This window comes from Typopeltis vanoorti, chromosome 5, assembly GCF_054136105.1.
Source record: "Typopeltis vanoorti isolate ZY-2024b chromosome 5, IOZ_Tvanoo_1.0, whole genome shotgun sequence".
Classification (NCBI taxonomy): Eukaryota; Metazoa; Arthropoda; class Arachnida; order Uropygi; family Thelyphonidae; genus Typopeltis; species Typopeltis vanoorti.
This window is the reverse complement of record NC_143553.1, coordinates 87012899-87157077: the sequence shown is the minus strand read 5'-3', so window position 1 is coordinate 87157077 and position 144179 is coordinate 87012899. Positions and strand designations below refer to the sequence as shown.

General features: G+C 34.5%; 4 protein-coding genes across 6 annotated transcripts in view; 3 read left to right on the top strand and 1 right to left on the bottom strand.

Annotated features, from left to right (window-relative positions):
• Positions 1–5674, top strand: part of LOC150106621 (uncharacterized) — a 10718-nt gene extending 5044 nt beyond the window's left edge. The window contains exons 2-6 of one of the 2 annotated variants that reach the window (XM_090392583.1): positions 1088–1149; positions 2975–3073; positions 3816–3851; positions 4170–4211; positions 5462–5674. In XM_090392583.1, the coding sequence (XP_090248709.1) occupies positions 1088–1149; positions 2975–3073; positions 3816–3851; positions 4170–4211; positions 5462–5503 (281 nt within the window). In that variant the 3' untranslated portion in view covers positions 5504–5674. The remainder of the gene's footprint in view (positions 1–1087; positions 1150–2974; positions 3074–3815; positions 3852–4169; positions 4212–5461) is intronic. The other variant, XM_090392585.1, reaches the window with a different exon arrangement.
• Positions 5675–12680: 7006 nt separating this feature from the next.
• On the top strand, positions 12681–19071 carry LOC150106620 (uncharacterized). The gene is made up of 6 exons (XM_090392582.1): positions 12681–12809; positions 15762–15823; positions 17885–17983; positions 18294–18329; positions 18831–18872; positions 18962–19071. The coding sequence occupies exons 1-6, from the start codon at positions 12707–12709 to the stop codon at positions 19001–19003; spliced, it is 384 nt and encodes a 127-aa protein (XP_090248708.1). The 5' UTR covers positions 12681–12706; the 3' UTR covers positions 19004–19071.
• Positions 19072–43372: 24301 nt separating this feature from the next.
• LOC150106619 (uncharacterized) lies at positions 43373–56563 on the top strand. The gene is made up of 6 exons (XM_090392581.1): positions 43373–43505; positions 50707–50768; positions 50873–50983; positions 51279–51314; positions 54268–54309; positions 56268–56563. The coding sequence occupies exons 1-6, from the start codon at positions 43400–43402 to the stop codon at positions 56304–56306; spliced, it is 396 nt and encodes a 131-aa protein (XP_090248707.1). The 5' UTR covers positions 43373–43399; the 3' UTR covers positions 56307–56563.
• Positions 56564–56866: 303 nt separating this feature from the next.
• Positions 56867–108544, bottom strand: LOC150106618 (uncharacterized). Of its 2 annotated transcripts, none has more exons than XM_090393229.1 (6): positions 108365–108544; positions 69895–69944; positions 62414–62518; positions 59344–59382; positions 58826–58873; positions 56867–58147 (listed from the first exon to the last, which is right to left on the bottom strand). In XM_090393229.1, the coding sequence occupies exons 1-6, from the start codon at positions 108498–108500 to the stop codon at positions 57629–57631; spliced, it is 897 nt and encodes a 298-aa protein (XP_090249355.1). In that variant the 5' UTR covers positions 108501–108544; the 3' UTR covers positions 56867–57628. The 2 variants fall into 2 exon arrangements, with proteins under 2 accessions (XP_090249355.1, XP_090249356.1); XM_090393230.1 differs by lacking the exon at positions 108365–108544 and adding an exon at positions 87584–87788.
• Between the last annotated feature and the right edge of the window lie 35635 nt (positions 108545–144179).

The following is a 144179-nucleotide window of genomic DNA, read 5'->3' as shown; positions in this document are numbered from 1 at the left end:
CAAGGCCTTGTAAAGAGGCAAAATGACATCCTTATCTTTACATGTGAACGTTCGTTTCAACATTGCAATTATCTTTTGAGTTGTATTTGCAATCTTTGCTACATGGCCCCTGAACTTCAACTTTCTATCTACTAACACACCAGACCCCAGCCTCACCAGTTTCTTCAAGCATAATCCCACCAATATGATACGACATTGGAAGACTATAATTTCGGTCCAGTTGGGATAGCGATTAACTTGACTATCAACACATTTTACTCCATTTCTGAACAGATAAGTAATACTTGGAATATAGTTTATTTAAAATCCATTAAATTTTTGTTAATATATAATAAATATACGTATATTATGAAATACATTATTAGGTGAACCTTATGAAAAAAAAAACGTTAATGCAAAAAATAAAGAAAATTTATTAAATTATTTATATATATAATTGTATTTTTGAGACAAAATAAACATAAGTTGATTCAAATCTTCAGAAGAGCTACATTACCAACTTATAAACAGATCGTTTGGCTCAGCTTATAATATCGAAGTGCGAAAGTAACACCATTCTGAATAACTTCTGTCACTTCTGATAAAAGCACACTTAATTGCCTATTTTTTTTACAAATTTTAATAACAGCATTTAGATGAAATATGCCAGTCTCTTACGCAACACATAAGGTATTGAAACATGCAAGTCTGCTGACCAAAATTTCTCATTTAGTTTCATCAGTCATCAAATAAAAATTTGCCGGTAGGTGGGCAGTCAGCGGCGATTCTTTCCTTAGATGAAAAGACATCTAATCCTGTCGAGTGATAGATGAAATTGTATAAGAGTTTTTCAGTTGCAGATGCGTAAACAGCATCAGAAACCACAAAAAACAGCGTTGAGCATTGATATCTTTTATTATCTTTTGCTCTAATAAAGGTGTTATATAACTTCTACAGTTCATTTTTATCAGTTTATTTGATACATTCAAATTCATATTTCATGCATGCAAAATTAAATAACAATATCTTTGAAATTCGCTAATTTTAGAGCGTTTTTTCGATGTTTTTATTCTTATTGTGATATAATTTTAATTGTATTCTTTTACAGTTAGCGATGCAGACAGAGTCCAAAGATACAAAAACTGCACCACAACTGATTGGACAATGGAGGTGTGTATTAAAAAAAAAGTGAACAGGATTTTTTGAGTTAATGATTTAAAATATATGCATCAAAATTTTAAATATAAAAAAATAAACGCTGAGTTTAAATTTAAAATTTTAAATAACTTTAATTAGAAATATTAAAACTAAAATATTGATTGTAATATTTCATTAATAATAAAATATTTCTAAAATTTTAGGGCAATAAACCACTTAGCTCTAATGCAATAAAATGTATATTTTTATTTGTTAAGGCTATTTTACTTTACTTTTCTTGCATGTAATCCCGCATAGTGCATGTTTTCAGTCTTTGAACTTTGGTTGAATTTGCACGCAGATTCATTTTTCTGAACATATCTAAATTTAACTTTTACTTTATTAAAAGATTGAGTTTTAATCTACATATGCGTAGATTATGGTTAGTACAGAATCAAGACTTCATGCTTAACAGTAACATAAAGCAGTTAAATTCTTCCAGCATCCTAAATCATAATAAACACAGTCCATCTGGTCTTCAATCAAAAACACTTCAATAACTTAATTCACTTTGTACATGAAATTCACAGCAAGCTTCATTGAATAAATTACTAAAACCATATCAATTATTTCTATATGAAAGTCTCAGCATTGTTCGTTGAAGAAATAACTAAAACCCTATTAACAATTTCAAATCATACTTCATACTGAAAATCCTAAATAAAACAACTTATGACTCAACTTATTAAAAAATAAATTTTATCGGGTCCATTTCTATACGAACAGGGAAGCAATAAAAATTTCTTCAGTTTTACTTGAATAAATCAATAACTATAATAAACCTTCACACATCTGTTTTTTAAAAAGTTTTCTAACTTTTTCTTTTAATTTCTGTTCATTCTTTATACAGGGGGTTTCAACGAGAATGTCCTGATTTGAAAATTGTATATCTCTGTAACCACGAACCACAAATGAATGCGACTTGCACCATATGAACGGCCTTGACCTAGAGTTTTTTTTTTTTTTTGAACAGAGTTTTGTGCTAATCTGTTAGAGGACATGGAGGACGACACTTTCCAACAAAAGTTGATTTTTAGTGATGAAGCAAACTTTCATCTAAGCGGTAAAGTTTCGCGCCACAATGTTCGTATATGGGGACTTGAGAATCCACATGAAATTGTACCACATGAACGTGATTCACCAAAACTTAATGTTTTTTGATCGGTTTCTGTTAGAAAGGTTTATGTCCCTTTCTTTTTTGAGAAAAACACTGTTACGGGAAACTCCTATCTTGAAATGCTGCAGGAGTGGCTACTTCCACAGCTGAATGAAGAATTTGAAGATTACATTTTTCAGCAAGACGGAGCACCGCCACATTGGAACCTCCAAGTTCGTCGGTTTCTAAACGAAACATTGCCTCAGCGTTGGATTGGACGCACGGGACCCCACGACTTGGCACTACACTCTTGACCTCCAAGATCTCCAGTTATGACACCTTGTGACTTCTTTTTATGGGGATATGTAAAAGACTGTGCTTATGTTCCTGCATTACCAGCTGACTTGGATGAACTCGAAACCAGAATCCCGGCTGCAGTAAATTCTGTGACAGAAGACACTCTTCAACTTCTTCAACCAGCTGATCCTTAACGATGTCCGTTAACATTCTCTTCGCTTCTGCGCATGCTAAGAAATTCAGCACAGTAACTTCCGCTTCACTTCACTTTACCATTACTACCTCCATTACTTGTTTCAGTGTTTTGCTTGAAAAGCTGTATTTAAATATAAAATATATAAATAATATAAAATTATAAAATATAAAATAATGTATATATATATATATATACTTACTTTCTTTCAGTATTTTATAAATTGCTCAGTGAAGTTTATGCCAGAAGCTGGAAGTGATATCGATAGTATATGTACAGAAATCTGCAAGCAGTGTGATACCAGAGAAAAGGTAATAAGGCAGTATATTCCCCTCATGAGCCGAAACATTATGACGTCCTATCTAGGAGCGTTGGGACTCCTTTGTGTCAAAATAACCTTTTGCATCCGTCTTCGCATTGAGTACAGTAGACTATGGAAAGTACTCTGAGGTATTCTGGGACAACCAAATGGAATAATTTTCCAGAGGGCTGCGATCGAGAAGACATCGTGATCGGGGATGCGTTACCCATGAGCCTACAAATGTTCGGCATAGCAACACCACATGTTCCTTGTAACATGTGGCATTGTTATGCCGAAGGATTCCAGATCCGTTGGACCACATTATCTCTATGTAAGGCAATCGATGTCTGATCCGAAACAGTGTTCGAATTAAAATTAGTGTTCGAAGTGGGCGTGTGGGTTCAATGGAGATGAGAGGACTTGGTGATGTCCATGAGAATAATTCCCATACTAGGGTCACCAGTATATTTCCCGCCAATCGTGCAATCTGATTGGATGAAAACAGGCTGCGTAATCATAATGTTTTAGTTCATGAGTAATTGGGTGTCTTTTTTAAAAAAATATTTTTTTGATCAGTCTTTGCTCAGGAGGACAAGAGTGAAGCAATACATTTGCTCATACTTGTGCTGATCCTTACTATATGAACTACTATGCTTTTAACTTTTTTATACTTGCTTTTGAATGTTACCTCCAAATAGCATTTTTCCACGTTTCCTAAGTTCTAAATGACCACTGTGTGTTTCTAATTTCAGATATATATGTGCATGTTTTACGCAGTTGGCAATTTGGTAAGTAATTCTCTTAAGTAAATTATTCTTTGTCTACGATAGATTTTCATTACACACACACACACACACACACACACACACACACACACACACACACACACACACACACACACACACACACACACACACACACAGCAATATGCAATACGTAGTTTAAATAGGCTAAACATGTGAGTTTTTTTAACAGGATAATGAAAATAATTGTTATAATTATTTTGTACTTTAGTGTAAGTTGGAATAATTACTAATTGTTTGAATGTATAATTTCTGATAAATGAAAATTAAGTTAGCTTCATCAATTTCTTGTGTTCTTTATAGAACATTACAGACGAAATGACAAGGCAATGGGAAGAAACACAGGTATGTAACAATTATGTGAACACATTTAAAAAAAATAGCTACAGTCAGTTATTATTGAAATACCTATAGGCGAGGTATTAAAAAAGCTGCTTGTATTTTTAAGCAATATGAAGTAATTAAAATTCACCAGAGTAGAAAAACTTTTTAAAAAATCGTATCCTATTTGTCCTTAATAGAATCTTCGATGATACTGAGCCTACAGACATTCCATACTTTCTCTTTATTGGGTTTTCATCACGTTAACTCACCAACGCCTGTGTGAGCTAACCCGGTCACACCCAGGAAGGGAAAAGCTTTTATTAGATCATATTAGAAGAAGGAATCGAGGAAGGTTTATTTCTCCTCCATATAAGACCGACTAACTCAAAAAAAGGTGAATTAGCTGATCTCACATGGAGAGGTGGTAAAGATATCCTTCTGGAAATCCTAGTTTTGCATTCCCTAAAACAACGACACCACTCGAGGAACACATGCAGTAATATACAGAGTATACGGACATCAAAGCATTAGGATATCTTCATCCATAATTCCAATTAAATCACGTCCCAGACCTACAACCTGGAAATATTTCGATTACACCTCATATGAGCATCATTTTATCAGAATATAAGGACATGAGGTGCCCCCTCCCACGCCATGCCTTACAGCGAGAGTTGTGGAATTCATAATTCATAATGGGATATTGATTATCTGTTAGATATTCTGATAGTGAAAAAAAACTCCTAATAGCATTTTTTTTTTCATTTTTGAGAGGATCCAGACGAAAGTAATAGCTCGACTATGAAATCTCCCGTCTTAGGAAAAAGCTGTAATAAACATATTACAGTCCTATCTCAGATTCGCTTGTAGTCCAGTAATTTACATTTAAAAATCATTGTATATAGTTATTATATTAAATACCTTTGAAACTGATTTTCTCTTTTTTTATTACTATCCATGAACTGTTATTACTTATACATCATCTTGAAAACCCTTATTGATGTCATTCATATTCAGTCTCTTGAACCCAGGTTTTACCTCTTAAGGGGCATTGTCACTATTGATTAAGGTGAAAAGGCTGTGAGAAACAAGTCTATAACTTCAAAATACATTAATTTCATAAACGTGGAAGACGATATCTGCATTTTTAACTCAACATATGATTTTATATAGTATAGTATGCAATAGTGTGTGTGTAGAGCTTTACTGTTCATACTTGGAAGATTTCTTACCTGTATATTCATGTATTTTCTTCCCTTTTTGCGATTTAGAAATGCTACAGTATGGCGTTATGGGACAGACCTGAATATTAAAGAAAGTCGAAAAGAACACTTGGAAGTCATTAATAAATACAGAACAAGTGCAAATTATGTTCATAATTGATATACTGCCTAAACAGAAAGTTCCAATTGCTGTAATAAATTTTGTTGATTTATTAAAATTTTGTGTTTTTGATATTTTCATTAAAATATTTAAAAATTCAATTTTTGCCCAAATTATTTCCCATCCAGTTGCTAATAAAGCTACAAAATCGCATTTAAATTTGAAATTAAAATTCATAAAAAGTATATGGTTTTATTAACACGCATTGTGAATATAGAACACCGAGAAACTAAAACAAAATAATATATTGATATAATAAATTTAATTTAATCCTTTATCCAAGTGTAAGCAAACAAAGTTTGCGCCTGAAAATATCTTCAGGACTGACGTAAGGTGGTGCAACACCAGGCAACTCCGAGCAAAGGTGGACCAAGCTCTCATCACTCTTACTGATAATATATGGATGTTATAAACTTAATAAAACTTGGAGTTAAATTAGTCATAATTCTCAGAAGGATTCACCATCTTATAGATGATAGTCTTTTATTATTTTAATCAAAAAACTAGGGGACCTTAAATTCGCTGAACAAATTAATTAAGTGCCTCGATAAACTACAACTTAGCAAAGAAATATTTTGATAAAATCAAAAATAATACCAGATTTCTGAAAATATGCTCAGTCTAGTGACAACTATAGTATTTTTTTTTTAATTTTAAAAAAGGAAATAAAATGTTTAAGCATTTTAAAATAATTCTTGTATAACAGAACATTTCGCCCATGTTTCAGTCTGGCTTTTATAATTTTCGCATTTTGATAATTGTGAATTATTTTGTTCCTATTTGCTACATATTTGAGAAATATGATCATTCTGCAAAGTTTAAGTTAATTTTCTTCCCTTTTTAGTGCATTTACCTATAAAATAAATCAGATAATCTGTGAACAATTAATTTAAATGTGTTAAGGAAATTACCAAGTAGAGAAACATAAAGTCAAAATAAATCTAAAACAGTAAACAATTTCCAAGTCTTTCCAAGTCTAATAATGCCAATGAAATACAACAGGACTTAATAAATTAATGTCTCTGAATTGAAAAACACAATTCAGAGACATCTGCGAATTGTGTTTTTCTATGGTATTCTATGGTATTAAATATAAGATAATGTTAACCATTACTGTATTGAAGTATCATTATTTTCTTTTAGCAAAAAATGTATTTTAAATAAATATGAAATACCTTTTAAAACAATAAAATTGATATTTTGAAACATATTATACAAAATGAAGATTCAGTTACCAAGCAAGTTTATTTTTCATGTAAACAACCATCACTTTCGGTTATACTATAGTAGAATTGTTAGTGTTTTGAAGATCTATTCTTCAAAACACTCTTAGTGTTTTGAAGAATAGATCTTCAAAACACTAAGAGTCCAACCTCCAAAAAAAAGCGAGTAACGCTAGGTATAAACTAATAATTTTTTTTGGTCAACTCAGAAATTAAAAAGGAGCCAATTTACACGAATAAATAATAATATAAATGACTGTGATTTAAAAAAAAAATTTTTTTAAAGACAAATTTGCAAATCATCGTTGAAAGCGACTTTTTTTTTAAATATATCAGAATTATAATTAATAATACTTTTTTTACCACAAATACCAACCAAAAGCTAATCGTCGTCTATCTTCCGATATTCTAGATGCAGCAGTTATAAATATTGAATAAATTATTACCTTATTTATGACAATTTAGTTAGTCAGATAACGATGCAAGGACTTTGCATGGTTAGTTATACGCTTTCTATAAGGATAAGAGAAGATTTTATCATGATAAACTGGAGTATTTTTATGTTGCTCTCACCCACAAAAAGGTTATTTGCAAGCCTATAGTACATTTTGTACAGTGAGTGAGGGATAAGGATTTTTCCCCTATTTTTTTTATCAATTTTATATTTTTTATGTGGTTTTTAATTTTTTTTATTTTCATCCGTAAACCCACTTCAGGCCTCCAATAAGCTGGAGTTGTGGTCTCACACTAGGCGATGATATCCATCTCCCACCTAGAAACAATCAGAAACATCGACGTCCACGCGGAATTCGAACTCGCAGACGGGTTGGTTGGAGATCGGGTACGCTAACCACTCGGCCAACCAGATCAGGATTTATTTTTCCGATTTGTTTTAAGATTTTATAGGACCAAATGATTTATGTATAATGTTTGTATTTAAACAAAAAGAATTAAGAAAATCATTAATTACCACTAAATATTTTACGATGTTTGTGCTAATTTTTTATACTTTTCCAAATATATCTGATAAATTTGGAAATATACCAAATACATTTTATATAAACAATAATAGCTTTAATCATTATATTCACAAATTCCTGAATATGTATAGGAAAACCTCGCTTAACGCGAATTCGATAGGCGCGATAATCACTTAGCGCGATTGAGTGAAATGATACTATTTCCAGCTTTAAGTGAGTGATTAATCAGTTAACGCGATTTTTTAGATTATGCGAAATTTTTTGTCGCCAATTTGCAGCAAGCGGCGGCACTTGTAGCAGCCAGTGTGCAGTAGAAGTGGTGCGGGCGGTGGCCGAACGACACTCGGCGGTTGACTGAAAGCTATCATCGCAAGCGCACGTGCAAACTCTGTTCTCTTGCTCAATCACTTTTCCTTCATGTTGCTTTAATTTTGATACCTATAAGGATTTATTATATGCAACGCCTAATATGGAAAAGAGAAAGATTGATAAAGAAAGCGGCAGTAATAAAAAGAGAAGAAAAGTAATTACGTTATAGGAAAACCTGAAAGTCATTAAGAGACATGAAAGTGGCGTAGTAATACAATGATTGTGCGACAACTGGGATACAGCAAGTATCCCAGGTTCTACAGTTCATGAACAACATGTCTCTTTAACAGTTCTAGAAATGGTCAGGCATAAGGCAATTAAAATGTTTTGTTTCTTGTTGAAATATCTTCCACATTTTTTCCAATGTTCACAGTTTGCAACTTGATTAGAATCAATTTTTTTTCTAATATCCCCATGAAAAACCTTGAAGGATATTCAAAAGCACCCAAATCTAAGACTTGCGTATCCTTACTCAGGATGGTAAACACTTTTATATTCTACTGGTATCTAAAAATTAGTTTAATGTAAAGAATTACTTTACTTTTAATATTTAAAAAAAATTAAATTCATAATGTTCATAAAATAGAAATTTTAATGTGTGTGTGTGTGTGTGTGTGTGTGTGTGTGTGTGTGTGTGTGTGTGTGTGTGTGTGTGTGTGTGTGTGTGTGTGTGTGTGTGTGTGTGTACTTTTGAAACACGCTACATTTCACAACAATGCTGGTCGATGAAGCATCTTCTGTTTCTGGATATGTACTGTCAAAGAATGTACATGATTCGCTACTGCTTCTTTAAGCATGCAGATCACCAGAAATAGAAGCCATTTAATGATCGATATAGAACCTCTTCTATCACTCTGAATTGAGGATTGTAACCAAAAAAGAATATCTCTTAGTACAGGGAATATGCAGGCAAAAGCTCTCAATATTTTAACTCATTGAAAGAGACCAAATTTCAAGAGGAATGTGAAAGCTTTACCTCCGAGTTTAGGATGGCGTGACCGTTTTAAAAATCGAACTGGACTGCACAACTTAAGCATAAGTGGGGATTCTGCTCGTGCTGATAAAGATTCTGCGGTCAAGTTTTCTGAAAAATTGCAAAGGATAATTCAGGAGGCTGATTATGACGATCGGCAAATATTCATCGTCGACGAAACTGGTCTCTTTTGGAAAAGCATGCCAACAAAATCTTTCCTAGCTAAAACTAAAGCATCTCAACCAGGATACAAAGTGTCTAAAGATCGTCTTACGCTTTTATTAGGAGGCAATGCAGAAGGTGACTTTAAACGCAAGCCTATTTTAGTTTATTGTGCACAAAATCTAATATCTAAAATTACTGAAGAAATTCACAATAGGAAAAAAATCTTGGATTTAATGAACTGGATAATGAAGATGTGAGAAACTTGCTCGATTCCCATTCAGAACAGTTAAGCGAGTTACAGAATGATCTCCTTCAACTAGAAGAATAGTATGCATATGAAGAAGAAGAAGAAGATAAGGAGCGCGAACAAGAAGAAGATAAGGAGCGCGAACAAGAAGAGAATGTTACGACAAAGAAGCTAACTGCAAAAGAACTTGAGCTAGTTTTCAATCACATTGAGCATGCTAAGGAAATTTTGTTTGATGCTGATCCTGATAGGGAACGAAGCTTGGAAGTCCGCCGAAATCTTGATAAAGCGATCACCAGCTATTGCAAATTGCAGAACAAGATGAAAAAGTCGAGCATGATTTAAACATCGTCTTAATTTTTTTGTTAAAAAAAGTAGCTCAATCAAATGTTTAGACATTAAAAAAATTTAAGCAACTGATTTTTATTACTTTTGATGGTTTTATCTTCTTAAATTAAGCGGATAAAAATCCCATATTATTTTACAGCCAGTATACGAAAATCTGAGATCGAAAACTACGATCTAAGAGTTTCATGCCGAAGATCTATCGGCGAATCCAAGCGTAAGTGAACACCTGGTCGTGTTCACTTACGTGTTCACTAAGATAAAAAGCCAAATAGCTATTTTTTCTGCCGAAGTCAAACGACCAGGTGTTCACTTACGCTTGGATTCGCCGATAGTTCTTCGGCATGAAACTCTTAGATCGTAGTTTTCGATCTCAGAGTTTCGCATACTGGCTATAAAATAATAAGGGATTTTTATCCCCTTAATTTAATTAACTTCGCCAGAAAAAATAGCCATTTGGCTTTTTATCTTGGTTTTTTCTTCTAATATAGCTTATACTGTAATTTTTTTTTCAAATTTACACCAACTGATGGACAAATTATAGTTATTCCTATTGTTTATTGTATTCGCTTAACGCGCATTAATCGATGGATTACTTAATCGCGTTAAGCGAGGTTTTCCTTTATTTATATTTTGATAATAAAGAAATATTCTGAGAAATTTCCTAACACGTTTTTGAAACATTAAAGGATTAATCTTATCTCATCTGCCTCAATGTGTGGGTTGAATATTTCCTCACGGTCAAGTGACTCGCATTGAATCCTGATGAATACTATGTTAGGGTCTTTAAACCTATCGGCAAAGTTTGTATGGCTGTTAATTGCGTGGGTTCTTCATATAGGTTCGTCTGTCTTGTGGAATGAAAAACACGAATTTCAGAAATAAAAAAAATCCCACCACCTCTATATAAGACAGGTTAACTTATTTCCTGTTGAAAAGCTCATATAAAGTTCTTTACATCCGATGCGGAATTCGAACCCACATCTTTCCAACCAAAGTGCATTGTCATTATGAGAGAGAGAGAGAGAGAGAGAGAGAGAGAGAGAGAGAGAGGTCACATATTAAGAGGGCTATCTTCTTCTTTCTGGAGAGCAACAAGCAATTTTAGGAAGATTTCGATGAACTACTCCAGGCGTGAATACTAAGTTATTCTAAGGAAAAACGATTTTGATATTTAAGTGATAGCAGTTGAATAGGTGAGAAGGTCTTGATGATGATGTGTTTGCGATGATGTGTTTGCGCTACAAAAGACTGTAAGTGCATTCGTCTGCCATAGAATATGAATTTGATCTTCACTGCAGATCTCAGTGCAAACATATGGAAAAGTAACGTGAGATCTTGGTTATGAGAAACATGCCAGGATATTATCATTGAAATTCACTAAATTGTCCTCATTCTCAAAGCATAATGATGATAGGATAGTATTCAACATATTTGTTATGGAAATTATTGAACTTTGGATCATTTGAACATTACAAGATTGAATAAATGAACAATTGTCCTCAGCAAAACTATGGATACGATGGGAAGTTAGTGAGAGAAGGTCAATAATCTTGCTGGAGGGAAATCTTAATGAAGGAAATTATCTACCATTACACGTAGTGAATGACCAGAGAGGAAACTGACGAACGCAACTAAATAGTCTAAAGTATAGCAGCTTAGGGAGTTGACCTCTACGTAAAGCCCAATTAAATGTCCTGTAAAAGGCAAGAGTTAACAACATTGTTTCTCCAAATTTCTCATGACTTGTGTCCGAAGGTGAGTAAGGTTGGCGAGCAATCTGCTTTGGCGACAGAGTGGAAATATCCATATTGGTGATCATTAATTAACTAATAGACTTCCAGGTAGTAATGAAGTTGCTGTCGATGATCTTTTCCTTTATTATTATAATAAAATTAAGGTTGGACATGGGACAGTAGTTTGATACCTAAATTTTATCTTTGTGGTGTATAGTCTTGCTAGGTAGCTACTAATCGAGTACGATAGATCGTACAAGACAATACAACATGGCTGTTAATTAATGAGCACAGATTTTAATCTCATTGAGTGAATACCATCTGGAGTAGGAAACTTGTTGATATTCAAGTTATTAAAGATTTTTCTGATGTCTTTTTGGTGAAAGGTAGCAAAGCAAGAGACGCAGGAGTTGTTCTTGGTATAATAGGAAGTGATTTTCTTTGGTAATCTATACAAGAATTGGAAGATGTTTGTATTTAAGTGTATGAATATTGAATATTTAAGTCTATGAAACGGCGCATCCCCCCTTCGTAGAGGCGCCTGCATGCTCTGAATGCCCGCTTCTGCCGCCCTGTTTATACGTGTTTATTTATGTAGTATATGGGTATTGGGTAGCTGCTTGTCTTTATTTATATACGTATCCAATATCGAAATCTTACAATGTAAGATTTCGATATTTGGCAGTAAACGGAATCAAATTTTTATATCCTGACAGTTAATCATGTTTAATTCTATGGCAAAAAGAGAAATGGCAATTTTAAGATAATTCTTTAATTTTGTGTATTTGTACTTAGAAACAAAGAGTACAATGAGAACGAATGGCTGATTATTTACAACGCAGAACACAAAACTGCAGTTATATAAAACACCGTACTGATTAAAAAAAAAAAAAGTGATGTGTCATTGTTTAGTAGAGAAGCTAAGAGACCCCACCCAACTTAACAGACCTTTTGAGGACAAATAAAACTGAACATCAGTTGACGTCAAGACATCTGAGCACCCATTTCTAAAATGCCACGCAATACCTCATTCTTATTCTAACGTGAACAAACACACTTCTAACTGACATTAGCTCGTCTGCTAAATCATTCGCAATGATCTCGTATTTTCTGTTGCTTGCCATCTGCTTAGGATTTGTCGTGGTTCAAGATGTGGAAGAAAGAGAAGATTATTTGAATGTATTTCAGGCATGGTGCAGTAAGTATGCTATTCATTCATCTATGAGAAACAAATGGAAATTATATTCATGATAATTTTAGAAGCAAATAGCTTGATTCATTTCTTAATTCTATAGAGAAGCGCCTCTGCAGTGCTCAGTAATTCAACGCTTAGAGTGCATACCAAACGTGCCATTAACTGTCCTATATTCTAAGGTTTCATATATATTTTCTCATCTGGATCGTTCTCTTAAGCTGTTGTTCCATCAATTGATTATTTTTGCTACATAATAATTCTCATTGGATTTAAAACATCATTAATTGATATGATTTTCAATAACTATATTGGGCTTTTGATATATCGGAAACTTTTCGATTTTATTAAGCCTTTATAATTATATCACAATAGAGATTTCAACCACTTCCATATGGATGTAGTTGGACTATTTTGATGATGTTATTTTTTGAAATATATATTTAAAATATAAAATAATGAAAAGTATAAAATACACAAAATGTTCAAGGAATTTCGTTTCTTTTTACTAGTATATTTATTCATAGCTAGATTGTATTATTGTATCATTTTCTGTTATTCATAGGGTTGCATTAAGTTTTTTTTATTATTCAATTTTTGAATAATAAGTTATTACTTATCTATTATTATTTAGGATTTATCATTGTTATTAATTTGAATAAAATTAAATATTTTTAAAATTGATCACAAAACGTTTTGAGAAAACTTCAAACACTTTTTTAATTAATCTACAGTATATTAAACTTATATATAATTAAGTTAGGGGGATCTTTTCCCTAATAATATCAATAGCTATAGTATATGGTATTTTAACTTTACATTCTTGTACGCATTTTATTGCTGCTTGTCTTTTATATAGGCCTTCAAATGTGCAGTTGTAATTTTTATATCTTAACAGTTAATGATGTTAAATTCTTTGGAAAAAAAGAGAAAGAGAAACTTTAAGTCAAACTTTACCCATTCCATTTAATTAAATGGTTTGCTTGAGTCAGCACTAATGACTTTGAAATGAACCGTATCTGTTTGCGGTCATACTACAAACAGATAATGTTCATTTTCTGTTCTTTAAAGGGCGAAAAATTATTTACGAAACACTTTATATCAGGATAAGATGTGAAATTTATCACTATTATTTATTGAAAATGATGTTGTGAATAATTTGAATTATGATGATATTTTTGATATATTTGCGAAAGAGAAGTCTGGGAAAAAACATTTGCAGTGTCTTTGTTTAGCGGTAGTGTAGCATTTGTGTTTGATATGTAAGCTCTTTACTTTGCATAAGTTTTTTAATAAATGTAATAAAAGTTTTTTGTATATATTTATTGTTTTTGTCTTTACTCATTTTGTAAGGGGGGGGGGGACTCTAGCGCTTGCCCCTCCTCCGGAAAAGTGTAAGTATGGCTTTGCTTAGTGAGCTAACTTCGTGTTCTCCTTTTTTGTTCCTTCCACTTCTGTTCTTTTGGACAATTCTCCTAGTAAAGGTTCCTTGTGTCTCCTCAGCCACTTTTACCCACAATGCGCTGTCGATTTTGTAACGTACTTTATATGGGATGAGATAGAAAAAATTTCAACCATTTTTCTAAAAGGTTAGATCATAAACTTGCAATTCTTTAAATATATCTAATTTTGTGTCACAATTTGTGATACGTTGGAATATTATCTGAGATATAAAATATTTAGCAACTCTACAAGTACATAATTTTAACAAGTGCAGAGCTTTTGTCAAAATTAGAAACTAGCACTGAACGCAGTCGGTAGTAAAAGTGACGTTGCGTTTTAATAAACATATGGAATATATTGAGTAATTTCGGTGGAATAGAGATAATTATATATTGATAACCAGCAAGTGAATTAAGCTCTGTTTAGAGTTTACAACAAGGAGACAACTAAGGCCATGTGAAGAGGTTATTCTTTATCATTTATTTGCTTTATATTTATAAAAATATTCTAGATACCGCCACTGTTATCGGAAACTAAGGAACTCGACTTCGGTTCAAGTGGCCTTATGTTTCTCAACTTCATAAGTCCAGGGTTTTGCAAAGAAAGAACTATATCATCAAAATGTTCGAATCATGAAAATTTACTTAGCGCATAAGTCCAACAAACTAAAATCCATAGATTGTGATTAAAATCGTTTAAAAGGAATGCACTCATGAAATGGATCATTATGGTTTGTAGAAAAGGGCTTAAAGACGTATCGATCCAAGAAATAAGTGTTATTGCTCAGATAATGTCGGAAGTAGATTCTCGTTTCGGGTGCTATGAGAAATGTGAAGTATGTTTTGATACCTGATGCCGCTCATAAATACGGTAACTCATCAAGCATTGTTTCTTGGAAAGCGGCTCGAAGATAACGCCATCAATTTAGGACCATTAATGGGCTAGTAAAGAGCAATATCCCAGCCAAGTCAACCTCGCCTTTCTGTGATATGACCAATTTCTGCAAAACGAAGCTCTGGCGAAGAGATTGTTGTCCCCTTGAAAGCATGCCTTCCGTGGTCGGATGAAATGGCAATTAGATCTTTAGGTGTAGATGGCGTTAATGACTAGGTGAAGCACCACCGCTGTTCTTACTGTAGGCGTGAAGTGGCTATTGTCATATTTCGTCTCAAGAGTTGAGGGGAATGCTTTGTGTCCCCTTCTTCTTACCCAGCAAGGTAACCTGTGGTTACCTTGCTGGGCATTCTCTTCACACAGTAATTATTAAATTACGGAGCCAATACTTCCTCCATTGTAAGGTACATCAGTAAAGCCGTTTTTTAACTAAATAAATAATAAACACTATCAAGCTAGGTAGGTATTTCTGCTATTGTTACAAACACTTATAATAGTTGTGTTTGAGTGACTTTTCTTAAGTGAAGTATTTTTTATTGTTTCTTTAAAATAAATTTAATCATGAATTATTCTGGATGTTTATCATGTCACTAAATTGACTGCTCTTACATTTCGTTCTAGTTAATGACACTGAAAGAGTTCAGAAAGCCAAAAATTGCTCTACTAATGACTGGAGAATAGAGGTGAGTTAACGATCTAAGCAGGAATGGTTTTCTGTTTGTTTTGTTGATAATGATGCTTTAATGTCATGTGCGGATGACCGTAAGAGAAAATGATACCGTTGGTAGTGGTCTCTGGATGATTCCTTAGAGTGTTTCATTGGCAAATCGGAAAATAATGAAAAGAATGAAAAGACTGCAACCGATTGATTATTCAAGAAGATGCTGCTCTTACATTTCGTTCTAGTTAATGACACTGAAAGGGTTCAGAAAGCCAAAAATTGCTCTACTAATGACTGGAGAATAGAGGTGAGTTAACGATCTAAGCAGGAATGGTTTTCTGTTTTGTTGATAATGATGCTTTAATGTCATGTGCGGATGACCGTAAGAGAAAATGATACCGTTGGTAGTGGTCTCTGGATGATTCCTTAGAGTGTTTCATTGGCAAATCGGAAAATAATGAAAAGAATGAAAAGACTGCAACCGATTGATTATTCAAGAAGATGCTGCTAAATTATAATGGAATCTAAAACGGTGACAGTTGATAGAAATTCAATTTAAAGAAACCAAATTATATTTTTACAAGCGCTAGAAAGCACTGCTGTTCGTGTGTTTATGTGCGCGCGCGCACGCACACCCACACCCACACCCACACCCACCCACCCACCAACCCCCACACACGCACACAGTGTTAAAGTTTATCACAAAACGCAATGTTTGTGTATTTTGTATTTAATTATTGAAAAAGCTGCGTGTGACTAAAAGGAATCCATTAAATGCATTTGAAAGAAGTCATGAAGAGATCTGTCCTATTGTTTTCTTCAATTATTTGCTGCTCTTCGTATATACATTATTGACGCAACAGATGAGACTGAGAAATTAATAGGTTTCCATCAAATCTATCCATAAAATATCCCTATTATTCTAAAAAAGTATTAAGAACAGTGTGATTAGAACCAGAAGACGCAATGATTAACTTCTGAAACTGAATTACGAATATATATGGGGAAAAAAACGAACAGCCCATATTTCTACTTACTGCAGGAGGGCCTCTCCCATTGCGGGAGGTTGGGGGCCTACCTCTCACATGGTGACCCAGTTCATATTGGGAGAATGTCATAGACATCCATGCCTAAGTGGATACGCTAACCCAGTGATGGCGAACCAATGACACGCGTGTCAGCACTGACACACTTGAGGTTTTCAGGTGACGCACCTTGGAGGTTGAAAAATATTGGCATTCTGATGAAAAAACTGCGATAAATCGTGTAAGATCGCTCTCAGTTAAGGCGAAGGTAGGTTTCGGTTCATTGAAGAAATTATACTTTATAGTTAGCCTATTTCTATTTCTATTTTGTTTTGTAGTTAGAGCTAAAGCTCTTCTAATAATTTTCTCTTCTACATACTTTTGTGAAACTCTATTTTCTGTCTTAAATAATATCAAATCGAAAGGGAGAAATAGATTGAGCAATGATATGAGCGCTGCCTGTGCAGCATTAAAATGTACACACTATAGCCCTTCTATAAAGCAACTTTCTTCCAGTACTCAGCAGCAGAAAAGTCATTAAATGTAATGTAAGTTTATAATTTCACTTTATTAAATTAATTGTATAATATGAATTCATAGATTTTATATCAATGTCCTATTAAATAAATAGCCTAATATGATATGTATAAGTCACCATCTATGATTACGTAGTTCGATTTATAATGCATGTATGCAAGTGGCACATCAACAACGTCAATATTTAAAAAAAAAAAAGATGTTTGACACACCTGGGTAAAAAGGTTCGCCATCACTGCGTTAACCACTCGGACAACCAGGCCGGCTCTTAGAAAAAAAAATTAAGAAATTATAATATTCGTACACAAACAAAAACTGAATTTTCATCATAAAAACAAAAATTGAATTCCTTATATTTTTATTTTTGATTAAAAAAAATAATGTGTAGGAATTTTAAAGTATTTTAGTGTAAAAACTTTCATGGTTTTTAAAATTTCATTTTTTTTTTCTATAGAAATAAATAACTTTTTTAATCTAATTATATATGTATGCATTTTTTTGCATTTATTTATTCACTACAGTATTTAGTTGAGTGCTCCAAGACACATATGCCAGAATCTGGGGATGTAGCAGATACGATTATGACAGATATATGCAATGATTGTGAAAAAAGGGAAAAGGTAAATCTTTAAAATTACTTATTTTTAATATTTTAAATGAATGAATTTACAGAAACTTATATTGGTTGTTAGTGGAAATCTCACTATTTAAAACAATATTTTATTATGAATTTATTAGCAATGTATGGCAGCTTTCAGCGTACACACACACACACACACACACACACACGTACGCACCATAAATAATACTGGTTCAAACATTTTAAAAGTGTAACGAAAATAAGCAATAAAATTAGAACTCTATAATGTCAGTTAAATATAGTTAATATAAAAGAATTTTATATTTAATTATTTCTTATTTTAATTTCAGATATTCATGTGCTACACATACAAATTAATGAAAGCGGTATGTATTGCTTTTAGCTTTTTGAATAACTGCTTCTATTGAAATCATGTGTACTATAGAAATACATGCTTATTTTATTTATGGAAACTATATTACGGATCAGATATTTAAGGATAACTTTTATTTGGCCATTTCATTCTGTAAAGGTAATATATTCGAATTCGGCATTGACATAAAATTTCAGAACAAGAGATTTAAGTCAAAACTTTAATCAATGTTTTCCTCCTAAGCAATGGCAATGCTGTAGCCAATGAAGTTTTAACTGAGGCTCGTCTATTGCCGTTACCCCGCCATGACCAGAGCTTATAGCTCAATAACACCCTATCCATATATTTTCTTCTGATAACCGGGAATATGAAAAGTATTCTTGCTTCAACCATCTAGCCAAAAAAAAAAAAAAAGATGATATATTTTAATTGAGTGATTTTAATTATTTGAGTGTATTTACAAAGAGTATTAACTGTCTTGCTTTTAATTAAAAAAATATATAATTTGTTTTAGAATGTAACCGATGAAATGAGAAAACAATATGTAGAAGTTTCGGTAAGTCAAATTTTGTGATTTATCTTCTTTAACGCTTAAAAAATTTCTTAAAACATCTTTTAATATTTCTTTCTTTCTCTTTTTTGCAGAAATGTTACAACAATGCATTATGGGACAGAGAGTCGTATTAGAATACATTCGAATGCAAGAAAGTTACGATCAGCTAATATATTAATCAGAAGTTTATGCTGTTACCCAAACCTATTACAATTTGGATTCATTTAATACAAATGTAATAAAATTTCAGAATATTAAATTTTGAAAGCTTAATGAAACTTGTAGAATTTTCTTCAGAAGTTTGAGTAGATTTATTATAAAACAACCATCCCGTGTAATCTGATTTATTTTTGCTAAAGAATATTTGGAAGTTTAGATATCATTAGAACTAAGCTTTTTAATACAATACAGTAGTTTCATTTGTATACCATCAAGAATGAAATATACGTGATTTCTGTAACTCAGTGTTAAAAGGTAAAATGGTTTCCATTTTTCATTAATTTTTAATCTTTGAGGGCCAAATCAAATCGAACTTATGTTATGAATATTTTTCCGTTGAACTGGGAACATGTCACTGCAATGAGTTGAATAGCAGAATTGTACGAACTTTCTTTTTTTATCTCTCTTTTTTTTATTCATAGTCTTCTTTTCAAACCAGATTTTGAAAGTATATATTCACAATTAGTATATCTTACCTAGAGTATCAGTATAAATATAAATATATATTCACAATTGGTATCTCTTACGTAGAGTATCAATATAAATATAAATATATATTCAAAACTGATATCTCTTACGTAGAGTATCAGTGAATATCTTTTTCATATTATATATATAAATATAGCTAGCTAATTGCTAATATTATTTTTAGCTATGATAGTTGAAAAATTTCAGTGAGAGACTTCACATCATCGCCTGTTTTCTTATCCTTACAAGGATAAGGACTGGCTTAAACGGGCGAAGCAAGAATTCTTTTCATCTTCCCCGTTATCTGTGGAGGACAGTGTAGGGATAGGTGTTATTGAGTTATTAAAGCTGTAATCATGGCAGGAGGGGTAACAGCAATAGCCGAGCCTCAATTAGAACTTCATTGGCTACAACATTACCCTCCAAGGGTATTAATCACCGCATCTCACGGTCGATTCCAGTTCTCGCCTGTTTTCCTTATAGTCCTTATAATAAGGACTGGCTTAAAGGGACGAAGCAAGAATGCTTTTCATCTTCCCTTATCTGTAGAGGACAGTGTAGGGATAAAGTGTTATTGAGCTATTAAAGCTCTGATGATGGCAGGAGGGTAACAGCAATAGCCGAGCTTCAGTTAGAACTTCATTGGCTACAGCATTGCCATCCATTACCCTCCAAGGATATTAATCACCGACTGTTTAAGTAAAGGTGAACTCAAAAAAATTCGGACGATCTCTAGGCCACTCCATAGTGGGCGAAAGACCGTCCATATCTCATCTCAGCGTTGGTTCCACTCAGTGACGGTCTCCCCCACCACAGAGCAGAACCTCTCAAATTCCGAAGAAAATCATTCACCGACAAAGCCCCTCAGCGGGCCGTGCCGGAGAACACTTTCCCTGGAGACTCAGATTGCTCCCTTAAGGCAAAAACCTTAAGAGAGCGAACTCAAAACTCTCGAATCTCAGCGCCCAAGGGGGTAACAGCAACAGCCGAACCTCAGTTTAACTTCATTGGTACAGCATTGCCATCCATTACCCTCCAAGGGTATTGGATTGAATGAAACAATCACCGCATCTCACGGTCGATTTCCTTATTCACACACCGCGCTTGTTTTCATCCTTATATGTCCTTATAAGGACTGGCTTAAAGGGGCGAAGCAAGAATGCTTTTCATCTTCCCCGTTATCTGTAGAGGACAGTGTAGGGATAAGGTGTTATTGAGCTATTAAATTAAAGCACTGATCACGGCAGGAGGGTAGCAGCAATTGCCGAGCCTCAGTTAGAACTTCATTAGCTACACCATTGCCATCCATTACCCTCCAAGGGTCAAGATGGCAAAACCCTGCGCCTGTTTTTAGAAATAATATTTCTCTTTTATAATAGAATTATTTAATAATTTTATGGTGTATCTACGTTATACTTGGTATGTCTTAAAATCCATAATATATTTTGATTATTTTATTTTACAATGTGTGTTTTTATATTTAAATTCATTTCATTTATTAATTTATATGATTATTTGATCACAGTTCTATGAAAACTAAAATAGTCTTCCCCGTGCATTCTGTAAAGGATAAGCACTGCTGCTATAGATCGTAAGAAAGAGTGCTGAGCAGTTTACGATCTGCTCGATTTAGTTTCTGTTCTCATAGCGAAAGACGGAAGAAAATTTGTTATGCCACTGTATCTCATATAAAGACAAAATCTTCTGAACTACTTATTTAAAAGTTTTTGTAATGAAACACAATTTTTGATCCAAACGGTTTTCAGAATTTGTCTTTAAATTGTATGTTTTCGTTATATGTCATAAAAAGATCATTCTATTTACAAGCCAAATTAAATAGCTTTTTTCATATTAGCAAAGTGATATATATTAGCCACTTATGTTATAATAAGCTTAAAGTGACTTTTTTATTACTGTGTGCCCAAAGTCGTCTAAAGTAGAAGCAAATGGCGCTGCTTCAATTGTTGGAGAAGCAAATGAATGGTGTTACTCCAATTGTCTTATCCCACATCAGACTGCTTCCAGCAGTTTGATGTGAGGTCACATTGTTGGAAAAGAGACGGATCAAGACCATAAAACGTACTGTCTGATATTTTACTAAATGACGTGTTTTTAATTAATTCCGTGAAGTATTCAAATATGAAAAATATCAAAATTTTTTAAGCTTTTGGTCCTCCTCATCCTTGTGCAATTACCAGTGTCTCTTCTGATTTATGATAAGCAAAACTTCGACGACATTTAGAAAAAACCCATAAATTTTGAGTGTTCACCAACGCCACAAAGAAATGAATGCTTTTATATTTACTTGTATCTTCATTACTGAATAATAAAATACATAAGGGTCAAGGTTTATTTTCGTGCATGCTTCACTGCATGTCGTAATTATTCCGGAATTCTAAGCAGTTTCCTTGAATTTCATTTTAGACATTAAAATTTTTCTCACTTTCCATTATGCTTTGTCACTTAACTCATTTTCACAAAGCAATATCCGGGATGATTTTTATCTTTCTCCTAGTAATGGAGCAAGAGACAAAATAGTCTCAGATGAGTCCTTGAATGATATGTTGGCCTTTGTTATAGTGCTGATTCATAAAGGATTTGGTACAGCACGTGTTTAATAATAGTCTATGTAATAACCTTCGCCCACATATTTCACATGAAATTGACTCCCGATATTTTCGAAACACAACTCGTATGTATGCTGTTCTAAATACGTCAATAGTTATCTTTTTCGTAATTTTATCCTCTCGAAATTATATTTATACTTTGTTACCTTCAAGAATTGAAAACTCAAACGTCTCCGTCAAAACATTCATTTCATATAAACCTCAATAATGTTATAAAAGGGAGTTTAGTCGTATCTGTATAGCTTGCTATGTCTGTCAAAACGCGTGTTCTCTGTCTGGTTTGTCTATCTTGCCTTGGGGAAAAAAAAAAAAAAATATATATATATATACACACACACACACGCAGCTTGGAAAGAAGTCAACGGACAACCCCCATAGGAAAGGTGCATCGTTCCATCTAAAGAGTCACGTGTTTTGTAGCCGGTATAAATTGGAGGAATATAATGTTCCCAAATCAGTGCAACTGTGTTTCGGGTGAAATGGCTTTCCGGAAGTTTGAAAGAGGCATTGTGATAGGATCTCACGTTACAGGCTTACCAGTTCGACAAATTGTTGCAATTCGGGCCATCCCAGGTTAACAATCAGTGATACCATATGCGATAGAAGCGCATGGAGTCAACTGCAACTGATATCCGCAGTGGACGATTCACCACACTCACTGAACGTGACCGCGGGGTGCTACGAAGGATAATACGTAAAAACTGCCATTCGTCTGCGGACAAGTTGAATTTGGGGTTGATGGTCGGAGTTTCTCAATATGGTGTCTTCCTTTTTCCTTCCTAGTAGTGTATAAATATATATATATATATATATATATATATATATATATATATATATATATATATATATATATATATATATATATATATATATATATATATATATATATATATATATATATATATATATATACAGTATATAAAGAAAATCAACTGCCGAACTCACACAGTCCAATATTAACTATTACATATTATCCAAATATGAGAAATTAACATGTGGTCATCCAACTTCAACTTATAATGCTATGGAAAGGTCTCAAGTTTTTTTTTAAATAATTACTCTTCAGATTTGAAGGAACTATAATGAAGAAAGTGTCCTTTCCTGCTATTTAATACAGAGATAGTGCAATGATTATTTACTTCCGACATTCGAATTTCTTGAAAAAAACAAAACAGATGTAATCCTATTTTATTCTTGTGTCACGCGTGTGTGTGTGTGTGTGTGAGAGAGAGAGAGAGAGAGAGAGAGAGAGAGAGAGAAAGTATAATTTACAATTTCTAGCAAACCTCTTCTAGTATACTTGAATGATTGTTCCATAGGTCAATAATTTCAAAACGTCAATATTTTAGCTCAGAAGATGTTAGTGAGCCGTCCTGGATCTCCGCGTGGTTAGTGCCACTCGGTCATCAGTGGTATCCTAGTCAAGAGACTGCGGGTTCGAATCCCGCCATGAGAATGGCTGCTTGTGATTGTCTTACTAACTGTGTGTTAAAAATCTGCGGCTCTTCTAGCAAAAGGCATCGCTCTCCAAAACTTACTAGGTACGAGTGTGGCAATATGGCTTCCAGTGACGTCAAATAGAGAAATATTAGCTTTAATAAATTATATGTTAAGAACCTCTGTTGCTCAGTCGGTTTCGACACATCCTTTGCTTAAAAAGTGCTAAGTTTGCGTCTCATTTAGGAAGTAGAAGAACTCAGTTAGAGCGTTTTCAACAGAAGGCGAGCTAGCCTCCTCATAAGGGGATGGTAGACGTTTTTTTCTCAAAGAAACTCGAATTTTTCATTCCACTACTAGGCAAACCGTCGAGCAAAACACTCTCAATTTATATATAAAATATACATATGTTTAACCACCTTATCCGAAAAATTGTAGTTACTATAACTGGTCTTTGCAGGTCGTGAACCGTAAAGGCCTATAAGTGCCGATGTTTAAAATTCAAGTTATATTTTACCGAGTTCGTGTTTCAGTTCTCGAAACGTAGTATGCATTATCTGTTTCAAACATGTTTTAATGAATTCATGTTTAAATATCTAAAACTTAATAAAACAATGTTGCACACATAAGCCTGAAATATAAATGAGCGTTTATTTATATACTGCTTGACAAATTTCGTGTGATATGAAATTCTTTTTCCGGCAACCAGTGGACATTTCCATAACGTGCCTTTTCTGGACCGGTCGTCTGGTCATTTAGAGGGAGTTCTCCACAGGTAATAATTCCATCATTATTCATCATTCTTTATTATTACTTCAACTGCAGCATTCCCTACAAGGAAATCCGCCTTCTTAAAGAAACGTTCCGCTTGTGTTTCAGAAATAAGTATAAGTTACTGAGGCGTTTTTGATGACTTAGAATGACGCAGTTGAAATGCAAATGACAAAACATATAGTTTTTTTTTTGGTTTGCCGAGTCCTTTTAGATGGAAGAAGAATCATATCTCATATTTTTATTAACATGCCAGACTCAATATTACTTGGTTGCGTGAAAACATAATCAGCCCTATGATTGGCTATTAGGTTACGAAACCAAACCTTCTGTAATACAGAGATAGAGTACACAGAAGATTATACTGTATCTCCCAGTCTACGAGCAATTGTCTGCAACGAAAAATCCTGTCAGCGCTGTGTGAGACTATCTAATTTTCCTTAATATGAAAAGTTATTGTAAAGATTTTCTCTTCCGAGACCGTATTGAAATTCTACTAATTTGAACCATTGATCTAATCATTTAGTACCTTTTATTACTATTACTATAATGTATTAAGATATACAGAGAAGATTAATGCCTCAAATTTAACATTGTATTTCCAATAACAATTGCTCAACACATATGAATCCAATCTCTCTCACCTCTCCGTGTCCTTATCTTATACTTTTGTGGTTATTTACCCATAACCAGAAGAGTAATTGTTGGTTATATTACTTTTAAAATAGCAAAACAACATTTTTATTTTATAAGTGGTAAAATTGATTTGATTTTAATTGCAAATATTAATCATGTTGGTTAAAATTTATGGGAGAAATGTTTACAGATTTTGTTGTATAAAACAATATTCAAAGCAACACTGATTACAAACTGAAATTCATTGCTATTATTTATACAGACGTAGTTTAGGAAATAAGATTTCGAATTCCTCCTGTATACACAATGGAAATTTAAACTTAAAGCATCTGTTTAATTTAAATAGCGTTCACAAATAAAAACTAACCATGACGCTTCGATTATTGTACATTTTACTCTATAAATTATATCATTACGTTGTTATTTGGAGATTATAATAGCGCCCTCTTTACACAGATTTCGTTCTCCTAGGAGACGCTTTCCACAAGTTGAAACAATATACTATGATGAATACTGAAAAGCAGTAAATAAATAATAGATCGGTATGACTACACTTGATATTTGAGTTACATAGAAGGAAGTCTTTTGATTCACGATTCAATTCGCTTGAAAAGGAAATGGCTATTCTTCATCTTTTAGAATCGTGTGCCGTGATCACGATATTTGAATTGAGAGATTTTTATGCAACATTTTAGAAGTGCATAGTACAACCATCATTCCCTTTAATCTCCATGTTATTTATTATTTCATATTTCATGTGTTTCAGTAACTACACAACCGGGGAATAGCTCCGCTCATACATTCCCGAGTGCTAATAATGTCAACTTTCTTCCTAATATCTTCATTTTTAATATGATTCTGCCTCTCATTCAGCACTCTCATATATGTGGCGGTCAGTCATTAATTAACTGTTTTATTTCTAATCCAATCCTCAGATCCTTAAGCTAAATTGGTTTGAACACTATTTTGTATACAGCTACTTTGTTTTGAAAAATTTCTCTCGTATGTCATGCAGATTTATTCAATTGATTCCATTACCATACCAACTTTGCTAATTCTGTACTCTACTCTTTTTCCATATTACTTTGCCATCTTCACTAAAATTGAGCCTAACTATATAGGTACAATTTTTATTTTTAGTACTTACCTGATTCTATAGGTTCTAATATTTACTTGTCCTATAGGTTTCTCCAAGGAAATACATAAATATACTTGGTCAGCCAAAAGATACAAATCAGTAATTGACTACGTTATCGCAAATTTTTAAATTAGAGGAGTTAATTTTAGACGTAAGAGCATATCGAGGCTTTGAATTAAACTCTGATCATTATATAATATCAGCAAAAACTCGATTTAAACCAAAGTGGCTAAAAACACATAAAATTGAATTCTTGCCAACCAAGCTACAAAGTTAAAAACAGAAACCACACATGAATCAAGTGACATAGAAGATGAATGGGAAAATATGAAACAAATTCTCACAAAAGCAGCAACAAAAACCTTAGGAATAAAGCGCAAATGGATTAGAAAAATTCCAACACAATAGAAGCAGAAATATAAATATAAAAGAAACAGTGCAATTGCAAAATAAGAAGTAAGGCAAAAACATAGAGAGAGAGATGGAACAATTTCGTAACAGAACTAGAAAAGGATTTATTTAAGCCACAACCCAAAACCTATAAAGTAATAAAATACATGAATAAAGAAATAAAAGAAAAGATGAAAATACAAACAATAGATTTAGAAAATGGGCGACCTATTTCAAAATCTCTGGACAGATGAGAAAAATGAAATAAAATTTTATAAAACAAAGAATGACCTAATAGAAAATATCACAATGTTAGAACTGAAAAATGCAATAAAGAATATGAAAAATAGGAAAAAACCAGGAGAAGACAATATAAATATAGAACTATGCAAAAATGCAGGTGAAAATTTTAATGAAAGACTTCTGAAAAATTTTATGGTTTGGATGTCTGGAAAAACACTCCTAGCACTTGGAAAAAAGCACTGGTTATCCCAATCTATAAAAAAGGAAATGAAGAAGATTGCAATAACTATAGGGGAATTAGTCTGCTGAATACAGGATATAAAATATATTCAGGAATATTAAAAGAGAAGCTAAGCAGTATTGTAGAGGACAAACTACTAGAAAAACAAAATGGTTTCCGAAAAGGCCGATCCTGCAGATTCAATTTTTACTCTAAAATTATTAATAGAAAAAGAGAAGAGAATTTCAAAAAGAAACACACGTGGCCTTTATTGATTATGAAAAAGCCTTTGACAAAATTAGTAGACAAAAATTGTTTAAAATATTAACTGATTTAAACATACCAAACCAACTTTTACAATTCATTCAAGAAATATATATGCAGGAAATAAAATAGCACTTAAATTAGAAGACATATCAGAATGGAAAGATGTATTAAGAAGAGTACACAAGGATGTACCCTCTCACCTCTGCTTTTCAATATACTATATATATAAATAAAATTATAACAATCTGGAAACAGTATAACCCATTTGGTATACAAATAATCCCACAAATGAAGATGGATACACTACTATTTGCAGATGATCAAATAATATTAGCTACATCAGAAGATGATTTACAAAGATCATTAAAATCATTAAATGATATCTCAAAACAATATAATATGACAATATCTAAAGAAAAAACAAAAATAATGGCATTCAAAGGAGGAAACCCAATAAGAAGTAAAATAGTGAAAAATAATAAAATATTAGAACAAGTAAATACTTTCAGATACTTGGAATGTGATTTATCATACGAAGAAGAAAAAGACATAGACACCAAAATATCAAACTTTGTCAAAGTAGATGGCATAATAAATAATATATTTGAGCCATCCATAGTACAAAAACACACTAGAATCAGACTATATAATGTCTTGTCAAAACCAACTCTACTATATGGAAGCGAAGCATGGACCTAAAAAGGAAAGATGAAATATGAATTCAAATAGCAGAAATGAAGTTTCTCAGAAAAACAGCTGGATATACTCATATGTTTTATGGGACCATAAAACAAATGAGGAAATTTTACAATTCCTGAAAATAAAACCAGTTAATTAATATATAAGACAGTATAAACAAAAATGGCTAGAACATTTAAATCGAATGGACAACAGCAGACTATCAAAAATATTATACAAATACAAAATATATGGAAAAAGAAGAAGAATCGGAAGACCAAGAAAGAGATAGCATGAGACCGGAACAGGTCACTTGTCCTAAAATCCATGCTAGGAAGAAGAAGAAAAAGATAGGTTTCTCATTCAGGATGCAGCTGATGTTTTCTATTTTCATAGTTTTCTTTTTTTTTAGTGCTGATTTTCAAGCCAAATTTGTTACAGCAGTCACAATTAAAGAATTCTAGAGACTTATACAGGATTTAATTAAGGGTATAACGTCATCTGCATAGCGTAAAAAGCTAAGCTGAATATATGCAATGTTGATATCAGGTGTAATGCCACATTTCTACACAATATGATCCAAATAAATTATGAATAACAGTGGAAATCGAGTACATACTCCCTTGTCTCAACCTGAGTTTACATGAACCCATTTTCCTGTACCATTTTCAGTTCTAACTGCCATCCATCTTAAAATTCCGACATAGACTAAGCATTGCTAAGTACTTTTATACAGTTTTTAAAGTTAAGAAAATGAACCTGACACCTCTATTTGTCCTGAATTCAGTTTGTTCTTCTCCAAAGTTGCCCCTCCACAATAGGGAATTTTACTGCGGTTTCACATTCAGCTTTATTCCCTTTTCATAGAGTGGTACTATAAGATCTCTATCTCAATCATCCGGTGTTCAACCTTCTGAACAGACTACTTAATTTATGAAGTGAAGCCACTGAGGGCTTTGGTACCTACTACAGCCGCATTTTCACATTTCATGATTTGTTTTTTAAAATGGATTCTTTTGAATATTTTCTATTAATCTTCTGTCATTTCTTGTGTAATTTTATAGTCTTTCAAAGTAATTATTTCAGACAAATAGGATATCTTTATTTTCAGTTTCATGGTACATTAATATTCTCGTACATTAATAAGATTTCATGGTACATTAATAAGATTTCTTTTTAGTGTTTTTATTTTCATTTCTTAGCTTGTTCAATAACTTCTAGAACATTTTGTCACTTTTCTAATATTTAAACTATATATTCTTACCAAAGTCTTCCCATGACTTTCGTTTGCCTACTTTTACGTACTGTTTGCTTTCTTACAGTTTTCTCTGTCCCTCAGAGGGCATGCTGATTTAATTGCAAGTAGTTTTCTTTACTCCTTCTTCGTTTCTGAGACTGGCTCTTTGACTTCGTCAGTGCAAAACGGAATTCTGATTTTTCTATCTTTTCAGAGATTTTTTCACGTGCTTCTCTGGATGAATCAATCAGTGTTTGCTTCATAGTCTGCCATTTAGATTCCAAAGTTTGGTTCATGTTTTGGAACTGTTTTTTTTTTTTGAATAATGTTTGTATAGTTGAGTCTACTGTTCACTTCTGAAAGTACCTCGACTTTACTCTTTTTAACACTTTCTTCACACTTGTCTTTTCAATATGGCATTAAGTTTTGTCCTTTTCAAAACTAAATGATGATTATCTCCTATTCAAATTCTCTACACACTCTTCATGAAGATATCACTATGACCGATAAATAGTGAATTAGACTCTTCTTATTTCGTGGATCTTCCCTATCTCTCTCTCTCCCTCTCTCTCTGTGTGTGTGTGTGTGTGTGTGTGTGTGTGTGTGTGTGTGTGTGTGTGTGTGTGTGTGTGTGTGTGTGTGTGTGTGTGTGTGTGTGTGTGTGTGTGTGTGTGTGTGTGTGTGTGTGTGTGTGTGTGTGTGTGTGTGTGTGTGTGTGTGTGTGTGTGTGTGTGTGTGTGTGTGAATTATTTTTGCAGCATCTCTATGTTAGAATGGTATTAGTAATGATCATTATTCTGTTGTCTATTTCCAGATTTAAGTTGCCATCTTCACTAAAAACTGTGCCTAAATAGCGGAAATATTTTACTTGTTCTGTAGGATCTCCATTCAGAATGTAGCTGAGGTTTTCTACGTTCCTGCCTATTTTTATAATTTTGGTCTTCTTATTGCTGAGTTTTGTGCAAAATTTGTTACAACTTAATCAATTTATTATTATTATTATTATTATTATTATTATTATTATTATTACGAGAGGCCTCCAGGGAGTCAGAAACTCATCGAGGGATGCCACATACTACACTCACCAGCTATCATACTTATTCTTGAATTCATTCACACTGCTTGCACTCACAAGATCCAATGGCAATCCATTCCAATCACGCACCACCCTCTGAGAGAAAAATCTGGCCCTTACACCCTTCTTGGCAGCCTTGATTCTTAGCTTCCAAGGATGCCCTCTCGTCCTTTCCCCACCCTCCATAAATTGAAAAATTCCATCAATTGAAATCCTGTATGACCCTTTCAGCAGTTTGTAAGTCTCAATCACATCACCCTTCTTTCTCCTAATTGCTAGTGTCTGCAATCTACAAATTCTCAACCTGTCTTCATAATCAGTATTCCACAATCCTGATATTATTTTTAACACTTTCCTTTGCACACACACTCTCTCTCTCTCCAATATATCAGAATCAATCGGAAACCAGGAGACCAGACTAGACCTGTGCATAATAGTCCAAGTGAGGTCTTATCAAGGCCTTGTAAAGAGGCAAAATAATATCCTTATCTTTACACGAGAACGTTCGTTTGAGCATTGCAATTATCTTTTGAGTTGTATTTGAAATCTTTGCCATATGGCCCCCTGAACTTCAACTTCCTATCTATTAACACTCCACGATCCCTAGCCTCAACAGTTTCTTCTAGCCTAATCCCACTAATATAATACGACACTGGATAGGTAATCATGCCGAAGTGAATGACTTTACATTTACTGACATTGAACTGATACCCATTTTCCCATGCCCACAATTCCAGCTTATTCAAATCATTCTGCAAGGACTGCATATCTGTAGCATTCATAATGGCCCTGCCTATCTTGGCATCATCAGCAAATAACTGTATGTCGCTTGTCAAATCCTTCCCAATATCATTAATGTACAGATTGAATAACAGTGGACCAAGCACTGATCTTTTTGGAACATCACTTGTTACCTTAAATCTTGCAGACCCGTATACCACTTTTTGATATATCAGTCAGCCATCCTCTTATCCACGTTAATATTCTATAATCCAAACCCATATTCTCCAATTTATACAGCAGTCTGTCATGCTGTATTCTGTCAAATGCCTTAGCAAAATCCAAAAGTATCATGGTGTATCCATTCCCCTTGTCTAGTTCAATGGTAACATTGTCATAGAATGTGAGCAAGTTGCTAAAACATGACCTTCCCTTAGTAAACCCATGTTGTTCATTGCAAAGTAGAGATTCACTGTCAACCCATTTCTGAATGCGGACCCTAACTAATTTTTTCTAAAATCTTCACAACCACTCCTGAGATACTAATTGGTCGATAGTTTGATACATCGGTCTTTGCACCACCCTTATGCAATGGAATTACCATACATTCCTTCCATTCCTGCGGAATCTTCCCTGTTCTGAGACTCATATTAAACATCCTGGCCAAAGGAATGATCAATTCAGCAGAACTCTTTTTAGCACGCATGCTGATATTCCATCAGTCCCTATTGCTGAATTCTTATTCAGTTTGTGCAACAGCTCTAATACTTCGGCCTCACACACCTGCGTTTCTTCATCTAGTGAAGAGGTAACAGTGAACTGAATGTTGCGTTCACCATGTTGATAGCTTTTAACGAAATGGGCACTCATTAACTTAACAACCTCTTCTGCATCAGTAACCCTCACTCCATCTGGATTTAGAAGAGTTATTCTTTCATATTCATTCTTTCTTTTGCTTGCAGCATATTGATAGAATTCTTGTGGGTTGTCTTTCGCACGCAGAGCCAGTTTCTTTTCATAATCAGACTTTGCTTTCCGTACAACAGTTGTGACTATTCTAGCCTGCTGCTTATAACGGACGTCATCCTTATGCAAACGGTATTCCTTCCACATCGTCCTTTTCTTACGAATCTCTTGCTTAATAAGATTACACACCCATTTGACTCCTACTCTATTTATTCTTCGAACTCTCGGGACACATTCTGATATCGCATCATTTAAATATTGTTTAAATGCTTCCCATACACTGTTGATATCCTTTCCATCCATCAATCGATCCCATTCCACTGAACTCCGTATACTCCTCAGTTGGTCATAATTTCCTGCTTTGTAGTTCAACATGAAACCTTTTCTGAATGGAACATTCATAAACTTAATCACTTCCCAAGTGAGTACCGCATGATCACTGTCACCAACTGGAGGCAGAATAGTTACGTCTTTAACTGAAATGCCCTCTGACACTATAATCAAATCTAGCACTCGTTTGATCTCGAGTTCCTTCTGTCACATGCTGCGTGAGGAAGTTGTCCCGCAACAGCTCAATAAATGCATTTTCATTCTTCTCATGAGATTCTACTGCTACCCAATCAATATTTGTATAATTAAAGTCTCCCATTATGATTACTCTTTTCGCGCTCACCTTTTCTATTTGGTGATGCATTTCTTCATCACCAGCAATCGATCCACCAGGTCTGTAACAACACCCCCTCCCACTGTGTAATTTGTCTTATTAGATTCCACCTCACACCAGATGGCTTCAAACTCACTGTCACATGAAATATCGTTAGTATTATTACTACATTCATAGGTTTCAACTCTAACTGGATTTAAGCCATCCAGTATCATTAGCTGCATGCCCCCTCCTCTCCTATCCACTATATCCTTCCTAAAAATACTGTACCCATGACACTCGATACCAGTTAATAGGTCTGATTCTTATAGCCAGGTCTCAATAATTCCTACAATCTGAGGTCGCAACATATTGACTAAGGCAACAAACTCTACTTCTTTATTTCTGATACTCCTAGCATTCGTGTACAGACATAATAATCTACCTTTATGTTCTTTAGTATACCCTTGTTTGCAGTCTGCCTGACCAAATTGGACAACTTGCAGATCTCTATTCTTCTCTAATGCTTTACACATGTAGACATCTTTGCACAACACATATGATTGGTCCGAACCGGACGAACACAAACCCGAAATCGTTCTCACCTCGTCAACATTCCTATGACAAATCCCATTCCCATAATTAACACAGTTATATACCATTTTCGCTCTTACACTCATATTCACATCATTCCTCCCTTTATAATTTAGTTTCACTGACTCTCTGTGTTAGGTCTCATACCAGTTAATAGTCTTTCCAGGCTTCTGATACCAAACGAATTCAGGTGTAGGCCATCCGTCTTATACAAATCCAATCTTCCCTCAAACTCGCTCCACACGTCCAAAAACTTTAGTTAGAGCATCCTGGAGACTTGCACTATATGTGTTTAGATGTACAACATCATCTGCATAAAGCAAAGAACTAAGTTTGACATGTCCAATTCTAATATCAGGCCTAATGTCACTTTGTTTCATAATATGATCCACATAGATGATCAATAAGAGTGGAGCTAATGTGCACCCTTGTTTTATACCTGATTTTACATCAAACCATCTTCCTGTATTTCCTTCAATTCTAATTGCTGACTGACAATTTAAATATAGACTATGGATTGCGCTGTATAATTTCCATTCACCCCATACAATTCAAGTGTTTTGAAAAACTTTTCTATGGGCACCTTGTCATATGCCTCTTCCAGATCTACAGAACTTAAGTACATATCCTTGTCATATTTCCACGATTTATCAAACTATCTGTCTTCGATAGACGGCAACCTCTTTTTTGCCTGAATTCAGCTTGCTCTTCTCCAAGTTTTCTCTTCTCCACAATCTTTCTCAACCTCTTTTCATATATGCCTGCATAAATCTTAAATGGAACACTTAGTAGAGAAATTCCTCTGTAATTCTCACATTCGGCTTTATTTCCTTTTTTTTACAGATGGATACTACGAGAGCTCTACTCCAATCATCGACCTTCTGACCATGCTCTCTGAATTATGCAATGTAGCCACTGCAAAATTTATCCATATTTAAGCATTTCTCTGGTGGAATATAATCTACTCCAGCTGCCTTTCCACATTTCAAATTTTGACGACTTTTTCTACCTCAGGTATTGACGTATACAAGTATACACTACTAACCAATCATTGTCTGGACACCCCTGTTATTTGAAATTATAAAACATTCCAGGTTTGTTAATAACAGAAGAACTGTTGTACATATAGTAGGAAGAAATATTTCATCGTAGCAGTTGAATATAGGTGGTATGGCGACATGACATGAACTCAATGGCTTCTAGAGAGGTGCCATGGTGGGCTGTGTCCATACGTGCCATATTTCCGTTCAATTGGAGCATCCGAAATCAACAGTTAGCGAAGTGATCAACAAGTGGAAACATTCTGGCATTACTAGTGCTGGAAAACACCCAGGGCGGCTGCGGAATATGAGTGACAGAGACAGGAGGGTATTGAAACGGGTGACACGCAAAAATCGGCTACAATCGGCGTACAGACTATCCATGATGAGTTCGAGGGTGCCAGTAACACCATGGTGAGCACTAATACTGTACAAAAAGAACTACATTTGCTGGATTTCCATGGAAGACCAGTAGCACACAAGCCAAACATTACAACAACGAACAAGGTGACTCGTCTGGTCTGGTGCAAAGAGCGTGTGAACTGGACAATTGACCAGTAGAAAACAGTACTCCGGAGCAATGAATCAAGGTTCACCCGTTTCCAGTGTGATGACAGGTTGTAGGTGTGGAGGAAGACTGGTGAATACTTGCTTGTTACCACAGTGTGTGTGTGTGTGTGTGTGTGTGTGTGTGTGTGTGTGTGTGTGTGTGTGTGTGTGTGTGTGTGTGTGTGTGTGTGTGTGTGTGTGTGTGTGTGTGTGTGTGTGTGTGTGTGTGTTGCACCCACAGTAAAGTCTGGTGGTGGTGAAGTAATGGTGTAGTAGGGGTGCATCCAGCTGGTTTGGAGTGGGAACACTGGTCGCTGTCAGTGGTTTTATGAAATCAGCTCAGTGCCTTTGATAGTCTGGATAATCAGGTGCTGCTTACACTGTGGAGGTTTATGGAATGGACCAGTTACTATCAAGACAACAGTTCCCCATGCCACAAAGCGGCAGCTATTATGGAATGGTACGAAGAGATGGGGTTAAACGACTCGATCTGTTGCTTTGATGGAGGAATGGAGATAAATTCCACCCCGATATCTGCCACACATTGGTGGAAAGGTAATCACCTCCCTCAAAGGGTGCAGGAGGTGATCAAAGCCAAAGGCGGAACACACCCGATATTAAGGTTCGCCTGCTGGTATCAATTGTAAATTGCTAAAGTGTCCGGACTATTATGAGTGGATAGTGCATGTATGCCTCTTGAAAATGCTAAATAATAATATTTTAAAAAATTATAATCACTCTTCATAGTAATATACAAAATTATCTCTAAAAAGATTATGAAGATGGTTTGCAAAAGAATTATTGTTCATATCTACTTATAGCTACAATTTGTTACTTAAGCGTATATATCGATTACGTCATGCATGACATAATTTATGAAAGTTAATATTAATGTTGTCGTGATTCTAAATGGTATCTTCAAAGCTATTTGGGTAGCTTTTTTGTGAAGTTACTCTGGTAATGACTTTATAATTTATCATCCCTTATACAGTAGTATGGTGTAATGTCTAGGATATCTCATCTAGTTATAATTTCTGAATGAATCTAGGTTATTATAGCTCTCTGATTGACTGAACGCGCGTTTAACCTAGGTATGATAATAACTGATAATACTAGGTAGGATAATAAGTAAAGATATTTATTCTTATACGATATAGAAAATGTTTCGTAAAGCTGGTGTCATTCATGCAAGTGTCACTTGCATGAATGACACCAGCTTGTAAGTGGGTATACCTAACCGTCGTAATTATGTTGTCTGCAGATTGTTCTGTTAAGGTTTCTGTCTAGTTTCAAAAATAACGATAAGCCCGTATAATCTAGCGGTTTGTTTATTGATACTACATTGATATTATTTAAATATCAATGTATTATTTAAATTGATATTATTTAAATATCAATGTAGAACAGAAGAGATTACGAAAGAAAAAAATATAACTCTTTCTATATCAATGGAAATTCCTCTTTTTAGCCACATCAGAAACGCTGACGCAATCTTTACGTTGTTCGTAAACAAGGGAATATTTCATAGTTACAACAAAGGAAGTAAATAGGATGTTATTGCCATCTCAAAGAAGTACCAATGCATGACATTGATAATAAAGAAATGTACATTCTCCACCCATATTTACTACTACTAGTTGAAGGGTTTCCTGTCTTTGAAAATTTGTTATTACAACAAGAAAGCTGGTAGTTAGCTAATGGAACATGAGTCATCACTTCTGAAGGAGTACAGAAAGATGTCAAAGAATATTTCTTTCACGTAGATTAAAACGCAAATCTGTAACAGTGCAGTGAAGCTCTGTAAACTCCTCATTATACTGAGAATCTTAATTCCTTCAATAAGATTTTATATATGGTTGTAAGAAAATCCCAATAAAAAACCTCTATTGAGGGATTCATCACGTCATTTTTCTGGCTATAAGAAGTAATTAATTAAATATTCGTAAATATATAATTTTTGTGCCATGGCTAAGGAGAACCCATTCCTATAACCCACTCCACAAGTTATTTTTACTGCAAATCTGATATGCAATGTACAAAGTTCCCTGTATTACCAAAAAGAACTTCAACTGAAGTCTCAAAACAGAACCAGGCATCCCGTATTGTATTATGTTCCACGCAATATGCAAAGGAAGCAAACAACATTTTTGAAAAGTATACATAAGATAGTCACATGCAGTTAGAGTTAACAGATAGACGGAATGCAGATTTACAGCACGAAATTTAAACTGGTGTGTATACGAAATAAGAATATCCATATGATTTGTGGATGGGTTGGCGTACAAACTGTACTGTCATAATAAAAAGCTTCGCTGACAACCTTTAAAAACACAGATTGGTACAGAAGATTTGAAATAAATGATTGAATAATTTATACGACAAACTCCAGTTGCTGTTTACACGTAAATATACAAAAAAAATAATAATAAATAAATAAATAAACAGGAAGCAATCAAATTTTAATCCATTGATAAGCGAGAATACTCAACAATACTGCACTGAAAGTCAATCTACAGATATGAAAAAATTCCCCAAGAACTGACTCACAAACATTATATAGAAAACATAAGGAACTAACTAATAATAAAAATTAGCCACTACAAAAAAAAAAAAAAAAAAAAAAAACTACCACTTTCAGAAATTCGCAGAATGCAGTGAAAAAAAAAGCAAGATCAGGATCATTCAGCTAACAATATCCCACAACACTCGAAAAAGATAATTTTCTAACGATGCACAACTAAAAATTATTGTCCACGCGGTTAACCGAATGGCTATGCTCTTCGCAACCATATGCCTGGGAAAGGAGTGTCCTGGGTTCGATTCCCGTCCCTGACGTGAGGAGTGTAGAATCTTTCTCAGACATAGCCAAGTTAGCCGGTCTTGGGCGTGGACAGCAGGGTTTTTCTTCCTAGTTTAGCTGGGATTTTTCATACCGCAAACCGGCCCCGTGAACACACACGTATGCAGTCAGGAATACCTAAGACAATATATATACGACCACATCTGGACCTGTTCACGGATCTTGTCTGCTGGTTTCCAAAGTGATGCCCATACAGTGGAAAAAAACTATATTTTCTCAAAGGAGAGTATTGAAGATAATATCAGGACTATAAAACGTAGATTATGAGGACATTTTGAGAATTAGCGATACTTCTTCTTTCACTACGCGTTATTCCCGCTTCCCATGCAGGGTCCGCGTGTTACTTAGATGCGACTTCTTGTTAGTACCACTCCCAACCGACCTGTCGCCTAGTCTGCCGCTGGGGAGGATATATTTTTGGCTGTAGAGGCATATGTTTACGGGGCCGGTTTGCCTGCTTTGCAGGATGAAAAACGCCAGATAAACTGGCGGAAAAACCCTACTGCCCGCGCCCAAGACCAGCTAACTTGGCTATGCCTGAGGAAGATCCTCAAGTTCCTCACGTCTCCGATAGGAATCGAACCTGGGACACTCCTTCCCCTAGGCATATGGTTGCGAAGCGCAAAGCCACTAGGCTAACCGCGCAGACCGAGAATTTGCGAACTACTGACCTTAAATTACAATGGATTATACCACCTCATCATCTTCGTTCCATATGTCATTCTTATCATTATTTTACAAAACTTTATGAATTTTTTTATGATTATAATTATTATCTGAGAAGACCTCCAGGGAGTCAAGGACTCATCGAAGGTGGCTATAAATCACCCAAACCAGCTATCATACCTTCCCTTAAATTAATTTACACTAGATGCACTCACTACCCCCTAAGGGAAAATTATTCCACTCACTCACTGTTCTCTGGGAGACAAACCTAGCTCTTACCCCTTTCTTGACTGTGAACAAACTTAACTTCCATGGATTCCCCCGTGTTCTTTCCCGCCTTCCATATAACGAAACATTTCATCAGTTGAAATGCTATAACACCCATTCAAAAGTTTATAGACCTCTATCATATCACCTCCCCTTCCTCCTGTTAACCAGTCTGCAATTCACATACTCGCAATCTGTTCTCACAATCTAAATCCCATAATCTGGATATAATTTTTGTAACTCTTCTTTGAACCCTTTCCACAGCTTCTTTGTATATCCCCATGGAACCCGGAAGACCAAATATGTGCCCAGTAATCTAGGTGTGGTCTTATCAAAGCCTTATAAAGAGGCAAAATGACTTCCTTATCCTTACATGTCAAGGTTCCCCTTCAACATCCACCAATATACCAAGATCCCTTGTCTCTTCAGTTTCTTCTAGCATAATCCCGCTAATATAATATGCCGCTGGAATTCTAATCACCCCAAAGTGCATAATTTACACTTATAACATTAAACTGATAGCCGTTTTCGTTTGTCAAAATTTCCAGTCTATTCAAATCATTTTGTAATTGCTGAATATCAGTAGTATTCCTGATTGCCCTGCCTATCTTCGCATCATCGGCAAACAATTGCACATCTGATGATAGACCTTGCTTGATGTCGTTAATGTATAGATTGAACAAGAATGGCCCGAGGACTGAACCCTGAGGTACACCACTGGTTACCTTAAATCTGGTAGATTCACACCCACGGTATACCACTACCACTTTTTGATATCTGTCCAAGTCAAGAGGTTATATTCCAATCGCATATTCTCGAGTTTATGCAACAGCCTGGTATCCTATCAAATGCCTTAAAAAATCCAACATTATCATAGTGTATCCATTCCCTTTATCCAACCCAGCCGTAACATTGTTATAAAATATGAGTAAATTGCTAAAACATGACCTTCATTTAGTAAACCCATGCTGTTCCTTGCAGAGTATAGAATGCTTGTCTACCCATTTCTGTATGCGAGTTCTTACCAACTTCCCTAAAATCTTTACTACCACACCAGAGATACTAATAGGACGGTAGTTAGACCCATCAGTTTTTTTCACCGCCCTTGTACAATGGAACTATCATATATTCCTTCCATTCCTGTGATATCATTCCAGAGCTGAGACTCAAGTTATACAAACATGTAAAAGGCATAACCAGTTCGTCTGAACATTGCTTTAACAAACGGGCTGATATTCCATCTGTTCCTATTGACAAATTCTTATCCAGGTTATGCAACAGCTCTTCAACCTCATTTTCATGAACCTCTAACTCTTCATCCAACGTAGCAGTAGCACTGTGCACCATGTTGATATACACCTGGTTGATATATCTTAGCAAAGTGAGCACTCATTAACTGAACAATCTCCTTAGCTTCCGCCAGTCGTGTACCATCTGCATTTAATAAAGTTATTCCTCCACATTCATTCTTTATTTTTCTTGCAGCATAACGATAAATTTCTTTTGGATTGCCTTTATCTTGCATGGGCAATTTCTTTTCATACTCCATTTTAGTTTTCCTCAAATACTCGTTACTTTTCTGGCCTGAGCTTTATATATTTCATAACTCCTCTCACAATATTCTTTCCACATCATCTTCTTCTTGTGGATCTATTGCGTAATAAGGTTGCACATCCATTTCATTCCCAACCTGTTTATTCTTCGAACACTAGGGATACATTGAGATACCGCCTCATTAAAGCACTTTTTCAAAGATTTCCATGCATTGCTGACATTTTTTCCATTCAGTAACTGATACCATGGGACCAAAGATAGGATTCTACTAAGTTGATCGTAATTTCCAGATTTGTAGTTCAGCATATAGCCTGTTTTAATCGGAATTTCAATACAATTATATACTTCCAAGAAAGTACAGCATGATCACTGTCACAATTGGTGTTAAAAGAGCCATATTCTTGACAGAGATCCCTTCTGACGCTACGAAAAAATCCAACACTCTTTGACCTCGAGTTCCTTCTTTCACATGCTGCTTGAGAAAGTTGTCTCGCAACAATTCAATAAATTCTTCTTCTTTCCTCTCATGAGATTTCTCTTCTACCCAATCAATGTTTTGAAAATTAAAGTCACCCATAATGATAATTCGCTTGTTACCCATAAAGCTGAATTGGCGATGCATTTCTTCGTCCCCTGCAACTGAGCCATCAGGTCTGTAGCAACACCCCACCATATATTTCATTCTATTAACCTCCACTTCACACCAGACAGACTTAAACTCACCGCTACATGGGACATTGTTACTATCATTGTTTTCTTGCATTTCTACCCTTACTGGACTTAAGTCATCTGATATCATTAGTAGCATTCCTCCTCCTCTCCTCTCTCTTCTGTGATTCCTAAAAATAATATATCCGTTACACTCGATCCTACTTACCATAATTGATTCTTATAGCCAGGTTCACTAATGCCTTCAATCTTAAACCACATCGTATTCAATAAAGCAACAAACTCAAAGCCTTTGTTTCTAATGCTCCTGGCATTTGTATATAAACATAATAAATTACGACCTAGCCTTTTCTTATAATTAAATATGCAATCTATTTGGACTTGTTCTAGAATTTTCTCTTTTCCCTCCCCAGACATACTTAAAAGGTCCGAACACAAAGCATATTTTTTCACTCCTTCGCCACATACCAACCATGTTCGAAGGCATTCATATCTTTATCACGTTTGCATACCATAGCTGAACTTTCACACACATTTTTCCCATTCCTCCCTAGATGACCTAGTTTCCCTACTACTTACTATATAAATATAGTATAACTATATTTAGTTATACTATATATAGTTATAGTAGAGTATAGCGTAGTATAACTATTTACTATATAGTTTACTCTTTTACTTTATTTTACGCTACATTTATAAAAAGGCTTAACATTAATTCCACTAAAATAACATTCATTTTTCTACTTTGACATTCATACTGTTAATTGTGTAACCGTAATGAGATTATGTCAATTAAATGGATCAATTATAATGATATTAATAACTGTACTGAACAGCTTGATACGAAATGTAATGTTGATTGAATTTTATAACGTATGAATAGATTTTTCTCTACACGAAAAATAATAAAAGCTGTATGACTTGAGAAAACAAATTATCATTAGAAAAAAAAAGTTGTGGCAAACATAAAAAAAAACGACACCTCAGTAGAGTACCCATCGCTTTGGAGGCCTATTCTAATATTATACAACACTACATAATGGCCATTAACACCGCACAGTCCATCGTTAGCAATTACACTATCTGCTACCCTCTACAGGATATTTTTGTCTGTTAAATGAGTGTGATCCCTGGCCAATTTGCTTGTTTTATGAGACGATAAACTTGCTTGGAAGATGAATTTACTTGGAAGATGAATTTTAACGTCTGGTGTTGGACTACCGCCTGCTCTTTCTTCTATTTTTCTTAATAAAATATCTAAAGTAATTGTGTAATTTAATTTAAAACTTTATTTAAAATGTTTTAAAATATTTTCCCTTTTTAAACGTAAAAGTTTTAAACCGAATGTATTTTCACATACGAGCATATAATCTATTTTTATTTCCTTATCTTCACCTTTCACATTTACATCAGTTGAAACGCACGGACATGAACTGTTTAGATCCACTACATCAAGTGTGCAGATGACTGGTTATAAACATTGAATATCCTCGTCTATATGGAGATAGTTAAAAACTGTGTACTGTTCCTATACGTCTCACTAATTTTTCTAAAATACAGCCAGTCACATTACAATAACATCAAGGTACTCACTCAAACTTTTAGCTCCTGAACCTAAAAGTTTGAGTGAGTAAACTTATTCTGCATTCAACTACATTCAGTCTAAGGGAAGTTTCGACTTGAATCTTCAAGGCCTGTGGTACAAGTTCACATCATAATCTTTCTCTCTCTCTGAAAAATAAAAATTGTGTGAAAGAAGTTTTCACACTATTAAGGGCTTTTTAAATAAATGTGAGTTAGTCTCAAAGGGTGATGGTAGTAGTAGTAGCAAGGTTTCCTACCGGGGGCGTGTGCTTACGCAAAACTCGCACATTGACTAAGAAACAAGCAATTAACAGACATAATAAACTGACCTTATAACTTCAGTTGCTTCAGTCGTAACACCAACTAAACCAAATTTTAATCAATTGCTAATTATCACTTTCATCACCGCAACTTTTTTTTCTTAAATAAAATATGTGCATTGGAAAACTGCTTTAAAACACGACTTTGAAGCTGCCATGAAATTCCCCAGTTTTAGTCAGCTCCTAAATGCAATTGCGCTCTTATAATAACCAAAGGACACGTAATTCTATTCGATAAGATTTCTAGCGTTTAGTTTTAAAAGGGTCCTGTTTTAATCAGATGTTTGCAAATCGGTATTTTTAATTATATTTTTGTAAATTAAAAATCTGAATCTTTGGATTTTTATAATTGACACGATTTTAATTTAGGCTATGAAGATAATAATTCACTTGTTTACTCCTAATGACAATTCCTCTAAAATACAACTTGTTTTTATTCTTACTTAACCTTAGTACGCAGTTAAGTCATAATACGATGAGTTCTCTAAAAATCCCATTTCCTAAGGAACGAAAGAAAACTCACAAAAGAATGACTCGACAAAACCTTTGTATCCTGTCCTTCTAGACTGCCTTCTAGTGACGTTTCGATATAGCATCCCCCCCCCATTTCTGTAGTGGCAGCAATAAATAGCATACAATGAATATGTATCAGAGTTGAGTTTCATTTCAGAGATTTTCTTCGTCGCGGAGACATGAAGATTTATTTCGGGCTGCTTTCTCTTCTCTTCCTGGGCTACTGTTTTGCCCAAAGTCTTGAAGAAAGAGATGACTATCTCAATCTGTTTGCGCCATGGTGTAGTAAGTAAGAATTTACTATTCATTATTAATATATCGAGTTTTTCGAGATGAACAAACATGGGTTTCATCTGATTCGGTAATTATTCTGCTGAAGTAAGTTTGGATAAATAAATTAAGAAACACCGCTGCATAAGAGATATTTTACTTCCAATCTCCTGTGAATATATTCAGAGGAGACTGTGAGATCTTACGACACCAGACAGCACTTAATAGCAGTAAGCATTTTTATTGGTGTCTTTTTTGGCTTTTTAAAGGATTGAGACGATTCCGTCCATTAGAAATAATAACAATTCGTAGAACTTAAGAATGACCTGAAAAATAAATATTGGTCACTAAACATTATCTGCGACTCTTGGGAACTTACAAAATGCAAGTTTTTTTTCTGAAGAACACGAAATAAAATTTAAATAATATATGAAATCATTTCCTAGAGTTTATTTCTATTTGATAACAGTATTACACTTTAGAATAATTTGGAATCCCTATACATTAAACCAGGGTAAAGTCATCATCTTGTAGTTGACAAATAGAAGTCCGTGTCATTATCTAGGAAATAAAACTCTCATCAGAAATTCCATTTGCTGCTTTCTTGAGAGAAACTGAACTCCATGGCTAGATCATTAAATAAGCTGTAAGCAGGCATCAACAAGCATTTACCCAATTGGTTAGCTGGTCTCATACGGATGCTGCTAGATTTCTTTCAGAAACAAAACACGGTTCGGCCAGAAGAACACACACACACACACACACACACACACACACACACACACACACACACACACACACACACACACACACACACACACACACACACACACACACACACACACACACACACACACACACACACACACACACACACACACACACACACACACACACACACACACACACACACACACACAGAGAAGACTATTCTAACAACTGTCTGCTATTCTCTCATCTCTTTGAAAAGACGAATAATATATTTTTAAAAAAATAAATAAAATTGAATTAAAAAGTGAAGTAATATTTTTCCACATCTGGTTCGAAATTGTTTCACTTCGGTTATGAAAAGAAGGGCAAGAAGATATAGCCTATAGGGGATCCTATTATAACAGGAGGATTTACTTGAATATGCATAGAATGACTACATAATAGCAAATTCCAAACAAGGCGATATCTAAAAAATTCAACGAACTTAATTTCATAACATTGTCAGCCTGTAGTCTTCATAAATTGTGGAAATACTTAAATGGAAAGCAGTTATTACAGAACTTAAAGGTTGAGCTTTTGCCACTTGAATGACTATTTCAAGGACATAAGAAAATTTCCGTAGGTCTTTACAAACAGGACTGAGGTATCTGCTCTCATCTGGAGGTACAAGAGATCTTTCTGCTGGAAACTTGAGCTTCTATTTTTTTAATAATTTAGTAAATCATTTAGTGGACCTGTTTGACTGTCCCTTTTTATACAAATCATTTGTGAGCACCTACAGATAGGTTATTTAAAAATAGTGTCAAGGTGCTAAAACAATACCCTGTAGGCACAATTTTTATGTATTTTTTCGTTCAGAAAAATATTATATTTTTATAATATAATATAATATTTAAATAATTTATTTAAATATAATAAGCACTTTGAAAACGTAATATAATAACAAGCAACTAAGGTCGTGTTACTAGTAGATTTTCTCGGTATTTCTTTAAAATTTTGGTATTTCATATTGCAAAATGAAAGTGCACTTCTGATCGAAATGCTTTAAGAAGGAATGTTTCAGATATTTTCTCGAAGAAAATATGTAAAAAACAATTTACAGCGATAGCTGCTCCAGAAAATATGATATTCCTGCACAACCAACACTGAAAATCGTAAATGTAAACGTTACTGCAAAATTTTAAATTTTGCACCAAAATAGCGATTTTATTGAATATTATAATGTTCAATAAATATTATACATATAACTTAAGTTATATGAATAATGTTTCTTTAATTTCATAGAATCATTTAAATTTATTATTATAAAATTAAAAATTATTTACATTTTCAAATTTTACAATATTTAAGAGATGATTCATAACAACACCATAAAGAATCTGTCTACGTTTTCATATATGAATAAATACAGCTAAATCCAACCACACATAACTGTTCACTAGTTATGTGTACTTTACCGTCTGGTTAAGCTCGTCACAAATGTTGATTGGATTTTAACAGTATATTATAGATGAGAACACAGATTGATAAGAAAATAACTATATATTATAGATGAGAACACAGATTGATAAGAAAATAACTATTTATTAACTAAAATGCTAATATTTCGCTGGTATTATATCCAGCATCTTCAGAACATGCATACAGTTTGTTAGAGTAGCGAGATCCGGTGTAACAGTGGGACTAGTATGCGTAATTGTAGGGCGCAACACAAAGACTAAGGGCCTAATTAGGCGCCATCTAAGTTTAAAAAAAAAAAAAAAGATATTAATTTGGTCTTAGGATGACTGTCTCCCAGATCCTTGGGAAATTTATACAGCCATACTTGTTGAGGTTTGGAATATATTTCAAGGCTTCTGTTAATTTCAGGAACAACCTCTATGACTTGAAAAAGTTTCTGTGCAGTACTTTAGTTTTTTTTTCAATTGATTCTGTGTGCAGGGGTATCCACAGCATGGTCTGCCAGACCCGACTTGCCATAGAGAAAGTGCCGGATATATTTTTTGTGTTCACTAAGGCGGATGTCCACAGTTCTTCCTGTCTGTCCATAGTAGGCTCGATGACATGAAGAGGGCACTTCATAGACTCCTGGATGCGAAAAAGGAGAGAATCTGTCCTTAGGTGAACGGATGAGAGTTGCCAATTTCACATAAGGTTTAAATACAGTGTGCGTAGTTGGTATTTGTTAAGCACCCTAGATATCTTTTCAGATGTGCCTTTAATATTATGAGATGGTGATAGTTTTGTTGTAGTCTTCTGTGGTAGATAGTGGGGGGATTTCTGGGGAGCATTTAGTATTTTAATCTATCTTATGGGGATTATAGCCATTGGTCAAGAAGATGTGATGTAGGTGAGAAAGTTCAGCAGTGAAAGCAATGTCATTGGAACAAATTGCTCTAGCTCTATGGGTTAGTATTTTTAAGATACCATATTGTTGAGAATGGTGATGGTGGGATTGTTTGTGTAAATATCTCTCTATACATGTGGGTTTTCTATAAACCGAGAATGATAAGGAACCTTCTGGAAGATGTGTGATAAGTGTGTCCAAGAAAGGGAGACAGGCATTGGCTTCTAGTTTCATTGTAAAGTGGATTTTAGGGTGCTGGCTATTTAGATGCACGAAAAATGTATTCAATGTGTCTGGGCCATGTAGCCAAATAGCAAAGACATCATCAACATAACTTAGCCAGAGACTATATTTGAGAGTGGCTGTGTTGATAGCTGGCTTTCCCAGATGTTCTATGTAGAAGTTGGCTAAGGGAGGAATCCCATAGCTGTCCCATCTAATTCTTTGTATATTTTCCTTTTACATGTAAAATAACTTGTCTTTTTAAATACTTTTTAGGCGGGTAGAATTTTTAACAAATCTTTTAGAGAGCTCCTTTTAACATTCTAGGTTTATAGAAAACCCACACATACAGAGAGATATTTACACAAACAATGACACCATCGCCATTCACAACAATATGGTATCTTAAAAATACTAACCCATAGAGCTAGAGCAATTTGTTCCAATGACATTGCTCTCACTGCTGAACTTTCTCACCTACGTCACACCTTCTTGACCAATGGCTATTATCCCCATAAGATAGATTAAAATACTAAATGCCCCCCCCCATCTATCACAGAAGACTACTACAACAAAACTAATCACCATCTCATATATTAAAAGTATATCTGAAAAGATATCTAGGGTGCTTAATAAACACCAACTACGCACTGTATTTAAACCTTATGTGAAACTGGCAACTCTCATCCGTTCACCTAAGGACAGATTCTCTCCTTTATCGCATCCAGGAGTCTATGAAGTGTCCTCTTTATGTCACGGAGCCTACTATGGACAGACAGGAAGAACTGTGGACATCCGCCTTGGTGAACACAAAAAATATATCCGGCACTTTCGCTATGACAAGTCGGGTCTGGCAGACCATGCTGTGGATACCCCTGCACACAGGATCAATTGAAAAAAAAAAAAAAGTACTGCGCGGAAACTTTTACAAACCAAAGAGGTTGTTCCTGGAATCAACAGAAACCTTGAAACATACTCCAAACCTCAACAAGTATGGCTGTATAAATTTACCAAGGATCTGGGAGACAGTCATCCTAAGACCAAATTACTATCTGTTTTTTTTTTATAAAACAAAATTTAGATGGAGCCTAATTAGGCCTTTAGTCTTTGTGTTTCACCCTACAATTACTCATACTAATCCCACTGTTACACCGGATTGCGGTTGTCTCGCTACTGTAACAAACTTTGTTTGTATGTATGTTCTGAAGCTGCTGGATATAATACCAGCGAGATATTAGCATTTTAGTTAATAAATAGTTATTTTCTTATCAATCTGTGTTCTGATCTATACCGTTAAAATCCAATCAACAACTAGGTATATGTGGTTGGACTGAGCACACATAACTCTTCGCTAGTTTTGCTACGTGGTTTTGTTCATCTAGGTCTCCTGGTTATTTCGGTTATGTTATGGTTATCTGTTATTTAATCAATTAAAAAACACCCCCCCCAAAAAAAAAGATATTTTTCTATACATTTAAGCTTTTTTCATCTGTTAACATTCTTAAAAATGATTGAAATTGGTCATTTGGAATTATGACGTCACACACTTTTGAAAATCTCTTGTTCTATACGCAAGTGAATGTTGTTCTTTTAAATGCTGCTCAATAAAAAAAAAATTCAGTAATTACAGAATGTACTGTGTAATTATCGGCAATCGCAATATATCATTTCTATATAAATGAAATGCCCTTTGTTTTTCTTTCTTTTATGATGCAAGAGGAAATTTTGTGACGTAGTTTCTTAAGCTGATTGCACACTCAGGGTATACGAAAACATCTCTCTTCTTCATTAAGTACCACTTATTTATGGTAACTCAGCAGAAAATCTAGTTGGATGCATCACTGAATACAGAACGACAACAACAGCATTAATAACAATTCACCTCGACAGTGGTATAATTACACTTGTCGAAACTCCTCCCCCTTTCCCCCTCTCAACAAGCTATTGATGACATCTAGATTTGACCATTTTTATTTGGTCCCTTGTCACCAAGATCTTTAGCCATTCCCACATTGTGTAGTGACGGTCTTCCAACAGCATATTTGAATATAACTATAGCACGTTAAATGACTATCACGAAAGAAAATTGTAGTTATAGAATGATATTTTTTATAATCCCTGTTTTTTCCCGAATTATCGCCACCATATATTGACAAACCCATTGACAAATGGAGTCTTCTTACTGAGTTTATAGAATAAATGATTTTTTTTTTTTTTTTTTTTGCATAAAGCTGATTGTTTAAGACAGGCATTTACAAATATCTACATGTCACATAAGGTTTGACTTTGCAACCTTTCCGGTAATTTTTTGCTTTCAAACATCTTTGGTTATTCATGATGAATAATCACAGAAATACTTTGAGGAAATTATATCAAAAATGAATGACTTCTTAAAAAATGTAAAAATATTTAAAAATCATTTAAACTAAAGAAGACGATTTGAGTGTATGCACTAATCGACGTGTGAATCTAGGTTAGTTCCTTTAATCACATATATGTTTCTAATCGTTTTTCTTTGCATAGTAAAAAGATTAACATTTTTAATATATTTTATATTTAGTACAACGATAATACAAGAGTAAAATGGCTTAGATAATTCCGAAACTTCTATCTGGAGTTCGCGTATAATTTGCTGCAATAAGTCACTGACGGCAAACGTTAATTTTAGGATAATTCACTAAGTATCCTAAGCTGTCAACTTATCTGCAAATTATTTTACATACATTTATACCACAGCATGATTCAAACTAATTTCTAGCTGTTACAACCTAGACTACCATATTAACTAAACTACATTTCATTAATACTTCCAATAATTCGGAAAAGTTAAATGACCATCATCACGCACACTCAGGCACTACACTAGGTAATTAAGATGAAGCATCGCAACTGAGAGTAGGCCTAAAGTCCTATATAGTACCCCCCCTAGGGGACTGAACTGAGAGTCCTTGGCTCTTGCGCTGAAGTGCGGAGGATGAGAGCTTCTCAAATTAGTGGCTGCTTCGTGCAATGAATTTGTTGAGTTAGAGTAGTTTCTTAGGACAGAAGTGGATTCAAGGAAAGGTCTTTCGTATTAATATTTGCTGCGATAGAGTGTCTTTCTTCTGATGTTGGCTGCCCTGCCTGTTTGGCCATAGTAGAATAGTTTACAACTACAAGAGACTTGGTAAACACCTGGTAAGTCTAGCGACTGTGGCTGGTTTTTGGTAAAGCGGATAAGGGATGCTAATTTTTTATATGGTCTGTAATTGGTTAAAAGGTTGTATTTCTTTAAGATTTTTGTTAATTTTTGGGATGTGCCTTGGATATATGGAAGAGTGATAGCTTTGGTGTAGTCTCTGTTCTGGAGAGGGCGAGAGGATGTGTGGATTTGGGCTTTTAATATTTTTTGAACATGGTAGGAATTGTAGCCATTGGCTAAGAAACTGTTGTCAAGGTGGTCAAATTCTATGGAGAGGGTACTGTTATCTGAACTAATTAATTTAGCCATGTTATATAAAGGTTTAATAATTCTATACTGTCGGGAAGGGAGAGTGACTGTGAATGTATCAACCCAGTGAGTGTGGGTTTTCTGCAAACAGAGAATGCCAGAAATCTGTCTAAATCATTTAATTACACGTAGTTAAAGTGTCTAGAAAGAGTAGACTGTTGTCATTTTCTTTTTCTAATGTGAACTGGATCCTGGGATGTTGATTAACCATATAATTCTAGAGAACTCTAGTGTCCCTTGTAAAGAAATAAATGTGCTACAAAAAATAATAATAAATAAATAAATAAGCAAACAAAGTTGAGTGAAATAAATGGCGCTGAAGAGACTCATCACCGTTTAAACAGAGAGAATGAATTTTATATTTGGTTAGTATTTTTATTGTCGATATTTGTATAGTATATAATGAGAATCGATTACTAAATTATTTTTTTCTTTTCCCAATTTAGTGAATGATAGTGTGAAAGTCGAAAAAGCTAAAAACTGCACTGACACCCTTCTTCCAGATGAGGTTAGTAAATTATATTAATAATTAAACTGAATAATAATCAGAAAAAATGTATTCATGGTCTCACTCGGTGTGCAGATGTCCTATTGATAAATGATTTTTTCCAGGCAGTTCAATTTGTAAAAGACTGCGGAGCCAAATATATGCCCGATGTCGCCAACGAAATGGATACGATATGTACTGAAATATGCAAACAAACGTGTGAAATCAGGGAAAAGGTAAATATATAGAAACCTCTTTAATGGCGATTATCGTAAAACAAAAAATACACGCTATGCTTTTCTAATTTCTATTTTATAATATTTGCATATTTCGATCTCTCATATCTATTTTTGTTTCATAAATATATGCAGATCAAAAATATACTTTTCTTCCATCGTAAATTGGATGTAATTATTTTACTTAGTTTGTTAAAAATACTCATCAAATAACGAAATTATTCATTTAAAAAGTAAAGAAAATTTATAGAATTATAGTAGGATATTTAAAATACTAAATTAATTTTTTTTTCAGGTATACATGTGTTTCATGTATAAAGTAATGAAACTGGTAAGTCTTCTTTTAATTTTTTTAAAATTTGGATTGCATAAATATGGAAAATCCTTCAATTAAACAAAACAATAAAAGTTTAACTGTTTATTCTGGAGTAGACAGCTCCTCTTTCAACAAATCGATATTCTTTGCATCGAATGTCTCAAAGATATCAACATTTCTTTACTTTCGATGCGATTTCTGTCATACGAACGAATAAACCAGTACTAAATGTATCATTCTATTCAACATCAGTTCTATAGTGCTGTTGTATTGCTCCACAGGTAGAGTTTGTGATTATCCACTTAAAAAATAACTTGTTCTCTCTTGCTATGTTTCTAATGTTGGGATTAGATACGAGTAGATTCCTTTCCTATTTTATTAATTTTATGCATTCATAATTTTTAAAATTCATACCATATTACTGATATTCATATTATATCTCAACTATCCACTTAAAGCAGGGCTTATATGATGTAGAAAGTTTTACATTTGGTCTAAAAGACGAGGTAAGATACAGGTAGGAAGCATTCAGTTTTATGGATAAATGAAAAGAGCCAACAGCACTTCGTTTATTTTGTACGATGAGATTGACATCTCTAAATTGAAAGGTCAGTCCAGCTTAAAATGACATAGCCTGTTGGTTTAAAATTTTGAAATGACCGAGAGCTCGCGAAAATACAGTCTTCTGCTTTAAAATTGACGAACTCTCCTCAGAAATATATATATTCGTGTTTGGTAGGCGCTTTTCATTAAGGTTTCACTGATCCGATAGCTGTTTCCAACAGTTGTCTCTTTTAAATAATCAAGCAAAGCCTCATGACGATTAAAATCCTCTTTTCAATACAGCGCATTGTCTACACTGCTTGGAAAAAAATTAAAGATAAAGAGTCACGTGTTTGTAGCCGGTATAAATTGCTGGATATGGTTCTCCATATTCCACAAATCAGCGTGAGTGTGTCCGGTTGAAATGGCTGCGAGAAAGAAACCCCACAACCGACGGAATTTGAAATAGGTGTTTTGATAGGATGCCATGTTGCAGGCCTATCTATTGGGCAAATTTGTTGTTGACAAATTGGAGCCATCTCAGGTCAACGATCAATGATACCATACCGAGATGGAAGCGCAGAGAGTGCTGTAAGTGTTACCCGCAGGAACGACCCACCACTCTCACCAAACGTCACCGTAGGATGCTACGAAGGATAACATGTAAAAACCGCCAATCGTCGGCAGACACGGTGAAGGCAGAGTTCCGGGCATCGACTGAAACACGAATCCGCACAAAAACATTCAGAACCGACGCTCCCAACATGGGTTCCCATGGTAGAACCGCAATTTTCAAGCCCTAGCCCTACGTTACCCGAACCAACATGCAGCGTCGTAGTGCAAAGAGCTGTACAGTGGGAAGTGGAAGCTTGGAAATCTGTGTTACGGAGCGACGAATAACGTCGCTCCATAACATACACCCCTGATCTCAACCCTATTGAACATCTGTGGGATGAACCGAAGCGTCGGATGAGGAACATCCGCCCCACAACACTCCAGGTCCTCATTACATGCCTACAGGATAAATTATCCAAAAATGGGAATTTTGGATCATTTAATGGGGATGAAAGTCATGGCCGTTTGTTCCACATAGTCAATAGACACCATAGTGTCTATTGACTTCTTTCCAAGCAGTGTATTTCATATTTAAAGTTTATTTTACATGAGTGAACCTCAGCGGTATATCTTCTTGCACCTAATAGAAAAGAATAAATCTTTAGAGTTTGTTAAGATTACAATGGGCTTTTGAAAGCCGAAACAGCCAAGATGGCGTGTTGTCTTAGGATTGATGTATAGCTTTAATCCATACAATGACGAAGAAAAAGAATTTGCTGGATTATTTAGATTTATATACGAATTGCCGAGAAATACGCTTTTGTTCGTGTTCTCCGTTCATTATGTCAGTTAAATGAATGCTTTACTTACTGGTTTCCTTTTGGGGGATATTAAGAAACTTTCAATCTCCGCATAAGACTGACTCACTAGCTCATCTTCTGTAAATAAATAACTAAAATAATAATAATAATATATATAGAGAGAGAGAGAGTGAGAAAATTTTTTACCTTGGTATACTATATGTTAAAGTCACCAATCAATTTTATAAACTTGGTGTTTAATCCTTTTAATCCTTACACAGACAAGTAAGTCAAGTTTGCGCCTGAACATAGTTCAGGTCTGAGGCAACTCGTGAGTAAGCTCTGATCACTTTCCTTTGTATTTTTCCCCTAATGCAAAGCACATCCCATTGCGGAGGAATGGTAATTAGTAATTTGAATTAGTAATTGGGTATGGCTCCCACTGACGAGACCTCAATAAAGGTCGAAACGGTCTGGGTAGTGGCCCTTGCCTTTAATGCATAGCATCATACATTTCCGCAAGGGGATGTGCTTTGCAATAGGGGAAAAATACTAAGGAAAGTGATCAGAGTTTACTCCACCTTTACCATAAGTTGCCTCAGACCTGAACTATGATCATGCGCAAACTGGACTTACTTGTCTGTTTGCTTACTTGGGAAAAAGGATTAAAAACCAAGTTTATAAAATTGTTTGGTATCTTTAACACACAGACATATATATATATATATATATTTATTTTTAACTTGGGGATATTGTATATTAGGGTTAGCAAGTAATATTATAAGCTTGGCTATTTAACTCCTAATCCCAAGTATGCAAACAAATAAGTTTGCGCCTGAAACATAGTTCAAGTCTAAAGATGGTACAACACCAGGTGACTTGTGTTGTACCATCTTTAGACTTGAACTATGTTTCAGGCGCAAACTTATTTGTTTGCATACTTGGGATTAGGAGTTAAATAGCCAAGCTTATAATATTACTTGGTAACCCTAATATATACTGTATATATATATATATATATATATATATATATATATTATGATTATTGTTTGTGATTTTTTTAACCTTAGGAAATAACCGAAGAACGAAAGGAAACATACAACAACGTACAGGTAAGCTCTAATCTTTCTTCTGTCTTCTCGTGTGTGTGTGTGTGTGTGTGTGTGTGTGTGTGTGTGTGTGTGTGTGTGTGTGTGTGTGTGTGTGTGTGTGTGTGTGTGTGTGTGTGTGTGTGTGTGTGTGTGTGTGTATAAACAACCTCTAATATACACACATATTTGTAATGCATTTATTTAATGTGCAATATCTTTCGTCTTAAAAACATATATAGTATGAAGAGTCTCCCCCCCCCCCCACAATAAATAAATGATATAATACACTCTGGTAAACAACTTCCTGCAAACTAGGACAGGGCCAAATGATTTGAAGAGTGTAAATTGTGACTCAACATCAACTATCCAATCACAACGGGTGTTGTATACTGCGCAATTTAAACACGAGCTTTTGAAATGATCAGGAATGAAAGCAGGCACTTCTGTTGAAATTGAATTAATGTTGTTTGGATAGAGTATTTTTGATTCAGACCAAAACACGGTTAATCGTGTCTATTGTTTGCCCAGTTTTCTCGTTTCGCACGATGAAAATTTGAAAAATCGACTGAAAATTCCCAGTTTTTGGGTCTATAGCTGTGGTTGTCCTGAAGTTCTGGATGAGTGAGTCCACTGATGCAGTGTGGAAGACAATTGATTTGAGCACTTTTCTGTCCTTTACTATTAGTTTGCGTCAACTTCCTGATTGTTATTTTTGCAATCTTTTAATGATCTTAGCAGTTGATCTGTGATTCCGAAATTTCAAAAATGAAATTTCATAAATAATTTCAGTGATAAATTATTTCATAAATAATTTCATAAATAATTTCAGTGACAACTCATTTTTGGTATTCCAAAAATGAGTTGTCACTGAAATTTTGCCAATAGCGTCTATTGGCTATTAATATTATATAATTATAACTTTAAATAAGAAAGAATAAAATGAAATTTTAATTTTAATGAAAAATCTCAAAGTGAATTCCAATGCGAGTGTGACTTCTCATTAGCAATATTAGAAATACTTTTCTGATGTCAAGAAGTCAAGAAAAAGACCTAAAGTTTCAGAAACTGTCGCTACGTATCATAGCATAGCGCATAAGGTTAAAATTATTAGGTTGCTATGATACTTTTTCACACTGTATCCCAGCCGTATTTTCTAATTCTCAAAATCAAGATTATTCACGAAACTTTTTAAAAAAATTGAATGACTATTGCATGATTTGATTTGCAGTAAACTTAAAATACTTATCCAGAACTACATTAATAAAAGGTCTTTACAGTTTGCACGCCTATACTACTCAAAATACAATAAACCTGGATAACACCTAACAATAGCAAATATAGGATTCCCAATGATATTATCATCAAGAAAAAGAATAAAGTATTAAAAAAGAAATGAATTTAAATAAAACAGAAGAAAACCAAGAATTTTATGGAATTACCTTAATAATATGGTATAAATTCATAACATAATAAATTACCATTTGTTTACTTTCTTATAAAATTTATTTAAGTTTTAAGTATACTAATTGCATTATCTTATTTTAATACGGTTAGTAAATTACAAACAAACTAAAATGGAAAGGGAGAATGCCGAATTAATGAAGATTCTAATACATTTTAAATATTCATTTTTAAAATTAAATCAAGGTGTTAGTGGATTGAATCGAATGAATTAAATTATTCGGAATTTAATCAAACAAAATAAGATTTGGATAATTTTAACAGCTTCAGATATGATGATTACGAGCGATAAAATTATTTAATTAATTAATAATTGATTTGATTAAAACTATTATTAATTAAACTAAATTAAAAGATTGCCGATATTACTATTGATGGTAATAATATGACGTACTAATGTAATGCAAATATCAATTATTAAAATTTACCACATATTTTATATTACTATATCTCAATATTTTGAATGAATAATTTAAAAATATACTGATGTTAATAAACTTTTAATTTTATTTTTTCAGAAATGCGTCAACTCGGCTATATTTGATGAGATCGCATAAAACAAATCTTCTATATGCTTAACTGGCACTTAAAAGAGCATTAATATTAAATAAACTGATGTTTATGTATAAGATGTATAAACAATGTTCTTGAATATAAAGATAAAGTAAGATGGATATTCACAATGCTAATCACAATTATCACCAATTATTTTTTCTTTTGGAGTACTAGTAAAGAAGTATACTGGAAATAAAGTTCATAGTCAAATAACTTTAAAACGTTCTAAGATTATTGAATTAATTAATTAAATGGGGATAGATTGATGTGTGTGTGTGTGTGTGTGTGTGTGTGTGTGTGTGTGTGTGTGTGTGTGTGTGTGTGTGTGTGTGTGTGTGTGTGTGTGTGTGTGTGTGTGTGTGTGTGTGTGTGTGTGTGTGTGTGCGTGCGTGCGTGTGTTCCTTCTATGGAGAAATGAGAATGAATGTCATTTTTCCAAACACCTTTTCCATGCCTCATGTACATATTTTTTTTCATCATCAGTAAAAAATGCCTGCACTGGAAAACAGTGAAGATCCAGAAAAGTTTAAGAAGTGTCTATGGTCTTTTAAGAAAGACCAACTTTTCAAATTCATTACGTTGGTTTTATTAGGAGACATCAAAAGATTAATACAATTGCAAGATATTGCAAGTTCTACATCTGGAAATATGAATTAATAGCGTAAAATTACATCTGGTGATCATACGAGTTTTGTCCTAAGTGCATTAAAATATTATCAATCATCATCATCATCAAAAAATAAAAAAGGGCAAAGATGAGCTGTTAATTTGTAATGTTTATCGCGAAAAATTCTTCAAACTTTTTGCGATTTTATGTAAGAAAATATCAATAGAATAAAAATTCACAAATAGTTCTTGAACCGATAAAATAAAACATAATGTTATATTGTATAGACATCTAAAATTGCAAATATTAACAGTACTCTATAAATCTATAACAATAACAACAGCAGCAGAAATTAAAAGAATAATTGATATACAAAAAGAATACACTGATTTCAAAGGAATAGGTTTAGTGTATTCTAAGCTGTTTTCCTCCTTATGTGAGAGTTAAAATGTTAGTCTACATTTTAATGCTGACATTATAAAGACTTCTTTGCATCATTTCCACATATCCCATATACTGCATAATCACAATGATCTGAGATATGTAAATTAATTCTTATTTTAAAGAATATTTAACAAATATACATACTCTTCATGCAGAGTATACTGAAAATAAAAATAAACACGCGATACATTTCAGATGATTTGTTACTAGCCTTTATCTTTGCATATATAATTATCATCCACTTGGATTTAAATCTTCGCCACAAGCTTTTAACTAATTGGCCTTCGCACGACTTCCATCATTATCCTTCTTCTTCTTCTTCTGTTTGCCGTCTTTATGAGCTTCTTGATTCATTTTATTACCAGGCTTTGCATTAGATGCTGCATCACGTTTATCTACCTCATCAACATCTTCATCTTCATCATCACCATCATCATCACCACCACCATAATCATCATCCTCATCATTACCATACTCATCATCATCAACATCCTCTTCGTCATCATCAGCCTCATCGTCGTCGTCGTCATCTTCTTCCACCTCCTGAGCAGGTGCTTTATTTGTATCGTCGACGTGTTCTTCGTACTTACCATCATCGTCGTCTTCATCATTATCCTTTCCAGCGGCTTCACCGTCATCATATTCATCATCCTTTCCAATTAATTCATCTTCCCCTTCATCATCTCTGTCTCCACCTGGATTTTTCTTCACTACTTCACCGGTATTTTCATTGAGCTCATGTTCTTTTTCAAACACTTTAGATACTTTTGAAAGAATACTCATACCCCTTTGCTGCAAGAGAAACAACCAGAATATATATTAATTGTTTATATTTATTTCTTTTCATATAAACTTTCAATAATGATCATAATAATGACCAACACATGAATCTTGAATTCGTGGATTGAATTCTTGAATATAATTTATAAATAATAATATACCCTCACATAAACTTCTGATTTCCCTTATTAATTTTAAGTTTTAATTTCAGTCTGCTCACATTTTTTGTGGACAAAGGATTTTCTGATTTCATCTTAAGTTCTCTCAAGTGTTCGAAGTTGCGCGCAGACATACTGCGAGGCATGAGAAAAGCCCTTTAATAATATTCATGTTTTCTTCGGAGAAAGATTTTATATTTTAGAAAAAAATGGAAAATGGATAGCTGTGCGAGCCTACGATGGACAACAATATGAACATTTCAAATGATAATAAATAAATTCCAACATACAAATCAGAACTCTGATGTTCACTTCAGAACAATGTATGGTTTAATCAAATTATTGCCATCCCCATAATATAACTGAGACCACTATAAACAGATGGAGAGATGCACTCAGAAATTGACATTCTCCTGCAGTCACCATGACCAAACACGTCCATCTAACTAAAGAATATGTATGCAGTATATGATGCATAACATTATTATGCTACCCTTAATACTAATTGAATTTTTGTAAATATACGACTTACCCTGGCTGCTTCATAAGCTTCTTTCTCTTGTTTCTTGGTTATTTTTTTCTGTTAATGAAATAAACAAAAAAAAGTGGCTAAAACATGACACACTTAATAAAATTATCATAGCCTTAGACATCTTTGTATAACTGAATACAGCTTAATCTACAGTATGGCGGGGGAAAAAACGTAGTGAATAGTGAATAGATATGTATATATAGATAAATAAGTACATAAATACATATATGTAGTACGGCTAAAATTCAATATTTTTTGCGCAATACCGTATTTCTAGTAGATTCAAGCACAGACTGAAACCTCAAAGTTTCCACACACACACACACACACACACACACACACACACACACACACACACACACACACACACACACACACACACACACACACTAAACGTTTTACATGTTTTTTGTTGTTCCTCTGCAAAACCACCTAAAGATGGTTTTGCAGAGGAACGCCTGACTTAATGAGATAGTTACTGTAATCAACAAAAAAAAAATTATTTTAAAAATACTTACACGAGCCTTTTCTACCTCATCCACTGAGCATTCAGGAAACTGTAAAATAAATAAAGTACATTTCAGTTAAATGTACATGTTGCAAGTGAATATTGCAGACACAATGTGTTGAGTATCACATTGGTCGAATTAAGGACGTAAATATTTGTGAATGAGTTTAGATGGGCGATCAATTTCATCGCCCGGTATGAGAGAGTACCACCTTACTTATTAGGGGCAGGGGTTGAAGGGTGCTTTGAATCAAATTAAAGACTTAGGCAATCGTTTTCAGATTGCCTAACTCTTTCAGCAGAGCCATATTGCATAATCAATTACACATTCGTTGATGCGTCATTAGTATCTTAATCCATGATAATTAATAATAGGTTGAAAATTACATACATTTGTTATTTCTATAAACCAGTATTAATAACATTTAAATTTTATAAACATTCAGTTTGAATTGAAGACCTGCACGTTGTATTCCTTCTGAAATGCATGGGAGGGAAGGCTGTTTCACAATACACCATCAATAGAAATGAAGGAGGAAGAGAAACTCGTTCTATGAGTAGACAGTTTGATTGGTGAAGGGATGTTTGGTGGCAGCTGCATGTATTTCAATGGATTTGGTAGAAAGTGAAGGAATTACTGAGGATAGTTCTGATGAACATTTGACATGCAAATATTTATAGAAAATGCACGCAGTAGATACTAGACGCCGGTTCGAGAATGGTTGGAGTGATTTGGTAAGAGATGAGTCGATAATTAGTCTGACTGCTCCCTTTTGTATTGCTTGGAGTATTTTTAGGGAGTTCTTAGGGAGAACCTCCCTAGATGTGAGAGCAGTACTCGAAGGATGGCCGGATTTGTATAGGTTAATAGCTGTTCTTCCGGGGTCAAGTAAACGTTTGTACTCGCGAAGTGCTACTATTGCATTTTCCCCAATTCCTATTGAAACACTTCAAGCAAGGCACGCACAGTCAAAGATCGATTATGCAAGTCTAATGAGTGTAGAGTCAATCTCGTCGCTGAGTTTGTATCGCCTTAGGGCTCACGTGGTATTGAAAATTCAGTATATTTTCCCGCACACCGTCATAATTCTCAATTCGGTCATTTTTTAACTATTTTTTATTACTGGCTGAAGAGATTTTAGAAAAATCTCTTCGACGCACCACGACATGTCAGCTTGCATGTCAGCTTACCTGTGCTTGAATGGAGCCGACTAACTGGGTTCCATTCAAGCACAGGTAAGCGGATATCTCGACAAACTGTGGCAAGACGTCTCTGTGACAAATAGACCTATACGCCCGATAGTTAGTCTGCATCGCTTTATCCACAGCTCATTGTAGAGCACGTTTTCAGTAGTGTTGTATCCATAAAAATTGGACAAGACACCAATGGGCTAATGTACTCTTTACCGATAGGAGCCAGTTTAGTCTTTCCGCCGATTCTAGATGACACTTGATCCGGAGTGAAAGTGGTGCTGCTTACCATCGTGAGAATGCCCTTGAAAAGGATGGAGATGGGGCTAGAGTCATGGTGTAGTGAGGCATTATGCTTAATGGACGCGCCGAACTACAGGTGCTAGAAAAAGCGACTGACTGGAGAACGATATTGCAACGAAGTTCTTCAACGTCATTTCGATTGTTCCGTCGTGCTATAGTCGAAGAATTCATTTTTATGGATGAGTGCCACACCACACCACATCGTACACTAGAAGTGGAGATACTTCTGTAGACCGAAGATATTAATCGAATCGCGTGACCAGCCCGCTCCCGAGATATCAACCTCATAAAACATGTTTGGGAAGAAACACTAGAGAGAGAGAGAGAGAGAGAGAGAGAGAGAGAAGCATTACTCTAAATTCCCCTCCAGAAAAAAAAAAAGCAAGGTGTCTTTATCCTTGCTCTGAATCTGAAAGAGAAGTGAGCCACTTTGCCTCGAGACCTCCTGAATCGCTTGGTGCTAAGCAATGGTACGAGATGGCGAGAGCTGTATTGCAGTTCAAGGTGGACATATTCCATACTTATATCTCTCCACACACTTTTCAGTAAGCATAATTCCTTAACTACGTCCTTAGGCAATTTGTAACTTTTGCCAAAAACGTATTGCAACTTAATTCATACGAAATTTATAACACGTGTTTTGTGTAATATAATCCATGAGTATGCTGGCAATAAATTTACGTCCACATTTCGTTGTAGGCATGAAAATTTGAAAGTTTTAACTTCAACTGAAAAGTTCTACGAATGTTCCTGGTGTCATTGAGGGGATCTAATCTACATCTTTTTTTGAACAAACAAAAAATCCATGATTCAAGGACCGAAGCTACGAATTTTTCGCAGTCATTGTTCAGCGCATTCACAGATTTCTTAAAGTCTAGCAAAGAATGATCCTCTCTGTTAAAGATAACAGAGAGGACCATTCTGAAAAACTGAAAAAACTGAAACTGATACAGTTTCAGTTTTTGCAACACAACAGCTGTCTTTGTTGTGTTGCAAAAACTGAGTTGGTTGGCTAAAATATTACCTAAAGAAAACATTGCCTTTAGCGGACTAATAATACTGTAGATTATTTATTCATTTACTTCTCGAGCATTTAATCTAGTAAACATTTTTACTTCATTAAATGTCTTAATAGCTGCTGTAAAATTAAAAAAAATAAATAAATCTAAATGATATAATCACGTAATCACAAGAAAGATATTTATTTAACCAAATATTTCGGTCTGGAAATAGCAGACCATCGTCGGTGGTATTACAAGAACAGTTTAAAAAAAATATACAAGCTAGAATACTAGAATACTTATTCTAGCTTGTATATTTTTTAAACTGTTCTTGTAATACCACCGACGATGGTCTGCTATTTCCAGACCGAAATATTTGGTTAAATAAATATCTTTCTTGTGATTACGTGATTATATCATTCAGTCTTATGTCGCAAGTATCCTTAAAACAACAAATAAATAAATCTAGAAATTTTAGACAAGCAAAAAGTTGATTTCTGTTTATAATAAGCAGCGCTTCGCTGCTTTATAAGCAATTTTTTTTTTGTTTTTAAATCAGTTAATAATGATATGTGTTATAATTACCTTGCTTCTCTTCTTTTGTTTGCAGTATTCATTTGGAAGTTTTTTCAAATCATCGCCGACGTTAGGATGAAATTTCGTTGCACAGTTCTTTATTACTTTTAATATCTGTGAAGACAAATATTCTTTTATTTCTCAAGTAAAGTTTGGAAAATTCAAGAAAACTTTAGAAATAAAAATTATTCGGATATATTTTGTTTTGTTGATAATGAAATCTTTTGATTTCTTGATGCGAGAGATCGTTTTACCGACATGAAGTATTCTATGTTCTGTCAACTATTTAGATTATATGTTGGAGAATGCCACGCATCTATAATTGAAGGTAATGGGATAGCCTCTTTACGGATTTTGGATGCTCAAGGATTCGTGAGACAAAGGAATATGTGTTTCGATGTCGGTAAAACAATTTCTCACATCAAGAACTCAAAAGATTTTATTAACAACGTAAACGATACGATTTTGGGTCCTGCAACTACATTATGAAGTTTTAGACATACATAATAAGTCTTATCATCAATGTGCTCAGAAAACAAATGTTATTCTTACTAGAAGAATTCCGTCCACCAAACCATCACTGTTTTCACACGATGTCTTTAGGCAACAAAATCTTCCAGGTAGAAGATAATTAGTATAAGCAAAAGCGTGTAGTCATTGGTTTATCAATTTCACCTTCACCTAGTAATGTGTATATTGAATATATTGAAAAGATGAACCAGTGAATTACAAATATCGCTAAATTATTGTCGATAATAGTTTCCGCGCCTGACTAGGCTCCAAAGAAATACTCCATATTTTCAACAATTTTTTGAACAGCATAAATTCAAAAATTTAGTTTTACAGTAGGAATTGAAGAAAACGGACAACTTTTATTCTTTGATGTGTTTGTCTCATTCATCGAACGAAACAGATTCACATTTTCAGAATACAGGAAAAAACAATTCAGTATTGGTCGATATTGACATTCTACTTCTCAACATTGTCCTGTTCGGCAGATATTATATTACAAAAATCCAACTAATATACCAATGACAACCATAAATAAAGTAAAATGACTCAAATGAATTAAATAAACAAAAACATAAGTCTGATTACACGAGAAACTATTCCATTTCCTAAAGATGTATTTTTCTTAAATGAATTACTAGTAGTAATTCATTTAAGAAATGAATTAATAGTAGGTGCATGTAGAAAAAAATATTATACAAAAATAATTTCAAATTTGTTGTTAATGATAAAAATATTATTATTAATTAATTATTATTTTATAGCCAAATAATTAAATTTGAAAGAAAAAGTTTGAAAATTATTAGAACGCAATTTTTGTATCTCAGTTGCTTCCGTATTGCAATACTTGGAAAACATCTGCCCCAATGCTCATATACGAGGGTGGTCTGAAATGTTCTCGGCCTAACAATGAAAAAAAGAACTTATAATTTCAAAGTTATTTTTAGTTTTCAGCATAATCTCCCTTAAGACTAATACATTTATTCCAGAGATGCTCCAGCGCCATTATCCCGTTCCTGTAGTGGTTCTCAGTAAGATCTGCAAAATACTCCTCTACAGCTGCAATCATCTCTTGATTCGAAGAAAAACGCATTAGTTTTAGTTTTAGTTTTAGTATTAGTTTTGGGAAGAGACAGAAGTCAGAGGGAGCCAAATCTGGGGAATAGGGTGGATATTCGAACAATTCATAATACAGATCCCTTAATTTTCCCATTGCCTAAACACCTTTGTGAGCAGGTACATTGTCCTGATAAAAGATGATTTTTTTTCTTCTGCAAACCAGGTATTTTCTCACGAATGTTTTCGTCCAGTCTGGTTAAAAGATCGGAATAATATTCCCCTGTTATTGCTTTACCCTTTTCAAGATAATCAACTAAAAAAATGCCTTTAGCATCCCAAAACACTGATGCCATGACCTTTCCTGCTGATAGAACCGGCTTTATCTTCTTTGGAGCTGAACAACCGGTTTCTGTCCACTTTTTTGATTGCTGCTTGGATTCTGATGTGTAATGGTGAATCCAAGTCCATCCATAGAAATAAATCGACGCATAAAATCAGTGTTATTCTTGTTAAAACGCTCCAAGCACTGTTCAGAGATTTTCATGCGATTGAGTTTTTGATCTGCTGTGAGCAAGCGCGACACTTATCTCGCGCAAAGCTTTTTCATATTCAATTTTTTATGTAAAATATATCCTACACGTTCTTTTGAAATGCCTATAGTCTCAGTAATTTCACGCACTTTGACTTGCCGGTCATCCAATATCATATCGTGCATTTGATCGATGATTTGTGGTTGTTACACTTTTTGGACGTCCTTCACGTGGATCATCTTCAAGGTTGGTACGGCCACGTTTAAACTCGGCAGCCCATTTCTTAATTATAGAAAACGAAGGAGAAGACTGCCCATAAACTTTTATGAACTTCGAATGAATTTCTTTTGGCGTTAGACCTTCTTTTACAAAGAATTTTATAACCGCACGATACTCAATTTTATTCATTTCAAGGAATACAGACAACACTTTTGCTTCAGACAGCTGTATAAAACAAATAGACTACTTGATAGACTGACTGAGAATTTCACATGGATGCGTATGACAGATATACCAACTCAGACAAAAAAAAACAATCTTCCGGATAGTGTTACATCTATGGTCGAGGTCGAGAGCACAATCCTCGTATTTGATTTTTATTAGTGCCTTTTGATGATACTTTCGGGAGTGCTCTTTCCTTGTAAGGTTTTTCTGCCTAACTTCTGATGAAAAAACGAAAAATTCAAAACAGTCTGACGATTGTTTTAAATTTTTGTTAAAGGGATGTTAACACACACACACACACACACACACACACACACACACACACACACACACACACACACACACACACACACACACACACACACACACACACACACACACACACACACACACACACACACACACACACACACACACACACACACACACACACACACACACACAATCGGTAATGAAACAGAAAACTTTTCTCAAAACACACCAAAAAAATCGTTATTAGAATAACAAGTGTGTTGGGAAGAAAGAGACACTCGTATTAATTTAAACATGCGTAAGTTATCTTAAAAAGAACTAAGAAAGTGTGAATGTGATGAAATAAACTTTATAACGTGAGGTGAAAATGTCATATGGAATAATAATAGGAAGAAAAAATATATATAGCCTAGAAAAGGCTGATAGTAGAAATGAACTTAGATTAAGGGTAAATAATAAAACAAAATTACTCAGACATATGCGTTTAAATAATCCATCTGCTAGTAAAAACAGAGAGTGTCTTCTCTACCTTCCAAGACACAAATCCCATTCTGTCTGTAACTGCAATTAAAATAGTTTTTGGATATCAGTTGTTTCTAAACACCTTATATTGCAAACTCCGTTTATTTTATTTTTATTTTTTCTACTCTTTGAGTATCGAAGGTGGCATATGTGAATATGTACGATCTGAAGTATTATGTCAGATACTTCCCTACTTTTACGTTTATCTCTATTTGATCTTCTTTTGCTAAAAAATCTCTCATGATTTTGCTTCAGTACAACTTCCCTAAGAATGAAGTCATCATTCTTGGAAATATTAATGTTGAAAACTTCAACTGAATTTCTTTTTTCAAATGCAGTAACTGAACAGAGAGAGATAGAGAGAAGGAACTTTTCCTTCTATTACTGTTCTGAGAAGTCCCCCTCCATCCTTTCAATGTGTCCAAAAGATTTTAACTTTCTTCTGTCAATATCCTTAAGGAGCCTTAAAGTTCTACTAATCTTTTCTAACACCCATTCATTTGTACGCCTTTCAGTATATGCTATCCTCAACAGCCTTCTGTAACACCACATCTCAAAAGCAGATATCCGTTTCTTATCTGACTTCTTTGGGTTCCAGGTCTCACATCCATAAGTGCTGTTGGAAAAACTTCATTCAAAATCCTCAACTTTGTTCCCATGGAGATAGATCCATCCTTCCAGATTTTAGACAGGTCTCTGACTGTTGTTTTAGCCATTCATAACCTTTTTCTGACGTCTTCTGAACAGCAATTCTTCACATTAATAATGGATCCCAGGCACTCAAACTTGCTGACTTCCTCAATTCTTTCTCCGCTAAGGTACACTTGTTTCTCAAGAGCTTCTCTGTTTCTTTTTCCTTTGAGAAGCATAATCTTTGTCTTGCTAGGATTGCGTTGAAGTCCTCTGTTATTACTGATCTTGTTAACTTTTTCAAGAATTAGTCCTAGTTCTTCCATGTCATTAAAGGAGTACTGTATCATCAGCATACCTCAGATTACTGATCAATCTACCTCCTATCTTAATTCCTGTCCTGAGCGCATCCAATGCTTCACGCAAGATGTCCTCCACATATATACTAAACAAGCCAGGAGAAAGTAAACATCCTTGCCTAACTCCTTTTCCACTTGAAGCCAGTCAGTCAACCCAACACCTGTTCTTACCATGACTTCTTGCTCCTTATACAAGTTAGCTATCAACCTGATGGTGTGTTGAGGAAAACCCATTTTTTTCATTACGCCCCACAGTTTCACATGCTCAACAGTCAAAAGCTTTAGAGTAGTATAAGAAATGTATTACCAGAGGGAGTCTGAATTCTTTATATTTTTCTATGATCTGTCTAAGGCAAAGGATCTGATTTCTGGTGCCGTTACCTTTCGTAAAACCTGCTTGTTCCTCGGGCATCTCTGCCTCAAGTTTGGCCTCAATCCTATTTAGCATGATCTTCAATAAAATTTTGCTTACATGAGATATCAAACTAATAGTTCTCTAATTCTTGAACGCCTTCATATCACCTTTCTTATGTAGTAGTATGAAAACCGACTGCTTCCAGTCTCTAGGCCATGATCCTGTCTCCCATATCCTTTTAATCAATCTATGAAACACTCTTATCCCTCAGTTCCCCGTGGCCTTAATTAACTCTACTGGGATTTCATCTGCACCTGGGGCCTTATTGCTGTTAAGCTGCTCAACTGCTCTTTCAACTTCATGCCTAAGTGGAGGAGATTCCAAAACGAAATTTTCCTGGTGAGAAGACTCCACATTTTCTTTATCCACTCTGCTGTACAGTTCCTCACAGTATTCTTTCCATCTGTTTTTGATTCCCAACTCTTCTGTTAGTGATGATCCATTCCTGTCTTTTGATGCCATTCAATTTAGACTTAAACTTGTGCTTTAAGTCACAAACTAAATAAAACATCCTTTTATAATTGTGCCTTCTCATTTGGAACTCTATCTCTTTACATTTATTAGTATAGAACTTTTCCTTGTCCTGCTTGGTGGCTCTTCTGACTTCTCTATGTTATCTCTTGTATTCTTCAGTCCCTGTCTCTTTGTTTTTCCAACCGCCATGTTTTGATTAGTTCCCATATGGGTCTCTTGATCTTCTTATTGGACCGAGATACTTCTTCACTGTATCCTGTGTTATCACCTTGACTCCTTCCCAAAGAATTTCTGGTGAGTTCTGTTCACTCGTCTCCAAAACATCATCCAACTGAGTTAATGTTTTTTCTGTGAATCCACTGGGAATTACTCTAAACATCCAATCTAGTGGGATGTGCCTGACCTGGAAGTTTTCAGAGTCTTCATCCTACTTTTGCTCTTACTAGCTTATGGTCTGTACCACAATCTGCTCCAGGACAAGTATGTACATCAGAGATGCTTGTTTTCCACCGCTGGAAAGCCAGGATGTAATCAATCTGGTGCCTTAACCTATCAATGTTAGATGTCCAAGTATAGGTCCGTCGTGGATATTTCTGGAAGGAGGTATTGGTAATAACTGATCTGTTAGCACGGGCAAATTTCAACATTCTTTCATCACGGGTGTTACGTTCACCCAAACCAACCATGCCTCACTCCCGCCTAACTCTCATACTCTTTCCCACTTTTGCATTTAAGTCCCACTAATATGTAAAGTATGTCTCTCCTTGGTAGGCAGTCCAAAAGAGTTTGTAAGTTTTCATAGAATTCTTCACTCTCTTATTCAGGCCTATTTGTGGGGGTGCATAAACTACCACAACTGATACATTAGTAGGCTAAGCCTTAAGTCTAATAGAAAGTGTCCTATCGTTAATGGGGTTATAACCAAAAAGGCTTCTTGCCTGAGCTTTCTTCAGTATCACTGCTACGCATGATGCTTTGAGTCACCACCTGAGTAAATAACTAGCTCACCATCTTGTCTTTTGAAGTGACCGTCTCCATTCCATCTGGTCTCTGTGATTCCCAGGATGTCAATTTTATACCCATCCATCTCTTTACAGACAATCTCAAGAGTACCCATCTGTAGACCCCGGACATTCCATGTGCCTATGTAAAATTCCTTTCTTAGATTAATCTTATACCTTCTGTGATGCTTATTCACAGTATCACTGACTTTTGATGGAGACTCTGATATACTTCTCGAACAGGACCCTCTGCCTAAGCCCTGAACGCGTTTTTCTGCATGCAGCATGGGATGCGTTATAAGGCACAACGATATTAACATTTTGGAGTGAAGTCACTGCAAGAAGAAAGTGGTAGGGTTGCAGAGGCTCTTTCCACATAAGATGAAATAGCAAAATAAGAAAGATTGACCCCTAGCCCTCGATTACTCTAATAGCATTGGGGGAAAGGAGTAAGAAGAAAAGAAAGAAGGAAAGAAACAAGGGGAGGAACCAGTCTACAGATAATATAACAGACGTATATTACATGAAGTAAGGGATGGTCCAGCATCAGGTATCTCGGGTTTGCCATGCCCGTACTCACTAAAGTGAGCCCGTGAGGCCAAAAAAAGTGCCCAATACATAAAAATATTGGAGAAAATAGTGGTCCCACAGATCCAGAAATACAAAGAACTCGTCTTCTTTGTATTTCTCTAGGATCTCTCTCTCTCTCTCTCTCTCTCTCTCTCCATGCAAAACTTCAAACAAAGTGAAAGAATTCCTCAAAAAATCACAACATCCGATTGCTTCAGTGGCCAGGTAACTCTCCCGACATTAATCCAATAGAAAATTTGTCGGCATAGCAAAAAAGAAAGAGATAACTAAAAGAAATAGAAAGAGATAAAGGAAGAAGTTATCTGAAGAATAGAAATACCTAATACTGAATCTATTTAGACTTCTCTTCAAAATGAGGTTTAAAATCTTAAGTCTTACCTGGCTCTTATGTAAGTCTCATATATATATATATATATATATATATATATATATATATATATATATATATATATATATATATATATATATATATATATATATATATATATATATATATATATATATATATATGTCGACTGATGAAGTCGATCCCGACGAAACATGTTGCGTATCAAATAAATCTCAATTTGTTATAATTCTCGGATTTTTAGTCAGTTTATATAAAAAATGAATATATATATATATATATTCATTTCGTCTTACATTATATTTATATATTTATTTCGTCTTACATCATAAAAGATATTCTTCAGAAATCACTCACATTTACAGGATAAGACTCGATCCATTTTATAGTTTCATCTTTGAATCTATCTGGCAGTAAAAGAGAATAATTAACACTTAGATTATCAAACAGTTAAAATTAATATTACTTGTTCATATTATTCTTCATACATAACAATGTCACATATCAATGAACAGTAATTAAACAACAAAGTTGAAATGAACAGTTATCTCTAATGTCTTAACAGAATGAATACAGAATGAATACAAGTCTGCAGAATGAATACAGAATGAATACAAGTCTGCAGAATGAATACAAATTTAGAAATTTTTGAAACATTTTAAAAGAAAAAAAATAGTTATATGTGTTATCTCTCTATCTCTCTTTCTTTCTTTGTAATATATTCAATTTTAAGGCATGAAAGTAATAACAAAGTCAGATGTAAGAAGAAGCTATCTGAAGAATAGAAATACCTAATACTGAATCTATTTAGACTTCTCTTCAAAATGAGGTTTAAAATCTTAAGTCTTACCTGGCTCTTATGTAAGTCTCATTAGCATCTATTAATGCCCTGAATTAGTTAGTGATACAATTAATCATACATACACACAATATACTCTTGTTGTGTGGTTAAACACACGACACTACACATCGCTAAAATTAAAATAAATAAATAAATAAAAAAAACTGCTGGTGTTTACAAATTAATTGACAAGACATATCATTAAAACTCGTTTGTTTTATAATATTTTAAATGCATTTAAAATTATTAAATATTTAAGAGTTTCATTAGTTTTATAATTTTATTAAATATAAAATGTTTGTGTTTAAAGTGGTTCTCATCCTTGCTCCACATCCAAAAAAAAAGCAATAGCATTTGCATTTTGCTCTGTTCTTCACCACACACAATCATATCTAGTTCCTTTTATTTGTTTATTTATTGTCTTTTTTCAAAAAATGTCATTTTGAACAGATTATATGTTTTGTATTCTTTAGATATATTTATGTTAGTGAACCCTTCGATTTTGTCGACGTCCAAGAAGAGAAAAGGATAATAATGGACTATAATAGAATATATTTATTTACTGTACAATAATGTATAAATTGTAATAAGTATAAATATGCATCACAGAAAGAAAAAGTGGCTCGTATAACTCGATTTTGAAAAACTGTAACTTACATAATTTTTAAATAATGCTATAGAATCAGTAACGTCATGCAAAATACAAAAGATAATTATATATTAATTGATATTTCTTCGGCATATATCAGTTAATAAAATTTAGAAAAATATAATGTTTCTGAATCTACCTTCTTTCTATCACTGTGATCGATCGTTATAGCTGTTTGGTAAATGTTGGATTTAACATAATTACTTGACAAAACATACGAAACATAACTTAAATATTTTTATTCAAAAAATGATCTATAAACGAGTGATGTTATTGCACTTAGCTCTAAATTGAAAAAAAAAAAACGTGTACACAGTCACTAACATTGACTAAAATCCTAATATGATAAAATAGGCAAACCACGCAAACAACACAAGAAATTAATAAATAAAAATGCATTTGTGAGGTTTATAATAGGAAACAATTGTAAGAGGTGGTTTAGTAATGTCCCACGATGAATCCTGAGACTACATGAATATATTAAATAATAAGAATAATAATCATTTTTAATATTTATTATCTTTTAAAGAAACTGCATGTACACAAAAGTAGATAAACAAAAATCAAGACTATAATACAAACGTTTGTTACAATAAGTAGAATTGATATATGTAAACGAATAATAATGAGTTTTTTTTTAATAACAATAATAATCTTATTGGTCTTCAAAAATAATTACACTTTTTGTAACACCACGATACCAAAGTTTCATTGCTAAGTCCAATTTTTTTTAACATTTTATTATTTCTCAGATAAATTGGATGCATTATATGAAGATAATTATGCATAACAAATACTTTCTCGTACATAAAGTTTTTTTAATAATAATAATAACAATAACTGTTTACAACGGATATTATTATAATATTCATAATGATGATTATTACAGATGTTTCTTTGCAATTTTGCGCTCTATATATACAATATCAATGGATATAATCACTCTATATTGCATACTTTTGTTACAGTTATTACATACATTTGATTGCATATGATACATTACTTACATTTGTTTACATATGATACTTACATTACATACATTTGTTTACATAGAATACATACATACATATATCGGTTTACATGTGATACGTACATTACATGCATTTGGTTACATATGATACATAATTTTTTTTTGTCTTGGATGAGAACTAATTTCTCTGCTTTCATCCTCGAAGCTTATATGTAAGCTTATCTGAGAATGACACCAGTTGGTTATTATTTATTTTTTTTTTTTTGCTGTGTTGGGAAGCTACGAAATCTATGATTGAGAAATTCGCGCACCCGCGCCCGCACACGCACACGTACACACACACGCACGCACGCACGCACGCACACGCACGCACGCACGCACGCACGCACGCACGCACACGCACACACACACACACACACACACACACACACACGCACACGCACACGCACGCACACACACACACACACACACACACACACACACACACACACACACACACACACACACACACACACACACACACACACACACACACACACACACACACACACACTTGGAATGTATTGATGCGTCACTGTGTTTCATTATATTGTGTTTCATTAAGTTTGTATGGTATTTTGAGTGTGTTTCTTGTTCATAGTACGTCCTAAGAGCTCTTTCAGGCTATTGTAGTTTGTAAGGTTTCTGTATTCAAAAGGTAATTTGTTTATCATGTCTGGGATGTAGAAGTTTCGCGTAGCCTTTCCGTAGTGATTATTGTATTTATATGTGATATAATTAGTTGTCTGAGGTCTTGTTATACGGTATGTATTTCTGACTGTCCTGTAATTGGCATCGAAATAATGTTTTAGCAAAGCTGCATAGTGACATAAATGTATTGCTGTCAGTATTTTGTGATAACATACAATTCTGACATTGCAATGGTATACAATTCTGACATGGCAATGTACAAAAAAAAACAATAAGGTCGTTATTTTCTCTTTGTTCCCAAAAGATCAGTTTTATCATTTTGTACTGTAGCGACATTAATCTATTTAATTTGTAGGGTGCACAGAAAGCATACGTTGTTATAGCGTATCTTAGTATATTTTGGCATAGTGCTTTGTATATTAGTGTTTTTAGGCGTATGGGAACTATGTCTTGTAACCTGTAGAGTTTGCCATTTATTGTTCGGAGTTTGTTGTGTAGATGGTTTATGTGGCTATTCCAGTTCATATCTGCATCGAAGTAAATTCCAAGGTATCGTATTGTTTCAACCTGAGTGACTGTAGTGGTTTTGCTGTTCTGTGTGTTTTTTATGTTGGAAAGTGGATGTTGGATGGTTATATATTTGTTATCAACTGGTCGAGTCAGTGGATTTCTGAATATCAATAATTTTGTGTTTTCTGAGTTTAGGTGTATGGAGTTTTTCGTGAGCCAGTCTATGATCAGATTTATGTCATGTTGCATATTTGTTTGGGCTATGCTTGCGTTATTATGGATGGATATTATTGTTGTATCGTCTGCGTATTGGAATATCTTACCTTTGAGTGGTAGCTGATTAATATCGTGCGTGTAAACGTTGAATAGAGTTGGGGAGAGTACAGCTCCCTGTGGTACTCCACAGGTTACTGGTATCTATCTTCTTCGGTGAGTTAACTGGTATCATACGGAGGTAGGGGTTTTTTCCTCTGGGTTTTTCGTCTCTCAGAACAGGCAAACCAGTCCCGTGAACACACGTATCTACAGACAGAGGACAAATCGTAATAGGCCATGCCTAATATGAACGTAGCAGGCCACTAGGCCTGAGTATAAGGAGGATTATTATTACCATAATTAAAGAATAGTTATTTAATCTTCATAATTCATACGTGCTATTACAATTTATACACTGCACATATGTGTAAACATATTTCTAGTCATAATGCTATAAAAAATCATCTTTATCATCATCTCGCAAACATTATATGTTTTATATACAGTTGAGAGCTGCTGTATTATAGCTGTTAGATTTTTTTCCTCACTACAGGGGTTTAGTGTCTCAGTGTATTCAATTTTTTATAAATATACATTTCACAGAAAGATTATTATTATCATTCAAGATATTTACAGTTATACGGATAACAAATATGGAATCTTTTCGAAGATTTCAGTGTTCAGTGCTAAGTGAATAATAGCAATATTGATAACAACATGCTAAAAAAACATGATAATTTTAATTATGAAGATTAGTTGATTAAGCCTTGCTGAGGCATGCCTAATCCCACTGACTTGGAAGCTAGGATTAGCTTTTATGAAGAGAGTGGGATTCATATATGCAATTTATGTTGTGCGGTACTTTTTATGAATGGAATGTAGGCGTTGAAATCTGCTTTAGTGATGAAGTGAAAATAGATGTGAGTGCTATGTTAATTGTGTTGGTGTAGCTTCGACAGTTAGTGTTTTGATGTTCTGTAATTGGCTATGTGTTTTAATGTTTGTAGGTTCTTGAGTAGCGTGGGTATGAGATGTGATCCATTGCAGAATATTGTTGAAGGGTATAGGGGTGTAAAGATTTGTGGTGGGTTGAGTTATGTGATATGTGTCTCTCTCTCTTGTTACGATAGGTGTTGTTGAAGTAATTCCTTAGTAACATTATATGGTGTTTCAGATTTTTAATTCTCAGGATTTTGTGTACCGCCATAAACGGTTCAGTTATTGGCTTTGTATGTGAGACCTCCAAATCAATGTTGAAATAATTTTCCTATGTAATAATTCTAATATTTGCTGAGATGGCTATTTGATGTGTTTGCATAGACTAGTGATTCTCAAATACCATGATATACAATATATGAGCTTTTTTACGTTAGATGGAATCATGTCTTTTACTTGGAAGAGTTTGCTGCAATAATGCGGAGTTTAGTACGTACATATTCTATATGTTCTTTTCATTTAAGGTGGCAGTCTATGTAAAGGCCAAGGTATTTCGCATGTGTTACCAGTGTGATTTCGGGACAGTGGCAGCTATTTTTATTGTTAATGCAGTGACGTGTGTGATAGTGTAGTGCGAGTGGTGCCGGGTGCATGATTCTTGGGTTATGTATAATTAACATCTGCGCTTTGGTGTTGTTCATTATAATTGAATTTTGGTAGAAGTAAAGCTATGATTTCAACGCATATAAAACTTTCCAAAAATATTTAGAATTTTTTAAATATGTTTCGCACACCGTTCTTTTCTTTCGTTTTTATTTGAGTGAAAGGCTAAAGAATAAATTAAAGGCAAATCAGTTTCCTATATTGTCGTTTATTAAAATAGTAGGTACATATTTATTGATATTTGGAGTTCATGTTCTGTCTACATACAAGAATCTTAAGATTAACACATTCATTATACGGGAAAAATAGATTAAACAAATTAATAAACATGATACAAACTCCTCGTATGACATTACTTCCCTTAGGATAATATTGAACAAGTCGACATCTAATTGATTTTTTTTCATATCGCAAACTCAATTGATCGAGTACATGATATCTTCGCTTTTCAACTAACAGGCTGCAAATTATTCGAATCAAACCCTGGCATGTATGCACAGCTATACTGTGAGTATCTTTGGGAATAAATTACTTTTCATTGCCCAGAAAGATAATTTAATCTTTAAAGCATTCACCAATAATATTAATAGATCATCATCATCATCATGTGTCGTCTCCGTTCAGAAAGTTGACTACAGTAATGTGACTCATTGTTGACTAGGCGTAATGATAATGTGGTGATGACCCTATCTCTTCCACATTGTTATAACTATTCATGGCTGTAATCCGTGTGTGTGTGTGTGTGTGTGTGTGTGTGTGTGTGTGTGTGTGTGTGTGTGTGTGTGTGTGTGTGTGTGTGTGTGTGTGTGTGTGTGTGTGTGTGTGTGTGTGTGTGTGTGTGTGTGTGTTCAAGAAGAAGGTTTGCTTGTTCTGAGGGACGAAAAACCCGAGTTCTTCAATGGAAAATCCTCTGCCTCCGTATGAGACCGAGTAACTCACCTTTAGCCGAAACGTTCCTCACGTCATAATCTTAGTAGTCATAATCCTCACGTCATGATCTTAGTTCGATATCCGTCTACGGATATCGAACTAAGATCATTCCGACCAAAAAGCTTCGTCTATACCATAGGTTCCCAAAGTGGGCGGCACTGTCCCCCAGTGGGTGCTGAAGCCTTCTAGGGAAGGGGGGGGGCTATAGTGGGATCAGAAGCATTTGGGGGCGTTCAGGCGATCTAGGGGTCGGTGGCTCTTTATAGAAGAAATTAATAATATATATTTAAAAATTAATTATTTTCGTGATTTTGCGATTAGATAATCATTTAAGATTTAAATATTGCATTTTAATTCATCTTATGCCCGTCTTACACGATCAATTTTTTTTATCAATTTTCTATTTCAATTACTTAATCATTTGAAAATTTACATGTCAGATAGAAATAGATGTTAATTTTCTATGTCAGTGAGAAAATAGAGCATGTATATGTGTGTGTATAATAGGTTATGTTTACAGTAGCAAATATATTCGTTATATTTCATTTCAAAATATATATAAAACCACTTTACTAATTGATTTGTACAAAAATAAACCCAATTTTATATAATTTAATATTACGAGTAAAAATAATAATGGCAACAAAGAAATAAAATCGTAAATTTTAGTTAGCACTAACTTATATTGCTAACTAGAGGGATAAAAACAAAGCAAATATTATTCGAAACTTATTATAATGTTTTCTGTAGTTATGTTTTGTAGGTTTGTTGTTTATATCTTGTGTAATTATTTTATTTATTAATTATTATTTATGATTATTCGGACAATGTTGTGGTCGGACGAACAAAATGCGCTTGCGTGCAAAATAAAAAATGGAACGTATCATACAGGATATTTTAACTTCTAATTTTTATATACTTAAAAAATTATTCATTTTTTGCTATCGTAAAAATTGATCGTGCCATACTGTCTATCCACGCAGCAGACGAGTCTTAACTAGTAGTATGTCGGTCAACTATTACGTAGGCAATTCACTCAATTCAGCTTGTTTTGACAGGAATATGGGTGCTTGCAGTGACTTGTTCAAAGCACGAGTACGATGATATCGCAAACAAGTCAATGCATGCAAGTCGATTCGGGCTAGATTTCAAATCTATAAATACCAGTGGTTTAGGAATAATTTTCATTATTTTTTGTGTGCTTTGCCAACAATCATCAGTCGAAAGTGTGAAAGATAAGCGGAGTCATACAAAGTGTAAATTAAATCTTTTATTTTGTGAATATTTTTGCAAATTTTATTACTTCATTATGTCTGAATATAAGAAGAAATGTCGACAGTACAGTATTGAGTATTTGAAATATGGTTTTATTCATTCTCAAATATTTGAAATATGATTTTATTCAAACTGTTATAATGAGGAGGGGGAGATGTTACAAAATTTATGTCTTGCAAAGTGGGCGGTGGCCCGAAAAAGTTTGGCAACCTATGGTCTATACTGACGAAGGATGAAGGATAGAATATTACAATCTTTCGTGAATGACTTCATATCACACACACACACACACACACACACACACACCGTTTTCACAGCAAAGTATTGCAACAATTCGTAAGTATTTTTTAAAGTTTTCAAATTCTGATGGCATTTTGAATATAGAATTACTAATCATCCAGTGTAGTGTTATTCAATCAAATTAAGTGTCTATAATTAAAATATCCAATGCAATGCAATGCCTGTTGATCAGAAAAAACAGAGATTGCTTTCCAAATAATCTTTCAAAGTTTTATGAAATAAAGGTTTAGAATAGGTAAGTTCGATATACTGTGCTAAAAATGAAAAAAAAAATGAATAAAATATTTTATAAGAACTACTGTATAAGCTTTTGCTATGTAGCCAATATAACAATACCACTTTTGTGTGCTAAACATGCAATAGAAATGTGATGACGTCAAGATGCAACATTGTGAAAGTAAATGTTAAGTATATGTTTTGCTTATCTTATTTTAATTTCTCTGACAGACGATGATCGAATAATGTAGCGGTTTGTTTCTTAATCCATCACTTCATCGTTTTTATTTGTATTTCCACACACTTCATTTCTTTTTGATAAGCAATTTGATCGCTATAAAACTGAAATTTTTACAACGTCACTATACTAATATATTTTTCTTAGACTCCCAGACACAAATCACTGCAAGAATGGCATGTAGACAAAAGAATAAGAAGAAAAAAGAAGGTATCTCCTATAAGAGGTCAGAAGAAAATACGCTATTAACTTCACCCATAATTAACTAGCCTAATAGCCTGAGTTGTTTCACCCGAAATTCCAAACAACCCACCAACTTCCAAAAGCAGTCCTGACTGGAGAGGAGGAGAAGTTTCTACATGATATTCTACACGATATTCATCATACATGCTTTCTACAGGATATTCGAACAAAGGTGTTTACAGACGACGATGATACTGGGCTTAACGGCTGTACAGTGTTATATTATATATCTGTACTAATAATTTTCTAAAATGTTGTTATTTTATTAATAAATTAATAATGCATATTTAAGGTTAAATCTATATTTTCTAAAAATTCTCTTTTTTTAAAAAAATTCAAATAAATATAATAATTAATTTTAATACGCCTTTTATTTTTAATAATACTTAATAATTATAAAATTTTAAACAGTTTCAATTTGTACTTGAGTTATGTGTAGAGAAGGAGAAAAGATGGCGGCTCGCATAGTAGTCTCGCATAATGGTTGTTGTTGCGAACAATGTTTCTTGATTTCAGTGGTGATTAGTGAGTTTTAGATATTGTGAATCTGCTTTGTTTGAGGAATAGAAGGTAAGAATTTAACTTTTGATACAATTTTCTGGCCCTAGCCCGTTCTATTCGCTATCATACCTATCCGAAATATATCTTAATATTTCGTACACAAGAATGGAGAATGTAAACGATATCAAGGACGCCATTCAACACCTAAACAAAGATATGTCGCTTGACATTCTCAAATTCATCCTTAAGAAATTTGATACAGACTATCCTGGTTGCTTGAATCTCTTCACTCAAGTAAATGACACTGAAGATGATGATTTGGACATAGAAGAGGCCATTACACTTCTACCTACAAAGATTCCCCGACAGTTCGATTGTTCTCATGAGGAACAATCTAATAAAAGACGAAGAACATCGGGAGGTGAATTGGAAGATAATGTAACAACTCAACAAAATCAGATCTCCCAAGACAGAAAAGAAAAGGTCCCTCCAGTTATCCTTCGAGATAAAGACAAATGGACCTCAGTCTCAAGATCCCTAGGAGAACATAATATCAATTTTTCCTGGGCAAGAAATACTGAAGAGGGTGTAAAGATCCACCCTACCACTGTCACTGATTATCGCTTGATGACGAAAATGTTTGACAACTCAAAACTGCCCTTCCACACCTTTGCGCTAGCAAGCGAGAAGAACTTAAAGGTAGTTCTAAGAGGAGTGGCTGAAGGCATCACAACTGATGAGATCACAGCTGACCTCATTAATCAAGGACTGACTCCCACCAAAGTCAGTAGAATGTTGAGGTCAGATAAAACACCAATGCCACTGGTGTTGGTCGAAATCTCCAACACACAAAAAAGCATCTATGAAGTAACGGACATCTGTAAACTTAAAATCACTCCTCTAAGGAAGAAGGCATCGGCAGGGCAGTGCTACAGATGCCAGAGGTTCGGGCATGCCCAAAAACTGTGCAGAGCTGCATATGGATGCCTAAAATGCGGTGAGGGTCATCAAACCAACTCCTGCACCAAACCCAGGTCGACACCTGCCTGTTGTGCCAACTGTAGAGGACCACACCCCTCTAATTACAAGGGTTGCCTTTTCCATCCAAAAAACCGTGGATCATTAAGAAGTAACCACCCTCCTCCAAGAAATGACACAATGCACGTCCAAGCAGTTCGCCCTCCAGGTCATATTACCTCACATTCGACAACACAGGAAGGCACTCGACCCTCAACCATGTCCAAATCATATGCGGAAGCGGTAAGAACCCAGACTTCATCACAAGAGCGAACAAGCTCTAATCTCACATCAGCTTTAACCTCGTCACTTGCAACAATGCTGCATGAATTCAGCAAAGCAAGCACCTCACCATCCTCCAGAAAAAGATTCTAGCTAGAAACCCAATCCATATTAACAGCTCTCTATAATGTTTAAAAATTTTAAACCAAATTCTCTCATGATAACAGCATGGAATACCAATGGCTTAACAAACAAAATTCTCGAGCTGCAAGAATTTGCAAAAAGATACAATCCAGACATAATCTTGATCAGTGAATCCCACCTCAGACCATCAAACAATCCAAAACTAAGAGGTTATATTTTATACAGGACAGACAGACTTAACTCTAGTGGAGGCGGAACAGCTATTTTTATCAAAAATTATTTAAGCCACAACTCGCTGACCAACCCCCAAACTCTAAACCTTGAGGTGACGGTGTGGAGGTGCACACAAATAACGCTGGCAAACTCAAAATCTACGCAGCGTACAATCCTCCCAGTATTCCACTATTGACAGCAGACTTAGACTCCATCCTCGGCTCCACGGATTCCATAATTATAGCTGGAGACCTTAACTCCAAACATACGGCCTGGTTCAATTCGTCAATCAACACCAAAGGCCGTACCTTATACAACTACACATTACTCAACTCATCAATAGTAGCTGGACCCACTGAGCCCACCCACTACAGCCCATCAGGAAGTTCTGATGTATTAGACATAGTTATCCTCAGAAACATCAAATATCAATACCAGCTGGAGACAGTAGAAGAGCTTAACTCAGATCATAATCCCATCCTACTCAGGTTAGGACTTCAAGACCAGCTCTCTCCCCATCATTCTTTCATACCATGGGATATGCTCTCTAAGGTTCTTCCAATCCACATCGGTCCTCCCCCTGTCATTCGTAAAAAAGAAGAAATAGATCAAGCTGTAAATAATTTAACTAGGCAAATCAATACAGCAATAGCATCAGTCACTCAAACCACCGTCTTCTACGCTTCTAAGATCCCAGAAGAGATAATGGACCTGATTAGAGCCAAAAACAAGGCCAGAAAGCGATATCACAACACCAGAGCCCCGCAGGACAAAGCAACCTTAAACGCTTTGAACAGACACGTTCGAGAAGCCCTCCAGGTCCACAGGAACTCCAATTGGGAAACCAAACTGAAAGAAATCAACCCAGAAGATAACTCCATGTGGAAGTTTGTAAAATCTCTTCGTACCAAAAGACAACCACTTCCCCCTTTAAAGACCTATCTTGGAGTTGCACACACAGATGAAGAAAAAGCAGAAGCCCTAATTGGCAATCTGGAAAATCAATGCAGCCCATCTTATGCAAACTTAAATATCAATCTTATTTACAAAGTTCATCGTAAAGTTAGAAATGCACTAAGTCAGCCTAAGGATGATTCAGAAACCATCACCCCCACATCTCCAACAGAAATAATAAATATCATTTCCCATCTGAAGAATAAAAAGGCCCCCGGCCCTGACGGCATTACCAATAGAATAATAAAGCTACTCCCACGGAAAGCCATAATTCATCTAGTTAATATTACCAATTCCATTTTAAGATTCCAATACTTTCCCTCTGATTGGAAAATCGCGGACATTATACCTCTGAAAAAACCTGGTAATAACCCACAACTTCCCCAAAGCTACAGGCCCATCAGTCTTCTTTCCTGTCTTGGCAAAGTAACAGAAAAGGTCATCCTATCAAGACTACAATCAGCAGTGGACCAACAGAAAATAATCCCAAATGAGCAATTTGGGTTTCGCAAAGCTTACAACACGGTGCAACAAATTCACCGACTAACAGAACATATCACTCATGGCTTTAACTGGCACCTTCATACTGCTGCTGTATTTTTGGATGTTGCCAAGGCCTTTGATAAGGTTTGGCATCAAGGCCTTATCTTCAAACTAATTGAAAACAATATCCCAATTAAACTAGTGAAACTCATATATTCATATATCAATGAAAGATACATGCAAGTAAAACTCAACGGAATTGTTTCTTCAAGGCGCAAAATCCTGGCGGGAGTACCTCAAGGTTCTCTTCTGGCCCCAATACTTTTTACAACTTACATGGCAGATATTCCTCTCAACCCAAAAACTACTACGGCTCTTTATGCCGACGATACCGCTATTCTAGCTAGATCGCTCAGCCCTCACCTAGCAATCACTCTAAGGAAGTATCAATGAGCTAGCAAACTGGTTCACCAACTGGAGAATTCAAGTAAACCCCCTCAAAAGCTCAGCCATGATGTTTTCAAGAAGAAAGATCTGCAACAAAGAAGACATCCTGCTCTCTGGTCAAAAGATCCCATGGCATTCAGAGACCAAATATCTTGGGGTATTGATGGATAAGAAACTCCTTTTCAACAAACACATCAATCTCGTTTGCTCCAAATCTTCCAAAGTCATAGCTCAGCTCTACCCATTGATCAACCGCAAGAGCAAATTGAACCTACATAATAAACTGCTTCTTTACCGGATGGTAATACGTCCAGTCATTACCTACGCCTCACCAGCATGGAGTCACACTTCAAGATCAAACATTTCAAAATTACAGAGAATCCAAAACAAATGCCTTAGGATGATCCTGGATGCACCGTGGTTCATCAGAAATTCACAAATTCACTGAGAAACCGGCACTCCATACATCTCCTCTCTTCTTCGTGATCTTGTAGAAAAATTCTTCGTGAAGTCAAGTTCACATTCAAACCCACTAATCGTGCAAGCTGTCAATTACAATGAGACTGATTACTACAAACACAAAAGACCGAAGGCTATTCTTCTCTCAACTGATCATAGCTAACACTACTGCCCTCAGAGGGCGAGCTTAATTGCTCACAAATCTCCCATTCCCAAATAACTCTCATTACAGATAAAGGGGAATATGAAAAGCACCTGTGCTTCACCCATCCTGTCAGTAACATCAATGGTCAATTTGTACTTTTAGTTATAGAGAATAGGCGAGCTGCAGCCAATGAAGTTTTAACTGAGGCTCGGCTATTGCCGTTACCCAGCCATGAATAGCTCCATAACATCCCATTCACACAGATTTTCTTCAATCAGATGAAGGGATAAAGAGTCAAGGGCTCAGTCCATCTCCCCCCAAAAAATTTGTGCTTTTCACGCAACAGCTGTATGAAGATGCCTATAAGCAGGAAACGTTGCTCTCGAGACCAAAGGAATTTTTTCAACCCATCAATAAAGCATGCTACTGATCTTATCTAAAAGTAGAAATTAAAACTGTAATCTAATAAATGAAATTTAATTAAAACATTCATGAAATGTTTTAATTATATTTCATTGTTTTTAATTTAATATATAATATATGTTAGTTTGTTTTTACCGAATAGAAATCATAACGTCATAAATCCAAGTAACATAAAGTGATTATTCCTTAAAATTACATCACATTTTTTAAATTTAATTTATTACAAAAATGAAGCATATTCTCATCATCACAAAAGTAAATCATTTTAATAAGCATTTATAAAATTAACCTCGGAGATTTACTGTCTTTGAAACGTATATATTTCCTTCTCATATTGATATAATAAAGCATAAAAACAAAACAACACAGTCATTAAGACGTTAATTCAATTATGACACGAATAATTCTTGGAGCAGAATCTTAGATGTGTAATGGGATGCCTTACTAAGAAAGACATACTGCCGTGTTTTCTCGAAATGAAGAGAGGAAATATACCTAGCAACTAGCTTAATGGTGTTATTTTATTTACAGCGGATGAATTTCACCAGAAAGAGTCGTGATTTAGAACAAACGGTAGGTAGTTGAGTAATATGATTCTTCGTACAAAGGAAAGACCCGTACCTATGTGTTTCTCACTCTGTCTCGTCTCCATAATCGAGACTGTTTATGATTATGATGGAAATCCTAAACTTAATAAATAATCATGATAATTAAGCCAGAAACAATTGAAATATATAACAATGCATAATATTTCATTTTCGCTATGTTCACAAATAAAGATATATTATATATCTTTAAATACAGCTTTATCATTTCTACACTCGGCGATTAGAATTCTGGCTTACACACAGAAGTACACCAGACAGTCCCTTAATTAGCACAGATTTCACGGAAGAGGACTTTGCTCCCAGGTCTGTTTTATTAACGTAATCATATACATTCTCAATAGTTCCGAAGTAGTTCAGAAGCATTATTGTCCATGAAACAACCGTCACCTACTGGATAAAAACTGAACATTGCAGGATGGACTTGATCGGCAACAATGTTCAGATATTCCTTGAAGGACACTCGATCTTCCAGCAATATCAGGGGCACCCGTTCCGTGCCAACAGAGTATGCACCACACCACCTCCAAAACTTTGAGTTGTGTTTACAAGACAAACTGAGTTCACTGCTTCATGAGGCTCTCGCAACTCTCAGCCTACCTTCGGTACAGAACAAGGTGTACCGTAACTCGTCGGATCACATGACTTTTTTTCCAGGGTCCAGTCTCGGTGTTCCTGACACCACTGTAGACGAACTTTCTGGTTCTTCACAGAAATCAGTGATTTCTGCATCATGCTCAATACCGATCCTCCCTGCGCATAGTTCAGCGAGATATGGGTCGGGAACAACCTTTATTAATTCGGTCATTTTTTTCTTTTTTATTTGAGCACATACACGAGAGGTTGATTGATCAATCTATAAGTACCGTATACTGGAAAGAGGAACCATTAGTACCACATATAAGTACCGTATACTGGAAAGAGGAACCATTAGTACCACATATAAGTACCGTATACTGGAAAGAGGAACTTGTTTACATTTGATTTAAAAGCTTATATATTGTATGTCTTGGGAAACGCATCAGAGGGAAGATTATTCGACAATACGGCAGTAGCAGGGATGAAGGAGGAGGAAAAGAAATTTGTTCTGTAGATTTCAAGCTGTACTGGAAAAGGATGTTGAGCGGCAGCTGCACGTGTTCCAATGGACTTGGTACTGCGTGGGAGAATTATTGATGCTATTTCAGATGAATATTTGCCATTGAAATATTTATAGAATACACGAAAATTGAAGAAACCAAACCTTTGCGCAAAAGTGGGAGAACTGAGTTGGTAAGAGGTGGGTCATTAATCAATCTAACTGCTCTCCTCTGTAATGTGTCGCATTTTGAGGGAGATCTTAGGAGCCACATTCCAAATGTGAAAGCATTATTCGACAGCTGGGCGAATTTGTGATTTGTATAAGTTTAACAGCTGTTCAGAGATGAAGTAATGTCTTGAGCGAGAGAGAAATCCTAGTTTTTTAGAAGCTTCTCAGCTTCTAAACACATCAAAGCCATTGCATCCTCATGCAATGGCTTTGATGTGTTTATGCCAGGAGAAGCTTGGTGTCATGGTAAATCCAAAAGAGAGATCTTATCTTGTCTGGAAATTTGGGTGTTGTCAGAAATAATACCGGAAAATATGGTTCTTTTTTATGAGAGATAAGACAGAACTGGATTTTATTAGCATTGTTATCTGAAATAAAATATTAGAATTTTATTTCAGATAACCTCGTCGATTTCATCGACGAGGTTATCTGAACCCCCATTGCATGATGGCTTAGAGATCAGAATTGAAGGCAGTGGTAGTTGATGTTCCGTAGGTTGAGGTGAGTTGTGTAGTGTAAGGATTATCAAATGAAATGAAGGAGTGCAATGTGCTGTCATCTGTGAACCTGTGTATTGGTTTGGAGGTCAATTGAAGTAGGTCATTGATATAGAAGGAACCGGGTTAGCAAGAGCACAGAACCTTGTGGAACACTGGCATTAGTAAAATGGTGAGAGGATAAGGAACAGTCTACGATCACACATAGTGTACATCCAAACAGAAAGCTGGCAGTCGAACTGTAGAAGTCTTGAGACAGACCAAACGACGGTAGTTTAATTAGTAAGCCTTTGTGCCAGACGCTGTCAAAAGCTTTGGAAATATCAAGTGCAACACTTGAGATTCACCAAACTTCTCCGTGGCATTTGTCCAGGGTTGGGTGATATATTATTATTATTTGACACCTCCAGGGAGTCCAAAGACTCATCGAGGGAGAGTGTGCCAACAGCATCGAACGATTTCCCCTTCCAACTACTAACCGCGCTCAAACTTACTTAACTGAGCCATTAGTAGCAGAGGCTCTACCAATCCACAACCTTTGTCGGCAATGTGAGTAGATCTCCTGTTGATCGGTAGCATCGAAATCCATACTGGTGGTCGTTTATTAGTTATTAGCTGGGTGCCTTCAAGGTAGTGTAGGAGTTTGGAATGGATGGTTTTTCTCCTTTACTTTAGATAGTGAGATTGCTGCACAGAGGAAGTTCTTTTTGTCCGTACTTCTCAGATGACGGCGATCTCGAACCCCAAGTTACGCTTCTTAGACAAGAAATGTCGGTTATTTTTCCATATATTTTTTTAAAAAAATCATAGCTCCATCCAGGTGAGTACCCACAATAAGTCCTTTATCGAACTCCAAAAGATCATTTGTTTTTCTCATTGTGATGAGCAGTATTGACGATTACCGACCAGAAGTATTCTTAAATAGTTGATTAGAATAAATGGTGAGGAATATGAACCAAGTATTTTTGCATATACACTGCGTAAGAGAAGTTTACGTACATCTGCATAAAGGTTTCTAATTCAGTGACCGGTATGTGTATGTTGGCAGACCATCTGAGTCATTAAACAGTCGAGGTCTAATTATTCAAACAGTTTATTAGCAAATAGCAGTGCTGTGTAGTCGATTTTGACTGTACTTGCTTCATTCAATAACATAGGAATATATTCATCTAAAGAGAGTCACTTCTTGAGAGAAAAGGGATAAATGCCTGGCTTTCAACAGACATTTATCCCTTTTTCTCATCCCATATTCCCTTTCGTATTCGAACAGTTAACCCTAACTGTTATAAGTACGGAAAAGATAATTAGAAGAAAGGTGGGATTCCCAATTGCATTCCTGTACAGTGATGCCATTCATTACCACATCGATTGAATTCAAAACCATAAGCAAATGTACTGCACGCAGTTTATTTATTGTCATCTCTAACATGTAATCTTTATCAAATCGAATAGTTTGTTTAATTTTTAGATACAAATTGTTTCTGATCTAAGCGAAAAATTGAAATTTCTCAAAACAGTTTAGTTGCGGTGTCAAATATATCAAATTTCATGAAATTCTGTCAAACCAAAGCAGGCGAGTTGTTATATGAGATTAAAAGGCAACTATGGGCGCTTATACAGTATTACAAAATGCATTTCTTCATGATATAAAAAGAATTTCTTTTGATTTTTAACAGCTATATGAGAAAGCTGTCAGACCGTTTCATCAATCAATTCTCGAACCTTTCAGATAGCACTTAGTTTCACATTTTGTTAAAGTGTTGCGCTCAAGAAATTAAATCCAATAAATTGTATTAAGAACCATTAAGAGGAAATAAATCCTGTAGCATTCTGCGAAGACTGTGTAATTTTGTCATACAATTACAATAAGTAGGAAGAATCACATAGAAAATAGAACGAAGGATAACTCACCATCACAGAGTAACAAATGTTCGTAAATATCTATTATATCATTGCCTATACTGTCTATTTGGGGAATCTTGGCAGCTTCGTTGTAAGTTAATAACAAAAACAGAAAAGCAATACTGACTCGAACGGACAGAATCATTATGATAGCGAAAATGCGATGCCTCTTCGAGACTCTGTAATAATCAAAGGTATTTGTTTAACCTGGTTACTCTCCTGAATGGAAAAATGAATGCGAAACTGGACACTTCTCTGTACATGTGTCGCTTGAAATACAGATGTACATCGGTAGTAAGAACACACCTATTGGCTCTAATACTGTTCTTCGACAGAACAAAGGGTAATCGGTAATGTGATTCTCTCGGAGCTAAAAACATATGATATTACAAAACTTTACGAGTATTTCTTTAAATTATACGGGAAAATATCTTAGAAAAGAATAATCTAGAAATAAAATGGCATATAATTTTCAACAAGACAATTTTATCTTGAAAATATTATAAGCAGTTCCATTGAATAGCCTTGTAAAAAAATATATTTTTTTTTTTCAATAGAGTGATTAAATATCAAAATATAGAAATTTTATAGTACATTACAATTAACATTGCTATCTCTGCATGAAGTCGGCTAATTCACAGTCAGTTGAAAAGCTCTTATTAATATTCTTTTTATCCTAGAGGGATTCAAACTCAATTCTTTCCCACCGCATAGCAACGTAAAAACCGACTGAGCTGTGGGGAGGTGAACATAATTCAAGGTCAAGTCCCGAAAGATCTGAGTAGAGTTCATAGTATTATTCTATAAAACGAAAAATAAAATCGATTTTTTTTTCTTTAAGATAAATAGTCGAGAAATCACTTGAATATAACAAGGATTTGAATTTGTGTTTTATAGATAAAACATAACACAAGTTGCCAAAAAAAAAAAAAACTGTTCATGACTGTTCAATTATTGATACTTCAGTTGTATGTCAGCAGTTAGAAATGATAAACTCATTGGGTCGTGAGCATTTATCTCCATTAATATTTTCTTCTTAAAATCACTATTTTCCTGTATTAAACCACTAACAAAGAAGTTAAAAAGAAATTATGTTTTAATTCGACTAGTTTCGTGAAAAACTTTGTTTCACTTCATCAGGAAATAGCACAAATAAATTAAAAAAAACTGCAATCAAAGTAATAATAGTTAACATTTCTAATGAAATATTTGAAAAACGTTTAAACAATGGAAAGCGTGCATTTTCTGTTACGTTGGCTGCCGGTTCGTGGGTTGCTGTATACGTAGATACAAACGTGTCGTGATGGATTAATGAGGACCAGATATAAAATCATCCCTTGTTTGTTTGTTACACTGTATGAAGAGGCTACTTCATTATTTAAACTAATTCTTTGAATGCTCCTAAGTAAAAGTGGTAATTGATGTGTAGCATTTTCATTTTGTTACCATTCTACTAAATGGTTTGTATCTGTTGTATGTACTGCCACCCCTGATTTGTGCTTTTTTTTTTCATTGTCAATGTCCTTGATGTGTTCCGATCGGCTTATCGCCCCAGATCTGCCAGTTTGTCCTCTGGGGAGAGAACCCAAAGCTAATCCTTCTTTCTGTTCAAAAAAAATAAATAAAAAGTCTTCTAAAAATCAGGGTTGGCAGCACATACAACAGATACAAACCATTTATTAGAATGGTAACAAACTGAAATGTTCCACATTGATGACCTCTTTTACTCAACATCAAATCTGGTACTTTTTAATCCATTCACGACACACGTGTACTACTTTCTTCTTTTTTCAGAAACCGGTTGTGTTCACAACTGTTCTCTTTTCACCCTTTCCATCCTTGTTTATCGATATAGCATTGATTCAGTGGTAGGATACTTCAAGAAACTATAGTAAAGCTCATCCTTCTCATAGAAAAATGGATTTCGGTTACTTAAATATAAAGAGCTAATAAGCTTCATTTCGGCGATATAAACAATATTTTAAATAATCGGACAACTCGTTACACCTTTGCAACGAGTTGTCCGATATTGTACTACGTACTAGGGTCACTTGCATTAGCTCACGCTAGTGATCGCCGATACTTTATAGTTTACTATATTCGGCATGAAACTCTCTGATCTCTGATTCCAATCTTTGAGTTTCTTATTCGGTTTTAAAACAATGTGGATTTTATATCCCCTTAATTTAAAATATGGATTTCGGTTATTTTTTCTAGATTGGATGCACTACACGAAACCTACCGGGGAGAAGCATTCTTACAAGGACGAATCAACTTTGTAAAAACTTTGTAAAAACATCACGGATTCGGTTTCCACGAATGGCAAGCTTTAAATTCCGATATGCAGTAATATTGAGGAAGATGAAGAAAAACAGAGAAAATTAATAATATATCTTAGGAATAAAACAGATGAAAGAAGTGTTCCGAAGTGTCATAGAACATAAAAATATTCTGCGACTGGGTGTGCAATATTCTGTTTATTGCCCGTGATTTATGTGTGTGTGCTTGAATGAGCCAATAATGATAGCAGTTTGGTTTTCTCAGGAAGTTTTTGTACTGTACTCACTTATTACCTTGCTGATATCTGAAGCAGATTCTGAGCTTAACCACAACGGCATAAACTTCACGAATTCATATTTATACCAGGATGTAACTATCAAAAAACGTGTTCAAGGAGTTTTATGTTTCTGAGAGAAAACCTCATCCTTCATAATTCGACTAAGTCAATGCTAAAGAAGAGAAATAAAAAATATTACATCAGGGGTGAAATACGCCATTTGTCTAATAAAAAACCGGACTTTTCGAAAATAGAAGAAACTAGTGGCTCCACCTGTTGTATCTTTTTTGTTGTCGAAAGCGGCAACCTTTATTAGTATTCTTTCAACTGTTTATGACATTTGTTTCATTAGAAGCCGAGTTATAGTGCTAAGAGTGGCAGAGTGTTTTAACGAACGGTCGGTTGTCACGATATTAATGCCGTACGCGACGAATTCTCGCTATCAATCGCTTCAAAACTTCGAGATAAAACTCATCATTGACCGTTTGGCCAGACGGAGCGAATTCTTTGTGTATAATGCCCTTGGAATCGTAGAAACAAATCAGAATTGTTTTTTTTTTTTTTACTTAAGTATAAAGAGATAATAAGCTTCATTTCGGCAATGAAAACATTACTTAAATTAAGGGGATATTAAATCCCACATAGTTTTAAAACCGAATAAGAAACTCAAAGATTGGAATCTTTGTGGCAACTTAATGGTTGCACCTGTTTGGAAAACTCGTTCGCAAAGTACATAAGTTCTTTTCGCTATACACTTTGGTATTAGGTCTAGCTACTCACTGATGAAGCCTCAAAAAAGGCTGAAACCGGTCTGGGTAGTGACCTCCCTCCATAATGTAATAACAGCATACATTTCCTAGGAAATGTGTTTTTACATTATGGAAAATACCTAAGAATAGCGAGCTGAACTTCTTCCTCCACCTTTGCAACGAGCTGCCCAGTATTGTACTACGTACTAGGATCACTTGCATTGGCTAACGCTAGTGTTCGCCGATACTTTATTATATTCGGCAAGAAACTCTCTGATTCCAATCTTTGAGTTTCTTATTCGGTTTTAAAACTATGTGGGATTTAATATCCCCTTAATTTAAGCAGAATTGTTTTTATTTTTGACTTCTCCAAGCGACTTTTTTTCGAATGCCCCTCTTCTAGTGGTCTCTACTCAGCACTCTGGAGCTTTGTTTCGGGCTCATACTCAAAACACCACGTTTCGTCACCAGCAACGATCGTTTCAAGGAAGTTTGAGTCCTGACGAGCGGTTTTAATGAGGTCCTTGCAGTGTTCAATTCGATACATTTTTTGGTCGTCGGTCAACTTGTGGGAAACAAATCGCGAATTCAATTTACGAAAGCCCAAACTCTCGGTCAAAATGTTGTGCACAGTTGATTTTGGAATCCCCAATTCATCTTCAATCAATCTGACGGAGGATTTCTGGTTTTCTTTGATGAAATCACAGACTTTTTTGGATGTTAACTTCGCTCAGTCCAGTTTTTGGACGTCCCGGCTTTTCATCGTCCTTAAACATCTCACGGCCACTTTGAAATCGCTTAAACCACTCGTAAACTTGAGTACGGGATAACCATTCATTACCGTATGCTTTTTGAAGCATTCGATGTGTTTCGGTAGTCAATCACAGCTCTCTGTTTGAAACTCATTTTCCGACCGTTCGTCAAAACACACTGTCACTCTTGGCACTATAACTCGGCTTCTAATGAAACAAAGGTCAGTCATGAACAGTTGACACAACACTAATGAAGGTTGCTGCTTTCGACAACAAAAAGATACAACAGGTGGCGCCACTAGGTTTTTCTGTTTTCTAAAAGTTCGGTTTCTTTTTGGACAGAAGTTGTATATAAGTAAACCGACCTAGGTGGCTGAGTGGTTAGCGTATCCGCTCTCTAGATAAAAGGTTGCGGGTTCGAATCACGCCGTGGGGCATAGATATTTCTGATTGTCTGTGAAAATACTAGTTGTGGTGTTGAGGGGATAGTGGTATTGGTGTAGTTGCGATCCGTTTGTTGGAGGATTGATTGGCGGAGGTAGAGCTGTAGAGTGGGTGCCCTCCGTCGATGAGTCTGTGGAGGTGTGGCGTAGTAGTAATAGCAATATAGGTAAAATATGTAGATAACCATTATGTATAAGTGGGAGATGAATTTCACCGTGGTGTGTGTGTGTGTGTGTGTGTAGCTAATATTGGGTTATGCTGGAGCCATAACCCAATATTGGTCTGACTGATGATTTTATAGCAATATTATTACTTCCTTTCTACTAAAATATTTAGTAGAAAGTATTAATTGATCATATAATCTGATGAACTTTCCTAGTAGGGAAAGTTCGGGACCGTGTATTTCTTAAAACCAAAATACAAAGTATTTGTATTCATAAGTCCATTGAACTTATATCCGTCCAATATTATCTTATTCACATGAAAATTTAAGCCCAACTTCCTCGTCTAGTCTTCTAGTATCTTTAGATCGTCATATAAAAAGCTTCGGTCATCAGAACAATTAAATACTCTTCCAACTTCGTACCAGCAAAAGAGAGGGAAAAAATTCACAGAATATGCAGAGGTATATTTTATCTCTTCACAAAAATCAGGGGAAAAATTTATGATGTGACGAATTACAGCACATATGCCGTTTGGTTTAGATTCCACAAGGTGTTGGATTACATCTACGTCTACAACATGCCAGGCACTCACCAGGCAGTCCTTTAATTGGCTTACCTTTGATTGATTTTTTGTGGGATCTATATTTATGCAGAACATTGTAGAAATATTGAAGTATACCTAAATTTATTTTTTTCAAGTGTTTCCTAGATAGTATCATTGGTCTAAGATGATCATTGCAATCATTTTCATTATATCAAGTATGATAAAATATGTATATATTAAAAAATTACCTACAACCTAATCGAAAACTCTCAATCCCAGATAGCGCACTAATATCAATATATTTGTTATTTTTGAAATGTTAAGCATTCTACACTAATAAATAGAGAGTAATGAATTTTATTTTATTTTTGTCTACTATTCTTCAGTCACTTTTCCTGATAATAGAAATGAGAGAAACACAGACTTCGTACTTTCCACTGTCATAATAGCAGTTGATCAGTTACTTACCCCTTCAAGAATTTTGTAAGAATCAAATTTGCAAACCTTTATGTGTGCGAACAATCGTTTTTTATAGTGGAAAAGATAATTTATTAATTTGTTATTAATCATCTTAGGGTTTGTGAATCGTGTAAAACATATGAAGTAAGGTGCTCGATTGTTTGTATGAAGATATCTTAGACATCTTAAATATCTAAGAAATATTTTTATTCGCATCTTATCTAAAAAACTGGATTAAAATCATGATGCAATTTCTTTTGACTGTTTTAATATCACAAGCCGGCCATTGAATGAGAACCTTTTATTTTATACCGTGTTGTCTCTCCTTTAGCTCAAATTACCGCGCATATGCGGTTTGGTTATGGATTCCACAAGGTGTTGGATTGCATCTACGTCTGTAACATGCCAGGCACTCACCAAGCAGTTCTTTAATTGACTCAGAATTGATTGAAGAGGACTTTGCTCCGAGATCTGTTTTTTAATGATGTCCTATACATTCTCAATGGAGTTCAGATCAGGAAGAACTTTTCCGATCTTCTCAGAAATCTTCCTGACAAAACCAAAATATACTTCGATGACTTCCGTATACTGATACGGATCAATTCCTTACGCATAGTTCTGTGAGATATAAGTCGGGAATAGCCTTAATTAAATGCTTCGATCGATTGTTGAGCACAAGAAGTTCTGTTTGTCCGTACACGACTTCTTAGACTACGGGGATCTCGTTCCTGGCATAACTTAGGACCACAGTTACATTGAATGTAACATAAATTAGTGACTTAAATAACTTACCATTTGTTTACGCTCTCATTTCATAATTTAAAGTCGAATCACGTTTGTAATCTAAATGTCTATTTTAACTCGAGTTATAAAACGACTTACGAATTGAAGTCGCAAGAAAGGATGTAAAATGCTTAATAATGATTTCAAGTTTTTTAAATATTAATTCTTAAACTAAATTAAAACTTTAGTGAAATTATTCTCAATTTAATTAAATAAAATACGATTTGAATAATTTTGACATTTTCAGATGTAAGACTATGAGCGATAATAATTATTAAATTAATTAATAATTTACTTAATTAAAATTAGTTATTGATTAGCTTTAATTAAAATATTGCCGATATTACTATTGATGATAATAATGTGCCATATAATGGAGCACAAATGTCAGTTTTTGTTTAAAATTTACTACATATTTTATATTACTATATCTCAATGTTTTCAATGAATAATTTGATAAAATTACTGATTTTAATAAATAAACTGATTTTTATGTATAAAATGTATAAATGGTGTTCTTGAATATAACGATAAATAAAGTAAGATCAAAATTCACCAAAGTTTCCCCTCCGATGGTGTCCGCACCTTGTCGTGGTGATGGGGGGTGGGGTTCAATGCAGTGCATTCTAGTTATATCTCTTTTAAAAACAAATTATATCAACAAATCGATGGAACACCAATGGGCAATCCTATTTCTCCTACTATTGCCAACTTCTTCGTGGAACACTTTGAACAACGTATTTTTGATAACATAAAATAGAACTACACTCGTACAGATATGTGGCTGATATTTTTGCAATTACCTTCGAAGAAGAAGAAGTAAATAAACAGTTAGTTTTTTATTAGATCTAATTCTCCGTCAACCGGGTGGTGGTCTTACATTATTCAGTTTTTCTGAAGAAGGCCTATCCAGACTCTTATATCCCCGCTGAATTTCATCAGCATCCTAGTTAAAAGGCTGGAAGTATTAAAACATTAGTACATCGTGCTCATTCTTTATGTTCTTCAGATGAACTTTTAGAGAAAGAATTACAACATATTAATTCCCTTTTTATAAGGATTGTCTCATCGCAAAAGCTTTTTTATAGTTATGGTATCTCTACCTCTTCTAGTACAGAATAAATAACTCTCATTACTATACTTTATGTGCGCGATATTACTGAACGCATAGCGAAAGTTTCAAACTACTGAACATGTTTGTTGCCTTTCCTCCCACAAACAGAAAAATCTCCAACTTTCTCGTTTCTGCTAAGAAAAAGCTTCCACTTCTCAGTTATCCAGGCGTCTACCAGATTCAATTGGGCTTGTGGGTTATCTAATCATAGACTTCATTATAACAAGACAAGTGTCCTATAGAACGCCTGTATAACGAAGTGTGTGAAACTTTACTTCATTTTCCTTACTTAAACTGATTCGATGGTCTACGTCTATCCCATTTGTGAGAGATAGTGTACTTTTCAATTCTGCTAATCGTTCCGAATTTTATACTGTTTATATATATTTAATAAGTTAGGAAATGATTGATCTTAATTAGTTATCTATACAAAGAGAAAAAAAAGTTATCAATACACATAAAACACTATGGAATATAATGAAAAAATAAGGATATCCATTACATTTGATACAAGCTATACAAAGTTTATGTAAAGATATAAAAATACAGCTACAGTGAGGTAATAAATTAACAGAAGAGATTGAAATAAATCAGGGTTTAATCAGACAGGGATGTCGATTATCTGCAACTCTATTCAATATATATATATATATCAGATTATTAAAATATGGAAATCGCAGTAAAACAAGGCATCCAGCTAACCAGAACTGTTATCAATAGAATGCTGTATACTGATGATCAGATTATATTACAAGACAATGAAGGTGATTATTATATTTATGTGTGATATAATTAGTTGTTTGAGGTCTTGTTATACGGTATGTATTTCTGGCAGTCCTGTAGTTGGCATTGAAATAATATATTTGCATAGCTGCATACTGACATAAGTGTTTTGCTGTTGATATTTTGTGTTCTGACATTGCAGTGTATATATATATATTTTTTTATTATTATTTTTTTTTTTTTATGTTGGGCCCATATATGTACAGGAGGTTGGCTGGTCAACCTATAGTACGTTAGTACCGTATATGGGTGATGGGTTGTGAAAGGAGAAACTTGTTTACATTTGATTTAAATGCCTGTATGTTGTATTCCTTGGGAAATATGTCAGGGGGAAGACTGTTCCATAGTACTGCAGTAGCAGGGATGAATGAGGAGGAAAAGAAACTTGTTCTGTGGGTTTCGAGGTGTACTGTAAAAGGATGTTGGGCGGCAGCTGTACGTGTTCCAATGGGTTTAGTACAGGGGTGTGGGAATTATTGATGCTGTTTCAGATGAACCTTTCCCGTGAAAGTATTTATAGAATATACAGATTGCAGAGACTATGCGTCTATGTGAAAGTGGGGGAGCGAGTTGTTGAGGGATGGGTCATTTATTAGTCTAATTTCTCTCCTCTGTATTGAATCAAGCATTTTGAGGGTGCTTTTTGGAGCCTGAGGATGCAATGGTTGTGATGTGTTTATGCCAGGAGAGGCTTGATGTCAAGGTAATTCCGAGAAGAGAAAATTCGTCTTGTCTGTGAATTTGAGTGTCATCGAAAACAATGCTGGGGGAAATGGTTCTTTTTGTGAGAAATAAGACAGAACTGGGTTTTACTAGCGTTGAAGTTGACAAGGTTGTCTGAGCCCCATCGGAGGATGGCTTGGAGGTCGGAATTAAGGGCAGTGGTGGTTGATGTTCTGTGGGTTGAAGTGAGTTGTGTAGAGTAGAGTTTGTCAAATGAAAGAGAGGAATGTAATGTGCTGTCATCTGCAAAACTGTCTATTGGGTTAGAGGTCAAATGAAGTAGGTCATTGATATATAGAAGGAAGAGGGTCAGTGAGAGAACTGAACCTTTTTGTTCACCAAAGATCAGTTTTACCATTTTGTATGATATTAATGATAGATTAATGACTAAAGATTAATGATTAAAGACTAAATAGATTAATTATATTAATTTATTTGGTTTATAGTGTGAATAGGACATATACGTTGCTATAGCATATCTTAGTATATTTTGGCATAGTGCTTTGCATATCAGTGTTTTTAGGTATGTGAGACCTGTCTTTTGAAAATCGAATAATAATAATAATAATAATAATGATAATTTTTTTAACATTTTATTATTGTTCAGATAAATTACATACATTATATGAACACAATTATGCATAACAAATACTTTCTCGTAAATAAAGTTTTTTTAAATAATAATAATAACAATAACTGTTTACAACGTATATTATATAATACTTATAATGATGATAATTACAGATGTTTCTTTACAATTTTACACTCTATATATACAATATCAATGGATATAATCACTCTATATTGCATACTTTTGTTACAGTTATTACATACATTACATGCATTTGATTACATATGATACATTATTTACATTTGTTTACATATGATACTTACATTACATACATTTGTTTACATATAACATACATTACATACATTGGTTTACATGTGATACATCTTGGATGAGAACCGATTTCTCTGCTTTCATCCTCGAATCTTATATGTAAACTTATCTGAGGATGACACCAGTTGGTTATTATTTATTGTTTTTTTTTTTTTTTTTTTGCCGTGTTGGGAAGCCACGAAATCTATGATTGAGAAATTCGTGGGCGCGCGCGAATTTTTCTCTCTCTCTCTCTCTCTCTCTCTCTCACACACACACACACACACACACACACACACACACACACACACACACACACACACACACACACACACACACACACACACACACACACACACACACACACACACACACACACACTTGGAATGTATTGATGCGTCGCTGAACCGGAAGCCTGAACGAATATATTGTGTTTCATTAAGTTTGTATGGTATTTTGAGTGTGTTTCTTGTTCATAGTATGTCCTTAGAGCTCTTTCAGGCTATTGTAGTTTGTAAGGCTTCTGTGTTCAAAAGGTAATTTCTTTATCATGTCTGGGATGTAGAGGTTTCGCGTGGCCTTTCGGTAGTGATTATTGTATTTATATGTGATATAATTAGTTGTCTGTGGTTTTGTTATACGGTATGTATTTCTGACTGACCTGTAGTTGGCATCGAAATAATGTTTTAGCAAAGCTGAATAGTGACATAAATGTTTTACTGTCAGTATTTTGTGTTCTGACATTGCAATATATATAAGATCGTTATTTTCTCTTTGTTCCCAAAATATCAGTTTCATCATTTTGTACAGCAGCGACATTAATCTATTTATTTTGTAGGGTGCACAGAATGCATACGTTGTTATAGCATACCTTAGTATATTTTGGCATAGTGCTTTGTACATTAGTGTTTTTAGGCGTATGGGAACTATGTCTTTTAACTTGCAGAATTTGCCAGTTATTGTTCGGAGGTTGTTGTGTAGATGGTTTATGTGGCTATTCCAGTTCATATCTGCATCGAAGTAAATTCCAAGGTATCGTATTGTTTCAACCTGAGTGATTGTAGTGGTTGTGCTGTTCTGTGTGTTTTTTATATCGGAAAGTGGATGTTGGATGGTTATATATTTGTTATGAACTGGTCGAGTCAGTGGATTTCTGAATACTATTAATTTTGTCTTTTCTGAGTTTAGGTGTATGGAGTTTTGAACTGGCTCATGAAAAATCATGAGCCAGTTTATGATGAGATTTATGTCTTGTTGCATATTTGTTTGGGCTATGCTTGCGTTATTATGGATGGATATTATTGCTGTATCGTCTGCGTATTGGAATATCTTACCTTTGAGTGGTAGCTGATTATATCGTGCGTGTAAATGTTGCATAGAGTTGAGGAGAGTAGTACTCCCTGTGGTACTCAACAGGTTACTAGTAGCTCTCTGCTTCGGTTTGACCCGATACGTATGATATGCTTTCTATTTTGATGGTAGTTTGTAAACCACCTGTGAAGCAGCCCGTCTATTCCAACATCCCTCAGCTTTTCTAATAAGGTTTGATGTGTGAGTGTATCGAATGCTTTAGTTAGATCAATAAAGCCTACCATGGCAATTTTGCTTTTGTCTAAGGCGGTATTAATTACGTCTGTAAAGTCTTCCAAGAGAGATGTTGTTCCCTTATTTTTCTGAAAGCCATATTGTGTTTTGGGGATAATGTGAAAGGTCTGTGTGTATGCTGTGAGTTTCTTCAGTATGATCCGCTCCATAATATGATTGATAATTGGTAATGTTGCTATGGGTCTGTAATTGCTGATTAAATTTCTTTTTCCATGTTTGTATATGGGTATGATTATGGCAGTCTTTAGCATACTTGGTATCTCTCCTGTTTTAAATATTTTATTTATTAGTTTTAGTAGGATAGGAATTAAACTAGTTGCATGTTACTTTACATCTTTAGGTCTTATACCATTAATTCCTGGGTCTTTGTTTGGTTTGATTTGATGTATTGCAGAGAGAAGTTCTGCTTCTTTTATGGTTGGGAACCATAATGTCTGTTTTAATTGCTCCAAGTGCAGGGTCACGTTTTGTGATTGTGGGATTATTTCTGTGCAGTTCTTGGATGGAGTCTGCAAAGTATTGGTTAAAGTCATTTGCTAGTTGTTGGATAGGTTTTGCGTCTTTCATGAAGCTGTGTTTTATGATTTCGGAGGCGGTGGTGTTGGGAACACAATCTAGCATCTCATTGATCAGATTCCAGGTTTGTTTCATGTTGTTTTGTGCAGAGGTTAGTTTGTCTCTATAGTTTGTCTTTTCTGATTTGTGTTGTAAGGCAATTCCTTATTATCTTATATTCAATTTTTAAAGCTGAATATAAGATAATAATTTTTAAGAAGTTTTTAATGCTTTCCATAAAGCGTCCTCTCTGTGTATTTCTAGGATTAAGCTTTGTGTTATCCAAGGATTTTGTGTTGTTTTTGATCGAATTCGGACATTCTTTGTAGCTTTCTTATATATTTCCTCCAGTGTGAGTTTAATGTTGTTGCATAAGATATTTGCTGAACCTAATGCCAGGTGTTCCCAGTCTGTTTTTCTTATTTCGTGGTTGACTATTTCTTCGTCTATTATATTGTTTTCTGTACCTTTTCTTCTGTGGGACGTTGCATGGATATTGTCTTTGTGTGCAGGTTTAGAGCGGTGAAGTAATGGTCTGCTACTTTGTACTTTATGACTGATGCAGTGTAACTGTTTGGTGGTGATCGGACGTTTATATGATCTAGACATGAGGCAGTGATGGTATTTCCGAATATTTCTTCTCTAGTACATGATGTTATTGTTGGCATTAGATTATACATGGATAGTGTGTCTAGGTATTGTACAGTGTTGTTCTGGTTTTCGTTTGCAATATTTATGTTTATGTCGCGAATTATCATTAGGTATTCGGTTGAGCATATTTCTTGGCGTGAAAGACAGCAATTGAGTTCGTGCAAGAATTTTATGATGTTTAGGTTTGGTGGTCTGTAAATAGCATTTAGTATTATAGGATGCTGTCTATTGGTAGTATTAGTGATTTCGAGGCAAAGGGTTTCAGCATGCTCAAACTGATAGGCCGTTTCTTTTGCTATTAATTTTTGTTTGATAAATATTGATATTCCACCCTCACTTTTTGTTTGGCGGCATGATCTATGTTGTTGGAAGCCTGGAATTTGAAAAGCAGTCGCTTCGTCATTAGTTATGGATACTTCTGTTAGAATCAATATATCAATAATATCAGTGTAATTCCTCAGATAAGCCTGTAACAATAACCAATGTTTTCAGATGCTTCTGATGTTAATATGCAAGATTGAGAGACCTCTCGCTTGTACTGTGTGTTGTTTCCATGCATCAAGCGATTCGAAAGTACAGTTACTGATGTATTCTGGTGTAATTACATCTATTTGATGGTTCATATTCATTTTTGTTGTGTTGAGATCTTCTTATTGAACTAAGTTAGAGTGTTTTGTTACTATGGCAACCTATCTATATCTTCCGAGCTTTTTATTTGTATAGATTTTGCCGTCTGTGACTTTCTCAAGAATATTTTGCCGCCTTTGATCCATAAAAATTGATACGATACATTTTTTCTGTTTTTTCTTTTCTTGCTTGGTTTAAAAGATTCTGATTGAAAGGTGTCAAATACTCAAATAGAAAGATTAGCGTATTGTCTTGCGATGCATTTAAATTCCTGACTACTGGTTTTTTCAGTCTGCTGGTTTTTATGAGATTGTCTCTTGTAGCCTTGCTTGTCAGATGGATTGTTACTGGTGCGGGTCGTGGCAAGCCTTGTTTTTTTGTTCTTCCTGGGAATCCGATTTATGGTCTGAATATCATTATGCTGTAGGGGGATGTCAATTGCATGGCTATGTCTCTGAGATTTTCTGTGGATTCAGTTTCTTGAATACCGTTTATGACAAGGTCTTCTTTATGTTGTTGATGGTTTAAAATTTCGTATTGTAGTTTCAGGGAATTAAATTCTGTTAGTGCGTTAATGCTGGTTTTAATGTCTTTTACTGTTTGTAAGACTTCTCGGCTTTTGAATTATTAAATTTAACAAACTCTTCATATTCGCTAATTTGTTTTGTTATTTGTTTATTCTGTTTATCAAATAGTTATTGGACAAGATCTACCAAGCTGGCTTTTATATTTTCTAAACCTTTTTCTAGTAATAAATTTACGAACTCAAATTATAAGACCCACCGGTATTTTTTTGTCAATTCAGGTCGTCGTCCGATTCTGCCTCCGGCGTAATCAGTTGCGTCGTGGGTAGCGGGATTTATTTGTTCTCTCTGCAGTATAGGCATTTCCATTCCTCTCTCTTGGCATTGGATTTGCGTTGCCATGTTGTTTCTGAGGTTCCGGAACATCTAAAGTGAAAATGTTTGAGGCATTTCCTGCATGTTATATGACTTCCATCGGATGATAATTCCTTCAGGCACTTGTTGCACTTCATGGCTCGCGTTTCTTCCCTTGGACAACTGTAAAGATGGCGACATCCTTTGTTCTATGCTCGTTAGTGACCATGGTGAACTCTGCTCAATTTTCAGCACACTCAAAATTTGGGCTTCACTTGGCCGATTTCGATTAATTATATATCACTGTCTTCAACATGACAACAAGAGTTACTTTGTGACACTTTTAAATTAACAACAGGAGTTTGAACCACATTAAAGTATAAAAACTGGACCAGCGATACAACCATGCAACCATTCGTATCCTTATTTAATAATAATAATTATATACTTTATGTATTTATTCTCATCAGTTAAGATCATCCTTGATACCATCAATCTACACTGTTGGCGATTTGTGATTAACTCTTAACAACGTATACAGATGTATACGTTGTCAAGAGTCATCGCGTACGCAGTACTTCACCCTTTAAGTAAAAAAGTGAGTATTGTATCTGCATTGACGATGCTCGTTTGGTTGTGGGAGGGGCGAAAATTGTGTTCGAACTTTGATATAATCTTTTCAACTGCAAAGGAGTTAGCTGCCGTCATCAGTAGTGGAAATTTTTGTTCTCAAAATTTCCAAAAACGCCTACCAAAAAAAAAAAAAAAAAGCAAACGTTGAAGAACACGCACAATTAATAGACATACTGGCCTCGTAGCCTTAGATGCTTCAGTTATAATTCCAAAACGACTCTGTAAACTCTTAAATTAATACTAAATTTCATCAGATTCGATTCATCCTCTCTCCAGTTCTTTCCTACGGACAACAGACGTAACAAACCTTTTTTTAATATATTTTGCACACCTTTCTTTATTTTGTTGAGTTTTTATTTGAGTTAAAAAAAGACTAAAAATAAATATAAATTAAAATAAAATCAGTTTCTATGTTGATTATTATTAAAGTAGCAGGTACAGCATTCATTGATATTTGGAGCTCGTGTTCTGTTTACATTATGCGATTCAATCACCTTAAGGTTATCCGGGGAAAAATAGATTAAAAAAATTAATATAATAAACATGAGGAGCTACATCGAATATTTTTAATCATAGACTTAATTGAGTTGTATTGAGTTCAATTACACGAGTAATTCAAAATGCAATATCGTGAATGAGACTGTTAATGTTATGTTTTCTGTTTGTATTTCCACACACAATTGCATTTCTTTTTTTTGACGAGCAATTTGATCGCTATAAAATAAAACTTAAATTTTTACAACGTAATCGCCACTATACTAATGTAAAAACCCACAAAGGAAAGATTGCAAGACCTGTAGCACAGGTCAGTGCCATGTAGGCAAGAGAATAAGAAGAAAGAATTAAGCAGTTGATGTGTTTCTTAAACACATCAAGGATGTGACACTTGGAAAAGACAGAGTAGAAAATAAGGGAGAAGATGACGATGATAAAGTGCGGTTATATATTGGTACAAGTTGCTCTTTTACTAATTGTAAAGCGAACAATATCTATTTTTATTTTTAACTTGTTCATGAGAAATAATGGAATATCCTCTTACACTGGTATAAGTTTTTCTTCGGCAGCAGGGGCATCACATCGTTATAATATCTACTGAAAGCATCGCTAACAACAGGAAAAACAGTCAGTAAAATATGTACAATTAACAGGCTAAATTCACTGATCTCATAGCCTTAATTGCTTGAACCGAAATTCCAAGCAGCTAACCTCAAAAAACAATGTCCTGTCTAGGGAATAAGGGGAAGGTGATAATTATAAATTTACCATGATTAGATAAATTATCAAACATATGCTGAATAGATGGACAGATGACAGATTTGCATATTTTGCAAGATACGGAGGAAATTTATGAAGAAAATAGCAGTGTTGTCATACTTCATCCCAAGCCAGTATGATTATAGGTCGTATAAACTATTCCTTATGTATTCTATATATTTTCTATATATTTAACATTTTATTCTATATATTTTATTCTATAAAATATATAGAATAAAATATATTCTATATATTTTATTTTATTGTTGTTAATAATCGCAGATAAAATTCAAAGAGTGTCGTTGATATAGGTCGTATAAACTATATACAAAACTCAATAACCACAATCATCCTATTGGCTATCTTAATTGTTTTTACAAGATATACGATTCTGCATTCCTTAGAAGTGCATCGCATTTTTTAAATTTATGACAAAAATGAGACATATTCTCACCATCACAAAGTAAATAATTTTCATATGCATTTTGAAAATTATCTTCCCATTTATACGAAGCTGCATTCGCTCATACGACTATTTTTGCAACAAACGATGTCGTAAATCAACCTATGCGCAGTTTTCGTGAAGAGTTTGTTGACAACGTCGTTGCTCAGTACATGTCACTGTGTTTTGGTATCTCGTTGTGAGTTATAAATTATTTATAACTATTCTTTTATTTTATTGTTGTTAATAATCGCAGATAAAATTCAAAGAGTGTCGTTGCTTCCAATGAAAAGAAGAAGGTGCTTAACCTTATTACATTACATGCTAAGTTTAAAATTATTAAATTTAACACCGATGATGTATCGAACACTGAGATAGGCCGCAGACTAGGTTTACCTCACACTACTTTTTTTTTTTTTTTACTGTTGTTTAAAACAAAGCTAAAGTTTTTAGTGAGGTGAAGTAGTGACAATCTGATTGACGAAATGGAAAAAAAAATTAATGATGTGGATTGATAAGCAAACATACCACCAGATGGCGTGTTTTCTTAAACCAAACTATTAAATTAAATGTAATGTTTTATTTAGGTTATTTACGCAAATGTATGACAACATGAAAACAATATTCAACTATTATATGCATCTACAAGTGAGGGGGAGAGGCGTTGATTCATTATACTTCGAAAATCGCTATACAAGAGTGGTTTGGAAGTTAACGTGTCATATTACGGGTTATGCCTGTACTTCATATTGACATAAGAATAACAGCAAAATAACGTAGACATTAATGATCTTCATATGAAAATAAGGAAAAAAGGTAAATAATTTAAATATCCTAACCCATGAAACAACAAAATTACTTGAATTCTAACCCAGCAGTTCCTGCAGCAGAATCTTAAATGTGTAATAGGATGCCTTTCTAAGAAAGCCATCCTCTAGTGTTTTCTTGAAATGAAGAGAGAAAATATACCTAGCAACTAGCTCAATGGTGTTATTTCTTTAAAGAGGATTATTTCTCCAGAGTGCTTCGTTATTTAGAACAAAGTGCACTGAGTAATACGATTCTTCGTCAAAGAAAGATCTGTAACTATGACTTTGTCACTCTCTCTCTCTCTCTCTCTCTCTAATAGAGACTGTGTTTGCTTATGATAGAAATTATAAATATAATAAATAATCATTAATCATAATTAAACTAGAAATAATCAAAATAAATAATTATTCATTTTTGCTGCATTCACACACAAAAAAAAAGTTGTAAATCTCTTTATATAGTATTATTTTTTCACTCGGCAATTGGATTTCTGGTTTATATGTTGGATGGCCATCAGAGTCATTAGTCAGTCGAGGTTTAATTATTCGAACTGTTGATTAGCAAATAGCAATGCTGTGTAGTCGATTTTAATTGTCATTATCATCATACGTATCAAGGATTTAGGCCTAGTATGGCCTGTTCCGGCTTTAGAAGTCATCGTTGAATCGTTTAAGAGGACGTCCTGGTTTGCTTTTCCCTAATGGCTTGTACTTTAAGGCTTGTTTTGGTAATCTTTCTGTTTTCATTCTTTGAACGTGTTCCATCCATCTATGTTTATATTTTTTAATTTTTTCAATTACTGGTTCTTGGTTTAATTCTTTCATAATATCTTCGTTTCTTTTGTGATCAAATAGGGTATACTTTGCAGTTTTTCTCATAAACTTCATTTCTGCTGTTGTTAATCTTTGTTTGTCTTTTTGTTTTATTGTCCAGATTTCACTTCCATACATTAAGACCGGTAGAGCTAATGTATTGTATACTTTTAGCCTGGTTTGTTTTTGAACTAGGTTTAGTTTAAATATAGAGTTAATTACGCCTGTTATTTTTAAATATTTTGCAATTTTTACATTTATATCTTTTTCATTTTCATAAGTGATCATACATCCTAGGTAGTTAAATGAATTCACCTGTTCTAAGATCTTGTTATCTAATACTATTTTAGTTCTTGCTGGATCTTGTCCTTTAAAGGCCATAGTTTTTGATTTTTCCGTTGATATTATCATACCATAATCTTTGGATATCTCATTTAGATTTAAAATAGCTTTCTGTAAGTTATCTTCAGAATTTGTAATTATTATTTGGTCGTCTGCAAAGAGGAGAGTGTTTAAGTTAACTGTAGGTGAAAGTTTAATTCCTTGATGTAAATTTTTACTCCATTTTATTATTATTTCATTTAAGTAGATATTAAAAAGAGTTGCTGAGAGGGGACATCCCTGTCGGACCCCTTGGTTTATCTCTCTTGTATATGATAGCTCATGATTTAATCTTATTTGTATTTGATTATTTTCATATATACTTGTGACAGCTTTTAGGATATTATTTGGTATTTTTCTTTCTTTTAATATGTTAAATAATATGTTTCTTTTAACTTTGTCAAATGCTTTTTCAAAGTCAATAAATTATATTCTCTTCTTTTCTCTATTATTAATTTTAGGAAGAAGGCTGGGTCTATACATGATCGTCCTTTTCTAAATCCATTTTGTACCGCTAGAATAAAGTTTTCGGAATATTTCATTAGTTTGTTATTTAAGATTCTGCTGTATATTTTGTAACATGAATTTAGTATACTGATACCTCTATAGTTTTTAGGGTCATCTCTGTTACCTTTCTTAAAGATATTTTATTTGTACTTATTTCTATTAACAAGTACAATTAAAATGTATTCGTCTAAAGAGAGTCACTTCTTGAGAGAAAAGGGATAAATGCCTGACTTTCAACAGACATTTATCCCTTTTTCTCATTCCATATTCCCTTTCGTATTCGAACAGTTAACCCTAACTGTTATAAGCATGGAAAAGATAATTAGAAGAAAGGTGGGGTTCCCAACTGCATTCCTGTACAGTGATGCCATTCATTACCACAGTAACTGAATTCAACACCATAAGCAAATATACTGCAGGCTGTTTATTTATTGTCATCTGTAACATACTTATAATTGTGTATCACTTCGAATCGTTTTGTTTAATTTAAATTAATTAAGGGGATAAATCCCACATTGCAAAACTGAATAAGAAACTCAGAGATCGGAATCAAAGAGTTTCATGCAGAATATAGTAAACTATAAAAGTATCGGCGGACACTAGCGCAAGCCAAAACACTAGTACAAACTAGGGCAACTCGTAGCAAAGATGGGTAAAGCTCTGATCGCAATTCTTAGTATTTCCCATAATGTAAAAACACATCTCCTAGGAGATGTATGATGTTATACATTATGGTGGAAGGTCGCTATCCAGACCGGTTTCAACCTCTATTGAGGTCTAAATCGGTCTGGATAGCGACCGGTTTCGACCGATTATTTAAGTAATTTAATGGGTGCACCTGTTTGACAACTCGTGTAGCAGAGTATATAAGTTCTTTTAGCTATACCCTTAGTATTAATCTACCTACTCACCGATGAGACCTCAATAAAGGTCGAAACCGGTATGGATAGTGACCTCCCAATATAATGTATAACATCATACATCTCCTAGGAGATGTGTTTTTACATTATGGGAAATACTAAGAATAGCGATCAGAGCTTGACCCATCTTTGCTACGAGTTGTCCTAGTTTGTACTTCGTGCTTTGGCTTACCCTAGTATCCGCCGATACTTTTATAGTTTACTATATTCGGCATGAAACTCTTTGATTCCGATCTCTGAGTTTCTTGTTTGGTTTTGCAATGTGGGATTTAATATCCCCTTAATTAATTTAAATAATGTTACATCGCCGAAATGAAGCCTATTGGCTCTTTATTTAAGTAAGTTTTTTAATGCTTAGATTAACAATGACCTCCGATCGAAGCAAAAATTAAGATGTCTTAAAATAGTTTGGTCGAGATCTCAAATACCATTCATAAAATTTGAAACAACTAAGAAATGCTTATAAATTGTTACGAAATGCATATATTTCATGATATACAAAGAATTTATTCTTATTTCTTAAACAGGTATATGAGAAAGCTGTCAGACCGTTTCATCAATCAATTCTCGAACCTTTCAGACAGCACTTAGTTTCATATTTAAATCAAGTGTTATGTTCAAGAAACTAAATCCAACAAACTGTACTAAGAACCATTAAAAGGAAATAAATCCTGTAGCTTTCTGAGAGAACTGCTTATATAATTTTTTCATACATTTATAATAATTAGGAATCACATAGAAAATAGAACGAAGGATAACTCACCATCACAGAGTAACAAATGTTGGTAAATATCTATAAGATCCTTTCCCCCAATGATGTTATCGGGCATCTTGGCGGCTTCGTTGTAAGTTAATAATAAAAACAGAAAAGCGGCACTTATTTTAACGGAGAGAATCATTGTGATAGAGAAGAAGCGAAACCTCTTCGAAACTCCGTAGAAACTAAAAGTATTTGGGTAATCCGATTATTCTTTTGAGTGGAAATTTGAACTCGAAACTGGACACCTCTGTAAATTGTCCCTTGAGATATTAACAGAATGAACACACACACACACACACACACACACACACACACCTACATCTCTAATACGCAAGTAGTGTTCTTAGAAATGGAACAAAGAGTAGTAGGTAATGTGATTCTCGTGGACTTAAATGATGTAGTATTGCAAAGCTTTAAGCGTGCGTCTTTAAATTCTAAGGGGAAATCTCGTTATTAGTTAAATAATTTTCAACCTTTTGAATCCAATGTCGAAGTTTTTTTTTATTTTTTTTTAAAAAGACATATATATATATATATATATATATATATATATATATATATATATATATATATATATATATATATATATAATTTTTGTTTACTTTTGTTTTGTACATGTTATATATTTTTAAAAGGAATCAAAGATGATAAATGTGTTATGAAAAGAACTGTAACTTGTAAGAGTAGTAAAAAATAATCAATTAAAAATTGTTTAAATGATATTCAACAGAGTGCTCAGGTGTCAAATATAGAAATTTTAACAGTACATTATCTAATTCAGATGTTGTTGTTTGTTATTACGGCCGGAGCAACGCAAGCTATGAGTCATTTCTATTATGTTAATCACGTACTTTTTTCTAGCTGTTTTGCTTGTTTTACGAGATTAAAAACCCAACTTTCGACGAGTAAAAACCCCCTTCCACCTACGAATGAGACCGGCTAACTCACCTTCAGTTGAAAAGTCCTTGTAAATGTTCTTCGTGTCCTAGAATGATACGAACCTCTGTCCTTCGGTGAATCGTCGAAGCCAACTGCACTATAGAGGCTCAGATATAATTCTAAAGGTCAGTTTTCGAATGATCAGAGTAGAGTAGTACCATTCTGTAAGACGACAAATAAAATCGAATGTATTCCCTACTCAGCACCATATAATATTTAGGAAGCACACTTGAGAAAAAAACTAAGAACAGTTATGGAAGAGAAACTCGGACAAGAAGAAGAACAGGATAGTTTCTGCCCAAATAAGGGTTGTCAAAATTCGATTTTTTTCTTTAAGACAAATAGTAGAGAAATCACAAGAATATTATAAGAGATCAGGAAAAGCCATATGACAAGATGCCAAGATAAATCTGCGCAAGTATACGATATAAATCGAATATTATACAGAGCAGCCTACTGCCCTGTAGAGGATAACATATAGTTCAATATAGGACAATATACAGGGTGTCCCAAAATTCACGTAAGAAGTAATTTTGATAGAAAACACAGGTTTTTAATTAAAAATTGTAATTTCTTATTGATTCATAAAGTATACAGTATAGGGTTGTGCATGGAATAGCATATCGGGTAAATGGCCTCCACGACTTTGCTGGCACATATGCACTCTTTTGTCGAAATTTTTCATGACCGTTTTGCATAAATGTGGCTGAATTTCGTTGATGCAGCGCTGAATTTCCTCCTTCAAGGCGTGGGTGGTCGTGGTCGTGTTGGCATAAACCTTAGACTTCAAAAAACCCCAAAGAAAAAAGTCCAACGGCGTTAAGTCACATGATCTGGGCAGCCAATTCTGATCACCAAAACGGGAAATTACACGACCAGGAAATGACTCATGCAGTAATTGAATTGTTTCTCGGGCTGTATGGCATGTGGCACCGTCTTGTTGAAACCACATGTCGTCCACATCCATATCTTGCAATTTAGGCACAAAAAACTGGATTATCATGTCGCAATAGCGAGCACCATTAACTGTTATTGCCTTACCAGCCGCATTTTCGAAGAAGAATGGACCGATGATGCCTCCAGCCCAAAATCCGCACCAAACAGTGACACGTTGTGGATGCATTTGTTTCTCAACAATCACTCGTGGATTTTCTGAACCCCAAATGCGACAATTTTGTCGATTAACGAAGCCATCAAGATGAAAATGAGCCTCATCGCTGAAGATGATTTTGTTCGAAAAATAAGCATCCACTTGTTGTTGTTCCATAATCCATTCAACGAACTTTCTTCGCTGTGTGTGGTCATTTTTAATAACCCTGAACTGTCAGCTGTCACGCTGTCTTTTTTTTTCTCGTTGGCAACGCTTTACCGCACAAATGGCGCTAAATTTAAATCTTGCGTGAATTTTGGGACAACCTGTATAACCTATACTAAGTTATAAGCCAGCAGAAGATTGCTTGACGTAAAATCGGATGAAAGACAAGAGTATATGGATTAAAGCAAATCTCTGAACTATTCTTCTATGACATGATGATAACGTAATCAACGTAGAACACAAATATCATCTATTTGTTTGCCATTTTGCAAGAAATGGGAACCAACATTGTGAACTGTCTTTCTAATATTAGATCACACTTTTCTTTCGTTCACAAATTATTATAACAACACAAATAGTAATTACGATATTAAAGTAGTAAAAGAAATATGTTTATTTCTAAAAAAATAAAACAGGTGTTCGGCCTTACAGTTTCAGATAGTGGTTTCTGAAACCTAATTAGAAGTATCAATTTTACTTACTTCCTCGAAATTTTCTTACGCGTTCTTGGTTTTGTATAAATTGAAAGGCTAGAGGAAATTATGAAGTTCATATAGCGGGTGTTTCTAAATGTGTGTCTAAACTCTATATACTTGTTCTACTGCCGATTCTGATGACTAAAGATCATATAAACAGACGACTAGAAATTCTCTCCTACAGATATATAGCGTGTGTGAAACTTCACATCATACACATCGAGGAGGTAATTTGTAGTCCTGCTTATTACGCATCATCGTACAACCATCCACGATCCTTTTGCAAAAAGCCAGTTCATTAGGCAGCGGTGTAGCATAAGCATTGACCTTCAGCTGTCCCCAAACAAAGAAAACAGCGAAACTCGTAACGGGAGATTGTATTGACGATTGAACTGACCCACCTCTACCTATGTGAACAGCCGGAATAGGCACGAAAAAGATGCTCCCAAATAGTTCAACGAAAATGAATTATCCCTCCATCATGCATGACTCACATGCGCCGGTATGCCTAGCGACACATCTTCCAACAACAGCGGCAGATCCTCTTCCAAGAAATGCTGGTAATGCTGCGTTGAGTGTCGGAGGAAAAAACAACGTACCGATGAGGTTGTCTCCGTGATAATGATCCACACATTCATATGGAAACTTTGCTAATGCCAGGACTGCCTGATTTACATAACCAGATGCGGACCGACCATCCTCCAATGATGCACGTTTTGTTCACTATGCCATCGTCGGTGAATTGAGATTCATCCTTAAAATGCACACTATGGAAAAACCGGGTTCGGTACAAACTTGCAAAAGCCATTGTGCAAACGTGACTCGAACTGCTCCTGATGACAGATACGTCATACCGTGGAATGTTATCGATGGGACCACCTCTACTGCTATATCTCCAACAATATATCTCCTATATCTTTGTAAGAAAGAGTATCTCGCTTTATATTTATATGACATTTTGTCATCAGAATCGGCAGAAAACAAGTACTCAGAGTTTAGCCAAACATTTCAGAAACACCCTGTAAATATATGATCAAAGCTGAAAATTGCAAATAAATGCAACTCAACCAAACAAAGTTCAATCGATAAATTCAAGACACAATTCTGAAAGAAAATTGATATTTTAACTACGAGTACGTGTGAAATTGATGAGAATTTGCAACTGTTCTCAGACTTTTTATTCATTTATCTTTCTAAAATATAAAGCATGTGGCTATTCCTTTAAATTAAAAATAAATAAATAAAAAATCGCTAACATTTGATTACAAAGCAATAAATTTTGTGTGCAGCGCAAAATTAAAACAATGATCACCCGTCACAGAGCAAGTAGTGGTCGTAAGGAAGTCATTTGCATTCGATGTCTTCTTTCTTGATGTTTTTTTTTGCTTCCACTATACATTGAGTTAGAAACAAGACACCGAACCCTAAAATCACATAACCTTTCGTCATTCAAAACCTATTAAGAAACATTCCAGTGGAATCTTTATCCATACGAAGTTAAGCAAATAATATCATAGCTCGTAACAAGATAATGTAGAAAAATTGAGAACTATTTGAATCCGTAATATTTATTTTTCAAAGTAGGAGAGTTTTGTGAGCTTTGCTCAGACTCAGAGCAAAGAGTAAGTCGCAACATGATTCCTTACAACCAAGAGATACCACTTGATGACTAAACACTTCTCTTGCTTTTCCATAGTCACGTAAAGCAGCACACGTGCAGTCTATAGGATATGATAAAGGTTGTAAGTGGAGGTTTGTGTGGTTTAGAAGTTCATAAGGCATATTCCGGTAATTGGACCACATTTTTTTATTAAGATAAAAGCACAATAAAGAAATAAAACCCGACAAGTTTCGTAAGTCGTTTGACTAAATTCTTCAGGAGTAAAAGATAACTGAAAGATAAAACAACAAAAAAGAGAACATTACTTCATACTATACAGTTGTAGCCGTCTGACTGTTTATAAAATTAAAAAATCAGAAGGCTGATTCAAAGCAGTGCTAAGTTTAAACAATGCTGGATGATGACACGTTCTGTTGTTCACGATCATAATGTCCGAAGTCTGACTGAGGTATATTTTTTATCAAAGCTGACCAAACTTGGTGTAGAATTAAGCCTTGATTTTTATTGCATTGTGTTGGAATTCTAAGCATGTTTGCAGCTTCTTTAAATTTCCTTATGTAACAGTTTTTTTCTATATAAGACATGTTTGTTTTCTGCCACTGTGGCCGGTGGAAGTGGTATGGAAAGCTAGACCTGATTTTTGCCGCTGGAAAAAATTTCCAGCGGCAAAAAGGCTACTTTGATGTTATGTTTGTTTAGTAATTTAGCAATCTTGTCTGTAACATTCTTGATATATATGGAAACGTGATGGCGTTTAGGAGGTGTGTGGAGGATTTTTTTTTTGATAGTCTTGGGTTCATAGCGTTTGTTTTTTTTAGGATCTGTGTTAAATATTCCAATTCTTCGTTTTTCTGTGCTGGAAATATTATAAGCTCTGTCCCTCAGGGTTTTTATTAGACCTATTTTTTGTGAAGGGTGATGGTGGTGTGAGTCCCCATTAAGAAATCTTCCTGTGTTGGTGGGTTTTCTATATATTGAGAAAGAAAGTTTATTATCTTTTTCATTGAATTCTGATAGGATGTCAAGAAAAGGAAGTTATTTAAGTTCTTCTTGTTCTAAAGTACATTTTATATTCTTATGTAAATTGTTCAGATAATTTTTGAAAGCAATGAGTTCATCTGTTGTTCCTGGTCAAAGGATGAAAATATGATTTATATAGCGTAGCCAAATTCTTGGTTTTTTATGATAATTGATTAAAGCATTATTTTCAAAAATTTCCATAAATAGGTTAGCTAAAGCCGGAGAGAGGGAAGAACCCAAAGCCAATCCTTCTTTTTATTTCCAAAATTTGTCTTGATATATGAAAAAAAGTATTATTTATACAATGTTTATAAAGATCTACGATGTCTGGAGGAAAGAGGTCTTCAAGGAGTTTCACAGTTTCGTTTCTTGAAACATTTGTAAATAGGCTGATAACGTCCAAACTTGCTAAGATGTCTGAATGTCCAATATAAACATCTTTTACCTTCTCAATAAAATGGGCACTGTTTTTGATGAAAGATGTTTTTCCTGTGTGAGGTAAAATCATGTTAGTGAGATGTTTTGCTAAATTAGAGGTCAGAGAGTCTCTTCCATCCACTATCAGTCTTAAGGGAATACCTATCTTATGTATTTTTGATCTTTAGACAGAGATCCCACATGGCGTGCTCACAATAAAACCAATGATCTAATTAAAAAGATGCCTAATTGGACTGAAGAACTTAAAAGAACTCTACAATCAAAACACCCATTAGTTCCAAGAATTTATGGTGGACCAAAAATACATAAGATAGGTATTCCCTTAAGACCAATAGTGGATGGAAGAGACTCTCCGACCTTTAATTTAGCAAAACAGCTCACCAACATGCTTTTACCTCACACAGGAAAAACATCTTCTTTCATCAAGAACAGTGTACATTTTATTGAGAAGGTGAAAGATGTTTATATTGGACCTTCAGACATCTTAGCAAGTTTGGACGTTATCAGCCTATTTACAAATGTTCCAAGAAACGAAACTGTGAATCTCCTTGAAGACCTCTTTCCTCCGGACATCGTAGATCTTTATAAACATTGTATAAATAATACTTTTTTTTCATGTATCGAGAAAAATTTTGAGAATAAAAAGAAGGATTGGTTATGGGCTCTTCCCTCTCTCTGGCTTTAGCTAACCTATTTATGGAAACTTTTGCAAATAATGCTTTAATCAATTATCATTAAAAACAAAGAATTTGGCTACGCTATGTATATCATATTTTCATCCTTTGGCCAGGAACAACAGATGAACTCATTGCTTTCAAAAATTACCTGAATAATTTACATAAGAATATAAAATTTACTTTAGAACAAGAACTTAGAAAACTTCCTTTTCTCGACATCCTATTAGAAGTCAATGAAAAAGATAATAAACTTTCTTTCTCAATATATAGAAACCCCACCAACACAGGAAGATTTCTTAATGGGGCCTCACACTACCACCCTTCACAAAAAATAGGTCTAATAAAAACCCTGAGGGACAGAGCTTATAATATTTCCAGCACAGAGAAACGAAGAATTGGAATATTTAACACAGATCCTAAAAAAACAAATGGCTATGAACCCAAGGCTATCAAAAAAAATCCTCCACACACCTCCTACAAGCATCCCGCAGAAACAAGATTTCAAAAACGCCATCACGCTTCCATATATATCAAGAATGTTACAGACAAGATTGCTAAATTACTAATTTAGCAATCTTGAAATTGGAAAAATATTCAAGATTTCTATATCCCCCGCAACCTCCACATCATCCTTTAAAAAACCAGGTGTTTATAAAATTTATTGTTCTTGCAGCAACTGCTACGTAGGACACACAGGAAGATCTGGGGAAATACGCATGAACGAACACCAAAAGGATGTACAAAACAGAAGAGAACACAAATCAGGTGGTCTAGCTTTCCATACCACTTCCACCGGCCACAATGTACTTTGGCAGAAAACAAACATGTCTTATATAGAAAAAAACTTACATAAGGAAATTTAAAGAAGCTGCAAACATGCTTAGAATTCCAACACAATGCAATAAAAATCAAGGCTTAATTCTACACCAAGTTTGGTCAGCTTTGATAAAAAATATACCTCAGTCAGACTTCGGACATTATGATCGTGAACAACAGAACGTGGTATCATCCAGCATTGCTTTGAATCGGCATTCTGATTTTTTAATTTTATAAACAGTCAGACGGCTACAACTGTATAGTATGAAGTAATGTTCTCTTTTTTGTTGTTTTATCTTTCAGTTATCTTTTACTCCTGAAGAAGTTAGTCAAACGACTTACAAAACTTGTCGGGTTTTATTTCTTTATTGTGCTTTTAGCTTAATAAAAAAAAATGTGGTCCAATTACCGGAATATGCCTTATGACAAAGGTTGTTTAATTATCTGAAATTCAATGCGCAAATAACGAAGTTGTCCTTTCCAGCTGTGTTTTTCGTAAAAAGTAAGTTTCATGTTTCTTCCCTTTAATGTTGTCGATTTTTGTTCCTTTTTTTGTAGAATTTATTAAATTCTTTAACTTCATTTTTTTATCAAAACAAAGAAATATATATATATATAATTTATAAAGCACGGTTTTTTTTTAAGTTATATTACCTTTTTCCTGATAAACACAGCATGAAATGAAAATAACCATTTATTCACTTTTGAGGTGTATTTTAATAGTTCTGAAAAAAGAAAGAAAAACTGAAAAGAAACTATTTTCATTTGCACTTCTAAACCATTTTTTTTTTTTTTTTGTTTAGAAACATTGATTTTTCTATAATATATTAAAATAACTTTTAATGGCTATTTACAGACAAAAAAATACTGGTGTTGGTGTTAGTCGGTAGATGGCGTTGGTAGTGTTATCGTTATGGGTGATTGGAGTATCAAGTAGTAGGGGTGAGGTGTGTGTGTGTAGCGGAGCAAAGTACCCTCCAGCGATGAGTTTTTGAACTCCTTGAAGGTGTCTAATAATAATAATAATAATAATTTTTTTTTTTAAATAAATAAATAATTGATCTCTCATTGATCTCTCAAATATTCACATATATACAATTATCATCTGAGTAACATTCAGTACATTATTTTACAAGGTTCAGCACTAAGTGCTACATATAATGAAATTTCAATAATAATGATGATAATATAGTTTTTTTTGCTATCTTTTAAAATAACAATCACAGTAATAATTTACAATTATATAGTTCAGAGTTTCACAAGTTATATATCACTGTTGTATAATCATTCTTTGAGAAAGAGTGATTATACAACAGCATTTTTTAATAATAATAGTAATTTATTGATTGCTAAAATATTTACACATACAATAGACATCTTGAGTGACATTGCAACTTATAATTTTACAGAATTCAGCTCTAAGTGCTTTATTTTCTGCAATGATTTCAACTAAAATCTTTAATAGTATTTTTTTGCCTTTATATTATGTATTTACAACACATGTTCTTCTAATGTTAACAATGAAGATTATTCAGAATATTTCGTTTAATAATTTTTTGCTTATATAATTTTTTAATTATAAGAATAATTTATTACATTATTTTTTCATGTTATATATATATATATTAATGATATCATCACATAATAATCAGTATCTTCTTCATTGTTGTATACTTGACTAACTGTTTTATTACATAATCTGCTTCCTTGGTTATAAGGATTACGTGTGGTTGAGTGATGCGAATTAATCCCACCTACTTCGAAACTTGGGTTAGCTTTTGTGAAGAGAGTGGGATTTAGGCTTCACTATTTATGTTGTTGCTACTGTTTATGTATGGTATGTTGGCATTGGATGCTGGTGATTTGGTATGTGTATATTAGTGTTAATGGTATATTAACTTTGTTGGTATATTTTTCAGAGTTCGTGTTTTAATGTTCTCTAATTATCGATGTGTTTTAAATTTCTTGGTAGGTTGTTGAGTTGCGTGGGTATCTGATGTGATCTCACAAAAGAACCGTATGAGTTGTTGAAAGGTGTAGGGATGTAGAGAGTTGTTGTGGGTCGTTTTATACGATATGTGTCTCTGTTGTTTCGATAGGTGATCTTGAAGTAATTCCTTGTTAATGTCGTGTAGTGTTTCAGGTTTTTGATGCTCAGAATTCTGTGTATCGCCATGTGCTTGTCGGATATTGGTTGTTACGTGTAAGGTGTCCAGATCACTGTTGACACGATTTTCCTGTGTAGTGTTTCTAATTTTGTTAGGTGGCTGTTCGATGTATTTGCATAGACTGTTATTCCGTATCTTAGTAGGGATTCGCAGACACCGTGATATAGGAGTTTTTTTTTTTTATGTTGGATGGAATAATGTGTTTAACTTGGAAGAGTTTTGCTGCGTTGATCCGGAGTTTGGTGTGTAGGTATTCTATATGTTTTGTCCATTTAAGGTGGGAATCTATATAGAGACACAGGTATTTTTCATATGTTACAGGTTTGATTTCGTTAACACAAAGTATGTTGTTAATGCAGCAATATGTGTGACAGTGTATCGATAGTGATGCGGGGCGTATGATTCTTGGGTTGTGTGCTATCAACATCTGTGTTTTGGTGCCGTTGATTAGAATTGCCTTTTGGTGGAAGTATGTTGTGATTTCATTCCACGTAAACATCAACACGGCTCTGTGCTTTGCAGAGAGCCGTGTTGATGTTTATGTGGATTACTTGTAGTGCAGTGTCATCTGCGTACTGAAATATTTGATTTCTCATGGATATGTTATGAACATCGTTAAAGTATATGTTGAATAGAGTGGGTGATAATATGGCACCTTGAGGTACCCTGTGTTTTATTTGTATACCCCGACTGTGACATGTACCTATTTTTGTTACTTGTGTTCTGTTTGAGAGGTAGTTCTTGAACCATGTATGCAGTGTTCCTCTTATACCTATTGAGTATAGTTTGGTGAGTAGTAGGTCATGTTCAAGTGTATCAAATGCTTTGGCTAGGTCCAGCAATATAAGGACAGCGTACATGTTTTTGTCGAGAGCTTTGTTTATTGCGTCAGTGATGTCTTCTAATAAAGTGATGGTGCTTTTTGTTTTCTGAAAGCCATATTGGATTTGTGAGATGATGTTGCACTTCTGTAAATAGTTCTGTAGCGTGGTGTGTGTTATTTTTGCTAGAATTTTTCAGATGACTGGTAGGGTAGCTATTGATCTGTAATTCTGAGTATCGTTTCTTTTATTAACAACAACAATAATAATTTATTACATATAATACATACATTACATAGTTTTGATTACGTATGGCACAACATTACATACATTTATTCACATATGAAACAACATTACTTACATTTGTTTACGTATGATACAACATTACATACATTTCTTAAATTTGATACATTCATGTATTCTGATAATAATAATAATAATAATAATAATAATAATAATAATAATAATAATTTTTTCGCTATAATAATTATAATAATTTATAACATATGATACATACATTACATACTTATCATTACATATGATAAGTATGCACGTACATTACATGCATCTGATTACATATGATACATTTATTTTTTTTAATCTTGGATGAGATGTATTTTCTCAGCTTTCATCCTCGAAGCTTATTTGTGAACTTATCTGAGGATGACACCAGTTATCCTTTATTGGTTTATTTGCTGTGTTGGGAAGCTATGAAATCCAATCTATGTTTAATTGGCTTGATTTCCACTGCTGCCGTTGATTGAGAAATTCGCACGCGCAACCACACGCACGCGCGTGTGGTTGCGCGTGCGAATGTGTGTGTGCATGTGTGTGTGTGTGTGTGTGTGTGTGTGTGTGTGTGTGTGTGTGTGTGTGTGTGTGTGTGTGTGTGTGTGTGTGTGTGTGTGTGTGTGTGTGTGTGTGTGTGTGTGGTATTTTGGGTGCGTGTTTCTTGTTCATAGTATGTCCTTAGAGCTCTTTTCAGGCTATTGTAGTGTTTGTAAGATTTCTGTATTCAAAAGGTAATTTGTTTATCATGTCTGGGATGTAGAAGTTTCGCGTGTAATAATAATAATAAGTATTCTCTGTTCGCTTTATTATTATTATTTTTATTATTACATGGCACCTCCAGGGAGTCCAAAGACTCATCCACAATTCTCTGTCTCTACCACTCAATCCACCAACTACAACTACTTTCATCATCTACACCAACGCCATCTACCGCCGACTACCGCCACCACTTTATTCCGGTCTCTTGAAGAACAGTCAAAGAATAACAATTATAAATATGTGATTATTAAATTATGTGATCTAACACCCATGAAGAGAATTCGATCTGATGCCATTGAAATCCAAAGTAAAAAGACTAAATTGCAGAAAGAACGAATTACCTAATTAACAAAGTAGTGAGGAACATTTAGTAAGATAACTTTCCAAAACCGGGGAAATCTTAGACAATCATTCCAATTTAAATTTGTTTGCTTAATGAGAGTTTTACAGCTTTCGTTAATTACATTTTTATTAGAAAACTTGCTTTGGTGTAACGCTTTTCCAATTTGCAAAATCAGATTTATCAGAACTGGAGAATTTAATGTAATTTTGTGTGCTCTTTTAAGTCAATGCAGATCAACCTGTCAACAAGAACAAAAAGTCTAGTATACTCCTGGTTGGGAAAGAGAAAAAAAATCCTTTTGGTAGTGTAGTAAAGTGTTGCTAATTTGCATAAAGGATAAAAGGGGACTTAAAGATTTACTTTATGCAGAAGCTAGAGAGCTTTGCTGACAAACATTTGGGATAAGGTCTTCCGGAGAAGAACACGGATGAAAGCCATATCTGTTTGTTATTCTCCAGATAAGATCAGAATTGTAACCATTAGAGAGAAAAGTAGATTTAATCGACTCCAGTTCTTGTTACACAAGGGATTCTACAGTCCAGTTTCATTTTTACAGACTTCCATTAAGCTTTCTTAGGATGTATTGAAGGCTGTCCTCTTCGCTAATGTTTTGTTCGAAGAATTTTATAACTTTGGCTATTATTGATTGGAAATAAATTTAATAACTATATTTCGTTTTTTATTAGCTATTTTACAACAATAATTAGAGAGTTATCCCGCTGACCTAGTTGGTTCATTCGATAAGGCTTCTTTTCTCAACTAATGAAACATGGACTGGAATCCCATTGCGACATGAATTGCGACATGAAAGACCTTTGAGAAAGGTCTTTTCTCAAAGACCTTTCTCAGAGGTCTGCTGACCTTCCACTGTATCTCGTAGTTTAAAATATTTCACAAATATCTGTAAATGTAAATTGTAATTTTCTTCTCACTCACTATCTATTTTTTTATTATTTGGTCTATTTATTTAACAGAAATATTCGTATACATTTTTCCCTCTACTCTTTTATACATACCCATGCGTTTAACGATTTGTTGTTCTTAACCTCGTTTCCTTTTGTTACGTAAAACATTTAAAAGCATAGCGATTTAAGAACGTAATCCCTTAACTATGTTTTGATTCTTGTTTGAATAATAATTAAATAAATAAATCCTCTTAACTCTTTTTATTTCCTCCAAAAGGAATAGGTGGAGATTTTTAAGTCATCCTAAGTTTTTAAAACAGTTGCCAGCCAGTTTCTATCTTTCAGCATCAGTAATAATGAGCTTAATGTATTAATAAAATATTAAACACTTGTTTTTAGAAATAAGTATCTTAAAAGATATATGCTACAACTTTCTAAAGTTTTAGAAATAAATTAGAATTTTATAACATACCTTTTTAATTTATGTATAAATTCATATTTATAAAATTCTGGAGAAAAACACTTTAAATTTGCTTTCAATCATAGCTAGAGCAAATCTATGCTTCATTTACTTGCGGTTATTTTTCAATGAGTTAAACCTCGATAGTATCTGAGTTGAGCTTGAAAAGGACATGCTAATCTGTTTCTTCGGAGGATCTGGTTTTAGTGATTCACATCAGGTTGATGTTAATTTAACCATCTCTGACGTTGATTGTCAGTACAATAAGATTTCTTGATTGCTCTTGATGTGATTCGACTATTTTTCATGTGTTTTAATAATCTTGGCTATCCTAATCATTGATGATATCTTGAATTTGATCAAGTGCTTACCCTATTGAGAAAGTTGAGCGAGTTCCTGGAGGCAAAGTGACCTGACCTAGTCTAGTCGTTAGATCTTCTTTTGCCTCAGGCAAACTGCAAGAATGGTGATGTGTAAATCAGTTATCCGCAGGTCAGTTTTATGGAGTACATCCCACGGGTTTGTGGGTTGTACTCCATAAAAGTCATATGTATGTATAGGTCAAACAAACGCCTAGTACCCGTATAGATCAATAAGCATCAGAGGGAAATATATGACATCATAGATTTGGTTGTGTGTAATTTGGTTGTTAAGTGTGAACCTCTGCGTAGAAAAGCATCAACAGAGCAATGTCAGTGTTGCCAAAAAATTCGGCTATGACAGCTCTATTACAAAGCAGAGTATGCTATGCTTCATGAAGAATGTAAAGTATGGCAATAGCTATCCAACGGTTACCAGCAAAAAAGCCGAAACTGCGCCTGCCAAATGCGCCGTGGTGATTCTTGTTCCACAAACTTCAAGGGATGCAAGCAATATTCTGTTAGTCATAAAACAGAAAAGGTTGTACTAAGTACTCCGGTGACCTTGCTAGATAGAAATAACAACTTAATCATAAACTCCTTAATGTTAATAAAAGCAAAGTTAACGACCAAAAAATATGTGGACTCCAAGAAATTACTCCCACTAAATTTGAAACCAGAAGCAACAAAACATTGTAATGGTAATCACTTTGGGAGAAATGCAAGACAGGTTCCATAGACGCGATGCCAGAGGAGGCACAGTTATCTATGCTAAACAAAATATACGACATAATGAGACTGCGAGCTTCACAGCTACAAACAGAAATCGCTGCGATGGAAATCCAAATAAGACGCGGTGATGCTAAAAATCTTACTCTACTAACAACTCGGAAGTTAGCAGCTACAAGTATCAGATCTTGTCCGTATACTTGACAATGATACAGCAATTAGTAGCCTCAACAAATTCACCACCACTAGGATTGCTGACCCACTTGAACCAACGCTTTATGGAATGACTGGATGTCCAGCTCCGAAATGTGGTTCATCAGTATCAGCTCCAGATAGCAGTTAGGGATAAGAATGTGATGGTAAGCACCAGATTGGCAGTCTATTATCATCCGCTTCCTCCAGATGATGTGATGGTCTCACACCGTACAACGAAATTCATTTCCCACTTAAAGACATTCACAAATATCCGTGTCCATGGCAGATTCGAACTGTAGCCTGTTGGTCGGAGAGTGGGTGCTATCCGATCTGCCAATCAGTTGTTTCTACATTGACTTATTTTTATTATTGGTGACAAGTTTGGTTTATTTAATAATATGAAGGTTTTGAAAGGGCAGCGACAATCTTACATGAGACAGTTCTAAAGATGACGTGGAGAGAGAGAGAGAGAGAGTAAGCGAACACACTATTTTACTGGAAAATTAGTTTTTTTTTTCTTTCCTTAAGTGTCTTGAGAGCTAATATATAACCGGAAGTAGACCATACCCTATATCTATAAGCTTCATTATATTGTGTGCAATCCTAAGTAGAGTAATTACTGCATTTACAGCTAACATCAGGAGTGGAGATGAAAAATCGAGTGGACCTTAGTTACGCAGCTATAAGATTTTTTCCCCAGAATTTCAAAAAATTTGAAATAAGATTTCTTATTAAAAAAACGAATTCCTTGTCAAGGTCATTTCGTCATGTAATGCACAGAACTTATTGAAGCCCTCCATCTTGTCTTCAGTTATAGATTCCTCATACGTCATCTCACAAAAGACACAACCTGTGAAATGTAATCCTGCAACTGCATCACACACCATCTAATTCATCATTTTGATTTTGGAAGATCGATTCCAGGAGCTCATCTACCTAAGCAATACACAATAAACAAACAAAAATAATAATATAACAGTGGTGATTAAAATAAAAATAAAATAAAAACTTAAGAGTATAAGGGAGTATGATACACTCTATGCACAAAATGGAAACTTATATAGAGAATGTACCTATGTATTTACAAAGTAAACGATGAGTCTTGCAGGGCCTATTGAGTCACTAAATTATATTGAATATATCCCCGTCAGAGCTACATGACGGATAAATCATAGCTACATCCATCCAAAGCCGGAATAAGATGAAACAGTGTCATCGCGATGTTGGAAAATGCAAACATAACTTCTATACTGAAATCAGGTAAATCCATAATTTTCCTACTGTGCTATTATCTTTCCATTTTCTTACCCAAAATCCTTTTCCTCCAGAATTACACTCGTTATAGTAGGTGAGGCGCGAATCCAGAGCTTTGAATGGATAGGTTCCGTGTAATGTGGATAGAAATATGCACCTCTTATAAAATGTTAAATTTGTAATTTTCCTAACTATTGTGACTCTTCAATGGCTGGGTACTGGTTATTGCACAGGAGTACGTGGAGGGGATTATTGATCCAAAAGCAGGTCCTCTGGTAGGTTATCTAGGTATCTTAATATCGCAAGTTTCTAGCTGTCGTTCTCAATCCAGGCTGATTTTTTCCTTCACGTACAACAGATTTTCGATCTACTAGCTCATAATTCAGATCCTGCCTAGGTAATGAATTTTCCACGTTTATTAAGACTCAGCATCGCATCCTTCGCTAACCACGAAGATCGTCTTCCGTACTTCTTTTTCATATTCATCGGTGGGAGATAATTCCTTGTGTTTGGCACTATTTTGTACACCTTAAATCCTATGAATTATGAGCAAGCAGTCATCCTGTTTTTTTTTCTTTTTCATCTGTATCTGAAGATGAAGACTTCCAGCTAACAATCCTTGATCGAATTCCGTGATATTCTTTCTTCGTTCCATGACTTCAATTTTAGCACTTTCTTGCGCAGTCATACACCCTAGTCCACTATGATGGTATAGTATTCTATACTTATACTAGTAGATTGGGCTAGTTCTACTCTGGATGAGGTAGGCATCCATTCAGTGTTATGTGAGTATGTCAGCGTATAATGGATTAATATTTTTCAATCATAAATTTAACAACAAAATAAAATCTGTCATTTAATTAAATATAAAAAAAAAATCATTGACCATGTCTATGTATTCCTGATTTCTGCAGCCTATTACGACTTCTTCATCAGTGTATATCTGAGAATCGTACCGTATTCATATTCGCCTGTTCCGAAGTTATTTCTGTATTATTTTGAATCACAGATAGCTATCTTTTCCAAGGGAATGATCCTATAAAAGGTTCTATCTATTTGTGAAAAATAATAACCACTCTAAAAATAATTTGAGGGATTTGAAGCATCATTATTAACAGTCCACGTTATCAACAGAGCATCATTCAACAACAGGAAACGCAAACAATGTTGGTGGCACTGTTTATTGAAACTATCGTTTACGGATAACAGTCATGGGTACTTAGAATCAAAGTAGGCATGTAGTCATTAACTGTTACAGCAAAAATTACATCAGCAACAAAAAAAGCTTTATCGTTTCAGGATAAAAATCAAATGAAATAAGTGACGCTTCAGTGGATACATCAAGGTAGTCTAGAAAGATGATGGAAATTATATTGAAAACCATAATCGTTTTTTTTCATTTCCTGCTTCTTCCTTGCTACTTAGAAATAATTTTAATGACTATGATATGTCTCATTACCTTCTTTTCTTTAGTCATAAGCGTATATTTCGTGTTTTTAGTGATTCTTAGTCCAGTAATTTTACTGATTCTCTCTTTGATTGGTTTTTTGTCATCTCTTGGCATAATTGAGATCCCCTTGAGGAGAAGGCATGTTGAACAAGGTATGCGCTTCATTTATAACAGGCTAATATTTATTTGTGAAGAATTAGCACAAATATTGATCTCAATCATGAAATTCACACTGACAATTCAGTACTATTGGACTTTTATTGCAATTGGGATTGCTATTATTAGTACAATAAGCAACTTCAACTTCTCCTTCATATTCATAAACTGGACTTCAGGAAATTGAAATTTATTTCTCGCTAAAGAATTCCGGACTTCTTCAACAGTGAAAAAAAAAAAAAAAAAATAAAAAATTGAATAGTCTTGTATCAGAAAGGAAACAACTTTATGTACTGTAATGACACTTTGGTTTAATAAAAAAAGATGTATAAATTAACGGTTTTTTATTTGTTATTTTTTTCAAACAACAATCGATTTCTATTTCTAAAAGTGTCTACTTAACATTGTATGCATTATTTATTTATTATGCTTTTTTGAACATGAAGTGTCGTAATAAACTTGCATGAACCTTGAAGCAAAACGGCTTCGCATTTCAATGATCCATCAACTCCCAGTTTTGAAGAAAACTTTCAACGGACAGCAAATTTTCAACACAATTAAAAATTAGGCGCAAAATCAAATCGATGTTTGTTCAAAATTCGTTTAAATAATTATTTTCCTAGAAAAATCATTTTAATAGAATTTGTTCGCTTTATTCGGTTAAAATGACGGGGAAAATAATACTAGTAATAAAATAGAGTAATAAAAATCTTTTTTTTTTTGTTGTTGTTGTTTCTTTATTTTGTAGAACTTTCGACATGTGATAGATCGAGTTTTCATGGGCTTCCTATGAAATAATACTATTAGTGATGAGAACGGATTATCTGTCTTTTACAAGCAAGGCTAAATTAACCGATCTTGAAGTCGGAGTTGATTAACTTAAGTGAATTTTACTCCTGAGAACTGAGTTTGTCTTCAGCGAAACATAAACCAGCTTGTAAATGCAACCAGTTGAAGCCAAAGCAAATAAGAATATAATCATTGTAGCTTTTCGCATAATTCATTCGCCTATGATTTACTGTTCCGGATATTTCCTTCTATAAGTGAAACATTCATAAAACTTTGCAGTTTAAGAATGTTACTACTTAAATAGGTTTGATATTTTATTTAAATAATAACTAAAATATCTTATTAAAGATTAATATTATACTTAAATATAAAAAACAGGTGCTAAAATTCTCTAAATTGTAGAACTCTATTAGAATTTCTTAATACACCTTTTAAATTTATATATAGGTTTATTCTTGAGAGAAGATTAAGGGCTTACTCCCAATTGCGAGATTGGTGGGATGGAGAATCGACCGTGAGATGCGGTGATTAATACTCTTGGAGGGTAATGGATGGCAATGTTGTAGCCAATGAAGTTTTAACTGAGGCTCGGCTATTGCTGTTACCCTCCTGCCATGATCAGAGCTTTAATAGATCAATATCACCTTATCTCTACACTGCTCTCTACCGATAACGGGGAAGATGAAAAGCATTCTTGCTTCGCCCTTTTAAGCCAGTCCTTATAAGGACTTCTCTTAATTGTGGTTTGAGCAAAATCATACGTTAAAGCAAGATTTCGTTTTGAGTTGTGTAGCATTTTAAAGTCAATTTGATGGTTAGATAAGGACGGTTGGAATTAACTTCGGTGGATCATGACTTGTGAATTACATTGTTGATGTTGATTTATCTACCATTTGTAACATTTTCGGTCGTTACCAAACAGCTTTCTTAATTTCTGTGTGTAAGTGTGATACGATTAATTTTACTTAACTGCTGGCATCTCTGTGGGATATCCGTGTTAGGATCATTTTGAATTTAGTGGAACACTTATCCTATTCAGAAATTTAAGTAAGTACTGGAAACAAAGTGTTTATTAAGATTTATATTAAAATTAATCACTTTATTAAGATTCGGTATTACAGAGTTTTTTTGGTTTTTTTTATGAAATCGTAAAATCTATCTGTAGTGCTGAATTAATAAAGTTTTGGGTGGGTCATATATGCAAACCTGACTGATGAATACTCCACATACATCATTCGCGGACTTTCCCGATTCATTTATCTGAAGGAAGAAAGTTAATACAGAAAATTCAAAACTGCGCAGATCATATGTAAAGGCTAAGGAATTCAGGTATTGAGTGACTATTTGACAAAATGAATGCGCTTTGCAAGACGCAAGCTTGAGCATAGTTATTTGGAGTTCAGAAGTTGGGCAGCTAAGGTGTATCATGTGTCCTGGAGTTTTTATATTTTTTTATTTATTTATTTATTTTAGGAGCAAAAAAAGCAAGAATTCTCAAAAGGAAAACGCCGGTATCATTCATATGATACAGACTTTATTTTTAACAGAATTCATTTTCAGTCTACAATTCGGGCAACTCGTAACAAAGGTGGAGCATGCACTTAGTCGCCTTCCAAAAAATTATATATATATATATATATATATAATTGAAATCAAATAACGATATTGCATTTGAGATTGTCTGTACCATTAATACAGTTCACCTAATTTTGCAAATAACATTTAATCGAAACGTTCAAACTTGCATGCCGAAAAAGTCATCCCTCGACTTAATGTCGGGGTTCTGTTCCATCCCGCAGGACGTAACTCGATACATTAAATCAACAGAATTATAGGGGTTAGGGACTTTCATTTTAATTTTTAAACCTTATGAAACTGTACGGTGCGTTACTGCCACTATAAAATAGGAGAATAATCACCCAAATAAATTATATATTTGGTTTAATCCTTTATCCAAGTGTAAGCAAACCAATTGGGCAGTAACCCTTCCCATAATGCATAGCATTATACATGTCCACAAGGAGATGTGCTTTGCATTATGGAATACTTAGGAAAGTGATGAGAACTTAGTCCACCTTTGCCACGAGTTGCTCCAGCCCTGAATGTACTTCGGGTGCAAACTTTGTTTGCTTACACTTGGATAAAGGATTAAACCAAATATATAATTTATAGTCTATCCAAGTGAAAAACACTCCCCAAATCACCCAAATCTTTCTCCACATCACATCTTCATCACCTTCTCTATGTGAAGGACCAGGCTGCGGCTGTTCTAGTGTGACCTTTGTTTTGTGTGATGAAAATGTCCGATGTGTTTTGCTTATTCCTCTTCTTCTTTTCATCATAAATTTATTTATAGCAAACAAACGCATCACGTACTTTTCTTTCTACTAATAAGTATCGTTCAGCATGTCTTCGGCCATTTTGAGAACATCCCTAACTTCGGACAACATTTCTGCAAGACCCTTCACTGTGAATTGTTTAACTAGCTCTTCTTGTGTATCTTTTCCTTTTTCCTTTTCTCGTTCTTTCTCTTCTGCAACACGTTATTCCTCCAGTTCGACCAATTCTTGGTTGGTCAACTCTTCACGGGCACTTTCTATGAGTTGAAGTATGTCGTCATCATCCACTTCGAGATTCAGATTGTCTGCTAGGCCCACTATTTTTCTTCATGCAATTTACAAAGGTCTTAATTGTTTTTTTTTTCAAAACTTCCAAAATCGTGCACAGATCTTTTTTAATGTCTTTTTCTATATGCCCCTCATACATTGAGAGGTCACTATGCCCCAAGCCAGAGCAATATTTTTAATAGCATGATAAATATTGAATGTTTTTCCAGAATTGCATGAGAGTCTGATCATTTCGTTCAGTGGCAAAAATGGCTTGTGAAAAAGTTCTCCATAGATAATAAGCCTTAAACACTGAAAGAACTCCCTAATCCATAGGCTGGATCAATGAAATAGTGTTTGGAGGGAGAAACTTGATTTTGGGGTGAAGATCACCAATGTAAGGTGGATGGCCTGGAATATTATCTAGAATTAAAAAATTTAAATTCCACATTTAAATTCCTAATTTAAATTTAGAGCTATTGTGTGAAAAAATTTAAATTCTTTCACACAATACCGTTTCACTCGCATACCAGTTAAGGCATCCTCAAACAATTTTTGAGCCATCCACGACTTCTTATTGCTCCAATAATGAACTGGAAGAGTATGTTTCCTAATGTTATTGAAGGCTCGTGGATTCTCACTGTACCATATCACAAATGGTTTCAGTTTATATTCAGCCACATTATCCCCTATCAGAATCGTAATACGGTCTTTAAGAGCTTTGAAACTAGTCAAGGCATAGATTTTAGCTTTTTGTGGATGGATGTCCGCTCATTCATATTAAACATTTGCTGTGGCAAATATTTTTCCTCCGTACTAATAATATCCAATTTCTCAAACTCCTTGGCAGCCTTCTCATCGGCACTTGCAGATTCACCATACATTTTCACATTATACAGAGCAAAACGCTGCTTGAATCTCATCAACCAACCGGAAGAAGTTGAATTCGTAATCGTAATCGGACCCTGCTTTCTCCTTCAACATGCTGAAGAGACTTAGTGCCTTAGCGGTTATGATTCTAGTGCTTAGGGGTATGCGCTTTTGGTTCAGGTCCTCTATCCATGATGCAAGTAGCTTTTCTCTTTCACCGATACGACCTTGTCGTTGCTTCGTCACTATCATCGATTTAATGGAAGCAGAAATGTCAAAAATATAGTTTAAAATTTTTTGATGCAAAAAGGATAAGTAATTACAATTATTATTGATATCTTATGTGTGTAAATCAACCAAAATTATGCCTATTTTTTTCAGATCGTCAAAAAAAATTATAAGAGTATATGTTTAGTGTGCCGCAAAATTTAATAATTAGTCTAAGTGTGCCATATTATGAAAAAGGTTGAAAATCACTGCCTTATGGGATATCACGAACGTATTTTGGAACGGACGTAAGTCGAGGGGTGACTGTACGAGCATATTTAAAACTTTGGAAAAGATGGGTCCGCAGAACAGATATAACACACCGTCAGCGAGTTTTCGCTTGAAGCGAAACGCATGTGATGTGATACCGCCCGATGCGAACGTGTTAAAACTATGAAATTATGAGATGCATTGATATTTTTTATTCTATTTCAATAAAAAAAAAGAAAGAGAAAAGGCCAGTCGCGATCCCCGTTTAACTACTTTCATGACCTTCCAAGTTCGAAAAAGGGTTAAAAAAAACATAAGGTTTTTGAATGTCTGAACTCAGTTCATTCACTGATATGGGCTTTTCGTGAGCCCAAAAATCCAATGATTTTTGGGCTCACGTACTGATCAAAAATGTTCGAGAGCCATGCAGCCTCATGGCGAGTGCAGTCTCCCTAATTAAATATAAATAAAATAATGACGAAAAAGTGTACATACGTATGACAATATTTAGTATTCCTAAAGTTGATAAAGCTAAAATTCATTCGAAAGGCTTACAGAACATATCCAGCCCTGGAGAACGTCTTTATAATTTCACTACTAAGTATTAACATTTCATTTAAAAAATAAAGTAAATTAAGCTCTGATTGTATGTTACGTAAGTCAGCGTAATAATCTCAAATTATAATTATCCTAAAAAAATATTATATATATGAGGAACACAGAAAAGATAATTTAACTCCTTTAAAAGATGCAAATCCATTAATATGTACATCAACCTAATAATGAATCCAATAATGTAAGGTAGGCATTATTCGGTAAGTAAAAATGTTTTCTTTCTGGCTTAATATTTATTATGATTAACGTATTTTCAACTGAATGCAATAGTTAACAACAATTTATGGTTTCTTGGATTTAGCTTTCTTAACTGGAAATAAATGAAATAAGTGACATTTTGGAAATGCCTTCAATATGGCTTGAAAAAGCAAAAAAAGGGAGTTCAGTTAGACCCTTTTCTACCAGTCAAGTTTAGTAAATATTAATAAGAAATTATGACTACAGTGGCATCTATATTGGAGGAGTGTCTATGTCATTTATTATACATCCAAGTAATCCCCTACTACTTGCAGTTATCTCTGTTTTTTTTTTTTTTTCGATTTCAAGACTATTTTCTCGAATAAGCGAAAATTTTAAGAAAAAAAAATTAACATGATATTTATGTATATTATATGGAATTTTTTTTTTTTTTTCGTGTGTGTGTGTGCTGTAATGAAACTTTGGTTAAATAAAATGAAATTTATATCACATCTTTAATATGCCAGTTGATATCTTTAGTTTATTAATCTATTCGTGTATAGGTTACTAACACCTATTCACGATTATGCATATTATACGGAGGTAGCAAAATAAAAAAACAAAAAATTTATTTATTTATTTATTTTTGTATATTTCTGTGTTTTTATTTATTTATGTATTTATTTATATGTTTATTTGATAATTTTATTTCATTATCTAGAAAGTCTGTATCGATAATGTCATGATTATAGGTGGTAATCAGGGCCAACCATCTCGGGGATGCACCAGATGCAATGCGCCTGGACCCCACTATCGAGTGGGCACAGTCGGTACACATTTGCGGAAACGTATTTTTTTATTTTATTTTAATTTTTTTGTTCTTCTAATTTTGCTTATAACTAAAGGGATTTCATCGACAGGTTTTTAGGGCCCCCGGTAATAATAATATCTCTGTGTTTCTCTATTATATTAAGGTTTTGGCTTAACCCTTTTGATGCGTTTATGCAATGTATAAAAATTAGCAAACATGACTTCGTTTTTACCTTAAAATGCTAAAATACCCGATTCATCATTAGTTTTTTTCTAATCTGTTACACATTTATATCATTTGGATCGTTATCGAAACCGTTGAAAAAAAAGATTTATTATATTCTTTATATATGGTTAGTCTAGAGCAGGGGTGGACAACTCTTAACATGCCTGCCAAAAGTGGCACGCCAATGACTATTTTTTCCGGCACGCAACCCAGGGTTCATCGTAAAAAATAATTAAATAAAGAAATACATTTCAAACATCTTCGCAGACACATATTTTAACTTAATATAATACAATTTTATTAAGTACAGCTATACCAAATAAAAATGCAATAATTAATTAAACTGTACCAACTGTTTCATAATAATAAGTAATAAGAAAATTAGAAACAAGCATCCTATTTCCAAGCCATCGATATATCTCCGCGATATACTGATGTACAAGTTTTGTCCAGTTCAGTTGTTGCATTAATCGTCAGGCATCCAGACGTAGCGTGACTCCTTTACCATCATTTGATATATCTTTTCATGTTTCGTAAAGAACGTATCCCTTTTCTAAAGTGTATTTGGATTTGGATTTTCTTAAATCGTAAGTCATTAAAATATGGATTGGAAGTATTTATTGTCAATTAATATGTTTAACTTATTAGATATAAAAGCAAATTTCCTTTCCATTGATTTTCAGAAACTAAGGTTTTCAGTTTTTTTCATAAAATCCCCGCAAAATAGAGAGCAATTTCCTTGTGTGCATCCTACCCAAATAGCACCATCTGCTTTCCCATTATTTCAAGCGAAAATTAGCAGTAATTTACAAGACTTGAGATACTTAATGAACATCCTTTATAAATGACTAATGAACAGCCATGGAATTAGGCCAGTAAAGATATTAACAAAGTATTAACAAAAGATCGCGCGAGTCAAAGATAAAAGTCAGCAGACAATTTTTGAATTGAAATGCTAATTCTCTTCAACCAAATTCAATATCTGAAAGTGCCATAACAATATTCACTATATCTTTCCTAGCTTTAACACGTTCACGAATTTTAACGCTTTCTGTTGATTTTTATTGTTGCTCTGCATTTGAGCTGGGGGGGGGGGGCAGACTCCCACACATCTAGTTTTTAGTGTTTGCCAGTGCAGCATATGGTTTTGCTTTTGGCTAAATAGCATAGTTTTTTGGGGGAAGAGACATGCGATTCATTAGTTAGTTAGTGCCATTTTTATCCCAGCTGTCTCTAATTGCACTATTTGTTGAGAAATATATTACAAAGACTGCAAATGTTTGTACCTTATTCAGTGATACAATAAAACGTTGCTTTTACTTGCGTCTGCAGACGTATTGGCTAGTATGGAGGGAGCGTGGTTTGCCACGGGAAGTGAGTCACTATTGTCATGAGGTGAACGTGATTAAACTTTTTTTTTTTTTCTGTGCGAGGTTATGCGAAACTTTTCAGTTTCATTTTTTTCGCAAAGTAAAATCAGGGGTGTGAGTTATATGCGAGGACCAGTTATATTCCAATAAATGCGGTAAGTTATTTTTAAAGCTATGTGAAATGTATTATCAATATTCAGGATTATGAAGTGTTTTCTGCACGTGATTAGATCTCAACTACGTTAATTTCAACTCAGTTAATTGTGATAGATAAGGGTGAAACTGATGTACTGAAGTAAACAAACGAAAAAAAATAAACACATTCCTTGAGTGTTTCTAAAATTTTGTAATATTGTAAAAAGTATGTACATATTTAACTTTTTGTTAATTCATGGGATAAAAATATTTAATATTATTTACTTATTCGACAGGCAAAGCCTAACTCATAATGTCCATGTCCTCTGGGTGTCTAAAAAGGAAATCAGCAGAAAAGAAAAAAGAAGAAAAGCAAAATTTCAAAAAGTCACAAGTAGATTTGTTTTCATGGCTACAAAATAAATCTGCCAACGAAATTGCTACGACTTCAGCAGTTGCGATTCAAACTTCAACTGAAGAAGAAAACTCCAAACAAACTACACAACTTTTCAACGAAAATGTAGAAACTGTGGGATTCGTCGAAAAAGACGCGTCTGATTATACAAACGTTTTGGATACAGCAAATAACGAAGAAAACAATAATAACGATGGTGATCAAGTGAATATAAATGATCCAGGTTTGTGGCCAAATATTATGACTGATAAATTTAGATTATTTTGTGTTAAAACCGCACCTAAACAACATCATCAAGACGCATTCGTTAAGAATGTTGAAGGTAGATCATTTTCTAAATCGTACTATTTTTAAAAAATGCCAAATGGTGAAACTCAGCTTCGCAGCTGGCTAGTTTACTCAAAATCTCAAGACTCAGTATTTTGCTTTTGTTCTGTATTATTTTCCAAAAGAAGAGGAAAAGATCAATCAACACGATTTATATCTGGTTTTAATAAATGGGGAAAACTGTCATCTGTAATTTGAGATCATGAGCTTTCTGTTGGTCACTTTAATTCTTTTATTGCTTGGAAAGAATTATTAAAAAGGCTTAATTTATGTTCGGCTGTTGACAGAACAAATCAAATTAATATTTATAAAGAAACGGAACGTCTAAAATTACTATTCCAAAGAATTGTAGATGTAATTCTATTTTTAGCAAGTAATAATCTGCCATTTCGAGGATCCCATGAAACAATAGGAACGCCGAATAATGGAAATTTTTTTAAGTTTAATAGAATTATTAAGTAAATGTGATCTTGTGCTAATGGATCATGTAAACAGAATTAAAAATACGAAAAAAAGAATCGTGCATCATTTGGTGCATAGATTTCAAGAGGAAATTATTGCTGCATTAGGTAATGAAGTCCTTAATAAAATTAAAGACGATATAAAAGCAGCCATATATTACAGGATCCAAATGGATTGTACTCCTGATATTTCTCACAAGGAACTTCAATAATTATTAGATATGTAAATTTTGCAGACAAAAAATTAATTATAAATGAGTCATTTATAGGATTTATTGAAGTAACTGATGTGGTTGGTGAAGGACTAGCAAGTTCGCTTTTAAAAAGAATAGGTGAGCTTGATTTAGATATTATGAATTGTAGAGGGCAAGCATACGATAACGGTAGCAATATGAAGGGAACATATAAAGGCGTACAATCTAGAATAATTAGTTTAAACCCTCATGCAATTTATGTACCTTGCTTATCACATACTTTTAATTTGATAATTTGTGATGCTGCTTCCAGTAGTATATATTGTAAAAAAATTTTCGGAATATTGCAACGTTTATACTGCGTATTTTCTGCATCTACAAAAAGGTGGGAAATTATACAAAAGCATTTAAATATTACGCTTAAACCATTATGTGATACTCAATGGGAAGCCGAAATAGACGCAGTCAAAGCAGCGCATACACAGTTTGAACAAACTCATAATGCCTTTGAAGAATTTATTGGTGCAATTAACGATAACACAGCAGTATCCGAAGCTAAAAGTCTACTAGATTCATTACAAGATATGCCATTTATTTCAAGCTTATCGGTGTGGTTTACAATATTGTCAAAAATTAATAGTATCAACAAACTATTTCAAACAAAAACAATTGTTCTTGACGCTGCTTTTAATTTAGTGAATAAAATTAAAAATGAAACCAAAATTTAAGATCAAAATTTAACACATTTTTAGACGACGCAAAAATGATAGCACGAAACTTGAATATTTCCGAAGACTTCCCTGAAAAAAGAATTCGAAAAAGAAAAAGATTATTTTCTGAACTAGCAGAAGATGAAGTTTTACTAAACCCGGTAGAGGAATTTAGATGTCACTTAGGCCCCTAAATAGTAATCCTATTTTTTTATGTGCTTAAATTATTTTTTTTTATTACTTTAAACAATAATTAATTGTAAATCGTTTTTGTGCTCTAGTTGGTGAGCCAGGTTACTTTTGTTTGTGTTAAATATTTATTTCTTTTAATTATTTAATACTTTTGTTTTGTGCTCAGTAAATGTTATGTTAACCTGTTATATTTCGAATGTGTCTTTTTTTTTTTTTTTTTGTTGTTTACCTGTTCCAAAATCATATGCAGGTAAGAGCACGTTTATTTCGAATCCTTTAATTTTTACTTTTGAAAAATATTTTAGGGCCCCAAAAGGTTTCTTGCACCCGGGTCTCTTTATAGAGAAGGCTGGCCCTGGTGGTAATATTTTAACTTTGAACGATTAAATTATTAATGCTATAAAAAGAGTTGCAAAAAATTTTTTAAAAAGATTTTCTTGAAATTATTGAACACTTTTTTTTGCAATAACAAAGAATTTTGAAACGTCTTTCAAGTAGCATGAAATGTAACGGAATGAATCTTTACCAGACATATGAAAAAACTTTCTACGCACAAATAAAATCATTCTTTGAAGGTGATTTTTTGAATCAAATGAATAATATGGAATCTCTGTTATCAAGAAATAAAAAATAAAATAATAATAATAATAATAAAAACTTGAACCGATATTTGATCTCAGATCAAATTAAATAAAAATAATTAATATAATCACTAATATAATAAAATAAAATCCACGAACCTTTTATAAAAAATAAAATATTAATTATTTTTAATTTCTAATCAGCTAAAAAAAAAATCAGCTAACGCCTTTTTATTCCCGTATACGGGAGTAGGCGAGGCCATTTAGCCCTATCTAACTTTTTGGAGACTGAGTGGGCAGTTCAATCTCCACTGGTACCCAATCAGAGACAGATGGCCCAAGGCTATCACTAATTAAGCGGTACGCAGTGAAGAGAGACGGCTCAAATGTGCCGCCATCTCGTGGTCCCTAACCCTAACACAAATATATTTAATGTCTGAAATAATGTGGGTTCTACGGTCGATTTTCTTGAGTTTACAGGACGAAAAACCCGAGTTTCCGGGAGGAAAAACCTGCTTGCCCGTGCCAGAGATCGACTAACTCGGGAACCGGTCGAAAAAAGGCTTAGAAAAATTTCCTCTAGTCGCCGACTCGACTCGAAACCAAGACTTCCTTCGTGCGGCCAAGCGCGGTGGTGTGCAAACGCCACATCCACTGAGCTACACAGGCTCTATAAATAATAATAATAATAATAATAATAATAATAATAATAATAATAGACCATTTTTATTTTTTTATAAATAAAAATTTAAACAAACACTACAGCAATAATGTCATCATATGGTTATGACAAGTGCAATTGCCTCTTTATACCGAATATAAATTGTCTTTTGAAAAGATCAGTTTGTCACAATTATATTATTATAGTGCTTGTGGTTTCTACAGGTTTCTTAGGAGCAAATTAATGTTATATTATTATACAGGTAAATTTTACATTTGTATTACGGTGATTTGTATGCAGCTGAATTGATGTTTTCCACACGTCAACATATGAAATAAAACTTAAGATCTCTGTAGCCTATAAAATGTTGGAAGAGTTTAAGTGCAAAGATTTGCCCAACAAATCTAAGTCGTAAGATATAATAACAAGAAAAGCAGAAAGTGACGAAATATTCTCCTTATAGATACTTAAACAAACCCATCACCTAAGACTTTGAAACGAATATTGTACGAATAAACGAATAAACGTATATTAAAAGATTCGGAAACATCTTTCAATATTTGTTCACCCGAGTGACCGTAGGACTGCAGCTTCTGAACCACCCAAAGCGGATGAAATGGAAGAAGACGGTCCTGTTCCGGAATCTCCTCCGATTAAGCAGAAATGGATGTTACTAAGGACTACGATGTCCAATCTACAGATATCATATGTCCATGCGAAGAATGTCGCAGATGGAATCAAAATTCAACCCAGGACAGTGATGCATCCAGTACCACACCTATTCACTGGGATCGAAAAAAAACTCATGATAGTGTTCAGTGGTGCATCTAAGGATGTATCCACAGAAGAAGTGACTGTGGAACTGCACCAACAGTACTTACCACACCCATTATGGTCAGTAGAATGACCAAAAAAAAAAAAAAGACAAGACTCCAATGCCACTGGTACTAGTAGAGATCAGTCCAACTTATAAACACATATACAACCTGACGTCCATCTGTGAACTGAAAATCACCCTAGAATCATTAAGGAAAAGGGCTTCAACAGGGCAGTGTCACAGATGTCAGAAGTTTCTCCATACCCAGAAAATGTACAAGGCTGAATTTAAATGTTTAAAATGTGAGGACAGCCACCCAACAAATACATGCACTAAGCCAAAAACTACCCCAGCTAAATGTTCCAACTGTGGGGGTCCTCCCACTGCCAACTACAGAGGATGCACTCACAATCCTAGAAATAGAAAATCAGAGATAGAAACATATGCTTCTTCCCTCAGCAGATCTGCATCAGAAATTACTGACTCACAGCCTCTCAAAGATCAACATAAAGGGTTAGAAGCCCATCTGACGAAGCCAGAGGTTCTCAAAAGAACAACTCAGCAACCACAGACAAGGACATATGCGGAAGTAGCTCGTCCCAAACAGACATCCTTGGATCAGTCAATACCACATACAAGTCTGACAGCTACCATTACCTCTGCTCTGGCAAATATGCAATTAGATTTTAGCAGATCCAACCCCTCACCATGTTCTACTACTAGATTTCTAAAGGATACATAAGCCATTATCTCAGCGCTCACTCATGATAAAAACAAAATAAATCCTGATTCTCTACAGATCATCGCATGGAATGCGAATGGCCTAAGCAGAAAGATCTTGGAGCTCCAAGAGTTCACCCAAAGGCACCAGCTAGATGTATTTTGCTGAACAAGAACCATCTGCGACCTTCTGATAACCCCAAAATTAGGGGATACCAGCTGTACAGAACAGACAGAACTTGTAGGGTAGGCACTTCTGACAAGATCAAGATCAAGATAAGATAAGGAATCGTGACGTCATTGGTTGATAAGAAGATGATGTCATTGTGTGTGTGTGTGACGTCATGAGTTTGGAATGTTTGGAATTTCCCTGGGAGCATATGTGGCAATGGCTTCAATTCTTGTTATTTGGTTCGCATATGGAATAAATAAATAATCACTTCTTTCCATAAACGTATCACGGTTTCTTCAGAGGTAAAATTTTCCTAGAGTTGTGTATTACTCATGCTTTCTGATGTGACTAAATGTTTACACTAGTGTTGGGTAGCAAAGGTTCGCAATTTGACCTCGTGTGATCGATGTTAATTATTCGAAGCACTTCCTTTCATAGACGTATTGCAGTTTCTTCAAAGGTAAAATTTTTCCAGGGTTGTACATTACTCATGATTTTTGTTGTGACGTGACTAATTGTTTTTGAGGTGATACAGGAATTAATTTCACTAGTGTTGGGTAGCAAAGGTTTGCAATTTGACCTCATGTGATCGATGAGAACTAAGTTATCCGATGTCACATGTTGTCGTTATTGGTTTTCCATTAGTTCTTATTTTTTATAAATAGACTAATGGGCTCTGTGCTTCCCATTATCTTTCAAGTATTTGGAATATCTGTGTGCATTCAGAAGTTCGTAGTTCCAAAATGAGTTTTTCTGGTGAAAATGTAAGTTAATTTTATGTCATTTTTATGGCAATGTCGTTAGAAAATATTAACATTATTTGAATTTTTTTAGTGATTACATTAGCGAATTTTGTCTATAAGGTTATAAGGTGGTTTCTGCAATAGAAAATTAAAAATCATAATCATGATTTTCAATCTGTTTTGTGTTAAATGAAATCCCATAAGTCATTATATATATATATATTTGCTTGTTAGTGATTGGGAAAAGATATTGAAAGATATTAGAGCCTGTGTAGCTCAGTGGATGTGGCGTTTGCACACCACCACGCTTGGCCGCACGAAGGAAGAGTTGGTTTCGAATCTAGTCGGCGATTAGAGGAAATTTTTCTAAGCCTTTATCAGGAGTCGTTATCAAGGTCTTGGAGAAAGTAGTCAAGGGAAAAATACAGGAATGGATTGATGAAAATGAGATACTGTACAGAGGACAGCATGGCTTTGTGAAGGGTAGATCATGCCTCAGTAACTTGCTCAAGTTTTATAACAAGGTGACGGCTGAACTGGATAAGGGAAATGGGTTTACAGTGATACTGCTGGACCTGGCAAAGGCGTTTGACAGGATACCACATGGAATTCTAATCCGTAAACTACAACATATGGGAATGGATATAGGGTTGGTGAGATGGATAGCTGGGTGGTTGATGGAGAGATATCAAAGAGTAGTTTATTCAGGAGTAGAGTCCAAAAAACGGCCTGTGACTAGTGGTGTGCCACATGGTTCTGTTCTTGGACCACTGCTGTTTAATCTGTTCATTAACGATATAGGGAAGGGTCTAAGTGGGACAGTTCATTTGTTTGCTGATGATGCAAAGTTGGGTAGGGCGATAGTGAATGCCGAAGATGTCAAAGTCTTGCAAGATGACTTAGATAGATTGGAGTTCTGGACTAAGGAGAATGGATGTCAATTTAATGTGACAAAATGTAAGGTTATGCATTTCGGAGTGAAAAGATTAGCAGCAGTATACCACATTGGTGGAACTGTACTCCAAGAGATTGATGAGTCCAGGGACTTGGGAGTGTTGGTGGATAGGGAGATGAAGTTTAGGGGGAACATTGCGAAAGTAGCTAAATCAGCTCATCAACTCACCTTGACGAGCAGAGAAAAACAAGTTATTGTACCTATATACCGAGCCCTGATAAGACCTCATCTCGACTGCTGTGTCCAGATTTGGTCACCTGGGTTCCTTCTTGATGGGGAGGAGGTGGAGAGGATCCAGAGGCGAGTGACTAAGATGATAGCAGGTCTATGGAATGAACCATATGAGAACAGGTTGAAGATTTGTGGGTTGCAGAAACTAGTTGATAGGCGGAAAAGGGGAGACATGATTGAGACATTTAAATTGCTAAAAGGATTCTATAGGATTAATTGCTAAATAGTGAAAACACCCATGGAAGCTGGGCAAGAGCATGGTTAGCAGGGGTGTTAGAGCTGGGTTCTTTACTTTTAGAGTGGTAAATGAGTGGAATAAGCTGCCAGAGTCTGTTGTGGGTGCTATGACAGTGAGCGAGTTCAAGGCAAGGTATGATAGATACTACTGTGAGAATGTTGAACAGCTGCGTGAACATGATGTTTAGGGCCTCCCTCGATGAGTCTAAGGACTCCTGGAGTAGCCCGTGGTAATAATAATAATAATAATAATAATAATAATAATAATAATAATAATAATAATAATAATAATAATATTTAATAAAATTGCTAGTGAAAGCATCGCGTATTGTCGAAATTGTAAAAACACATTATGATGAGTAACATTTATCTGAAATTTAGAAAGTATTTTTTTAATGTGTGTTTTTGAGGGTTGATGTTTAGTAAATTGTGTTAGTGAAAGAATCGCTTAGTGTCGCAATTGCAAAATTGCGACACTTTATGATGAGTAACATTTATTTGAAATCTAGAAAGTAATTTTTTTAAGGTCTAAGATTTTAATATATAAGTTTATAAGGTGGTTTTGCAATGGAATTAGAAACATGTTCATAAAACTACTTCAAACTGGTTTTGTGTTAAGTGAAATGTCCATAAGTCATTATTATTTTTTTGTTTAGTTTTTTGAAAACAAAAAAAAATTTTTGTTATGGTTTTTTGGAAAGATTTTGAGGGTGATGTTTAATAAAATTGTGTTAGTGAAAGGATTGTGTAGTGTCACAATTGCAAAATAACTTTATGATGATTAACATTTATTTATAAAAGAGATTTCTGAATCTAGAAAGTAATTTTTATAGCGATCATCAGTCATTCGGTTTGTTAGTGGCGGTATTGTGCATAATCATGCACCAGTTATTGTCGAAGTTGATTTAACACATTCATCTGTAAGTGAAAATGAACAACAACACACAGGTCATGGTGTTAATCCACGTGTTTCTCTTGTTGGCATGGCTGGAATCAGCCATGACCCCCCATAATTATTACATTCTCAATGTGAAACTAAAAGCTCTCTACCACTACTGACCCCTCACTCTACAGGAATTTTTATACTGTTTCGGTGGGCTGATCACGTAATTCTATCAAATATCAAACTCGTCAATTGGAGTGTCAATTTCGATTGTTTTTTTGAAATATTTCGAGATATGCTTAATAAGATCATTAAACTTTTATCGAGTTCAGGAACTTTTTCTCACGTTCGGTTGGGCGTTAGTGCATCCAGTTTAGAAAGCAATATTAACTTACCATTCATGTTGCATTCTTAATTAACTATCCAAAGGATAGTTGAAGCATTTTATGCTGTCGCCCAATCGAAACATGAGTTTCTTCTGGCAAATGATCTTGTTATCAATGTCATACTTATCAATATAAGTAACAATGGTGGAAGAAGAACCAATGTAAAAAGAAGAACGCTGCTTAACCTGGATGAATTTGTGAAAATAAAAAAGCTATTGTGGAAATTACCAACAAACACAATCTTTGCATGGCCCGAGCACTTGTTCTGGATGTTTTCTGCACACACTGATGATGCCCAAACATACAGACAAGTGCAGTTAGATTGTAAAAAGTTACAAACAAAGAGGGCTTTAACTCTCCACAAAATTGCAGGGGTTCCACTCGTTTATTGCCGTATTCCAGAAGCAGGTCTCTTTCAAAAGCATTTGATTCTGGAATACCAAATCGTAATTTTTTCACCAGATGCTGATTTTTCTGTGGTGTTTTGGGGGCCAAATGCAAGTAAACAGATCTGTCTTTTATATCATAAACAGCATTATGATTTTGTGCATAGTGTGCCAGCCCTGTTTGGGGATAGCTATTATTGCCCCAGTTGTTTGAAAACATTCAAACAATCTATCAAAATGCAAATGCATAGATGTAAAAATGTATGCATCCACTGTTGCACAAACGCCATTCATAATGTGCAGAACCTTCTTTTGTGTGAGTCATGCAATATATTTTTCTACAGCAACGATTGTCTGAATTTGCACATACAAAATAATATTTGTTCAAAACTTCATTGTTGTGGACAGTGTTTGGCTACTTTTTCTACAGATAAAACCCACGTCTGTCCACTTGAAAATTTCTGCCGCCACTGCAAATTAGTTCACCCAAAACAAAAATCGGAGGTCTCAAATAAGCAGGTTACTATGATTTATTTTCACACAGAAACCATTGCTAAAAATCATCGTCATGTTCCAATATTATGTAGAGCTGATTCCAGTAGTCACGAACGCGAATTCTGGGATGAAAACAGTGTGGGTCTATTTCTAGATGAGTTGTTTTCTATCAAGAATATCATGAAGTGGGATCGAGATGGTAGGATCCTATGGACTGTTAAACCAAAATACGAAAATGTTCCTGTGATTGCACATAATTTTCATGGTTTTGACAGGTATTTTATTTTAGAATATATTTTTTCAAAAAATTTCCAACCCCGTGTAGTGTTTGATGGATCAAAGATACTTGCTGTCTATTATAACCCATTAAACATCATATTTCTTGACAGTTTTTCCTACATTAGTGTGGGTCTGAGGAAACTACCAGCCATGTTCGATCTCCCAGAAGTTCGTAAGGGTTTCTTTCCTCATACGTTTCACACATCTGATTCTCTGGATTATCGCGGAGTCATCCCCAAAAAATCATATTTCCAGCCGGAATTTATGAATGAAGAAACTCGTGCAGAGTTCAAGATTTGGTACGAAAATCAGCAAGACAGTGAATACTGTTTGAAAACGGAACTTTTCGCTTATATGAAGGATGACGTGCGTGTTTTGCATGACAGCTGCAACATGTTTCACACTCTCTTCATACAGCTCACCCAGATCGATCAGTTTCTCCATGACATTACAATTGCAGGAGTATGTTTGAGAATATTTCTCCAAAACGTTTTAAAACCCAACACTTTGGCCATACTTCCTGCTCGGGATTACAGGAGGAAAATGTGCAAAGTCGAAAGGCTTTGGCTTGGCTCAAATGGCAAGAACAACAGAATAACATAACCATTCAACATGCACATTCTGTGGGGGGGGGGAGTCTACATCAGACCTTATTTTGTCAATGGGAAATGTGGAAGCTTTTTTATATGAATGCCACGGTTGCTTC

Bases quoted from the DNA above. Each gene is read 5' to 3' on its own strand.
- LOC150106619 (XM_090392581.1), top strand. From the start codon at position 43,400: ATGAAGATTTATTTCGGGCTGCTTTCTCTTCTCTTCCTGGGCTACTGT. The intron at 50,769-50,872 runs GTTAGTAAATTA...GATTTTTTCCAG, and splicing joins ACACCCTTCTTCCAGATGAG to GCAGTTCAATTTGTAAAAGA. The intron at 54,310-56,267 runs GTAAGCTCTAAT...TTATTTTTTCAG, and splicing joins AAACATACAACAACGTACAG to AAATGCGTCAACTCGGCTAT.
- LOC150106620 (XM_090392582.1), top strand. From the start codon at position 12,707: ATGATCTCGTATTTTCTGTTGCTTGCCATCTGCTTAGGATTTGTCGTG. The intron at 15,824-17,884 runs GTGAGTTAACGA...TATTCACTACAG, and splicing joins CTAATGACTGGAGAATAGAG to TATTTAGTTGAGTGCTCCAA. The intron at 17,984-18,293 runs GTAAATCTTTAA...TTTTAATTTCAG, and splicing joins ATTGTGAAAAAAGGGAAAAG to ATATTCATGTGCTACACATA.
- LOC150106618 (XM_090393229.1), bottom strand. From the start codon at position 108,500: ATGATTCTCTCCGTTAAAATAAGTGCCGCTTTTCTGTTTTTATTATTA. The intron at 62,519-69,894 runs GTGAGTGATTTC...TTGTCTTCACAG, and splicing joins TCGAGTCTTATCCTGTAAAT to ATATTAAAAGTAATAAAGAA. The intron at 59,383-62,413 runs GTAATTATAACA...TTTATTTTACAG, and splicing joins AACAAAAGAAGAGAAGCAAG to TTTCCTGAATGCTCAGTGGA.